At 43.6% G+C, this 144179-nt stretch overlaps 1 protein-coding gene across 8 annotated transcripts; it reads right to left on the bottom strand.

Moving 5' to 3' along the window:
• Nucleotides 1–35650: 35650 nt before the first annotated feature.
• Nucleotides 35651–123917, bottom strand: ZNF462 (zinc finger protein 462). Of its 8 annotated transcripts, none has more exons than XM_059836812.1 (13): nucleotides 123746–123917; nucleotides 84128–84378; nucleotides 77962–83483; nucleotides 76935–77099; nucleotides 75084–75187; nucleotides 71859–71977; nucleotides 67360–67551; nucleotides 52251–52515; nucleotides 49598–49734; nucleotides 44091–44314; nucleotides 41551–41683; nucleotides 36987–37101; nucleotides 35651–36053 (listed from the first exon to the last, which is right to left on the bottom strand). In XM_059836812.1, exons 2-13 carry the CDS (start codon nucleotides 84345–84347, stop codon nucleotides 35852–35854), a joined length of 7398 nt encoding a protein of 2465 aa, XP_059692795.1. In that variant the 5' UTR covers nucleotides 84348–84378; nucleotides 123746–123917; the 3' UTR covers nucleotides 35651–35851. The 8 variants fall into 8 exon arrangements, with proteins under 8 accessions (XP_059692795.1, XP_059692793.1, XP_059692792.1 ...); XM_059836810.1 differs by lacking the exon at nucleotides 123746–123917 and adding an exon at nucleotides 122789–123671; XM_059836809.1 differs by lacking the exon at nucleotides 123746–123917 and adding an exon at nucleotides 123102–123671.
• Nucleotides 123918–144179: the final 20262 nt, after the last annotated feature.

Here is a 144179-nt window from a genome sequence, read left to right as displayed (position 1 = left end):
TGAGCTTCGCACTTCCCTTTTTTAATTTTCACTGGAATGGGACAGGGGCAATATTCCTTTTCAGGTGAGGAACTGCTGGACCAAAGAACCAACAAAAAAAAAAAAAAAAAAACCTAATGGAAAACACCCAGAAGCAGAGCAAAGAGCTGAGATGCTGGGTTTGTCCTGCTTCCCCAGTGCCACCACCCTGCCCATCCCTCAGACCTGGAGGACTCAGACATGTGCCACCCACCTGCTGTGTCACCACCTCCTCCTGCAGGAGGACTGTACAGCCTCCCACAGCTCCTCCAGGCAGTAAGTGGCTTTTGGAACCATTATTTACATGCTTTAATTGCAGACACAGTCCTGCAGATTGGAGCTTTGATGGTGTTGCCTCTGCCCATGTCCGCTGAAGTGCCTGGGCTGGCTCTCTCTGGCCATGGGTAGCAGCACTGAAAGTGGGCAAGTGTCCAGCATGGGCAAGTGGCCACCTTTCCAAGGGCTATTGGTTCACTTAATCAGGCTGCAGACACGAGGAATCAGTCTGTATTTTCATTTCAGGTCATCTCTGCAGCTCACACATCATGTCCTCCTTGCTGTTGTCCTCTCCCATGGTGAATTCTGGGGGCAGAGAGAGCAGTACCAAGGAGCAAACACCCCAGCTCAGCTCCTGCAATATTCTGCTCTTCTCTAAGGCTTAGCCTCTTTTTTCTTGACCCTTTTTCACTTCTCACACAGCACGAAGGGGTGGGAGGGGGGCATGGCTGCCCTGTTGTTACACACAGGGCTCCCTGTGTGTCAGAGCTCCACATCCTCCTCATCTCTCCCACCCCATCAGTGAAAACACAAAACCTACACAATCAGAGCAGCTTAAAATGTAACTCACTACCAAATAATTTTTTTAGGAGGAAGAGAGAGAGCTCAAGCAACAGGAAGCCAACTTTGGGTCCTACTACTGCCTAAACATCACATTTCTCATTTCATTGTGATGTCTCTTACCAAAACTCCTCCTTCTTATGTGTGGACTTTTAAAACTCATCTGAAGGTGAATGTTTTTGCTCAAGCCTAAAGATTTGCTTGATTCTAAAGGAGTTTTTTTTTCTCCACAAGGGACAAAAAAAAAAAAAAATTTAAAAAATCTGTAAAAAATTGTCATGTGGCCCATAGACCTAAGATAAGTTTAAAGACCTATTTTTCCCAAAGTTCCAGGCTTATAAATCTGTAATAGAAGTAAGACCCTGCGAGTTCCAGCATCTCTTGTCCTCTCCCTGTCTTTTACCACACACCTTATTGGAAGGTGCTAAAATACACCCAGGGGAGATGCAGACTCAGCAGCAGCAAAGTGATGTAGAAGGACAAGCCCCACAATGGCAGCTCAGAAACCAAAGCCTTCTTTGGTGTTTTGGGGCTTTTTTGGGTTTTTTTTAGCTCCATTTAAATCTGCAACTACCTGGCTAAATGTAATTTGTAAATCTTTTGTGGCCCTCCACACTTTAGGAATATAACAAAATGAAGCAACCACCCCTCCTCTCCACCATGTGCAGTTTGTGTTACTCAGGGCATGTCAGACATCCTTGTGGGAGTGGTGGTGTCAGATACATCACCAGATGCATTCCAGTACCCACATCTGAGGGCTGTCCCTGTTCTCTCCACGTTCCTCAGACATGTTATAAGGAAATTATCAAAGAGGTCACCAAAATCCTGACACAAAAATATCCTGTTTTGTGTCTGTTTGCTGACAGAAGTTTGCTAAACCCTCTGGTGTGTCAATAAGCTATTAAAGAACATATTTGTACTGTAATAATAATTAAAATATCACCAGTGGGAATCTGACCCTGTGTGTACAAATCCTTGTATGACAATTAATGTAGTAGGGAGATGTGCTCCTAAAAACAATCAAGATATAATTGGATGAGTTGATCCAGAAAACATATGGTTTATTTATAAGATGGCAGAGGTGGAAGAAGCAGCCACTTTCAAAATGGCACAAATTAGAGCCCGAGAAGAGACCACACAGTGGCACTCTAATTAACTGAACTATTTAATGTTATATTTAATTTAGTCTTTATCGCAGGAAGAAAACCACCTAATTACACAATTCCACAGCCTCATTTTCACCTTCACAACTCCTTATGTGGTCAGATGCTGTCACCCCCAAGTAGATGGCAAAGCAGCCCTTCATTTGCTGTGTGCAAGGATGCCACCACCCTGTCCTTTCTCTTCTTGTGGCTTTGTTTGTATTTTTTTTTAACATCATTTTTGTAAGATCAGGTTCTCGTGAAATAATTTAGCCCAAGTGAGAGTTCATCACGTGGTGGCAGGGGCATGGCTTGGCAGCACACAAGAGCTGCTGGAGATCACACTAAAGAGGCCTGGGGGACAGCCAGCTACTAGATTACACACTGAGCCTTCCTCCCCTCTGCCTGGCCAAAAGTTGTCTCCAAAAAGCTGGCAGGAGGAATAGCCTGGGGATTAACCTGCTCTTCTGGGGGAGAACCCATTTCATCTCCTCTGCTCTGCTGCAGGCATCCCTCCTGTTTAGAGCTGGATCCACTGACTGCCTCCTGCACTGTGGATGGCCGTGAAATCCTGAGCTGGGCCAGTATCTGTCTCATCTAGGTCCATGATGTGTTTTTTCTTAATTTTGAAAAAGAAGGCAAAGCATTTCCCTCTTCCAATCAGTTCCTGACTTTTATTAAAAAAAAAAAAAAAAAAAAGAAGAAAAATTGAAAGAAAGCTCGTAATGTGCACAAACTCGGCCGTAAAAATGCAGTAAGGATATGGTAAATAAGGCATCTCAGAGGCCTGAAATAATTTGTTTGAGGACTGAGAACATCCTGGAGGAATGGGAAGGCGGTCCAATGAAAACACCCGTGGTTCTGCTGTAGCTGGGAGATGGCTGACATGGTGCAGAGGCAGTGCTACAACAAGGCTGTAGAGTGACAAGGATGGTCTTAAAAACCTCCCAGCTGTGTTTGGACCTCTTGGAGTTAAGAGCAGGCTTTTCTTTTGGGCCTGGGGGTTCTCCAAATACAGCAGCACCATCAAGACTGTAAGAGCACTTCCAAGAGAGCCAACAACAGAACAGCACCCCAAATCCCACAGCAAGCAGTGGGCTGGACAGTGAAACCAGCATGCTCTGAGAAGTACAGGATGAGCTGACCACACTTGGAGAAATCATTGTGGCCATCATGGGCAGAAAACTTACTTGTATTACAGATTAGTTAGCCCGGAACTTCATGAAAAATAGATCTTTGCACTTAGTTCTAGTGGCCATGGGACAATTTTTTTACAGCTTTTTATTTTTTTTCTTTCCTTTTTTTTGATTTTTCCTCTTATAATACAAAAAAGTAGTGGGGAAAAATAGCTCCTTTAGAGTCAAGTAAATCTTTAGGCTCAAACAAAAACATTCACCTTCAGATGACTTTTAAAAGTACACACATAAGAAGGAGGAGTTTTGGTAAGAGACATCACGATGAAATGAGAAATGTGATGTTTAGGCAGTAGTAGGACCCAAAGTTGGCTTCCTGTTGCTTGAGCTCTCTGTCTCTTCCTCCTAAAGTTTGGGTCCAAAGAAATCCCTTCCTCTTTGACATCCTCTCCCTAGCAGGAAAATTACCTGGATCCACACTGGTGTGGTGGCCTCCACTCTGGGCAATGTGTGTCAGAAACCACTGGAAAGAGACAAAACTTCACTCAGAATCTGCAGATTTAGGCTGCCTGGAGTCTCCTGACACGTGACTGGGTAGCAGGAGAGCAGCCAGAGGTGTCAGCAGGGCTGAATTTTCCTGCTGGGCATGGCAGCTTCTCCTTACTGAATCCCAGGCAGCTTTCCCCCTCAGGAGCAGCACATCCTGTCTCAGCCCTCAAGGAAACTTTGGGTTACTGCAAACAAAACTTTAGATAGGGTCTATTTGTTCCTTCCTGTGTCTCTAGCCACTTCTTCCAGCTGCACTGGGTGTGGCACGAGGAAACTGTGCAGATTTAGTGGTGCTGGCATCAAACAGGTTCACAGTGCAGTTTTTCCAGCCTGGATTGCTATAAAGCACAGAAATCTTGCCTTTCCAAGGTGTGTGTGGGGGGGGGGGGGGGGGGGGGGGGGTGATTTGCAAGCCCAGAGGAGACAAATTCCAGCATACACCAAAACTGGGACTCTTGAAACACACCTGAATGCCTGAAAAGTCCACTTAATCGAGTCAGTATCCCTTTGGAAATCACTTAATTGCACGAGAGACTTAGCTCCAGTTGCACAAGAAAGGAAATTCTAAAATGCAATATATACTTTGGAGCTGAATCAGCCACTCACTTTCAGACTGGCAGGGCAAGCTGTGTTTACAGCTTGGTGCATTCTGTTTTAAAGGTGAGCTAAATCACAGCTAAAGAAGTCCTGAACCTGAGCAAACTCATTTCAAGTCCTGAAAAAGTTGGAGTTTTCTTATATAACAAAGCAGCAGCTGGAAGAATCAGTAATAAATAGGTGTCTTAGCCCATATCTTTGGCTGGTAGAACATGCAGACACATCCATTATCACCTTTTCTCTTTTTATATGAGCCCTTCCACCTCTGGCTGTTGCAACAAGAATGGATTCAAGAATCAGAGGAATTCACAGGAGCTGCTGGGAGCATAGAGCCCTGCATTTTGCATATGAAATACCCTGGTAACAGATAGCTTTGAGCAGCTTGTGTAATTGCTGGTGAGTGTTATAGGAAGTTTTGGATCGCTGTCAGGTAGTAAAAGCCAGTGGAGGAATAATACTTTTAGGAGTTTTGTCCCTTTTCAATGCCGAGGAGTGAGTCAGTGTAGTCTGGCAGGCTGTGAAAGTCACATTCCTGGTTATATTGCTTGGTGAAGAAGAGATTCCTGATGTCATTCCCAAGTTTGGTGAGACCCAAAGCCAGCGTGAAACCTTGGCCATAAACCAGGTCTTCCTCCAAATTCTGCCTCCAGACTCTGCCTCCTTTCCCTACACATATCTCTGAGGTCTCAAATTGCATTTTGCTGCTTGAGGCTTCCTCTGTGTGCCTCCTTTTAGGGAGACACTGCTCAGTGAAGCAGAGATTACCTGGGCATAATAAAAAGTCAATTTGCAACAATATTCAGATAAAGGCTGAGTTCAACATTTTTTATTCAGTATTTTTATTGATTTGAGGGACTTGAAAGTCTGTTCATTAGTCTGTAGGTTGTAAGTGAGAGGGCCTGTGAGCTTTGAAAAACAGGGTGAGGAATTCAATCTGATCTTGGCAGAGTAGGAAATTAACCTGGGAAAAGGGTGAAGAAAGTAAATTAACTGACTCAAAAAAAAAAAAAAGAAAAAAGAAAAAAAAGAAAAACACCAAAAAATCTGGAAGGAATAATCAATTGTGCAAATACAGTATAAAATTATCTGGGGTTTTATGGGGGTCAGAAGTTACATGTAAGCCAGGAGTGATGCAGACAAGTTTTGTCTGGATGAAGGAATACTGCAGTTATGGCTGACACATCTGAAGCCATCCCTCTGCTTCTTTAGACACAGGTTTTGCATGTAATGTAAAACATTACATTTTGTGGGCATGAGATTCCAAGGAAAATGAGGGTCCATAGCAGCAAATGCAAAGGAGAGCAACTGTGAGCTTAAGAGCCTGGAAATCCTGACTTGCATAGACGGGAAAGCCTTTGGTGGTTGTCCAGCTCAGAGGACAGCAAAGGGAGGTGTGGGAGATGTCCTCAGCTGCTCTGAGGGAGAATGGAATAACCTGCCTCCCATTTCCATTGCAGATGGGGCACAAAATTATGCTGCCAACTGCAGGAAAAAGTCATTTTGCTCCAGCTTCAGGGAACAAGGCATCCAAGCAGCAGGATAGTGTCCCACCTCCACCTCTGGAGGGATTGAGGAAGAGATTGGACAAACATCCATAACTCAAACCAGCCTTGGGGCATGGCCATGGAGCAGACATCTCTTCCAGGCTTGTCCTCTGGTTTCCTGTTTGACTTTTTAAATGGAGCTCCTCCATCAGAGGATTATTTTGCTCTTCTGTTGTGTGAATGGGTTGCTGATGTTCAAATTCCCTGCCTCAGTTTTCCTCGGGCTCCTTTGTGGATTTGACATTGCAGAGAGCCCCAGAGCAGGGTTTCCTGGCTGTCTGACCACTGTGAGCACCTCCCTTGTTTGTCCCTGAGTTACCACAGCTCAGCTGGAGCCAGGTGTCTCCTCCAGCCATCCTCCCCAGCTCTGCTTACTGATAAAGAACCTGAAAACCCTGAGGAAAATACGGTTTTGGAAAGATCACACTCCTCTCACCCCCTTGGTGTTGAAGGTCTACAAGGAAGCAGAATGCTTAATTACTCTTATATTAATTTCTAATTAATGAGTCCTTATTTCCCACACTAAACACCTATTTCAACTCTTACTCCCAGTTCTTGTGAATTTAGTCACTGGGAGTGCCCAAGTTGGAAATCAGGGATTTGCTTGCCAATTGCAGGGAAATCAGTGTGAAATCAACAGTTTGGAGCCCTGTGGTTTTTGCTCCTGCAATGGATTGTTTCCTCTGTGCTGGGCACACAGATGCAAGGCCACAAAAGCCAATTTAGATAAGAAGGAACTTTGCAGCAGTTGTGATAAAAGGATCCAGAAACAAGGGCTGGGGGGACAAGAACGGAGTCAGAAGAAGGAGGGGGCAGGGGGAATTTCCTGTTTTACACACACAAAACAAAACACTGAAAACTGTGTGTCTTACCCCCAAGCTGATAATCGCTTTTCCTGCTCTTTGAGCAGCAGGAGGAGGCACAGACAGTTTATATGGAAGGATGGCAAACCATCCCTCTGCCCAAAGACACTGCTGTTAACAGAATGACACCTGTCCACTTCAGCAGCAGTGGTGTTTTTAAAGACTTTATTGGAATTGTTGGGTAGGAAAACTTCTGTTCCATCCATCAGTCTGGGTGGATAAGGGCCCACATCCTCAGCTGCTGCCCAAAACCATGATTGTCTACACAGATATGCTTCCCCAAAACAAAGCTTAGATGTCTGCCAGCAAAGTTCCTTCACTCTAATTTTGGACTGGAGATAGGAGAAACATTCCCAACAATGTTGCTGTGGCACTTGGATCAAAATCAATGTTATCAGGGGGAGTGGAACAAGGGATTAAACAGTTGGGGTTTTTTTTCCCTGGCATTTCTTCTTTTCCTTATCTTTCTGACTCACAGCCTGAAGAAGTTGTAGTTAGAATATCTTTGGGTTTGGTATGGTTTGGGATTTTTTAATGAAAAGATAGGCGGGGGGGCGGGGGGGGGGGGGAACTCCAAACCACCAGCCTGGAAAGCACAGCAAACCTTCTGCTTTGGTATTTTCTTCAGGAAAAAAAAAAAAAAAAAAAAGGTTTTCAGGCAGCCACCTTACTCAGTTCAGAAAAGCAGGCAGCAGCTCCTGCTTCCCCTTCAACCACAGCATTTCTCATGGCCAAAGCAGCTACCAAGGATGACCCCAAAATGTTATTTCTATTTTCCCCTAAGGATTTCAGGTCTTCGAGGTTCTCCTTGCACCACTTTTGATGCAATCACTGTTACTTCACTCCTCTGGCAGCAGCACCTAGCAACCTCAGTCATTTTGGCAGATGTTGTGCAAACAACCAGGTCCATTTGCACCGTCCTGCATGTCAGCCCCCGAGCTCTCCTGTTATTGCTGGGACTTGTTTGCATAGCTGGTGAGTGTTACTGTGCTACCTGCCTTTCCAACACCCTGGTCTCAGCCAGATCTCTCAGAGAGCTCCTCCAAGTGTAAGCAAGCCAAGACTTGGTGGAATCTCTCTCTTCAAACTGTCGTATTCCCTGAGAGAGTGTTGGGTTGGTTTTGTTTGGGGGTTCTTTTTTTTGTTTTTTTTTCCCCCTTGCCTCTGGGTTGCCCCTTTTCATAAGTGGAGGCACCAAGGCAGAGAGATGAGGAGAGCTCAGTTCTTTCTGAGCACTTGCCCATCAGTGTGTCGTTTATATTCCCCTCACTTTTAGAAAACCTTCTCAGGGCTTTGTTTGCTTTTCAACTGCTGCCAAACATTGTCCAGATGGTCTTAATGTCACATCACTGTAGGTCTTTTATTTTCTAGTCTGTGCCCTGTTTTGTCCTTCCTTCCAAGCCAATGTCTCTAAGACTATTTTGGGCCCCTTACTTCATTTCCCCTCCCTTCTGTCCATCAAGCTGGGTGAGTCACACTCATCTGTCCAGGAAACCTCATCTATTACCCCAATTGTTCTGGACTGAAAGGAGGAGAAGAGCAGTCATCTCCAGATGACATTGTTTATGCCACCCCAAAGCAGCTCACCAAGGGTTTAGGTACTTAATACCAAGGAGTTGCTCCACACACAGACAAAAGGCTGCCCTAGCAGCACTGACTGAACCTTCAGGAATGTGCTTTAGGGAGGGAGCATCCTGCCAGGAGCCTGCAGTTATCACATGCCAGTGTGTTTTTGAGCAGTACCAGGAGGTCCAGTTCTCACCTACACACAGAAGGATGCAGAAGGAGCCCACGAGTGCCAGCAGAGATACCCAAGCACAAACTTTGGGCTGAGATTCAGCTCCTTGTGCAGGGTGGGTTAGGAAAGAGGTACACAGTCCTTGGATCTTAAATTCAGACAAATGGATTGCATTTCCTCAGTGTTTTCCTCACCAACATGATCATTAGAAACCTTCATTTCCCCCCTGAGCTTTTCTCTTGCACTGTAAGTAACTATCTGCCCTGAATTTACCTCCATCACAAGGAACTGCATTCCTTCAGTCCCTTTCTCAAGGAAGGAAGCTTTCCTGACTTCTGCCACTTCCTTCCAAATTCTGAGGACATTTTTCCAAGGCTATTGGTTTCATCATTGCCCTTAGTTTTGATGCCCTCCTGCCTGCTCAGTCTTAAAATCAAATCCTTGCCAAACATTGCATTCCTCCAGAACAGACAGCTCCTTCTCTCTAATGTAACCATCAATATCAGCAAACATGAAGGAAAATAAATTATCTAAGCCTCAAGGAACAGCTAGTCCTGCCCTTCAGAGGCACAGCAGAAGACACATTTGGGTTTTGGAAACAAGGCTGTGCAGGGTGACAATGTAAAGCTGTAGAGCCCTTGGCAACCTTTAGTTTAACATCACTCATTCCTGAAAGGAGTGGGAAGTATTTCTGATTTTAAAAAGAAGGGGGGATAAAGCCTAACCTCGCCTGTGTCATAAGCAGCTGTAACAATCAAGGGAGCTGAAAAATTTATAAATAAAGAACTTGGCTGACAGCACCTTGGGAGTCCCCAGGTTTTGTTCAATCCGTCAGACTTTGTGAGACATGCAGCCAAATTCTCACTAGTTTCTTGTCCAGCAGTGCAGGTGAAATCCCTTCCAGTGCCAGAGAAGTAACTCTGGAACCACACAGACTGGCAGTTTCTAGGGGTGAGCTGGGTGTTTCCTCTCCCACCCAGTTCCAGGGGAATGAAAGCACTGCAGAACTTCCTGTGGGGGGGCCTTTGTGTGCTCACCAACCTGTGCAGCAAAAAGTGCTGCAACCAGCAAGTTAACAAGATAGCAAGGTGCTGAGGGTCATAAGGTCTGCATGGAAATTAATTTTGGGAAGGGAGGAAGTTTTCTTTTATCCATGGAATAAAAATAAAAAAAAGAAAATAAAAGAAAAAAAAAAAAAAAGGAAGAACTCTAGTTCACAGAAACTTCAGGTTGACCTCATTTTTTTTTCCTAAGAGCACACAATTCCAAAAAATCAAAAGAACCTGCAATCATTCAACACCTCTGTGAAATCAGGGCAAGTCTTAAGCTTTTCTTATTTTCCAGAGTGATATAATACAGCAAGTTTAGACCAAAAGATTCTTCCTAGCCTGCCTGGTAATCTCCTGAGAGCCATCCCATACATCCTAACACAATGCTGTCAGTTGGATGATGGGATTAAATAGCATCCAGGTTAAAGCCAATGCAATCCACAGAACAATGATTTCAAACCCAGCAGTCCAGGGAAGTGGAATGTATGGTGTGCCTCCCCTTTTTTTTTTTTTTTTTTTTTTTTTTTTTTTTTTTTTTTTTTGGGGCCCTCAGGAATATTCTTCCAAGCTGAGAAAATGAGAGTGAAACTCTGAAAAGCCACCCTGGCTGCCCACCAACAGGAATATCTGGGTGGGATGTAGCAGCAATGGTGTCAGGAGCCATTTATGACCATATTTAAAGCAGAGATGTATTTTACAAGATTTTAATTAAAGGAAACACAATTTTTTTTAAAAAATAAATCTGTCCAACCTCCATTTCTCACCAGGTTATAATGATAGAGGCTTGAGACTGCAGAAAGCAAAATACTCAGGCACAAAACACTGGCTTTGGATTTTTCACTCCCTCAGTCTGTAGCACAGCTTTCTTTCCTAGATGACAGAGTAAATGATCATGAAAATTTTGGTAAAAATCCTTAAACTCTGGAAATGGTACTGTGTTCTACTGTTGGGCACCTGCTTCAGGGTCCTAGATCCAACCAGGATCCAGGGTTTTGTGGCAGGGTTGCAGGTAGCCCGTCCTGCAGCAAGGAGGAATAGCAGAGCAACAGAGGAGAGGCACTTACAGACAGCAGAGCATACAGAAACAACAGAGACATTGGCCAGCACAGGTCAGCCAGTGATCTTGGGACAGCAGCAGCAACCTGCAAGGGTTTTATGTGCATGAGTAGGTAGAAAAAGCTGATTTTTGAGGTGTTATGCATGCGCTGCTCAGGCAAAGCTGAAGCATGGCCCAAACAGACAAATCTGCTGAGAAACCCAAATCAGAAATTCCTATGAGCAGTTTCCCTCCACCTCCACAACCCCATTATTACGGTTGTTATTGTAATTATTGTGGTTGTTGTTATTATTTCACCAGTTCTGATGTTTACATTTAATCTCCATCTGCCAGGCAGCTGCTGCAGAGCAAGGATCCTCTGCATATGCACAACTGCTTTGGTGACCCCAGTAATTACAGAAGCACTCCATAGCTTCTTCCTTACCTAGACACCCTGGAGATGACATCCCTGAGACAGCAGGAGACGGGTTTGCTCTGTGGCTGTGGATCATCACTAAATTGTTTCCTGAGCTCCTGTCACCACCCTGCAAAGATTAATGTGAGCGGAATGAAAAGCAGAGCTTTCCTCTCAGACCCTTCCACTCCTGCTGCTCACAAAGGAAGATGAGCACACCCCACGTGCTCTCAGCACTTGAGGCAGAGCTCGGCAGCCTGGCAGGTGGGGAGGAAGGGGCAGGTGATGGCACACTGAGGCACAGAGGGTGGGGAGGTCACCAGCAAACTGAGCCTGCACCTCTCCAGGCACTTCTGAGAGTGGAGCCTCACCTCGCTCAGGGGCAGCTCTTTGTCAAGAAGTACACATTTTTTCCTGCCACACTGCCTCAGAGGAGGACGCCTTGCATTGTCCTGCCTTGTGCTGAATCCCTGGGGCCAAGCAGCACTCAACCCCAGGAGGCAGAGCTGGGGCACAGGGGAGCCCACACTGCTCATCCCACTCCACGCACAGACTCTCAGCTCTGCCAGGTGAGGCCACTCAGCTGAGCAGCAGCTCCAGTGGTCAGCCACGCTTCTGAAATCATGTATGCACTGAGCTCCTGGAGGTTCCTTGGGTTTTTTTGCTCTCCAGGCAGTAGCAGCAATAACTCCCATAAATTCTCACAAATTTATGAGGCGCAGCTCACGTCACTGCAACCGTGGTTAGAAACATTGAGGAGCTAGATCCAGCTAGCTATTTATAGAGGGACCTTCCAAATCACTGGAAATGCTCCAGGCTGATTTGTTTTGTCGCTGGGACCAAAAGATGGGATTTCAAAATGGGATTTCAAAGAACCCGGTGGTGTAAATCTGCATCTCTGAGTACCCGACAGGGCAGAAAAGAACTGTGGCCAGAGCCTCTGGTCAGATTTTTGGGGGGCACAAAGTGGGGCAAACCCATCAGTCAGGGGAAGGGTGGTGATGTGTGCCAGTGGAAGAGCTGTTGCCTTGCCTCGGGGGAAACTTCACAAACACTTCAGTTCCAGTTCATCAGGAAATTGCTCTTGCAGAGGCACTGCGAGATGCATGTGTGTGCATGTGTGAAGCTATTAAGATTTCCCTCTTTATTTTTATTATTTTTTTCCTCTACAACCAGGTGGGAACAGCTTCATCCAGACTCTTTATGGACTGTGTGGCAGCTACCCAAACACCAGATCTTCACACACCTTCTAGTTCCATCTTTCCACATTCATGGTCCCCACTAAGCCTGTGCTTGCAGGGCCACCACATTTCCCACTTCTTCATGCCCAGCGCATCCCAATAACTTTGTGGCCTGCACCATCTACATGCCACAATTCTGTCAGGCAGCACTTGTCCTGGCAATAGAACCAAGATTTAGTGCCACAGCTGCCCCCACAAGGGATCAACATCTTTGCTGTCACTGCCATAGGTTGAGAAATACTCAGGTGACCTTCCATTGTGTTATATTTTTTTTTCTTTATGAAAAATATTTTAATAGTACCCAGAGTCTTATTGTATTTATTAAATCTTTCAGGGGGTAATTTGATAGATTTCATAATCTTCTTTTTCTGCAGCAGCATGAAGTGCTGGAGGAAACAAGGGTTGACCAGTGTGGGTGAGGAAGGAGAAGCTGACAGAGCTTCTGTGGTTTTTTTGCAGTCCCCTTGACAGAGAGCAACAAGCCACAGATGTGCAGTTGAGCAAAATAGGTGTTTTTGTAAGAAAGGGAGCATTACAGCTCTAGGCATCATGTGAGACTCAACCTTTTCTAAACTAAGGTTCAGGAAAACCTGTAACAAGACTTTGTGCAACAAGAAAGAATATTGAACCAGTGCAAGTCCACTGACAGTTGAAAACTCTTTTTGTTGTGGTAATATCTCTGGAAAGGTACAAAGAGGGGAAAATACTCCAGTTTTCAGGCAGCAGCTTGTGGTAGGATACAATAGGGAAACAAAACAGCTACTGTGGGATGCTTGCAAGTCTAAAAGCATGATCCAGCTCTCTGGCACAGGGGAATTTTTCACCAGGAGCGTGCAAAGTGCATGCCCTTCTTTAGGATCCACAGTTAGTGAGCCTCCTGGGCTTCAGGAGGTGAGAAACCAAGCCTGGTGAGGTTATGGAAAAACACCAGGGAAGCGCTGGCTGACATGCTCTGCCTTTCCTCAGCCTGTGCTGTTTCTGTAATCCTGACCTCATCCTTTTCTCCGGTGTCCAGCCTGGATCCAGGGACGGTAACTGAAGCTTCTCATCTCAGTTGTCTGCCTCTTTACCAAGCTTCAGAGAAGCTGTCAGTAAAGACATTGACTCCCTGGCACTTCTGCTGGTTGGCTGAGATGCCACCAAACCTGCAGAGCCCCCTTCCTTCTGCATCTCTGCTCCACAGGGATGAGAGAACTCAGCTTTAGTCCCTCTTTGGTCACTCTGGCCCCGTTTGACAGCCCAGCCTTCAGCACTTGGTTTAAGAGAAGCTGGACATCATGGATTACTGCTTCAGAGTGTGTGTTTAATAAAGTGACCAGGTGTTGAAGCCCTCTATGGTGGGCTTGTGGGGCTTGGTGGAACAGGAATGCTGCAGGTTCCAATCAAAACTAAAACCTTCCCTCTTGAATGGAGCTCTTAGCAGCACATTGTCCCTAAACAAAGGCCATCGCTGGGACTTTGAGCAAGTGGCACCCACTGGCTTTGATTTTCCAGGAGATTCCAGCCACGGCAAAGCTCCTGCATGGCAGGCTTTGTATCCATGGAATCAGCACCTCCCAGCAGAAAGCCTCAACCTCGCCTGTGGAAAGTTTCCAGCCATCATTGCTTTGGAAACAGCGCTTAGGGTAAATCACACTGCCACATCAACACTGAATCATACCTCAGATGCAGATAGAAGCCTACAGGGTTTCCAGAGCAAGCTTTTTTTTTTTTTCACCACACCCTTAATTCAAGAAAAATCCTTTTTCTACTTCCAGTTCTTCCCAGGGCAATGAGCATTGTTAGAAGTGTTTACGTTGCTGCTCTCTGCCAAATTAACATTATCTCTCTCACCACCACAGGAGCTTCTAGGTGATGCTAGCTACTCATAGGCAGCAATTTCAGAAGCACTAAGAGCAAACAGGATATGTGGCCACATTTAACTATCACTCTGCTTCAACGGGCAAGAATCCTAAATACTAAGCCTTGTGAAAAAGCCAGAATATCAGATGCCTCCAAGCAACTTGCTTTGAACACATATTTTGCTGCTCTTTGCTCTTTCAGGGATCTTTCCACAGCCACTGTTGCATCAGAAGGCAGGTAAAAGTTAAAGTAAAAATGATCTAAAGCACCAGTTCACGTTGTGAACCAGATTCACAGGGAGCATTTCAAGCCCCATCTGCCCACCGTGAACCTCCTGTGGAATTCACTTTCCCCAAATTCCTGCTGCCTGCAGGAGTAGCACAGCACTGTCACAGCTGACTGCAGCAGGAATCACCCTGTGGAGGAGAAAACTGAGGACGATTCATCCCAACCTTACCTCCAAGCCTGACCTTTAAGATTGTTTTCCCTCTCCCAGCTGCGTGTGCCAAGTCTCGATATATCATCATCAGTGGGAAACACGTAACTGCGCTGGAGGAGGAAAATAACTGGGAGACCTGTGAGTAACTGAGACAATGCAGAGCTGCCAGATCTCTGACAGCTGCTGAGGTCTGACATTATGCACATCCAGGTAAATTATCATTTTGATACATGTTTTGCTGTGGGCACAGGAGCTAGCACAACATGAGGGATTTTTCATTATTACCACATTGTGAAGGAAGCATTGAACGCTCCACTTCGCCCAGTGGCTGTTTTCTGGAATGGGGGAGAAGACTGGTGGTGTCCCTCTCAAGCACCCTGAAGTGGGTTAAATGAAGGCATTCCTTCAAAAATGCTAAATGTACAACTCCTTAGCCCGCCAGAACATATTTTAAATTAGCCCTTCCAAACTTTCCCGAAAGCTCTCAACAAAAATAACAGCAGCCTAAACGCTGTCAGCAAAGTGTCTTTTCCATGCTGAACAGCTTAATAAGGAAGAAAAGTGAGAAAAAAAGAGACAAAATCAGAAAAGCTGTGGGATATCAAGGCTGTCCCTGTCTCCGTGGGGACAACTCATGCCTGGTCTGAGTGCCTTGTAGCTTTGGCCAAACCTCTGGCTCAAGCCTTGAGCTTTGTCAGGCAGGCTCCTGGCTGAGCTCTGTCAGGACCCAGGACATCCCTCTGGTTGTCCTGAGCAGCCAAGACCCCTGCCAGGGGTCTCAGAGACCCGGGCACAGAGCCCAAAAATACCTGTGGTTGTGATTATGACCCATGGAGCAAGTTACCAACCATAGATGAATATCTGCAAGCCACGGTAAATTAAGTAGAATGATAGTGAATTTATCATGGGGTGAAAAAGTAGATTTTGGGGTTTCTAGAATAGGGGTTCAGGGGGCAAGATGGAGGGATCTGGGCATGTCCTACCTTTCTCCTTCCTGGCCTCCATCTTCTGCTGGGATGTTGGCACATTTAGATTGGTTTAGAGTAGAAGCTCACTGTCTAACATAGGTGATAGGTATTGGAAAGTAATTGTAAACATTGTATGCATAGTTTTTAGCATAAAGACATAACACCGCTCCGGGGGCAGGCAGAGTGCCTCTGACTGTCTTGCTGAGCAGACCTTGGCAGGACAGGAGATATAATTTTATAGATAAGATACAATAAACAACCTTGAGACTGAGAAATGAAGAGCCCTGACTCCTTCTTCAAGCACCAGGCTGGGATAAGGGACTTTCCAACTTTTCAGGGGATCACTCAGATCAGCGAGAAGTCCCGGGACAATCTCAGCTCGTGGTGCTCTGCTCCATCACCCTTAGGATAAAGCACTTTCCCTGCTTTTTGTGCTGAGCAAGTCCCTGCAGCTCCCTGTAGCCTCTGGTGAAATGCACAGCGCTGCCTGAGGCACTGAGCTTCCCCCTCCTGCAGCCTGCTTGGAAAGCTTTGGCCAAGCTTTGTCAGGGAGATAGGATGAAATATACCATCTTGTGGTGGAAATATTAATTAGTTACTGTTTCTGAAGTGGATTAGATGTTATGGTGCCTCTGTCTCTTCTTATCTGCAATATGGGCTTCTTGGCCCTTCTCTCTACCTCAAGCAATATTTCATATGAACCTGGAGTGCAGAGTCTGAGCTGACACGTTACAGGATGAGCCAAGTGACTATCATTCAAATATTTATTTCATGAGAAGTAAGAACATTTTGCACTTTTCTCCAGAACTCTTTCAAAATCAGCTCATTTCTTCTTGTTGGAAGAGAGCCCATTGTTCATTTGACACTAAAGATAGAGCTTTGCTGTTTTCTTTTAAGTCAGCATTTGGAGGGTGGACAGCAGAGAGGGAGTTAAGCTTTATTATGCTGCCTTGTCAAAAGGATACAACATTATGCAAAAGGAATGAAGTGGAACAAAAAAAAAAAAAAAATTGCTTTCTTTTCCACACGCTCTCTCTCACTGGCATACAGTTTTCAAATTATTTCATTCCTCCTTTGCTTTGTCTGGTAGATTGGATTTCAGATGAGTGTGTCAATTAAGCAGCAAGAGCACCTTGCTGCCTCAGGAAGCAGTTTCCTCCTGCCCACAAAATGTCTAAATTAATGGGGCAGAAGGGTGGTGCTGTTTGTCTGGTTTTAAATCTGCCTTAAATAAGCATTTGAACAGCTTACTGCCAGAGCCTGCAGCCCGGAATGAACAATATCCCCCCGGAGTGAAGGCAGGCACAGTGTCACACCCACAGAGGGGCAGGAGGGGCACAGAGGCACCAAGGGATCTGCCCCAGGTGACGCCGAGTGCAGGAGTAGGGACCAGGGCTCACAGCTTCCCTGGCTTCATTCTGGAGGCAGGCAGAGAGGGACTGCGTGATCCACAGAGAGAAAAGAGGACAGATGGTTGTTTTCCTCTGTGGCTTTGCAGGATAAACCAGGAAACAGTGAGTGATGCCCCTCCTGATTTGTTTTTCTAACAACATGTCCCTGCATCCCAGCTGCTCTTGGGCTGCTGTGCAGTGAAGTGCTGGAGCTCAGAGCTCATCAGGAGCAGCTGAGGGAGCTGGGAAGGGGCTCAGCCTGGAGAAAAGGAGGCTCAGGGGGGCCCCTGTGGCTCTGCACAGCTCCTGCCAGGAGGGGAGAGCCGGGGGGTCGGGCTCTGCTCCCAGGGAACAAGGACAGGAGCAGAGGGAATGGCCTCAGGCTGGGCCAGGGGGGTTAATTTGGATATTCGGAAGAATTTTTTCACAGAAAGGGTGAAAAGCATTGGAACAGGCTCTCCAGGGAGGTGGTGGAGTCACCATCCTTGAAGGGACTTTAAAGATGCGTAGATGTGGCTCCTGGGGACATGGTTTAGTGCTGGGCTGATGGTTGGACTCACTGATCTCAAAGGTGAGATCATTTACCAACCGAAATGAATCTGTGATTCCCTGAAATTTCTCATGAATTCACATAACTCCTGAACCCGGTGGCTTTCAGTCACTGAGTCCTTGGTACCCCAGGAATTGCAATTAAATATAAAGAAGTTAGCAAGGCAGGGATTTCTCCCAGCTGTTGTGTGCACTGAAAGATGCAATTTGGATGATATGTGTTTCAGTGCACTAGCATTATAGACCTTGTTTCTCAGTCTGGGCAAGCCTTTAGCATTCCCACCACAGCACCAGAGAAATTCCACATTCTGAGGAGAAGAAAAGCCTCCAAAAGCTCCTCACCAACAGCCTCAGGCTGTGCCAGGGGAGATTTAGTTTGGATATTAAGAAGAATTTATGCAGTGAAAGGGGTATTAAGCATTGGAGCAGACTGTCCAGGGAAGTGATGGAGTCACCATTCTTGGAGGGATTTAAAGGACATGTAGATGTGGCACCTCAGGCTTGGCAGAGCTGGGTTTGATGATATCAAAGGGGGGTTTTTTTCAGCCTAAACAGCTGTGTGGTAGCCAATAAAGTGTTCCTCTGTGTGTTTATCATCCTTGAAAGTGGAATCCCTGATGGCTGGATGCACAGCAAGGTGCACAGCGAGGGACTTCAGGCAGACTCCCAGTGAAATCCAGAGCTGGGTGTGATTAACTCCCCTGCCCCTCCGAGGAACAGCACCAGGAAATTGCCTGCGTTGTAAATTGTCTCAAACATGCACTTACTGAAGCCCTTAAAGAGCAATTACTCCATGTTAACTGAACACCCATCAACTGTAAAAACAGCAGTTATGTGGGTTTAATAGGTATATAAAGGAGGAAATCTCACCACCCTGCAATTAGTTCTAAATCACATAAAAAAAGTGTAACTTGTACACTTATTGCTTATTAATACATAAAACATGTACAGCATGTTAAAACATTTAATTAGCGTGTACATAACGGGCTAAAAGTTAAGTACCAAATTATCACTAAAACATTGTTGAGCTCTTCATTAGCCACGTGAAACCAGCCCTCCAGCATGCAGGGCTGGAATTGTCCTGGGAATTAGGTGAATTCAGCTACTGCTCAGGGATTTTAGGTCGGGGACAATGATGCCCTACCCATTTCCCCTGGCTCCAGAATCACCTCAGGATATTCCTGAGGGAGCCAGAGGGCAGGGGAGGGGCAGTGGGAAGAGATGCTCCTGAGCAAGGTCTACAGCCCTCACCTGCACGAGGCTGTGCTTTAAAATCTGGCCTGAAAATGAGGCGTGAACAGCAATTCCCACTGTGCTGGCCTCCACCAGGACACAGACAAGGGTCCTGCACAAGGTCCTCGGGGTGGAAGAGGAGATCAGTGGCGGAGGACATCAGAAGGAGGGTTTGTGGCAGAGGCCAGGGGAGAGGGGAGCCAAAACCGGAGGGCTGGAGGCCACCAGCATCACCAGGAGGGAAGTGATGGGACTGGATATTACCACGGGAGTCTGGAAAAGCAGGAAAAAAACAAGGTGAGGGCTGGCAGAGCAGGGGGTAGGGCTGCAACCTGGAGCTGCAGTCAGGATGGATTCTTGCTAGGGATCCCAGAGGGAGGAAAGCAATACCTGACATGTGCCGCTGGGAGCACCACCCAAGCACACAGTGTGTTGACAGAAGGAAACCACAACGCAGAATTACCCTTTGTTTAGTCTAAGTCAGCTGCCAGCGTGCACACACACCACATGAAAGGCAAAACCTGAACGTGTTCCCAGGACGTCCTCCTGAAAAAGCCATCTGCAGCTGCCCAGGCTAATGTTACCACTCTCCCCATCACAACCAGCTTTGGAAGCATAGAACTCCATTTTCCCAGCCAGGTAACATCCTCACCTCAGCTCCAAGCCTGCCAAGGGAGGCTTGCAGGGTTCCTCTGCTTGCACGAGGAGGTGGTGAGGATGGGGCACCCAAAGAGACCCCTGATTCCATGGGCTAGGTCTGGGAGTGGTTGGTCCAACAGGAGAAGGTCTTCTCCTGGCCTCAGACACACAGATGGGTGGTTGCTTCTCCCAAAAATGGGTAGAAAAGCCTTCCCTTCCTCAAAAGTGTTTTTTAACCAGCCCCAAGGAGGTGTGGAAATTTGTTCCCCCTCAGAAAAAGGGTATCCTCCCACTAAATTTGTTTATTTGAGAGTATTTCATTTGATTTGAAAATATTTGACAATATTCTAGTCATTCCTCATCTAGATAGTGAATCCTAAGATATGGTATCCCGCCAGATTCAAAGATTAAAAAGAAATAAAAATTAAAAATAAACATTAAAAAATAAAAATAGCAATAAGAAAAATGTTTGCCTTTCATGCACAAAGGTATAACTTGGAGAAAATATTTAATTAAATATTTAAATAAAATATTTTAATTATTTAATTTAAATATTTAAATGTCTAGTTTAATAGAAAATATTTAATTGAAACATTTCCTTTCCATTTCAGGTTCAGGCCATGGACAAGGACCCAACTCACCAGAATTAATTTTTGGGTTATGATAGAATTTAGAATTCCTCAAAACCATATTCTCTCTTCTAACAGTTCTCCATTTTTTTGTGAAAGGTTTCTGCTCTCTTCCTACTACAGGAAACAGTACAGAAATATTTGTGTGACACGATTTCTTTATGCCATTGTCATGCAAAATAGATTATTGTCTTATTCCAATTTTCTCATTCCATCCTCTAATTACTCTGTTTGAAAGAGCATTAGTGGCAGAGGATGAAATACTAACAGACTTCTGCTCAAACTCTATCTACTGCTGGTGAAAAGAAATATTAGATTTAAAACAACTGAAATGCTTCATGAACAACAAAAGCCTCTCTAGTGCAACTGATCCTCCTTGAAAGGGACCTTGAAATGGTGACAGGAGATGATTTATACATAGTTCTAAGCCCTTGTCTCTTACTGGACTGTAAACAGGAATTAAAGTTTGGGGATTTTGAATGCAAGTTTGTACAACTCTTCCTGCTTTGAGAGACTCAAAATTAAATATTATAGGTTGGGTGAGTGTTATTCCTGACACATTAAATTTAGTCAAGAGGGGACTATCACTACCTTTAAAAGAAAAACATCCCAGCCTGGAACTGGAGACAGCCTAGACTAACTAAAGCTGTGTTGGAGACCTGCTATTGAAGAGGAAAACAGGATTCCCCACTGCTCAGAGTCAGCTGAAGGCAACCTGGAAAACTTGGTACAGAGCAAAGCAGTCCAGCAATGGAACAGCTGTGCAGGCAGGTGGTTCCTGAACCATCAGTTTAGATTTTCTAATTTTCTAGACGTGGATCTGAGCCACAACCTTGTGATCAGGATTCAGACAGGCTACAGGTGAATCTCCAGTCTGACCTGCCATGGGACTGGGGCAGTGCTCACATCCTGATGTCTCCAAAGTTCTTGCAAAATTTGGACCTGAGAGGATTCAGCTCACACCCAGCTCAAGCTCCAAAAGCTCAGAGCCGTCCTCTGCTTTGAGGTTTGTGTGGAAAACCACTGTGTCAGCATGGGCAGGACCTACAGATAACCCCAAAGAGAGAAGGAAACCAGGAAGCAAGCTTACATCAGCACTCTCTGCTTTTGTTTGCCCTTTTCCATCATTGGCTTTCAGATTAGACATCTAAAAATTAAGAAAAAGGAGCAAAAAAGGAAAAAAAAAAGTGTAATGGCAAGGTTTGAGGTACTTTAGCTTGATAAAAATGCAAACCACATTTGTGTGCATAAGAACCAGCCAGGGGATGGAGTTCCTGGTATTTGCAGGAAATATGAATGAACAGAGAAGTAGTATGCTCTCACAAAGCATAAACTCACCTGAGTACTGGAGAACAGCCCAGCTGTGTTGCACCCTTGATATTTCATTTGCATCGTTTGCTGGTGTTCATTTCAGGATGGGAGCGCTCTGAAACTTAATCTGGACATTTTTTAACTGGGAAATCTTGGAAATTCCTCTTGCTCAAGGTTCCAGTTTTGCATGGAAAATGAAGTGATCACCTCTTCCCTGAGCACTTTAACCACCTGTTGGCACAGCACTTTTCCACTGCTGGCTGGTGGAGGTACCTGGTCATGCCTCTATTTGAATTCACAGTGCATAATCACAAAGTTTGTTTTCCAGGATGCCAGGTGAATTCTCTCCTTCTAAGGCTCTCCCAGAATGCAGGAAGCCCCCAGGAACAGCCCACTGACTCGGCACCCCTTTTGATATAAATTAATGGGAGGGAAATAAACACCTCCCTGTCAGCTTTCCAATTAAATTACATGGAAAGAAATCTAGGTTACAGCATGAAACCCTGCAGACTGAGGTCCTAACTGCATGAACTTTCAAATGGATTAAATAACTACATACGTTCAATCTGTTGTTAAGAATACAATGATACTCTTGTTTCTGCTGTTGATTGAAACATTTACATGGGGTATGATACCAACACCTGACCACCTGTCCTTGTGCCTTTGGTTAACAGCACAGAAGCACAACCAGCTCCTCAAGGAGGGATCAGTCACTTTCAAAGCTGCTGACCCCCAAAAATCTTTTTTCTGCCACTGGGCTGAAGAAACACAAATTCTGCTGACAGCACCCCGGCCAACAACCATAATAATGTCTGCTCAAACAGACCAACTCCTACCAGCCCCACCCTGGCCAGCGTTTGACACTTGGCTTCCAGGGTGATCCTGTGAGGGAAAGAGGAAGAGGAGCTTAAAGGAGTACTTGAAGAACAGGGGGAGCAAACAGATTTTTCTAACCTGCTTTCCAGGAGGGTATTAATGTAGTATTAGCAAGAAATACTCTGCAGCTGCAGCAGAGCATCTCAAAGGCCTTGTGCCTTTCTGCAGGCAGCATGTTTTGAGTTTTTATATTTATTTATTATATTTATAATATATTTATATGTATATTTATTTTTATATGGATATGTATTTACCTTTGAGAAACCAAACCCTTTCCACTTCTGAATTACTATTTTAACTCAGATCAACAATCACGTGCCTGAAGTTCTGAGGAGACTAAGCAGAGGAAAATATGGGTTTTTTTCCTGGAAAAAACACATCAAAGGCCTAGTGCTTTACAGAGCTTGCCTGCTAATTACCTGTTGGTTCTTACAGACAAAAACTACCTGCAGTACTTTAAAATTCCTTTAACTGCAGCATCTCTGCTAGAAGCCTGCAGTGGCTTTGGTCTAAATGATTCCACAAGGAGTTGAAGCAATACTTGGCACAGCAGCTAAATAAGGTTTTCTTCAGTGGCAGAGAAAACTTCAAATTCCAGTCCAACATTTTCAGCACGAGCTAAATTAATTTGAGGCATTGCTGGTGAACACCCGCCTCTCTCTAAATGCTGCTGAGAGCACAACAGAACAGCTGCAGGGAGACACATTTCACTTAGATTTGGAAGTCATGCATGCACAGTTGGCTAGACTGAGCTAAGCTCTTCATTAACAGAAGTGTAAACTCCACAGAGAATTCAGGAATTGAGCTGAGGCATATTTGCTGCTGCACCAAATATTCAAAGAAAGAAATTACTTGAGAAGGAAAGCGTGTCTCTTCTCATTCCAGCACCTGACTTCATCTTTTCCCAAAGCATCCTAGCTGAAATTAATCAATTGCAATTCTTGACTGATTATTTTATGAAAAAAAAGCATTTTATGAACAACGTCAGAGTAACACATCTCGCACAACTAACTTCTAGGAAACATTTCTTTTTGGCATATTGAAGTACCAAAAATTTTTAACACAAAAGTATTTTACCTCTCAGTTCTCATCAGAAAACTAGGTGTTCAGTCAAATCTAAAATTGAAAAGTATTGTAACTTATATTATCAGATGTCTTGGTTTGGATAAGACAGGTGCCTGCTAAAGAAGGCAGGAGCTTCCCCTGAAATGGAGAATGCAAACCCTCTCCACCCCTCCAAATTGCTATGAATTTTAAATTAAGGGGCTCTCAGGCAAAAAAAAACACGGGAGCAGGAAATAACAGTTTTTTAATAGGGAAGGGGGGAAAAACTATAAAATGATAAAATAAAAACAATGCAGTACACTAAAATGACAAAGTCAGAACTCAACCTGACACCCTGTTGGTCAGGGTGCTGGCAGCAGTCCAGTTGGAAAAGTGGCTGCAGTCCTCCTGAGGTGTCAGGTGTGGTTCTGTTGGAGCAGGGGGTCCTGTAGAAAAAGGGTGATTCTTCTTCCGCAGATCCGTGGAAGAAGAAGCAGCTGCTGTTCCTCTGGTGAATCTAGTGGAGAAGCTGTGCTGGTGTGTCAGAATCTCTTGATTATATCTGGATAGCAATGCTCGGCTCCTCCCTCTGGGCGGAGCATCTCACAATGGGATGTTACAGTTCTTATCAGCCATGCAGTGACATTCAATAGCCTCTTATCACGGGATGCCCCCTGCTGAGGGAGGAGTGATTGTGATCTCGCAGGGAGAGAGATAAGGGGAAATTGCCCACTTAACACCTAGACAACTGCCATACAGATGGTAATAGAATACATCCTGCCTTGCAATCCAGAACATAATCCACCCCTTATTCTATTTCCATCTGCATCACAATGAATCCTTACACACAGTTCTCACTTAAGACTAGGTTTCTCTGTGGTACACAACGGCTTTCTCCATCTTTCTGCATTACCCACCAAGTGTAACCAGGTCTTTGAGCAAAAACAATTCTACGGATGGGTTTGTCTTTGCCTGAGGTGGGAGTAATCCAAACAGTCTTTCTTAAAATACTTTTCATGTGTACAACAGGGACTTTATCTCCATCTACAGTGTGCAGGGGTTCAGACTGGGCAGGACCAGCTCGATTGATAGACCCTCTGGTGTTGACTATCTAGGTGGCCTTTGCTAAGTTCATCTCCCAATTTCTAAAAATCCCCCCACCAAGTGCCTTCAGGGTAGTCTTGAGTAGTCTATTGCACCGTTCAACTTTCCCGGCAGCTGGTGCATGGTAGGGGATATGGTATATCCATTCAATACCATGTTCCCTGGCCCAGGTGTTGATAAGGCCGTTCTTGAAATGGGTCCCATTGTCTGACTCAATTCTCTCAGGGGTTCCATGTCTCTACAGCACTTGCTTTTCCAGGCCCAGGATGGTGTTCCGGGCAGTGGCGTGAGGCACAGGGTGGGTCTCTAACCATCCCGTGGTGGCTTCCACCATGGTCAGCACGTAGCGCTTGCCTTGGCGTGTCTGGGGCAGTGTGATGTAGTCGATCTGCCAGGCCTCCCCATACTTGTACTTGGACCACCGCCCACCATACCACAGGGGCTTCACTCTCTTGGCGTGCTTGATGGCAGCACACGTTTCACAGTCATGGATAACTTGAGAAATACTGTCTTTGGTTAAATCTACTCCTCGGTCTCGTGCCCACCTATAGGTGGCATCTCTACCTTGATGACCTGAGGCATCGTGGGCCTATCGAGCTAGGAACAACTCCTCCTTATGTTGCCAATCTAAGTCTATCTTCGACACCTCTATTTTTGCTGCCTGATCTACCTGTTCGTTGTTTCGATGTTCCTCATTAGCCCGGCTCTTGGGGATGTGGGCATCTACGTGGCGGACTTTCACAGGTAGGTTCTCCAACCGAGCGGCAATTTCTTTCCATTCCTCAGCAGCCCAGATTGGTTTTCCCTTACGCTGTCAGTTGGCCTTTTTCCACCTTTCTAGCCAGCCCCACAGAGCATTGGCTACCATCTACGAATCAGTATAAAGATAGAGCCTTGGCCATTTCTCTCTCTCAGCAATGTCCAGGGCTAGCTGAACAGCTTTGAGTTCAGCAAGTTGACTTGATCTACCTTCTTTTTCGATAGCCTGAGCAACCTGTCGTGTGGGACTCCATACGGCTGCTTTCCACTTCCGGTTCAACCCTACGATGCGACAGGAACCGTCAGTGAAAAGAGCGTAGCGTGTTTCCTCTGCTGGGAGTTGGTTGTATGGTGGAGCTTCTTCGGCACGTGTTACTTGCTCTTGTTCTTCTTCATCAGAAAGACCAAAATCTTCACCTTCCGGCCAGTTTGTAATTATCTCTAAAATCTCAGGGCGATTCAGGTTTCCAATACGGGTGCGCTGTGTGATGAGGGCAATCTATTTACTCCATGTAGCATCAGTGGCATGGTGGGTGGTGGGAGCCTTTCCTTTGAACATCCACCCCAGCACCGGTAGTCGGGGTGCCAGGAGGAGTTGTGCTTCCGTGCCAATCACCTCTGAGGCAGCTTGAACTCCTTCGTAGGCAGCCAAGATTTTTTTTTCTGTGGGAGTGTAATTGGCTTCGGACTCTCTGAAGCTTCGACTCCAGAATCTCAGTGGTCGGCCTCGAGTCTCCCCAGGCACCTTCTGCCAAAGGCTCCAGGACAAACCATGGTTCCCGGCTGCAGAGTAGAGTACGTTCTTTACCTCTGGTCCTATCTTGACTGGGCCAAGGGCAACAGCATGAGCAATTTCTTGCTTAATCTGGGCAAAAGCTTGTTGCTGCTCAGGGCCCCAGTGGAACTCGTTCTTCTTGCGGGTGACCAGGTAAAGAGGGCTCACGATCTGACTGTACTCGGGAATGTGCATCCTCCAAAAGCCTATGGCACTCAGGAAAGCTTGTGTTTCCTTCTTGCTAGTTGGTGGAGACATTGCTGTGATCTTGTTGATGACCTCAATGGGAATCTGACGCCGTCTATCTTGCCACTTTACTCCCAGGAACTGGATCTCTCGAGTAGGTCCCTTGACTTTGTTCTTCTTGATGGCGCAACCGGCTTCTAGCAGAATCTGGATGATTTTCTTTCTTTTCTCAAATACTTCCACTGCCGTGTTCCCTCACACAATGATGTCATCGATGTATTGCAGATGTTCTGGGGCCTCACCCTTTTCCAGTGCAGTCTGGATCAGTCTATGGCAGATGGTGGGGCTGTGCTTCCACCCCTGGGGCAGTCGGTTCCAGGTGTACTGCACGCCCCTCCAGGTGAAAGCAAACTGAGGCCTGCACTCTGCTGCCAGAGGAATGGAGAAAAACGCGTTAGCAATGTCAATGGTGGCATACCACTTTGCTGCCTTGGACTCCAGCTCGTACTGGAGTTCCAGCATGTCTGGCACAGCAGCGCTCAGTGGTGGAGTCACTTCATTCAAGCCACGATAGTCCACAGTCAATCTCCATTCTTTGTCAGACTTGCGCACAGGCCAGATGGGACTGTTAAAGGGTGAGTGAGTCTTGCTGACCACCCCTTGGCTCTCTAGCTCACGGATCATTTTGTGGATGGGGATCACGGCGTCTCGATTCGTCCGATACTGCCGGCGGTGCACCGTCGAGGTGGCGATTGGCACTCGTTGCTCTTCCACATTCAAGAGTCCTACTGCGGATGGGTTTTCTGACAGTCCAGGCAAGGTGTTCAACTGCTTAATGTTCTCTGCCTCTACAGCAGCTATGCCAAAAGCTCATCTGAGTCCTTTTGGGTCTTTGTAATAGCCATTCCGGAGGAAGTCTATGCCTAGAATACATGGGGCCTCTGGGCCAGTCACAATAGGATGTTTCTTCCAGTCTTTCCCAGTCAGGCTCATCTCAGCTTCCAAAAGGGTCAATTGCTGTGATCTCCCCGTCACTCCGGCAATGGAAACAGGTTCGGCCCCCACATGTCCCGATGGTATCAGGGTACACTGTGCACCAGTATCCACTAAAGCATCGTACCTTTGTGGTTCTGATGTGCCAGGCCATCGGATCCACACCGTCTAGAAAATCCGATTTTCCCGTGCCTCTCCCTGGCTAGAGGCAGGGCCCCCCTAACCCTGGTTATTATTTCTTCCCTGGGCATACATGGTAGAGGTACCCTCAAGGGGATCTGACGGATCATACTCAGCAGCTCGGTCATGGGAGGTTGAGGCTACTTTCACTTTACTGGAGTTCTCTCGGTTAGTGTTTCCCTCCTTGAGTTGACGCACCCTTGCTGCCAGGACTGAAGTGGGTTTTCCATCCCACTTTCTCATGTCTTCTCCATGGTCTCTCAGAAAGAACCACAAGTCAGCCCGTGGGGTGTACTCTCTCTCTCTAGGTGGAAAATGTTGGGCTCTAACTCTGGGGCCTGTGACTCGCACTGGTGCAATATGGGAATTGTTCCTTCTCACCGCCTCCCTCATCTCCCTCATCTCCTCTCTGAGTTCTTGGACCACGGCAGAGACATGAGCTTGCATGGGGCCATTGATCATACTTTCATAATTTCTAAGTTTGTTTGCCACAGAACCCACTGTCTCTCGGTTGGTATCAGCATTGATCGTTGTAATGAAAGTGGTGTATTGAGATGGCCCCAGATTTGCCAGACTCTACAGCATCTGCCCTGTGCACTTGACCTGGTCGGGGTCATTATCATGCTGTCCATCTCTCCTAAAGAGTACTTCCAATACTGCCACTTCCTTCAGCTGTTGGATCCCTTCCTCAAGAGTCTTCTAGCGCATTCTGTGGTGCTGCTCCTGCATTCTTTCCCTGTGGACAAATCTCTCTCTGACACTTGTTAAAAGCCGCTCCCAGAGGGAAAGGGACCCTGGCTCCCTTACAAAAATCTGATTGATACCGGAGTCTTGAGTTAAGGGTCTCAGATTCCTTGCCTCACCACCATCCAGTTGCACACCTGTACCCATAAGGTCTCAGACCCGAAGTAGCTAGGTTGTATAAGCTTCACGTCCCCGTCGTACAATGTCTTTGTGTAGATTACGGAGACTTTCGTAAGTCAGGGACTCGGTGATGATTGCAACCTCTGGCTCCCCTGTGGGTTGTGAGGGCCCTCCCCTATCTGGGTGCTCTGCTTTTGTTTTAGATCTCCTTGTTTCTACAGGGGCAACTGCTGCTGGCTGTGACTGCCTCTGCAGTTCAGCTGGAACCTGGACAGTTGTAACATCTGTGGGTTCTGCTGCTGCACTATTAGATTCTCTCTCTTCAAAGCAGGGGGAGGGCTCTGCACCAGCTGGGGAAGTGTACTCCTTCAGGATCTGGCCTATCTCACGCATCTCCTTCACCAGACCCCCCACCCAATCTGGGTAGTTCACATCTGGCACGGGCTGTGGGGTAGGAGTAGGCTCTGGGGCAACAGCATCCCTGGACTCTGGTGGCGTGTTAGGTTCTGATGCAGGTGTCAGGGTAGTTATCCAGGTTAGTCTCTCTCTCTCTCTAAATGCTAAATAGAACAGGCCTATCAGCAACACCAGCCACTGTATGATATCATTAATGTTTAGATTGGATCTGAACCCTTCAAAAACTGGTGGGGTGGACCTAAAGAGGTGATTAAAGGGTTGGGAGAAAATTTCCCCTGGTGTAATTTCCTTACAGCAGGTGCCATTATTAAAGTAACCCCAAAAACACATAGTTAAGGTGTGATAGCTGTGAATCCATGTGCTTGCTTTCCAGAGGAAGTTAAAAATCCATGAATTCCTCACCTTATTCACCCATAAAACAAACCGGATAATAGCCACAGTAGCCTTGGTTATAGGACCCATGTTAAGATAAGGGCCTACAAATGGGAGAAATACAGCCATGATCACGTGCCACCCAAACCAGGGTAAACTGGACCACATGGTGTCACTTGATGAGGTTTGTATAGCCACACAAAAATTAGATTACTCAAGAACTGTTATTCTTTTTTTGTTTATTTGCCCTCGAGCCTCACGTTGGGCGCCAAAAATCTGTCTTGGTTTGGATAAGACAGGTGCCTGCTAAAGAAGGCAGGAGCTTCCCCTGAAATGGAGAATGCAAACCCTCTCCACCCCTCCAAATTGCTATGAATTTTAAATTAAGGGGCTCTCAGGCAAAAAAAAATACGGGAGCAGGAAATAACAGTTTTTTAATAGGGAAGGGGGGAAAAACTATAAAATGATAAAATAAAAACAATGCAGTACACTAAAATGACAAAGTCAGAACTCAACCTGACACCCTGTTGGTCAGGGTGCTGGCAGCAGTCCAGTTGGAAAAGTGGCTGCAGTCCTCCTGAGGTGTCAGGTGTGGTTCTGTTGGAGCAGGGGGTCCTGTAGAAAAAGGGTGATTCTTCTTCCGCAGATCCGTGGAAGAAGAAGCAGCTGCTGTTCCTCTGGTGAATCCAGTGGAGAAGCTGTGCTGGTGTGTCAGAATCTCTTGATTATATCTGGATAGCAATGCTCGGCTCCTCCCTCTGGGCGGAGCATCTCACAATGGGATGTTACAGTTCTTATCAGCCATGCAGTGACATTCAATAGCCTCTTATCACGGGATGCCCCCTGCTGAGGGAGGAGTGATTGTGATCTCGCAGGGAGAGAGATAAGGGGAAATTGCCCACTTAACACCTAGACAACTGCCATACAGATGGTAATAGAATACATCCTGCCTTGCAATCCAGAACATCAGAACACAAAATGAATGTGAAATAGGCAGGACTTCTTCTACTTCCATGGATAAAACTTTTGTCAGAATAGATGAAGGTGAGACTTTCATTAAGGACAGATGACTCCCTTCCTGCTCACCATGGGATTTTCTTTTTTCTCCTTCAGGAGTCAAGACATTGAGCCAGAGAGGGAACACACCTGATCTGATAAATTCCCACATTCTGCTGGAAGAGAACTGATCTCAAATGCAGAAAAAGGAAAATCAGTTGTGCTACTTGAGTCTCAGCTGCACACCCTGTCTGATGTGGACAATACAGTGCATTGCATGGGATTTTATTTTATTTTGCTCCTTTTTTGAGCTTTTTTTTCTCATTTTTTATGAGCTGGCAGAACTTTGCTCCAGCTATGAAGAGGGAGAACATCGGGTCAACCACAAGAGCAAAGCAAACCCAAAATCTCCCCACAGTGGCACCATTTTGGGTGTTTTGCTTGATTTGCAGCATACTGTGTGAGTGCTGGAGAGAAGGAATTGTAGGACCCAAGCTGGAATGAATTAAATCTGAGATAGAGATTGACATCCTCTCCTGTGTGATGAACATTTTCTACTTGTTAAGGGCTCTTCTGTGCTATCCCTTGGCAGTGATGCCTATAAACCTAAAGAGAGAATCTGATAGAATCCACTTTGATTTCTGCTAAGAAATCAGTTGTGCCACTGAGCATACATTCATTGCCCATTTTTTTTGCTCCTACCTTTAGATTTGCCTTTTGGTCAGAAATGATGAGACACAGGACAGGCAGAAATGCTATCCAGAGAAGAGCTCTGAGTCAGTGAGCACACCCTCGAAGCAGCTCACGCTCCACCAAAAACATGGGCTTGCAAAAAGAGACAAGCTGGAGAAGCCAAGGGTTTAGAGCAGTCAAGGGTTTAGAGAACACCAAATAAACAGGAATTGGGAAATAGGCTCAGGAGGGAGATCTGGAGATCAAGAGTTTCAGCCTCTTGCCAAAAGGATTATTGCTGACAGGCCAGTGGTGTTTGTGATCTCTTTGCTTTGGAGCTAGACAGCTGACTCTCATGGAGGAAAAGTCCTGTGTGTTCTCAGAAAAACACTGAAGGAAGACTTCAGGGTGAGGGAGAGAGCAGAAACTTGGGCCAGCTTGCATTGAACTGAACACCAGCAGTTGTGCTGAGGTTGTTTCCTCCTAGCCTGGAGATTGACTTCTGCTGTGTGGGTTCACATGAAGACAAAGGGGCCAGGAGTGGGTGTGAACTTCACAGAGAGAGGATTTTCCTCTGGAAACCCACAGATCCAGACTTGTAAGTGACTCTGGCAGGCTTCAGTGCTGTCCCTGAGTCACAGGACAGCCTCAAAGGCTGAACTCTCCTCTAGGGAGGCTGGCTGTTTGGAAGGGAGGGAGATATCAGCCTGACACTCCTATTCCCATGGCAACTCCTGCAAATCCTTTGCTCCAGGATGGATACCAAGGCAAGAGCTCTGCATGGGGAGAATTCAGCCACTGCACCTCCAGGCTGGAGGGAAATGCCAGCAGTCAAGATAGCAATAATGAGGCAAACATTTACCCAGGCTCCGTAAGCAAAGGGAGGACAATGAGCCTGGGAACAGTGTGTGCAAAATGCCACTTGTCCCACGGCACAGACATCCCCTGGGAAGCCCAGGGCTCTCAGCCCAAAGAAAGGGACTTGCCCACGGAGGCAGAGGGGTAATAATGTGAGAAAAGGATCATTTTCAGTAACCATTCCCTTTGCAAATTCCTGTGGTTTCAGCTCAGCACAGGGTCCTCAACACAGCTGATCCAGGACGTGGAGGGAACTTAAGGAAAGACAGAGTGAGACTCTCCCTGTAGTGATAGGACAAGGGGGAGAGGGTTACAACCAAAGAGAATGGGTTTAGAAGAGATTTTAAGAAATGAGATTTTAGGGAAAAGTCCTTGGCTGTGAGGGTGGTGAGGCAAGGGTTTCCCTCAAGGCCAGGTTGGACAGGGCTTGGAGCAACCTGGGATAGTGGAAAGTGTCCCTGACCATGGCAGGGGGTTGGAACAAGATCATCTCTTAGGGTTCCTTCCAACCAAAACCATTCTGTGATTTCATGACACAGCCACATCCAGCCTGATACCTAAAGATGGGGATATCAAATTCTTTATTTCAAACTCACACAATCCTGACACTAAGCTGGGTGGGAAAACACAACTGCAGGAATCTAGAACTCACCCCAAGGTCTTCCATTATTACATTAGTGGTGTAATTATTATTAGTGATATCTCACTGAGCAGCCTTTTCCTCTTTTAATTTAGTGAAAGTGCAGGTAGGCTTTGGGCTGGAACACATAATGTGCAAATTACTTGTAGGTCTTTCTGAATAAATGCTTCCAGGGATCCTTGAAAAAATGTAGTGTCTGATGGCCCAAAATGCATCATTCATACCCTTTCCCTGGAAATACAGGTTAGGGAAGTAAGCACATTAACAGGGAAATGTATCATTTCTCTATTTTTTGACTCCTAGGGGAAAAGGCAGGAGCATGTGAAGCTATCAGGTGATCAAAGGTTTCATTCTGTTTCACAGCACACACATTCCTTTGAGATCCAACTCCAGAGCAATCAAAAAGCTGCTTAAACTGGGGACAGGAGCTGATTAAAACACAACCAGATAGGAAAAAACAAAAGAAAAAAAACCAAACCAAACCAACAACCTTCTGACATCTTACCAACATGCATTTAAAAACCTGTGTTTAGCAAAGGGAGATTCTGTGACAACAGCACGAGCATCACTTTGGATTTTTGGAAGACAATGAGGAAATACACCCAGCTCCAGATTTTGTGGGTGAATGTTCAGCTCCAGACAAGAACAGCCTCAGTGCTGGATCCAGCAGGTCATCAGATACTGGGAAATGCAAAATTGCAACAGCTCATGACAGGCCAGGTTGGTAATCCAGACACCAGCCTGTCTCCATCTATTTTGATTTTCCCATACAGCCTGCAAAATTTCCTCATTTCCATGTTTGGGTTCAGGAGGAGTCAGCAGAGCTTGGCAGCCTGCCCCTGACCTCAGATGGATGTTGGGCTAGGGCACATTTGAGGCATTTTTGGGGAATGCTGCAGACCCTAGACCTGTGTGGGCTAGGGCAAGTCACTCCCCATAACCTGCAAATCAAAAATTCCCTGTGAAGCACTGGGGGAAAGGCTGCAGGAGGGAAAAAAAAGAGGACTCTGCTTCCCCCCAGAGCTACCAAGAGCAGAACCAGTAACTTGTGGGGACTCACCTCCAGAGTAATATAAATATAAAAACCACACAAGACGAGCAAGCACTCTTAAAAAGTTTTTATTAATTTTCATTGTTTTTTTTTTTTTAAAAAAAACAAACCCGTCAGTGCAACAGTTCAGTATCCCCTTCCTATCCCCCATCAGTAAGCAGTAATTTTAAAATCAGGAAATACCGAGTGCTGAAGCCAATGGGTTAGCATTTTGCTATTATTTCCTTCTGTCAAACTCTGAAAAAGTCCTCTGTATAAATTAAACAATGAAAAAAATGTTATTTTCAATTCTATGTCATTACAGTCAACAGAATCATAATAATGCACCTAAAATGTGTGTCCACAATATATCAGGTATACATTTTTGGGAAAAGAAAAAAAGGAAAAAAATATGACATTCTAAGCTTGTTAAAAGGATAATGGTCCCATATTTTTTTTTATTACAGGTTAGCAAAACAAAATCCAATGGATTACAATATTTACATGTTATTTGAAAAATTAAGTAGTGATAAAAGCAGTCACAATCATTGTTTCTTTTTTTTTTTTTTTTTTTTTCATTTTCCTTTTTGGTAACCATTACAAACACCCAATCCAGGTATGGAACTGTTTAAATATATTTGAAATGAGGCCAATTAAAAAACAAATACAGACACAAAATGTGTACTTATACTTGTCCCTCCAATGTGTCTTTTCTATGATGTTCCCTCCCTATTAAAAAAAAAAAGAAATCAAAATAAAACAAAAAAAAAACACAAAGCCAAAACCAAAACAACGGAAAAATTGAAAGAATCCCCCTAACGCACAATTGATGAATCCCCAAAAGCAAAACACCATGCTTCTCAAGTAGCACTTATTCCACAAATGCAACATTTTTGCCATCGCTTTTAAGTGAAGCTCTCCAGGACACAATTTCCTGGAGAGCTTCCTATTTTCCCCCCTCCCCCTCCCCCAGATCCCCCCCAAAAAACAAAAAAAAAAAACAAACAAAGACACATGCATTTCTAAAACTAGGTTTCAGTCAAGTACTTTCTACTTTTTGGAAAGAAACTTTTTTTTTCAGTTTTTTTTTTCTTTTCTCGTTTTTCTCTTTTTTTCCTTTTTTTTTTTTTTTTTTGGAAATAATTTTAATACTTTTTTTTCTCCTCTTTTTTTGTTCACAATTGGAACATACCATGGGCACCAGATCCTGTATTGGCCGCTCAGGCAAAATCCCCAAATTGAGTTTAAATAGGCTTTCTACCCAGGGGGTAGTTTCAGGATCAGCCACTTAAGGTATGCAGGTTCCTATCCATTCTACACTGCTCCCCTCATGCTAAAAAGCTAAGGAGGAGGGGAAAAAAACTCAGCAACTCCATCCACTGAATCGAGTTAAAAGTAGTTCTCCAGGCTCAATGTCGTGTGTAACCAACTCACCTCCGCTTGCAAAAAGATGTGTTAACAGACACCCCTCCCTCCCACCACACCAAAACAAAAAACAAAAAAAAACCAAAACAGAAATACAAACAAACAAAAAAAATTAACCAATCAAAAACCCACGCACAAACCACAGACGGAGTTAAAAAAAAAAAGAAAAGAAAAAAAAAAGGCAGCCAATCTCAACGAAAAGTTACAGTTGTGAGACTGATAGATGTTAATATGACAAGCAACAGAACGGTTATGAGGACCCATGTGTTTGGCCCATGAGCTGCATAGCTGTGCTGTAAGTTTGGTTCTTTAGTTTTTTTTTTTTAAGTTAAAACTTCTTTGTTATCTCCATTATGTTTAAAATTAACGAGGACAACGACGACGACGACAGCGACAACAAAAAAAGGTTCTATTCACAAGATCTAGTCTCCTTTCCCTGTCCCCCACTCAAAAAGAAATACTCATTTTTACATGAGAAACTTAATTGTGCTGTATTTGTAACACCTCAGGCTGATAGAAAACAAAATGTGTGGCAAACAAAACCGCACAATCAGTCACATGAAATCTACCAAATACTAAAATTATAACTGAATACTAACAAACAGCTTACCTGGAATAAAGGATGACAATTCACAAACAGTTATCTAGGAATTAAAGTATCTCTCTCTTTTTTTTGTTTTTTTTTTTTACTAAAATAATTAAAAAAATCACAGTATTTTAAGAAATAAAACCCACACTGGGATTTTAAGCACAATTTGTTTTTCCTTTCTTTAAAACTTTTTTTTTTTTTCTTCCTCCATTCACCACCTTGCCCAGCAGTCTCTCTACATTTAACCACAACAACAACAGGTAGTACTGACAAATGCAGAGATCTCCCTTGGTTAATTCTGAGGTACTAGGAAACAGGTGACTGTTTTAAGCAAAGCAGTTTCTGTTTTGTTTTTTTTTTTTCTTTTTTTTCTGTTTTCCTTTTTTTTTTTTCTCCCTGTGGTGTTTTTTTTTTTTCCTTTTTTTTTTCCTCTTTTTTTTTTTTTTTCTCTTTTCTTTTCTAAAGCAATTGCTTTCAGTCTGGAAAAGCGTTATGTATTAAAACTAGAAAAACGCACACAAACTTGTGCGTCCAAAAGTTGTCCCCCTACCACTTCTTCCACGCTCACGACGCTTCCACTCATAAAACAATCGAAGTCTCCACTGCAAAGCACGATGTGAAATGTAGGAAAAACACGGGGAGTTTAGCTTCATTAGTCCAAAGATGAGCATAACTTCCCATCGTCAGATCCAGGAGGAAAACAAAGATGCAGTGATGTAATGGAGCCACTTATTCCATCACTTAAATAACTTTAATATACACACACTCACACAGGTACCAGTGCTTTGAAAATAGATCATTCAGTCCTAAAAGCAGCTTTATTTCTTCCTTCTGCTCTCCCTGCCCCGCCCCGCCCCGCTCATCACTGTTCAAGTACTGTCGATTAGAACCACACCAAACGCTTTTTCTTATTCGTTTTTGGCCTCCGGGGTGTCTAGGAGAGGTTGGTCAGCAGCCACCATGCTGACAGCTGTTTCCCCAGTGTGGGAGTAGTCCAGCACCATGGCCTCGATGCCTTCCTTCTCTTCTGGCAGTGTGCTGGCCGTGTCCTCCACGTCCTCCTTGGGCTGGCTGTCCTCGCCGCTCCTGTGCTTGCTCTCGTTCAGCGCCCTGCGGAGAACAGCAACAGTCAGGGCATGCAGCAAAGCCAGGCCCATGCCTGTCACAGGAGGGACAGCAGCAGATCACCCTCCAAAAAGGCAGCCACACCACTGGCTCCAAAGGAAAGGAGAAGGAGGAGGAATGAAGTTGCTGGTTCGGGACAGCCCTGAAACATAATCTTTGTTTGTTCTGCGCTGGGACGGATTTGGGATCAGAAGGATGAGCTCAAACTGTGGCACTTGAAGTTTATTCCCATCTCCCAGGTGGTTCCTAGTAAACAAGACTTAGCAGGCACTGAAGGTACAGGAAAGAAGTGCTTTTCCCAAAGAGTTAATGAAATCCAATAAAACCTTTCATATGTTGCAGCATTTCCAGTACTTATGCTCAGACTTACATTCTCTTAAGGGTAAGAGAAGTTATTATTTCTCATTCCATTGCAGTTAACCCACAATATTGTATTCAGATGCTTCCCACATGTCAGCAGCCTTGAATGAAATCTACTCTTTGAACAAACTCTGGCTAGGAAAGAGGTCTCTGCTACCGGTGAGATCTACATCAAAAGAAGGAAACAGATTGCTCCAGAGATTCCTATCTGTGATGTCTATCATCCTACAGTGTGCAAACTGCCCTAGAGAGGAAAAAAATTTTTAAAAATCAACGGCACACTTGGGGGAAGTTAATCCTGGCCAAGAGGCATTCACCTAGGAACAATCCTAAGTTTCAGAATCACAGTTAAACCCTACAGTTTACAGCCACCCTGGGCAGCAGAGTTTAAAAGGACGCAGAGACATTCGATGACTATCCAAAGACTAATCTGGTCTTCGCAGAACTGTGTTGGCATTTACTAAGCTTTTTGGGAGGGCAGGGATGGGCTGGGGGGGGAACATAGAGAGATCTACTGCCACCTTTGGCTGCTTGGCAAGGGAACACAAACCAACTCACATGCCATGTCTCAGCACGTGCCGCTCCCACTCGGAGCCCTCGGTGAAGGATCGGCCGCAGAACTCGCACGGGAAGCGTTTCTCTGGAGCACTGCTGTCAGGAAACATCATGGGATCTGGAAAAAAGAGCACACCCCATGAGCTCAGAAATGCCAGGGCAAGAAGGGAATTCTCACCACAGCTATCCTACTCTGGTCCTCTCAGCTGCACCTCTCACTCCAGAGAAGCAAAAGGACTTTCTTGTCAAGTAACTGGGAAAATGGAGTGCTGAAAAGAAAAGTGACACTGCAAGTGACAAATCCTGCCCTAGGTCTTAAAGCATCTCTGCAAGTAAGGGTAACAAGTTATTAGACCCTGCTCTTCTATTTCAACAAATGAAGAGACCATGGAATTCAAATTCTGAACCCAAACTGCAAAGCTTAGGAAAGCAAAATCAAAAATCCCCACTCAAGTCCATCCGTAATTCTGGAACCGGTAGCACAAATTTTAGGAAACACACGGATTTGGTACATTTAACATGTGATTCTTGTAATAGATCATAAAGCCTCATGGATTAAGTGCTGCATCTTAACTGCATAGGTGTTTCATGCTCATCCTAATCTTTCATACAAAGTGCTTGGGGCCTCATTTGCAGAAGTGTCAAGCACTTTGTAGTATGAGTGAAGTCACTGGCGGCTCAGGGAATGATATTCCAGAAAGCCAAGCTCCATGTGAACACAGCCTGCTCTGACAAAAGATGAAACATTTTCTCACAAATTAAGAAGATCACCACACAAGCCATTGAAAATAATTGCATGAACTATCTCACTTGATTCTTTTGCTGGAAATGAGACAGCACCATCTGCTCAGAGCATTAATTCCTTAGCAGGGATTATCTTAAGCAAGAAATCAACAGAATGTCTTTCTGACTCCTCCTGAACTACATAATAAAAGAATAGGGATTTTGCTTAATTTTGGTTCTGATCTCTGCTCACTTGATTTCTTCACTCTCAGATTTCCTCTGCTCAGGATCAGCCTGTGAACTCAAAATTGCTCACACATCTCCTATTATCCAAACCTAAGTCCTGCAAAAGCATTTTTGTGACACACTTCTCACTAGTTAACCTTTACTTCAGTTTTATATGGAATGGTTCTTGACACAATTTTTTGGCCTCTTCCCATGAAGGAAAAAAAAAAATCCACTTTGTATTTCTTATTGTTGGAGGTTTATTTCTTATGTGGTTAAATGCCATAAAGCTGCTGTGTTGGGGAAGCCCAGAATGCAAACATCAAATGCCATCAGCTCAGTTTACATCTGGATTTTTAACACCTTAAGCATGGCACAAATGTATAAACACACTGCAATACACAGACTAGTCATGACAGAGAGATAAATATTTTTGCTGGGTAATAGTTTTGGAAGCAAATGCTGCTGATGTTCTCTATTTAAGAGAATAGCTATGGATGGGGCTTGGAGCAACCTGTCATGGCTGGAAGGTGACCCTGACTGTGGAAGAGACTGAGACTCTTAGGATGCTCTTTAAAGAGCTCTTCCAACCCAAGCCAGTCCATAATTTACACCTGCAAATCCCATTAAGTTTATCAAATGTTACTCTAGTAAATCCACCACCCCTTCAGACAACACTATCTTATTCATCCTACTCCCCAGTAACTTTTGCCTCTAGGGATGTGAATTTGGGCTGCTTCCCTGGAGGATTATCAGAAGTTGCTCTTCTCTGGGTCCTGCAGAGGAGAAGTAACAGATTGCACACACCCCTGACCTCTCTGTGGTTTTGCTCTGTCACACAAACACTCATGGACACTTAATTTTTGCCCATTATGGAAAAACACCTCTTGACCTGCTGAGACCAAGACATAAAGATCAGTGACAGCCTCTCTCTGAGGCACAGTTCTACCTGGAAAAGCTGTTCTTGGCATGGTCTATGCCAGACTTCATTTTCCCCCAGACATGGATTATTCTATATCCTTTACCACCCCATCCTTTCCCATCCATGAGTACAGTTCAGCTCTGCTGCCCAGCTCTGCCTGTCCACATGGACAATGGCCTTTACTTAGTCCAGCAGCTCATGTGAAGCAGCCCCAAATTCTTATTTGCACCTTCAGCACTGCACAGAGCAGCTCAAGTCGAAGTGGTGAATCCAGGGAAGAAATCCTGATTCTCCCACAGTCACAGACCTCAGACAGATACTTGGAGCACACGGAGGCACTCTCAGCAAATCCCACTTCCTGCTAACACCACAAAGGCTAGAATTGCCAGGTGTATCCCAGCAGCACCCAGGACTGCACAGTTTGATGTGGTTTGAAAGCTGTGACAGCATTAGCCACTGTGACAGGCTCTGTTTGAAACCACAGGTCTGGCTCTCTGCTACCGGGGAAAACCATTTCTGTGTCAGAAGGATCTTCTGAAAATGCCTAGGGAGATGCCAGCATGTAACTTAGCATCCTTCAGTTCCTGTCTCACTGGGACATTTTTCAGAAATCTTGCACCTTAAGAGTGGTAATTCACACAACTTACCTAGAAAAATGCAATCAATACAACTGGATCTTTTCTACTATCTTTGCTGTAGTAAGAGTATTCTGCATTTTCTACCTATTTTACAATAATCTATTACAAATGGTTAAGAGGTTGAAAAGGACAAAAAAAAAAAAAAAAAAACGTGGTGAAACATCAACCCTACAGGCCAGAGAAGAAAGAAACACTGCAAAGCAAACCTGAAAATATGCCTGAGTTTTTTAGGCTGGTCATCCAAACAAGCATGCAGAAATCATTTTAGCCAGCCACAGATTAAAGAAAACAGAGACAGAGGTGAAAAAAAAAAAAAGAAAAAAGAAAAAAGTACAGCATCATCAAAACGCTGCCTTGCTTAACTCTGAAACATGAGTACAGCACATCTGTTAACCCTTGCACATGTAACACTCCAGCATGGAAGGTGATGGCTTTTATACTTCCAGGGTGTAACCTAAAGCCAGTTTAAACAATGAACTTCACCTTGGGCTGCCCCCTCTGCATATGTGGTACATGCACAGGGATTTGTGAGGCTTGGCAGAGAGCACTTTCTTCTCCTTGGTCCGGGCACCACAGCCTCCAAGGTCACCTCAGCACCTGTGCCTGTGTGTAATGCTAAGGTAATCCTCACAAGGACAGCTTGACTCCTCACCCCCTGCTAGCTGTGGGTCTACACAGGACATTAATCAGCCTGCGGCATCTGCAGCTGAGGTGAGCTGGTGCTTTAGTCATTTCATGACACAATCACCGCTCCAGCCACAGAGGAAGCCGAGAGGGTCAGAGCTGTCCCTGAAGAATGCTGAACTCTGAGATGCACACATGGAACTGACATCCCTCCTCTGATTTTTCTACCTCTAAGACCTTGTGCAGGGTATTTTTCTCTAAAACATAAATGGCTTCCTATCCAATTGGCCTGCATTCTCTTTTAAGTCAAAAGCTATCACTAAGTGCTCCTGAAGCACTGCTGATAAGCGCAAACTGAATTCATGCTGCAAGGACACAAAATCCAAAATGCTTGGGTGTTGCTGTTATAAGGTAAGAAGCATGATCTGAACCCCCCCCAGTTTTGTAAACTCCCTGTGAATCCAGAAATGGGAATTTTTCAATGCCTGAAAACATGTACAGAGATGCCTTATTATTTTTTTGTGAAAAGCTCATGGATGAGTTTGAAACCTAAAAAATAAGGAGGAAAATGTTCACTGAACATGATGGTGGCACCTTTAGCTGAAGTGCACAGAACTTGGCTAAGTGGAGCTGTCAGCATCAAGAATTGGGTGGCCTTCAAACTAATGAGGGGACTAAAGATATTAAAGGAGTTGTTGCATTACATGATGCATTGTTGCACCAGAACAAAACACAGTTACACCAGATATTGGAATAACTTGCCTTTCATGGGAGAAGGAAAGGAAATCCTTCCTTTAATTATCAGAGAACTTACTTTTCCTCTGCTGATCTAAATTCAACCAAACCAAAAGTATACGGCCTAGCTTTGTTGAAGTCAGTGGGATTATCCTTTGATACAAACTTAGGCACATATTTAAATATAAAATGGTACAGACAGGTGGGCATGGATGTACCCTGGTTCTGGAGCTGCCAACAGCAGCAAATGCAAACAGGACTGACTGTCTGACAAAGAATGCTGGGCAGAGAGATAAGTAACAGCCCATAAAGCAGCCTTCATGCCCCACTTGGGCAATGCCAAGTGAAAGCTGGAAACTGGTTACCAAAACAGAAAATATGACAGGCCACTAAAATACACTTACATAGTTTTCCAGGCCCTTATAGATGGTATCTGAACAGGCAGATTACTCACAGATGCTATCTGTGCTTTCTCTGTATGTATTCTCTCTGAACAGGCAAAAAACTTGTAAGGAAGATTAGAAACACAAGATTCCCACAGGAGCTGTGTCTTTAGGAAAGCCACATTCTGTCAGTATTTCTGCAGAGTATGTGCTGTCCACTCAACAGCTGACCTGGCATGGTTGGACTGGTGAGACAGGCTGCAGCGCCCAAAAAAATCCAACAAACTCCCCCCAACACATCAAAGAGCTGCACTGACCTCTCTCTTGAGCCTTGGGGCTTAACTCTTCTTCTTTTTCTTCTTCATCACTGCTAGAGCTCTCTGTTTTCCCTTTCATTTGCTCCAACTGGTCCAAGTTAACCCGTCCAACCAGCTCAAAATTACGACTCACCTTTGAAGGAAACACTTCTGTTAGCACTCAGCACAATCACCAACCAGCCAGAAAAGTGGCCACAAATGAAGAACAAGACCAAGTACACCCCAAAGCCTGCTCAGCTCGAGGTGACGTGCAGTCCCCGTAATCAAAGTAACACTCATTTATTTCCAGGGGCAGTGATTCTTCCATTGCTGTTTATTCTGCATTTCTCATTTCTGTTTTTTTGATAATTAATGAGATTGGGCAAACCCCCTTCATTTCTTCATCCAAGAGATGTAAAACATCGAGTCGTATCCTCATTTTTATGGCATAATTCAACTGCTGTGATCAAACACTGCTACCACACATCCACGCTGAAGAGAAACTCTCTGTGACGGGTTCATTCAGCTTTATTCATGAAAGGATGGTTCTTTTTTTTCCACTAAGCCCATGGCTGCTGTGTGGCACATACACTCTCACTCATTAATAACAGATTAATTTTCATTACGCCCGGGCTGCAAAGTGCTTTGCAAACTGATACAGCAGCCTATAATGGGAACACTTCACCCAGCAGTCAAATTCAGCTAACCCTGGGGTGAAATGCACCAGCTACTTAACAGCTCACAGCAGCAGTATGAAAGGAGCAGCTCAGGGCACAGGAGTCAGGAACTGCTCCACATCCAAGAGGAACAGCGGAGCAGCAGCCCAGATTTACAGCGGAGGCGGAGAGCGTGGAGCGTGACCAGGACACTAAGGCTAATACTTGCTGCATGACAAGCGCCCTCTGAGCTCATTGATCACTGCTGGGAAGGGTTTTGGATTCATCTTTCATGCAGAGAGACAGCCCTCCAGCAGCACAGGCACTGAGCCACGCCGGCAGAGGGGATGGAGACGGAGCAGTGAGTGCAGCACAATGCATCCTGCAAGGGGTTGAATGAAACAGCAACACCCACTGACTGCTCTTTACCCCTCTGTGGGAAAGGAAATGTGCATGATCCCAAGGAGGATGTGAAGCAGGCTGTAGGATACACCCAAACAGCAAAGTATCCTGAATATGGATGTGTGAGGATTCCTATTACTGGGTTACAGACAGTTGTGATCAGGTTGTCTAACTTAACATATCACCCACACAGGATTAAACAAACAAGACCACATGCAAGGCACTTGATTCAACTCAGCTCTTGTGAAGGAAACTCTTTTTAAGGTGCACTATACAACCTGGGTAGTATCTGAGCCCAGAACTTAAGACACAAATTGGAGAGGTATAATTTACCCCCTCAAAAAAGGGGAAATGATACCTTAAACTACCAGCACCAGCACTGCAGGTCCAGATCAGAAGGGAGAGCTAAGTTAAGAGAATAATTATCCCACACTGATGCACTGAGTCAAAAAAACCCAGGCAATAGTTCCTCCTGGATGGATACAGCAGGCACCAGGAGGTGTGGAACTCCTTCTGTACCATTTGAACCACAGAAGACTCTCCAGAAATAATAAAGGTGGCAGAGGAGCCTAGCACGCCAACATAAATTAACAAAGTTTGGTTTTCTAAGATGGCCAACTATTTTTTGAGCATGAAAACTGTTGTTTTTTGGGTTTTTTTTTTCCTTTATTTTCCTGGGATTCTGCTGCTAATACCTTCAATATATACTTGGCTTTAAGGAAAAGTCACTCCGTCAACGAAGCTTTTAGTGAGGACCTTTAGTGGGCAGCTAAGCTCCAAGAGGGGACGGCATATAGCTGCTTCCCCTGGAAACTTGCCAAGGAAGCACTCTAGGAAATATTCCAAAACACATCTCAGTTCTAGAACTTCAACACTTCTCAGCTACAGAAATTCAAAGCTAGCAGTCTGTGGAGAGCCTTTAATGACTTCTCAAACACTGGACCTGATATGCTCTCAGGTAATCCACAAAAACTCCAGAGCAGTCTTAACAGAGGACCTGGTTAGACTTGCTGTTTATCTTTCCCTTGTTAAAGGTAAAAGGGGATGTATAGACCTCTTTGTTATTAAAATATGCGTGGCATGTCATGCTGCTGAAGTTACCAGAGCAATCCCGTGTTTGGAATCTCCTGCCTTTCACAAGGGCTGAATCACACTGCCTTGGTATTGTTCCACAACTCTTTCCTCATCCCCCTTTAGATAAACCCAGCATACACAAGAGCCTTTTCCAGATAATCACACTCTGCATGCAGCAGCAGTTTGCCAATTCTGATCAATCTGAACAGCTTCAGAAACGACTATTTTTCAGTTTCTGAAGGGGAAAAAAAAATATAAATAAAGAGAAAAATGAGAAAGGGAAACACAACATGGGATTACTTTTCAGATTTGGGGAGGGATAAAAAAAAATAACCCCATGTCAAGCTGGCTAGCCAGACATGCAAATTAAACCAACTCAGTATTTGCAAAGACTAGACTGCCACAAATTGAAAGTTTATTGGGTCCTACCTTGTGCTCATCTCGAAGGTGAGCGTCCAGCTCCTCTGTGTGTTTGGTCTCATAGTAGCAGAGTTGGCATTTGTAAGGTTTCAGTTCATTGTGCTTCTCTATGTGCTGCTGCAAGCTCTCGTCACTGGAGCAGGTGAAGGTACACTTGTCACAGCGGAAAACGACTCCCTGCAGGTACTTGGACAGCTTGGAACGGCAGACTTCAATGGGAACGACCCTCTCCTCTGTGGGGACAGCACAACACTCACTTAACAACACCAGGAAATCAATCCTGCCTGCCAGGATCTCCAAAAGCCACAAATGCAGGTGTCCTCTGTGACTGGTGATGGGGTGAAGAGGATGGGAATGGGAAGGTTTTGGGCCAAGTGAGACTCCATCTATGAGTCAGAGGAACAGAGCCTAGGAACACAAAACAAGCCATAAATCAGCCCAGACCAAAAGTTTGTTTTTGTTCAGTACTTGACAGCAGCTGGGAACTGCTTCTATTAAAGTAAGAAACAGGGGGAGCTGCAGGGTGTGCTTCGCAAAGCATCACACCCGGCTGGCTCTGCACAAATTGGAACTGGTGTCCTCACCACCACACCCAAACCTGCCCTCTGGGGACTGAGAAGGTGAGCAAGGCAGCACTTCTCCCTGGAAAAAGGCTGTGCAAGTTCAGCCAGCAGCAGAAACTTCCTGACATATGCAGAGCTTTCAGAAAGCCCAAACTCTGCATGCGTGATGTACTGAAAATGCTCTTGCTGAGTTTTTAAACTCTGCACTCCCTCTAACAAAGCAGTGATGTTTAACAGAGCAGCAATTAATTTCGGTCATTTGACACAGCCAGAATCTGATGTGCCTCAACACTCATCCACTGTGGTTCCCTCCACGCTGTGCACACCAGAGAAACCCCAAATCTCACCCTTCAGCTGAGGGTCACCAGCAGATCCTCATTAAGGCTTTTGTTACCCAAACTGGCGTTTTGAGCTAGAACACTTGAAACTTAGCACTGCTCCTCCTTATGCACTGCATACTAAAGGAGGGTTTTTTGATCCTCCTCATCCAGGCTCATCCCCAAGGATAGGAGTAAAAAAAAAAGAGGCCTGAATCTCTTATGGTAGACATGAAGGCTGAAGGAATGTGAGACGTGGCAGTGCACACATGGATCTGAGCCAACGGGCCCTTTCTTCTAGAGAGGAGGGTAAAATTACATCCAAAGACAACTACAGAAACACACACTCCCTTTACAGCAAGACTCTTTTTTTCTACAGCTCAACAAAATATTCCATCCTGCCTAGCTTCTCCCTGAGCAGAAAACTTATCTCCTAACTTCCTCTTTTTGAAGTTTTCCACAAGGCTATGCCTTAACCCCAAAAAAACCCCAAATAAACAAACACCCAAAGACTTATGATTCTTTTCATAAAGCCTTAATGAGGATCTGCTGGTGACCAACAGCAGCTTCTCTAACTATAGAGAAACGAAATAGTGACCATTCAGGGTGGAAACAGGGGAGGGGAGAATAGGGTTTAAGACACAGCAGAATTCAAAGCTGTGCTGCTGAGATCACTAGAGAAACTTTTTACAAGGTTGTTGCAGCTGCGTGCTTTTGGACTCTCAGAAATAAGTGACACAGCCAGTTTCAGAAGTGAAAAAGCTAAGGGAAGTCTTAAAAAACAGAAATACTAATTAAAATATTTTAACATTCACCTTTCCTCTAACAGCTGTCACGGATTAAAAAGGCTAAAACACGCCACGGTATAAAATTTTAAACCTACCAGCCTGAAGTAGAGCAGCGTTCTCTTATTCACGTGAGCAAAATCTATTACCTCACAACCACACACACAGAGCCCCAAAATCAAAGGCAACACAGCAAGAGAAGGGCAAAATAGACACCAATAGCAACTCTAGATTTCAATTTCAGGGAATGATGTATAACTTTTACATGATGTACTCATGTCAGTGAGCTTCCTCCAAGCTATGATTTTGGAACTTGCAGGGCTAGCTGGACCTGGAATGTTACATTTCTTAAGGTGATGCTCTCACCTCCAGCTTGCCCCTGCAAAGCCCTGTTTATTTAATTACTCATTTAGAATTCACTTATCATGTCTGGACAACCAACAAAATTGCAGCAAACCATAAAGCCCCACACAAAAATTGAAGAGGTAGCTTCTTTACCCCCATGAGACTTCTTCTAAGTTCCATCTGTGTCTAATCAAAGACCACTGTGGAAATCTCACAAAAAGATGTCCCAACTTGTGGAACAATTTTGCAAGAGTGACAATTAAAAAATTAACAACAAAATAAACACCTAACAAAAGCATTTTCTTGGTTTAAGAAATCCAATCCTTCCACTAGGCTGGAATATTCAGGCTAATTCTATCAGAGAATGAACTGAAAGGACATTAATGACTAACTATTCTCAAAGCAGACATACATTTTTTGGCTCAAGGCACAAGAGAGCTCAGGACTTTATTAGTCTTTAGTTTTAAGGAGAAATCTTTGTTCAGCAGCACATCAAAGCACAACTCAATTCCTTCCCTCAAAGGTAAACAAAAAAAACCAAAAAAAACCAAAAAAAAAACCAACAACAAAAAAAAATCCAACAGTCCTACTATCTAGACACAGACCAATTACTTGGTCATCCTGGATTTTGAAAATACACATTTTTGCCTGGAAACCAAAACTACACCCACAGAACAAGTAGTATTTGGATTCCAGCAGTCAAAAGCAAGCACTGAACAAGGGTTCTGCATATACAATGGAATATGCCAGAAAAAAACACATGCAAGAAGCAAGTGCAAGGAACTAGGATCTGTAGCAGGGAAGTCTTTGGGGAGGTAGGTAAATTTGAAAATCTACCTTAAAGGTTACTATTCGAAACATATGGGTGTTATTCTCTTATATGAAAAAGAAAATCACTATGTTCTTTAAAGGAAGGATAAAGAATAAAAATGCCCAAGGATTTAAAAGCATAGCCAACAGTGAACTTGTTAAGTTGGATTCAGCCCTGGAAAAACAGTAATATACTTCAAAATGCATGAGGGGAATGCTACTGGAAAGGATAACATCAGGAGAAAAGGTGGTCAGGCACTGGAAGGGGCTGCCCAGGGAGGTCTGGAGTCCCCATCCCTGGAGGTGCCCCAGGAGAACCTGGAGCTCAGAGCTCTGGGCTGGGGACAAGGTGGGGACTCAATGGTCTCAGAGCACTTTTCCAACCTGATTCTGTGACACACTAACTGTGTTGTGCTGCATAAATTAAAGGCTAACATGCTGCTGAGATCAGGAATTCCCTGTCTCCTCCTGCCTGTCACAAAGACCAGGAAGAACTAGAGAGCCAAACTTCTCCTGACTGACCTGCAGCACCCTCTGCACCCACGGGAGGGAGGCTGAACTGCCCTGGCACTGGCCAGGGACAGGTGGTACATGAGAGAAGCTCTTGGAACTTCTTCTTCATGGAAAACAAATTCCTTGCCTTATATTTTTTTTTCCTCACTAAGCATTCAAGCCTATAGCTGATACTGCTTTCACCCTGTGAAATTCAGCCTCCGTAGCCACTCATTAGGAGGCAAATATATTCTCCATTTCAAGCACATGCTGTTTCACCAAGGATTAGGGGTGCAGCAACTTGGAAGTAATGCAAGAGTCATGCATCTGTAAACATGCCTTTTGCACAAAAGGAACATTAACTATGAATGGATCGAATCCTTCACTCCTGATTTTACATACTGCACCACTCCATCTACCTCAAAACTAATTTTCTTGGGCTGCAGCTCAGGGTTATGCCCTTGCTTTGCCAATGCAATGGCCATAAAACAGGAAGGCTATCTCAGACTACATTGACTATCCCTCAGTCTCTTTTCCAGTACACATTAAATCTTGTCAAAACCATCTGCTTCAGCTGCCACACAATTAAACACAACAGCAGAGGGCTGTTTTTTAGCTGGATGTGTGCACAAGAAATCACTCTAAGTATGAACCCTGGATATGTGATGTCAAAGAAAACCCTTTTGTGGCCTCTGAGACTTCATCAGCTATAATCCCATTTGCATTAAAATTTCTTTTACTCTGTTTTCTCCTCCCCCCAGCACTGTGGTGTGTAGACCTTTATGTCCTTTTGCCATAAGGTTTGTTCCAGCAGCAAAAACTCTTTGAGGTTGGTTTCTGCAACTGAAGGAAGTCCTACAGAAGAAGAGATCCACAGTTTCACTCACCCAGGAGGTGACAACCTCCTTTCAACTGGTCAGAAACAGCTCTGCAAAAGCAGTAGAGCTGCTTGAGCTCATGAAGTGCTCTTCCACTTCTGCAACTGGACATTCCCAATATCCAACCCAATATGCAAGATGGAAAATACCCTAAACCCATCCAGTCCCCTCTGTTTTAAAGGCCTGGCATTGTCTGTTGGAGCCCTGGCATGGCCACAAAATGGAAAAAACCAGGCAAAATCTGACACAGCAACACCTTCAAGGGCAGGAAGTAAAAGCCAAAGCACCAGCCAAACCCTTGAAAACAAGTGTGTCAGCTTTGTAATGTGCTTTCAGGTCATTTCCCCAGCTGTTCCCTCACAGAAGCCCTGCTAGCAGAAAGAAATCTGAATTCTGCCAAGCTCACTGAGCTGGTACAAGAAGGACTTCAAGCTACCAGCACTGAGAAGCGGCATACGACATGGAATTACGACAGCACTTGTCACACCAGAATCTCCTCCAGGAAAAAGATGGCATGCAAAACCTGTGTTTGCTCACCACCAGTACCCCACTGTGAATCTCTGCCCAACCTGCATGCAGGCAGAGTGCCATCCCAACACATGGGTTTGGATTTCGGCAGCCAACAGACCATCCACAAGCATCAAGTGTGATAGCTGTGGGCAGGAATCCCAGCCCAGAGAGCCCAAACTGCTGTCTCTTCTGAGCTACCAAGCCCACAGTTAATAGAATATAGAAATCCCTACTCCCACTTTTAGTAGGCTTGAAAAAAAAAACCAAATTTAAAAATGGAGAGGTGTAGACAGAAAAGGAGTCTTACAGTAAAGCGAAAAATGAGATAATTATTTTGTCCCTAAGAACACGGAGGAGAAAATACTCAGGGAATTTATCAAGGGATATTTTGAGGCCTCTACGGTTAGCTGATAAGCCTTTTGGGTAACTTTATGATAGCAAGGCCTTTAAGATAGCAAGGACATGGTCAGGGCACAATTCTGGCCTAGATCAAAGTTGCAAATTAGAGCAACTCTTTCTAAACAAGTGTTTGATGGCTTTTCTCCTCCCTTGAGGAAAACCTTAAAAACTATCCCAAATCTGTCCTGTTTCAGCACTGGTAAACTTTGAATTTTAGAGCAAATAAATCAGATGCATCTTACAAAAATGAAACAAAAAGACAATCAAGGGCTAGTGACTCCTTTGACGCATTTGTCCTCATGTACAGAGAGAGGAAAAATTTAATGAAACCAGACTGAAATATTGACTGAAACCAGAACCAGGGGCCTGTCCAGCAAACCCCTCAATGGACACAGACACAGACATGGATGTTTTTACCTCTGTGCAGAACTATGTGGTCGATCATGTTGCGTTTGTATTTGGTGTGGTAGAGACAGAGAGGGCAGCGAAGGTCTTTGGGTCCTTCCTCGGGGACTGCCGAATGCCCGGCCTCCACATGCATAGTAAAAGCAGATCTGTGAGAGAGGAGGGAGACAATGGCAGCAGTCAGGAGGGTGCCACAGCTCTCTATAAGGGATGTGTGGTGTAAAAAGGTGCAGATGCCACTCAGCCCTGTCTGCGCGGCCCCGCAGAGGGGATGCTCACGTGAGCGACACATGAGCGGAGGAATCTGCAGGCTCCTGCCCTCAAAGCAACAAACACTCGTTGCGACAAGATATTCTGCTGCTTGGGCTGCTCCATATAGTCACACTGCTATAGTCAAGATAGCAGAAGAATTCCCATCCTTCATGCTCACTATCTGTCTTCAGGCTGAAACGTTCAGTGCGCTTTCTCTGGCGAAGGTTGAATTTTCAGCAAGTTGAACAAAATCCGCCAGCTGTTCTGGACTTGCAGAGGGGAGGACAAACTTATTTCAGGCAAAACATCCTTAACCGTCTTGACCTAACCAGCTAAACTGTTTAGGTTGTGGGTACCAAAGGGAGTTGTGTTCACAGCGAGTTTGGCACTGAGTTGTTTAACTTTCAGAGCATCAGCTGTAATGATCTGAAAACCCAAGACTTAGAATACTGTATTTATTAGTGTGGAAGAATGAATGAATCCTTCACAGGACTTTTGAACCAAAAATTTCATGCTGGCATTACACTGGCTGCATACTTAAAAGTTGCAAGAGCTATGCATAACAGAAGAAATTAACTGTACATCCATTTAACCACAAGCCCAACTACTGAAATCAAGAGCTGTCTCTAAACTTGGGGCACTTGGTTTTTTTTTTTTTTTTTCCTAAAGCAATGATAAACCTTGCAAAAACTAAGGGGCTTGACACATTGAACTAGAGTAAAAAGTGGCTTTGGACCCAATCCAGCAATCACTGAATTCTGCAGGTAAATTTCTGTCAACTTTGGTCACTTCTCTCATGATTTTAAGTTTCTAGGATGGCTTGAAGAGGGGATTGACATGTTTTTGGGGGCTTTTTTGCCTCCTCCTCCCCCTTTTTAAGACAGAAAATACACTGCTATGAACGTGTTTAAATGCTGCCTGATTTATATCATCATATCAAGGTGAAAGGAAATGGCACTTGAAAGACAGACAGATTGGACCTGTAAATTTCTGGTAGTATTTAAGAGAGCAATCAGGATACTAAACATAAGCAGGAAATTTTAACATGGGGAGAGTAAAGATGAAGCAACAAAGAATAGAGACATGTAACTAGAGGCTGCTCACATGTAGATTCTCTCAGGTTTGTGTTTAACATTTTCTTCAACAGAACTCCTTCCCTTGATCCAGTCCTACTGTTCACTGTCACTCTTAACAAGTTTAAGACCTCAAATGTCAGCTCAGGGTGTTATGCTCAAGGGCCCAGCACATCAGGAGGAAATGATGAACTGCACAGGTGCCTATTTCTCTTTTCTTACAGAAGAGAAGCTAAAAACACACGCACAAACAAACACAAAAGGCACTGAGCCTTTAAATTTAAATAATTGGATTTTCTGAAATCTCTCTGTATACTATCAGATATGCTAGAGAATAGCATCGTTCTGTCATTTAAGCTAGAAAGACTGGGGGGAGGGGGAATAAAATTACATGAGAAGAGATTCTTCAGTAAGGTGAAATAAATTCCCCTGTCACTGCTGGACACTTGATTGTCTCATGTTTCATGCTGCTGCATGTTGAAAGTACATTATTTCTGCAGAGAAAATGTTCACACTTAAAGACAAAGGGATTATGAAATGATAGTTTTTCATTCTCAGAGAAGTAAAGAGGGGTGCAGCAGACTGCCACACTAGACTTACAGAAGGCAGACTTTGGCATGGTTAAGGGACTGGTTGAGAAAGTCCCCTGGGAGGGCAACCTGGAAGACAAAGGAATCCAGGAACACTGGATGTTCTCCAAGGAGAAAATCCTAAAAGGTGCAAGAGGAGATTGACTCCATGTGCCAAAAGATGAGACTGGCATGGCTGGACAGAGGGATACATCTGCAACTCGTGGAAAAATGAAGAGTTTATGAGTTTAGCAAGAAGGATTGTGCCAAGCGGACAATGGGGATGTTGTGAACCTGTCGGCCTCAGGTTGCACCAGAGGAGATTTGGATTGGATGTAAGGAAAAATTTCTTCCAAGAAAGGGTTGTCAGGCACAGGAACAGGCAGCCCAGAGAAGTGGCTGAGTCACCACCCCTGGAGGGATTTAGAAGATGTGCAGATGTGTCAGTAGGATTTAACGATGGGCTTGGCAGTGCTGGGTTAATGGTTAACTCAATGATCTGAAGGGTCTTTCCCATCCTAAACAATTCCATGATTCTGAAACCTTCTGGAACTGTGCTGTTGTCTGCAGCAGATGGTACCGGCTGTTGTAGGAGAGAAGAAAATGGATTACATGGATGCTGCTGTGATCTGGCACGGCATTTCCTACGCTCCTCTCCCTGGTCAGCAGTGGCCATGTTCCTATTAGCCATCAAAGACCTCAGAAGTCTTTTCAAGCACTGAAAAAAAAACCCCTCACGAGTTCAGTTCATCTGTTTAGCAGAGTACTTACTTAAAGCCTGTGTAAAAGGAACAATCTTTGCACTTGAAGAGCTTCTTCCCTCCGTGCTTGTCGCGGTAGTGGCGCCGGATGCTCTGAATGTAACCCGAAGAGAATTCGCAAAATTCACAGTTAAGGATGGCTTCTGCTTTTTCCACTCCTGCAGCACTCCCAGAAAGTGGGATTGGGCTGATGTTGTTGTTGTTCCTGGCCAAAGCTGCAGACTGGTAGTGGTTCAACTGCTGCTGAACATCAGGAGGCTCCGAGTATGAAGAGTCTGCAGGGAAACAGAGTGGAGTTGTTATTCCAGGTGGATCAACAAATCTAAAAAAGGTTTGATGATGCCAGAACCTACTGGCTTTTGGAGGGGGTTGACCAAACTGTTGGTTATGAAACTAATCCTGCTTTCTGAAGGGATTAAGAGGTACAGCACTTCTTAATCCAATTTAATGTGTATTCGACAATTTATAAGGTGAGAAATGTAAATGACGCTTTTTTAGATCTGATTCAGGGAGAAAATGAGTGACACATTTAAATTAAAGTAGTCTAAAAAAGAAGCCTGATTTTAAGACACGTAATTTTTGAAGGTAAAGCCCTTTAATCATACTGCCAAATGTTTTATGTGTTTGGCACAAAAAATCAGAGCAGATCCTCTCAAATATCTTATGCCAGTTCACACAAGGTGAAGATCTGGAACAGGGTACATGTAAATAATCTATCTATATGGAAAAAAAAAAAAGAAGCAAAAAAGAAGAAAAAAAAATGGATACTCTTCCCTACTCATGTTGATGATGTTAGAAATTAAATCATCATTAGAAAAAAAAGATGTTTAATCATAAATTCCAGTAAAGCAAAGTTTCAAACTGCTGTTTTGCCATACTGAGAAAAGAGATCTCCAAAGATACATCCCTTCCACAAGCCAGCAGAACTCTGCCACACCATTTTCATGGCATGTGGAGGCATAGAGTCCAGAGATGTCTCAGTAGTGAAACTGAAAGCTGTATAATGTTGGTTAGATACCCCAAAAAAGGAGTGTGGGGGGAGGGAGTGTGGTGTTGAACCTTTCCCAACACACTGCTTGAATGTGGAGGTTAGGAATCCATCTGCTTTGTTCTACATAACCCACAGCTGCCCATGAATGGCGCAAATCAAAGCAGATGAATAAAGCACAGATTAATTTCAGTGAAATTTTCCTGAATAGAAGACAAAAGGCTCTTTTCCTAAGCTTTCTAGAAGGGGGAAGAAAAGCTAGGGGTGTGGGGAGGTGGGAGGGAAGTCAGGATACAAACTGTACTAGCCACCTCCTGCTTTGATGTGTTCTTCATTTTCCAAAGCTGAATTCCCCAAGGCTAGATATATAAGAATTCCCTAACAGACACACATTTGTGGGAACTTAACACCATCCATTCCAACCAATTAGTATGGGGAAACAAAAGGCAAACAGGCCTATACAGCACTGAGTGTGGGGATTTCTCCACCTGTCTTCAAAAGAGCAAAATGCTTGCTTTCTTTTCCCACTACCACAGGCAGGGGGTTACACATGCCCAAGAAATGAGTAACAAATAATGACAATAAAAAAACCAAACCAGACCCCGAAACAAAAGAGACACAGCAGGTAAATGTCTCCAGGCTCCCCTGGCTTCACCACCAGGTGTACACAGCAAATAGAAAGGCAGAGACATGAAAGATTCTGGTAAAATGGGTTTGTTTTTCTTATCCAAGCCCCATCAGCTGAGTGAGGCTGGATTACAACACAGCATTTATCATCCCTTGCTTCCACCACTTCCACAGCACGTTTGTTCACCAGGAGGGCTCACAGTGAGCTCCACCTGTTTAAATGTCAAGGCTTTCCTTCCCTTGCATTTGAATCAGGCTCCCCACATCCTTTACTTTGGCACAGGACAGCCCTGAGGAGCTGCAAAACCCTCTGCAGAAGTCTCTCTTCTCTCAAAGGCAGCAACTGTGCGCTCACCCCTCCTCTGGAACAGAACCTTGAGGGCTCAGACAGGATTTGCTGACTCACTTCTCTGGGCTACCAGGTTCAGTGAGTCTAAAAGCTCAAAATGGTGTTAGATTTCCTGGCAAGGGCAAGGCAGCCTAAAAAGAAAGTTCATAGCATTTGAAACAGGGTTTTTTTGTTTGTTTGTTTGTTTGTTTGTTTCTTTTCTCTCCTTTTTTCTTTTTTTTTAATGTGTTCTAGTCAAAATTACTCTTAGGGTATTGAAGTCTACTTTGTGGCTCACTTGTTCCCCTCCTCAGGAAGAAAGGATCAAAAATTTCCACCACATCACCAGTGTTCCTGGCCACACTCCCAGAGATATCCATGGCTAAGGAAGCTACAGGTCTGAAAAACCATTCTTTTCAGGAGAAGGAAGTTTTGCTGTTGTCTGCAAGATCTACTCTGCTTCAGATGTTTTTACTCCTCCTATCATCTGGTGTCTATTATTCCAGCTTTCGGACTTTCCATCGGTTATTTACACAGCCCCGTGGAATCTGGCATATGAAAACTGCAGAAGCAGATAGTTCCATGTCAATTCCCACACAAAAAACCAAAACACAAACAAACAAAAAAAAAGCACATCAAGTGGCTTTCCCTGTCATCATCAATCGCCAGAAGAAAATTCTACCTTTCACACAGGCCACCCCACGGTTTTTAGTAAATTGCTTCATTACACTTGAAAGAGTCATGACATTTAAAGGAATTTTAAAAAGCCATCTGAAGAGTTTTTCCAGTGAGTTGTACTCTTGAACAATGGCAGCATGCATGGCCTAGTGTACTCCTTGCCTTTTCCCTTGCCCAATTCTCTCATTACACTTGCTGCAGCGCGAGATTTAGCACTTCCTAAAGGAAAACACTCAGGATTAACACATGTGCATAGGGCTCCTGATGGTGTCTGAGAACCAGCTTGCCAGACAGCTCCCCTGGTATGAAGGGGCAGCCCAGCTCCACCAGGAACACCCTGGACAGAGCCCAAAGTTGACTGAAGGCACGGGAAGAAGTTTTCCCCTGGGTTTCAGCGAGCCCCACCTTCATTATGCCACTCCAAAACCAGCAGCAGGTGACCAGAGCCTGCCTCCAAAGATGCATTCTGGCACACAGAATGCAAACTGCCAGCAAATGAGAAACTGTGGATGCGGGTGAGCTTCTGGATTTTTTATTTTTTAATTTCTTTTTTCAAAAGCAGTGTCTTAGAGAAGGGCCAGGGGATGCACATCCACAGTCACAGAGCACTGCTTTAAAAGCTGCATTTTTCCTTGCTCTACTCCAGCTGGAAGAGTGGGCTGATGTTCCAGACACTTTTTGGAGGTGCTGCCCCAACAACAGGATGCCAGGCTGGAGGATGACGGAGGAAAGGAACAGAGCTTTTCCTCCAGAACTGACCCAAAAACTGAGTCATGGACGTTCCCAATGCAAGTTCCACCTCTTCTTTTTCCTGCACCCCCAGGCACAAAGGGCTGGGTGCTCTCTGATAAGGTGTTAACAACCTTGGCCTAAAGCAGGAAGAGAGTTTAGCCATCCATGCCTGAAAAAAGTAAAAAAGGCCCTAAAAGCCTATGAAATCAGAGAGCAGAAAACATTTAAAATAAGCAAAAGGAAGATGTAAGAAAATTTGTATTAAGTACATGTAAAACACAGCAGCACCGAATAAACACGAATGGAAGGGAAATTAAGAAAAATTTAACACCAGGAAGTACCATATACATTTTAAGGAAAAAAGGCTTTTTTTTTTTTCCACTCAACAGCCTTGAGGCAGCAGAAGAAAATAAAGCACATTCATATATGCAATGAAAGGGAAGATAATGGAACACTTAGCCCTGACTCATTCAACACAATCAAACAAACGAAAAAAGCCCACACCCAAAACACTGAGACTCCTTTTTAAAGACCAATTTTATTCAAAATGAATGGAAGGACTTCACTGTGCAACTTCAAAAACAAGATAACAGCATAGGATGATCTGAGATAAAATGAAGGACACCTACAGTAGTGTCAACAGGCAAAAATTAACAGTGATTGCTGCAGTTAAAAATGGAAAAAACAGCAGCAATGCTGTGAATCTCAATTTTGAGATTTTACATATGGCATCTACCTACATATTACCTGCACAGGACAAATAACAAGGCCAACAAATAATGTAACCCCTGCCAGCACCTATGGATCCAAAAGGCATTATCTTTCCTTAGTATAGAAGAGCACTTTTATACCCAAAATTCCAGAAGTTGAAAAGGAAAGCAGAAGAAATTATTGTCCATGGGGTGATTTATCAGCACAGCTGTATCTAAATTACTGCTGCATTCTGGTAAGAACATACAAGCAAGTCTCACTATGCCTGTCCCTCCAGGGGCATTTCCAGAATGCCCAGAACACTAAAATCCCTGGTCAGGAATGCTATCACTCCAAAAACTTCATCCAGAGTACAGTCCCAAAGACTGGGACAAATCTGAGTCTGCCAACAAATCTGGAAGTTACTACCCCAGCCAAAAGAGCAAGTCATGAAAATTCAGCTTGATTCCCTGCATACCCCAGGGTCACACACTGGGGAAAAAATGTACAAAGAAAATACACAACGAAAACCCACCACAGAAGCAAAATGAAAATCCAAAGTTTCATTGGAGCTTGTGTAGCATGTAACACGTTTGAGATACCTAAACGAAAACAAAACTTTGGGATCCCTTCCAGGAGGAGGAAAAAAAAAAAAAAAAAGGCAGTTTCAGATCCAGAACTGAAAATAAAAATTTACACAGAAACTCAGTGATGTTTCAACTGCTTGTAGGTATTTTCAGAGGTATCAATGAACACCACATACAGCAGCAAAACACTTCCACAAGACTCCTAAACCCAACAACAAGAGGGCAGAAATTCATCCAGACACATCTAAGCAAGAGACACGGAGCAACAGCTAGAAACAAGAGGGAAAAGGACTTTTTAGAGGGAGGAAATTAAAATACTGTTCTATCCTTTCAGGGTGGACAGAACCAGCCATATGGAATATAAACCCTTTCATGCTTGCAGAATGATGGATAGGGGTGGAGGGAGGAACACTGCTCAGAAAAAGCAGCTGTTGGAGTGCACTGGAAAATGACACTGTTGACTTTACAGAATTTTAATAATTTAATAGCTCAAGGGCCAGGAGAAGTCACTGGGAGATAAAAGTGAAGACACCATGCTCTCCTGGTATATTCACACAGAAACATCAACCGGTCAAAGGAGACCAGTATTTGTAAGAACAGTGAAACTGGGGATGGAGATGTTTGGCTCATGAGATAAGGAAAAAACCCAAAGGGAATGTATAAATAAAAGAAAGTACTTAGTAACACTTTGTGAGAGAAAAAAAAGAAATTAAATATTAATACAGGCCTAGGACATTCTGGATCTGCAAGGAAATGTTCTAGAGAGACTAAAAGGAAAATATTTGGAGTGCTATTTAATTTTATCCCCATTCATTCATAAAAAGAAAATTTCTGTGAAGAACAACAGAAAAAAAATTCCAAGGATCTCAGAAAAGCAGCAGTCTCCTCTGGATAAAAATTTGTAAAACCAAGTGAAGATGCAATGCTGCACCAAAGAACAACAACAGACAACATAAGGCAAATTGCTATTTTAAAATGCTTAAGGATAAGCGTAAGGGTGGAGTTTAGGAGATTTAGGAACACAATCCCTTCCAAAATTCAAAACCACCAGCTGACTGAGTGGCAGGATTGCACAGAGTCATGAATGGCAACAGCTTGAAAAGTGGGAAGGTGGTGAAGCAGGGTGCCATACAAAGATTGTGAAGACTGCACACATTTGTTCACTTCATGCCACACAGCACTGACCTGGAAGGAAGAGTATGTGGGAGGGTGAAATGTTCTGGCAATAAATTAAGCTGAGGGGAGGGGAAGACAGAATAGACTAAGACTCAGAGAGATGCAACTAAACATTCATGAGGAAGCTCAGGGAAACAGATAGTGCAAGTCTTGTTCACTGCATGCTTAAAAACAGTGAGAGCCTAGTCCTCTACCTAAATTTTGATTTCTGCTTAAGAACCTTTACATTGCCAGAATGTTACAAGTGAGAGATAACAGACACAAGTTTTGTGCCCTCACTTGCACACACCCAAAGAAAAAAGCAAAGAGTAATCAAAAGTAAAGAAAATTAAGCCCTGGAATAAAATTGCCATTTAAGGGATTTATACACCACCATTACCCGCAAAAAACTCCCACAAAAAACAAGTCCAAACCAAAACAACAAAAAACAATAACCAACCAGAAAAAAAAAAACCCCAAACAAAACCAAACCAAACCTTGTTGGTGGAATTTATTTCAGTTTTATCTCTTAAGACCACTTCTTGGATCATGACAGACCAGCTTTTGTGAGAAAGATATTACATGTATTTCAGAAGAGAGCAGTGAGAAAGGCACATGGACTATGCAATCTTGATTATTCAGAAAAGGTGAGAGAAGCTATATGCATATTTCTCTGCAACTTTGAATTTCCTCTGAAATTTTGTGCATACGATAGTTACAAAGGCTATGCAGCTTCTTGTGATAATATCAAAGTAACTTCCAAGGGACATAAATTTCACCCATCAAGAAGAAAATAGTAAGTAATAGTTCTCATCTGCAGCACTTCCACAGAGAGACTCTCACTCTGCTGCCTGTACAAGAATTTTGGAGTTTCATAGTTGAGATCAAGAGTGCCTACAATAGCCTGTAAAAGACGATGCATCTGAAAGAAGCAGGAACTAATTAACATCTAAGGAGGAGCAATATAATTGATGAAATAAGTTATAGCACAGTATTTCTGTAAGAAGAAGATCAGTTCAGGAGATCCTCATGCTCCTCTGTTTTAGAGTATTCAACACCACCAGAAATTCCCATTTGCATGAGCTTTCAAGGCAGGCACCACCCTGCTCTGCTGATGCTGTGATTTGGAAGGATCAGGTCCGTGCTCAGGAAATGCTTCACTACAACTTCCAGTTATCCCTTGTTTTCATCTCTTCTCCCCACAACAATATTCATTTCCTGCCCTCAAATCAATCTAACTTTCCTGTTCTTTAGGAGACTTGGCTGCTTTCTGGTCACATTTAGGCTGCACACAACCCTCTCACTGTCAACAGAATTAAATCTCATTGCCTAAATACAGGATTGCACTTAAAGCCAGGATTTCTGCTACATGTCACACACTGGGACCTCCATGATCTTACCTATTTCCATAAAACATAAAATAAAAAGTTTATCTAGATATTCCTTTATTCTGTTGAAACAAAGTCAAACTTCATAAATGGAAGTGCATTTGCAGAAGAGGGGAACACAAAGAGGACTGGAAATAGCTTTAACAAGACACTGATTTAACCAATCTGCTAAAAGGACTTACTGGTAACAGGTTCTTTTTGGAATTTACAAAGTTCTACTTCAATTGATTCGTCACTCAAGACAATAATCTACCAATCAACTTTTTTTTTTTCCATCAGTAGCCATTTCATCCTCATGCTGTTGTGTTCCATGATTTCCTTCTCATTTTTAAGGGCAATTCACCAGGTAATTTTCACATTTCCTCCCCTATGTGATGCGGTACATATTTGTATTAATACAAATACAGTGCCCCAAGCACACGTGTTTCTGTCACCTAAATGCTCATTCTCCTCTAAGGCTTGAAATGAAGAGGGGGAGAAAAAAAATCAATTTATCAAGCAATACTTATTGGCATTCTGCTTTAAAACTGGCCCTAAAATTACAGTGTCAGTATGTGGGTACCAAGGATTCATTCTAACCACAGAGCTCAGGAACCTGAACTTGTGTAATTTGTTCTGGAGACCTCCAGCACACACCTTGACAATATTTTTACTGCCAACAGAAAGTCCTCATCTCTATCACCAGCTCTGAGCTCAGAACACTCCGGGCAGTGTTTCCAAGCACTTGTAGTAACAATGTTCCTTAAAGAAGAAATAAAACCAGCTACTTCAATGTCAAATCTTGGGCTGTCAGCTATGATGATAGCACACATCCATTTCAACAGAGCTAAAATGAGCAAAGAAGTTTTACCTCTCTGCCAAGCACCAGATCCCTCCAGCATGTTTTAAATCAACGGGATAAACTGGAGTCTCAGGTGACAGGGAGACTATCAGTGAGGCTGACAGAGAAGGCTGTGATATGTGGGCATGATGCTCTGCAGAAATGCCCTCTTGCACACCCTGTACCCCTGTCATGCCAACAGCATCCTTTTTCACTCTGTGCTGAGTGATCAGAAATTCCCCAGACACACAAGAGATCAGCATCTACCACTTTGTCCTTTATTCTGAACATGAAAACCAGAGCCAAAAGAAAGCAAAAATCTCAAGGGAGAAAAACCAAAACAAAACAACAAAAACCCAACCCACAACAGGAGTCGAGATATGCTTCTTTCTTTCACTGTGGGTGCTATCAGGTTAACTTCGTTCAGCATCAGATGTTTCTTCTTTCATTAATTTCTTGACCTGCCCAAACATTCTGTCTTCTCCCAAGCCTAGGCAAACTTTCCAGGGCCACAGCATGCCCACCACAGCAGAGGGGCCAACTCCACACAAGGCTGACACCAACCTTCTCCAGTCTGTGTCCTGCTCAATCTCAGCTTTGCCTTTGCCCATTCAGCTCAAGCACAAAAAACAGCACCAGGAGAAAAAAAAAAAAAAAAAAAAAAAAAAGCACAATCAACAGCGAGCTGACACTCCCCTCAGCACAGCCAATGACATCTCCCTCTGTTCCACCAGCCCAGCCAGAAAACAGTTCTCAACATGCTGCAGGAAAAGGCCAGCAGCCAAACAACTATACCCCAGTGGAAGAGAGCTTCAGAGAACAAGGTCATCCCCCCAGCGCCTCAGGACCTTGGAACAGTGAGGAGTTTGTTCAGTAAAAGTGGAGGTGAACAAGCCCTGTGCTTGTTCCACCAGTCCCTGCCAATCTGATGGAGGAGAAAAGTCCTATCTGATCCAGCATCTGGTATTTAGCTTAACACTGACCACAAGGAGTAAGACACACCAACAATTACCACAGAGTTTTAAAAGCACTGTGAGGCAGCGTGGCCACTGTGGGAAGAAGAGCAAAGGCTGAGGGGAAAGCAGGAACTTGCTCTAGGTTAGAGAAAGAAGGAACACAGCTGGGTAAAATAAAAAAAGGAGGCTGCAGGTAACACAGGTTAATCTGATAGCTGAGAGTGAGCATGAGGCATCACTCCTGTGGGGCACAAAAGCAGGGAAACAAGAAGAACAAGCAGACAGCTCTTTGCAGCTGAAGTGTAACTACAACAGCAGAACCATCTCCTATTCTGCAGTATGCAGATCACCATCCTGCATCCTTAACATAGATACAATCCTTCCAACTCACCTGGCAATTAAAGCAATTAGCTGTTGAAGCTCTGCCTGAATTTGCCCTGTAGTCACTACTGGCTCTCTGCCCTTCCAGCCAAGCTGCAGTGAAACAAAAGGGCCTGAAACTTCAAAAGAGTCTTTATCCAAGCCCCCCTCCCAAAAAACCCCTAAACCCAGAACTAAACCACACTCTGCTCTAACACCAAGTTTTCTGGCTGTGAGGACTGACCATTGTGGTTTTCCCCAGACAGCAGCAACCATAAAACACAAAGACACACAAGCAACAGTAACAGAGAAACAGCACCAAAAGGGAAGGGACCATCTTAGGAACTTTCTGCCTTGATTGCAAGGTTAGAAAAATATCCTTTATAAAGAGTAACAGTGCACGTGAATAAAAATAAGCAAGTCAGCCACAATCCATGATATGGATTTTAAAGACTCAACAACAACAAAAACCAGCAGAACTCAAAAATCAGGGTATTATGTAGGTCACATGGAAAGCCTGCCTCTCCTCTGAAAGGTGGAAGACAGAATCATGACTCACTGGCACCAGATTTCTGGATTTTCTTGAAATGGTGCCTTGCTGCCCATAGTTCTCCCCTTGTTCTGGTATTACATGAAATTGCTTTAGCAAAACCTGCCAAAGGCCCTCTGCACCCTTCAGGAGTTCATCTGTGAGGCAGCACAGAAGAAGACATACAGTCTGATTATGCACTATCTACTTTGAAAAAGTGTACAGAAATGGGAAGGGATTTACAGTTCTGTAACAACAGTCCAAGAAACAAGACTTAGTCAAGCAGTTTTGTGCCCAGCCTAGCTCTGGCAAAGCAAGCAGATGTATTTATATTTCAGCCTCTAGATGAGGCAAAGTTATTTTCCACTGGCAAAGGCTAAAGTTCAGGAAAAAAACCCAGGAACAGGGCACTGGATGTTTCACTTAGCAGTTTTCAATGCATTTGCTGCTGCAATTAACTAAATTTAATTAAGATGTTGACATACCATGTACTGGGAGGCTCAAGAAATCTAGTTCTGACCGTACTTACATGTGTTTTGTAATGTGTGCTAGTATTAATGATAAATCCTGTTTGGTTTGCACAGCAGTGAAAAGCATAATTATAGAACTTCAAGTGCACAGAAATATTGTGCTACTTTCTATAGATCAAGAACTGGTGGCCAGCGAAAAGAAATGGTCTTATACCACAGCAGCATGGCTGAGGAGACATTAGAAAGCACATCCAGGACTGTTTAAAACTTTGCTGTTTTATTTTGACAACTCAATATTCTTAAAACACTCTAAAATTTTAAAAAGCTGTAATTTTGAATTACTGCACGCAGCCTTGACACAAGCAAATTTATGAGGCTCCAAATCTGCCAGCCATATGAACAAAGAGCAGTGCTTTGCTCTACAGCATGCCTAGGCCAAAGGGGTTATTTTCAAAAAATAAAGGGCTACTCCAAAAATCAGTAATAGCAGCCAGGGCATTTTAGGACAGGCATTTCACACGCTCTCAAGAAGCCTTTGCTGTGTTTGAAGGCACAAGATGAACCTGTTCATCATCTGTTAAGCCACTCTGCTTTACAGACTTTATGGCAAGGGGCTGAGCTCGTGTGCCTCTGCAGCTTGTGAGAGGAGGGCAGATCACCAGCCCCTGACCACAATCACACATTTGTAACACCACTCACACAGGCAGTGTCTGTGGCCACGTGCTCTGCCCTCAGCTGATGATCCCTCTGCACACAACTCCTGCTGCTGTGCCGTGTTTTCTCACGCTCAGACACACAATTTTTGTGTGTCTGCTCTGTGTCTTTGCAGCTCTTTCTTATGGAAAGAGATGGGAGCATTCCAGCGTTCCAGCCTTGGAAATGAAGATTTTTTTTTTTTTTTTTTTTTTTTTTTTTTTTTTGATTCCATTGCCTTGCCCTCAATAGGAGCAGAGCTGGGAACACTTACCTGTGACACACAGAGACCCACGGCATGACTCCACCATCAAAAAAAACCCAGAAAACCCATCCTGGCCAGAGATTAACATGAAAGCAAGCTCTTACTCTCACAAAGACTTAAAGAAAATGGAAGCAGATCTTGTGAGCAGATTCATCCAGTCCTCCTAGCAGTTTGTAGTATTTCCATTTACAATTAACTTTTGCTGCTCATGCTCCCGGAACTGTTAATGAACATTTTTGTGTAAATTGAAAATAAGCAAATTCAAACAAACAAGCCAAACGCTCATGCAAATATATAGCAAACCCCCACCATTTTCTTCTTGCAAGATAAAAAATACCTGTGGACTATCAGGAGAGCCAAAGAACATTTTACCACAATGGCAACCTCATTGTGTCAACAAGAGCTGAACACTACAAACCATTCAGTGCCCCTATACAATGAAAACCAGAAAAACAGCACTCATGACCAGTATTTTCTGGGAGATTTTTGTGACTGTCTGTAAGAAGAACACCCACAAACCAAAATATCATCACTCCACAGCCCCCCAAAAAAACCCATAGAGTGCTTTACTTCTGGTTAGAAGAGTGAAAACAGGTTCTTTATGTATTAAAATATTGCCCAGCAGGCAAAGAGGGGCTAGGATAAAAAAGGCAGGATCTTTGAATGATGCATCTGTAAAAAAAGCCTTCTCTGCTGACCCACCAAGAGTGACACCATCACCTTCTTACACTACTGCCCTGAGAGAAGCACACATGCTCTGAATCATTGTTACTAACTGGACTGAAAAGGTTGTTATGCTTTCTGATGACAGCTGTCACCAGAATTACAGTTGGCAAGGATGGGTCTACCCAAAACACTCAACACCTATTCCACTTCAGCTTCAGTTCCATGGAAAGCCTACCAGGCACCCCCAAAACACCTCAGGGATGTGCAGCTGAGTACTCCAGATTAGGTCTACTGCTACCAACACAGGACTGAAAGAGATGAGCCAGAGAAATCTGAATACATTCACCTCTTTTACTGGATGGATGGATCCAAAAGAACAAAAGGAATGTTCTAAGAAAGGCCCGTCAGGGAACAAGTTTTACAGGGAAAAGAAGCATCATAGAAGTTCCACTGGGTTGCTGTTGCAGAGCAGCTCTATTCATGCACTTTGCTGTTACAACCCAGTACCCTTCTCCCTCTTCCACATTTTTACAGAGCTTAACAATCCACAAGGTGAGTCCTGCCAGCTCCCCAAACTACCCTGCTGTATTTCCTACTCCGACCACAGCATTCATTCACAGGCAGGAACAGCTCCTTTCTGCAACCACTTCAATTACACAAGCCTGCTGCACACCCATCAACCTACAAAACAAGCTCCCTAACAATGGGATGCAGCCTTTTGTCTGCCTGTCACCCCAGCCCAGGTTCAGGGCTGCCTCCCTGGTGAATCAGCTTTGATCATGGCTCACACTGCAGGTTATTCACACACACCAGCAGACAAAATCCAGCTACTCCACACCACGTGAGCCCTTCCTAATACTCCAGCTGGACGTAACAGTGCCTGCATTTCCTATTATTGGGACCAGTTATTTCATCTGGTCTTACACACCAACTGTGACTCACAGGCCTGGGCCACGGAGGCAATGACTTATTGCCTTCTAAAAACCCTAAAAACATGTGATGCCACAAGAGCAGCCACCATTAACCTGATCTGCAGCCAACTGTAGAATGTAGAAAAATCTACTTAAAGCAGGTTATTCCTTCCTCAAGCAATGCTGAAAATGCTAACACTATTATTGTAACACCTGTACTTGTCTGATGAGCTCCCCAGTGGGTGGCTTCTATTATTGTCAAAGTGACTTAACCATTAACCCCATTTAAAGATGATCTAGCTAATTGGGACAAATTTGGCCTTGGTCTCAGGCTGTAATACAGGTCTAGGTAACAAAGTCAACCCAATGAAATGCTGTTGTTAACAGAACAGAGTCATCATTTTAACTATTTCTAGGAAGAGTTCTTAAAGGCTGCAAAATTATTCTCTGTAGGATACAGCAGGTATCTTGAATTTTAACTCCACTAATCAAGAATTTGAGCTCCTGGGATAAGGAAAATAAAAAAAAAGGTAACTGAACCATCCTTCCCAAAAACAGAGTATTGTCCACACACCAATAACAAAAGACTGCCAACACACAGGAAAGGCTTGGACAGCCACTGAAAATTATTATCCACTTCTTAAGTCAGTAGTGGAACATTTTATTTTAAAAGCAGAAAAAAAATAAAGCAGTAGAACACATCTCAAGATGTACTCAGCTTGCTGGATTAGCTTAAGCTAGCATTAGCAAAAAAACTCAGTAGCTGCACTGTTCCAGACAACCCACTGACAAACAGGTTGTCTGGGAGCAGCTGGTCAGAATCTCTTGTTAAGATCCTGATTCTGACCCAAAAAGTGACTTTGTAAATCACAAAAATATTTTGCCTTATTTTTTTTTTCCTTCAAGAAGGTATTTTTATGTTGATTATTCATTTCTTTCAATTCCTTTCAGCTGTTTTCTGAACTTCTTTTCTTCCACTCTTTCTGATTTCACTTTCAGGTTTTTGTTGTTTTTGTTTGGTGAGAAAGAAAGGTAAAGAGGAGACCAAAAATGCTACAAAACGATCACAGATATTATCTACCTCCCAACCTTAGTTCGCCACTATCCCAAGAAAAACAGCAAACAGCAAAATTCCTGCTGTTTAGCAGCTAGAACCACTCAAGCTTCTGGAAAAAAAACCCAAGTATTTTCCCTTCTTCTAACACACTTTCCATACATGCCAGTTCTTTGAACATCTGCAAATATTCTCCTTCCATGTCAATGAAACTTATCCAGGAATTAAGGCTGGGGTTTCTTTTCTTTTCTTCAAAGAAGAGCTCTGCTCATAACTGGTAGGAAGTGACACCATAAGATGCCTCATAAGCTGCTACTCAAAAAGCCTTAAAGCTTGCTGTGATATCCCACACCTCCTCTTCTATTTTCTCTGTTTAAACAGTGTCCCTCCCTCTGCTGCTTTCCAAGCATCTTCTACACACCCCTCCAGCACAAGGGGATTAACAGCTTTCAAAAGAAGCACTGAAAAGGAAACAGTGCTCAGGTTCTCCTTCCCGCAGCTGAGTATCTTTTGGTATGTTCTGTACAACAGACAACAACAGTAATTACTCTTCCTACTATTACTGGTTCACATTTTAAGCTTAATCATGTGGTTTCATCAAAGTGTTCTACTCATGAGATTAGGCATTAAGAAAACACTGTTCCCTGTGAGGATGGTGAGGCCCTGGCAGAGGTTTCCCAGTGAAGCCATGGCTGCCCTATCCCTCGAAGAGTCCAAGGGGATGGGGCTAGGAGCAGCCTGGGATAGTGGAAGGCATCCCTAGCCATGGCAGAGGGGTGAAAGGAGATGATAATCAAGGTGCCCCTTCCAACCCAAACCACTCTATGATTCTATGAATATAAAAGAAAATCAGGAAGAAAATCAGGAGCGTGGACGGAATTTGAAGACCCCTTTCCCACCGGCTACAAATGGAACTTATGAGTCTGAAATATTTTCTACAATGTAAATCTCTGCTAGCAAAGCCAGCAGTGACATGTTCCAAAGTCAGCTGGAGCAGTGAGGGAACAAATAACTGTAGTATGAGCTGGTGAGGACCTAAAGCAGATCACTTCCTACAACAACACCATGTTTAACTCTTGGTTTCTGATGCAACTTCTGGTTTCCTTTTAATGACCAAATGAAGATGCTCTTGGTGCAAAACTGCCCGCTGCCATTTGGTTTGCAACAAAAATATTAAGCGGCACCTTAGACAATTAAATTCTTGCTCTGAGGCACCTCTTACCATTAGAGTCCTCCACTTCTTCAGCAGGAGTGTGGTTCTTGGAGGTGTGGTGGGCGTGTGAGGCTGCAAGGTTGACAATGCGGGGTCTTGGTAGTGTCAGTGCTTTCCCATGCACTTTCAAGGAGTGCTCTTTCAGCTGGCTGATTGTCATGGTGGAAAATGAGCAGGAGGAACATTTGTAGGCATGTTCACCTGGGTGAGCGAAATACAGGCAAGTCATCAGCTCACAAAAGAAACAAAATGGGGCCCTCACACTTCTCTTACTGAACTTGGCAGTAAAATTCCCATGGACTCTTCAGCGAAATGACTGATCCCAAAGGAAACAAGCTATGCATGTCTCCTTGTTGGAGCAGTCTGGAGTCTGTGGGTGTAGACACCTGCTTTGGACCAAAGCATCATTTTCTGGCAACTGCAGATCCTTGTACAGCGGCTGATGTCAAGAAAAACAGAGACCAGACTTTCAGCATGCCTGTGTTGCATGGTATGGGAAGAAAACAGACTCTGGGATGAAAATGGAGCAACTTAACCACAGCACTTCCAAATTTGTTTGGGAGCACAACAGCTAGAGATGGTGAAGTCATTTGTTTCTGCATGCAGCACATCCAGCGTCATTATTAATGAAGCAAGAAGGACACTACAAAACTCTAACAAAGGGCCCTCCAGAGACAAAAAAAAAAAAAAAAAAAGCAAAAAAATTTAAAAAAGAAACAAAAACGTGTGGTGTAATTACATTTGGGAAAGGTTACAGTTTTCCTTAAGAAAACCTGCCATTAGGCAGCATCAGTCTTCAAAGAAGTGGCAACTAAGTCAAGGCTGGTGAACATGGCAATGCCAAGTACAAAAGGGTGTATCTACCAGGCTGTGTGGAAGTGTGTTATGAGAAACCACTAAAAGAAGTGAAAGAACAGAAGTGATGCACAGTAGTGGATTTAATTTTGAATACATTCCGAGCTATAGAGACAGCAAACAAGGGGAAACAAATCCTGATACAAGATTTGTTTTGCACGGAGGCGTGGAGGCAATTGTAACACAAAGTGAAACTGTCCCAACACAAACAATGTGACATTATATACAGGTGCCAAGTTATTGTTTTAGAAGTGCCACTTCCATGTACAAGAGTAACACTGCCACATATGAGTGGTACAAAAAGTGCCAAAACTGATACAGAAGCGAAATATTCATGAACAGCAACAGAAGAACGAGAGTTTTGGTAATGGATGAAGCAGAAAATGTTTTTCACCTCTTGACAAATCCAGCAAAGAAGGTTCTCAAGCAGCACTTTTTCCCACACCAGAAATAAGTGAACCAAAAGAGAATATAAAACCACAGCAGCCATTCAGAGTAAGCACACCTGAAATGATTAGCAACCATCCTGCACAAAACTCCACCCCGTCCTCCAAAAGAACGATGCTAATCATCAGGACAAAATACAAACTCTTAGAACACCCTTTTTTGGTGCATCTGAAAGAGAACAGGTCACTCGGAGAGTCTGAAGTGGTGAAACAAAAAATTCCCCTTTGTGTTTTTTCGAGTGACATTCCTCACCTGTGCATTGTACGAGTTACATATTTCCTTTTTTGCAAACAGGAATACGACATTTCTTGAGTGGCACGCACAACAAGTTGCTCAATGGAACACAATAATTTAAGGACAAAAGATATTCCAAGGTAACAAGATACCAGCAGAATACAGATACAGACCTTCATGGCTTTGTCAGTGTAAGAGATTCCTGGATGACAACGTGCACCGAGCATTAACTTAAAAGTACCACAAGACATTAAAGCAAATAAAGGATGATTACATACCAAGCAACCTGGACACACTAATAAATATGACCACTATTCATTTCCAATGGACATCAAAGCATGAAAGGATGTGCCTGATTGCAGAGGAAAAGCTACAGTTTAGCCCAACAGAAGTCTACTGCACTTTTTTTGACTGCTGGTTTCGTGTCTCACCAAGTGATCATATTAATACACATGCAAATAAATAAATGTAAGCATTTATGTAGTGGGTCTCAACACTTGATATGTACTCAAAGCACTACGTTCCAGAATACACAGAAACTGAAAAGCTACAGTTTAGCCCAACAGAAGTCTACTGCACTTTTTTTGACTGCTGGTTTCGTGTCTCACCAAGTGATCATATTAATACACATGCAAATAAATAAATGTAAGCATTTATGTAGTGGGTCTCAACACTTGATATGTACTCAAAGCACTACGTTCCAGAATACACAGAAACTGAACAGGACCAATGCTCTTATCTACAATCACCCATTTCTGCAATTCCAGAGTAATTGCTGATTAAGAAATTGGTAACAAGGATTCCTCAAAACCACAAGCAGAAAAGAAAAAAGAAAAAAACGTAAAGAACAGGTGAAAAAGTTCAGATGAAAACAACGGAGAGCCCGTTTAGAGTAACTGTAAACTGTTCTGCTCCATGCCAAAGGAGATGGCACACACACTGGATGAAAAACAAATGCCAGAAACACTGGTACCAGCTGTCACACAAGAACGGATTTTGTAGTTCACTAAATTTTGATCCATACCCCGAAAATGAGGCAGAGAGGCAGACTGAATAAAACACTTCAGGATTCAGGATTTTATGGGCTTTTAAAGATCTCCAGGAGAGTTCAGGGAAAATTCAGGAGGACTGAAGTTTTAAATTCTGAATAAATGGATAATGAGACAATTGACAATAGAAAAAAAAAAAAAGGTAACATAAGACAGGTTCAGAAAACCACCGTGTCATTAAAAACTGGGGAGTCTGAGGAAGTCAGACATGTTTGTTCAGCAATACATATTTCTGAATGACTGAGTCAAAACATACCAAAGCCAAGTTCTGACTGAAAAACATACAAGCAAGTTTTCTGTGACGTGAACCTCCACTTGGTAGAAATGGGACTGAGGCAGAAACATTTATAAGCCTTTGGAAACTCTATTACCCAAGTCACTGTGCAAGCACTATCTAGGCAACCATGAAATTGTGTTCTTGTAGGATGCAAAACACGGCCCTTCAACGGGTGTCTGTCCACTAAACAAAGCTCAGAAGAATGAATTCCTAATAAGTAAATCGATGAATTACATGAAGAGAAGTGTGAAGTAAGTATTAGTTGCATGGTAACTTTGGGTCTAAAAATCTGGCAGGTTCAAGCTAGGAGCCCAGGTGTGTAATAGCACAAAGAAAACATTACTTAATGGTTGGTGAAAATAAAGAACCATGGCTCCTCCATACAGGACGTGGGATTCTGTGAACTGGAACTGCTGCATACAGTTGGATTTCCTAGAAGGGACAGAATGCCACGGTCCTCCCATACAAAAGGAAGGTGGAAAAGTTAAGCTAATCTATTTTATCCATCCAGGTAGAGAAACTGGAAGAAACTCTGTGAAATCTAAGAAAAATACAGGAAACAAAGTACACAAGACCATCAATCCCTCCTATATTTCTGCAGATGAAATATGCCTTTGGATCAATGGCAACAACTTTTTTTTTCTTTTTGTATCAGCAGATAGCTATAAATTTCTCATGCTTTTTTCTCCCCATTTTTCCACCTTCCTCCTTCACTTCAGAGTATATGACTTTGAGTAAGCAAATAATAAAAAAAGGAACATACTTGTGGGTCCTTTTTGTCAGAAACTCCTGTTCAAGGAGTTTCTACTCACAACTTTTAAGCAGCTGGGCTAGTTCTCAGATTTTCAGACTGGTGACTATTCTATTATTTGCACCAGAGTGCATGTTTGGATTGCAAACCAAATGATAACCTTTCAGTGCAGGATGTCTGACGATGACAAGAGTCTACGGCCAAGGAATAAAGATGAGGACATCCTGAGTCTCACTTTTTAATAATCAAAGGTGCAACAATTTCAGGTGACCTACTCTGTGTGACACATGACCTTCCCAATTCCTGTTCCTCAGAAGCATGTCTTGCTTACTTGCTGGTATGGATTCCATACTGAAATACAGAGATTTGCAAGACAAATTTCCACCTTTGGTAATGCAGTTTTGACATTCTCAGTCTGTTGCACACAGACCTGACTCCCAGTGTTTGCAGGGTTTGGTTTTAACAGGAAAGCCAGCATTAGACTCTACCAAAAACCAAGGTGCTGTTCAGTCTTTTTCCCAGAGTCACCTAAAGGACAAACAAAAATGCTAAGAGCAGAGCAATGCTCACTGCCAGTTTCGTTATGGCATCTATGGTATAAGCGATGAAATCCACTTGGAGAAAAGCAGAAATAAGGAAAAAATATCATTCATGCAAGAGGAAAGAGAAGACAGAAGTTCTTGAAGTACCCATCAGTTTAAATCCTTGCCCTTCCCATTACCCAAACTCCCACTTAGCCCAACAGATTCCGTCGGCTGTCCAGCCACAAATGTGGCCCTTGGAAAAACCTTACCCAGTTCTGGTGACAAAACACGTGGTTGAACCCAGCATCTGTGATCAGCCACAAGAACACACTGGGCCATTTCAGCTGCAAGACTGAGAGGGCAAAACTTACCAGCATGAGCCTTGAGGATATGGGTTTTCAGGCGGCTGTTGTAGGAGGACTTGAAGGGGCAGAGCTTGCAGCGGAACGGCTTGTGGTGCCCGTGGTGGGTCTGCATGTGGCGGTCCAGGCTTGAGAAGAGACAAAAAAAGGGAGACAGAAAAGGGTCAATTGTTTCAGCTGTGCCTTCAGAGGCAGAGCAAAGCACTTTATAGCAACAGCAGAGCAAGTAAGGGTCCTCTCTCACACTCTTTCTCCAGCAAATTCAACAGGTCTGCTTGCACAATGAAGTCAAATCTAGTGTCAAGGAAAGGAGCAGAGCCGACACCAATTCTGTATATGTAGAGATCAAGCCACCTAAATAAACTTATAGGGCAAGATTAGTATAAATTAAGTTATGCATGATCCAGACTGAGAGGACCAGCTGAAGAAACATGAAACAGGCAAGAAATTATTTTCTTATTAAATTGTCGTTACACAATTTTTCTCCTGCCAAACATTTTTGTGAAAATATGTATGTGCCCTCTTGTCCTGGTGATCAAGAGTAAAAAAAAAAAAAAAAAAATTTTTGTTGACCAGCTTTACTGAGGAAGCCTTCTTTTGGTTACAGCAGCAAAAGCAGATTAGCGATCCTGCTCTGGGGAGGGTGCCAGCAGGCTACAGTTGATGAGTTCCAGGATTAAAAGGCAGCAGAATTTCAGAAGCAGCAGTGTAGGAGATTCTACATGAAGCTCAGCAGGAGAAGAAGGGGTGGCAAAGACCAGCCTCTACTTTCTTCAGGGAAAATGGAAGTACCAACAGCCTGAATACTGTGAAGTGATCAAAAACTGCTCTCGACACAATTTGTCCTAGCAGCTCAGTAAAATTTGGAAGAGAAAAAAGGATGCTTCCCACATTTTCTAACAGAAGATCAAATTCATTCTAACTGAGTGAATCCTGCAGAGCTCTGCAGTTCCTACACTGTGGCTGACAGACATGAATTCACTGTCTCTGGGTGGCAGGCAGGTAGTCTGAGCCCAAGCTGTAAATATTTCCAGCAAAGCCCTCTACTTTGGACACATTTATGCTTTGTGATCTGGTCTTAGCTTGAGTCATCTCATGCACAGTGATGGAACAACAACGGGGCAGAGACACTGCAGGAATTGCAATTTGCCAAAACTGCCCTCCACCCCCAGCTCAGCTCTAGATGTGTTTCAGGCATAGTTCTTTTTATTTGTCCTAAATTGTCCTGCTCTTTTACAGAGTATCAACATGTAGCTCAAATAGCAGTTGTTCCAGCCCTGTCACACTACACAAGATTTCACGTGATCTTTAGTCCCACACTGACAAGAGCCTGAGCCAGAAAATCCCTGTTTACGAGAGCTAACACTGAAGCCTGTGTATTCAAACATCTGATAACAGCAAAAAAATAGAAAATGAACTTTTATCTCCTCGCAGGGTCACTTCATACAAATACAACTTAGCAGAAATCCAGGATGGAGTTTGGGACAAGACAAAATGCACAGCTTTTCCAGAGAAATGGGGGAAAACGTCTCCTAAACAAGTAAGGCTTTGAAGACTCGCAGTGAATACTTCATAGAACAAAACTTGTTTTAAACAGCCTCCAGGGCATGAGATTACTTAACAATTAAAGCAGACTGCCAAAGAGGTATGTAATACATATTAAGCTATTATAAATATACATACCTTAAGGTACTCAACATGGCAGTAATTAAAACTATATTCACAACCACACAGTTTGCCAGCTGCACTCTTGCAAAAGGAGGTTTTAAAGTTTTGGTCAGATTTGGGAGAATAGTGGGCTGTTTAAACATTTGGCTTGGGTTCCTTCTCCGACTTAATCTCCGAGGGGAATAATTGCATCAGAAACAAAAATAAAAGAAGCAAACAACTTCAACAGCAGAGACCACACCTATCATCAAGTTAGGTAGTGAGTTCTTCTCTGCCATCCACCACTTTTTGATTCACCCATCCTGCAACTACTGGGACATGACTTATCCTCAGTAGGAAACAGAGTGACTAGGCACCAAAGTCAACAAAGTCTGATTGTTGAAGCAAGTTTACCAGGCAAACAGCAAGCCCTGCAGGGGCTCCCCTCACTTGCCAGCCTTACCAAAACAGGGTGGGATACATCCAGCAGTGCACATCCTTCCCCCAAGTCCCTCTCCTACCCTTGGCTGCTCAATCCCTTGGACCTTTCCAACTGTGGCATCAATTTGCAGTCTGTGACACCAGCAGAAACTTTGCTTTTTAACACAAGGAACTAAAAAATGTCTTCTCTTCCACATGCATTTGAATGCAAAACAGTGACATCTTCACCAAATTTAAGAGTGCAGCATCAAATGAGCACCTGGATCTCTCTCCTTTTCTTAAAACAGTGAACAAGCAGCTCTCTCCCCAGAAATTAAGAGGAAACATAGATGTGTGAACTAGGTCCAGGGTGCCACTGGAAAATATATCACAAACCCCATTTTGGGGGGGGATATATATATTTTTATTATTTAAATAATTTTTTTTACTAACTAACTTTAAGCTAAGTCAAATCTCAGGGAAAAAATTACAAGAAATGTGACTATTAATGATGACCATATATGAGACAAGGAAGCAGGATGAAGGAGTCACTCATTCAACATACTGTTATGAATTTGAAATATTTGACTGAAATTGCATGCCATAATTAAGGAAAAAAGTCTGATTTAAGGTAAATTTATGACACTGTTTAAATGCTAGAAAATGAGAAATCAACCCACAAAAAACCTAGTAATCACAAACAAGGTAGCTATATGCAGCAGAAGTTTCTTAAATAAGATTAACTTTTCTCTTTTTGGCTTGTTAATTGTCATACATTTGACAAAGGTGCAAAAGTGATGGGGCTGCACTGTTTGCATGCTGAAATAATCCTTATTCTTTGGCTTGCATGCTTCTCCCCTGCATGCAAAAAGAAGGCTAACATGAATTCAAGAACACATAAAGGTTCAATCTTTTACAAACAGCCAATCATAACAGCCAAACACTTTGCAGTGTGGAAAATAATGTAAACACCACAAGAAAAGTGTGGCTCAACATCAGGTCAGGAGAGCTCTCCTTCAGTGTCAGCCCACAAACCAGCACCGCTAGCTGGCGATTCTTTAGGAAACAAAAAACAAAACAAAACAAACAAACAAAAAAAAAACCCAAAAAAAAAAAAACCCAAAAAAAAAAAAAAAAGAGAGGGAAGAAAAAAAAGCCACAACTTACTTGTGCCTGAAAGCAGAGACAAAGGAGCAATACTGGCAGCTGTACTTGTCTTCCCGGGCAAACATGGCGAGAGCCAAGTGACTCCTCTCGTGGGACCGCAGACCCTGCATAGACATCAAAACCCGGTCACACTGGCTGCAGTGGTAGCCCCCAGGCCTGGCTTCATCTTCCAGGGATGCTCCACATTCAGCTTCTGTAAATTCCACAATGCCAGGGTCTTTGGTTCCCTCAAAACCCTCCATCAAAGCTGTGTTTGAAGGATCTTCAGCTTCCTGCTAAAAAAGACATATCCCCTCCCCCCAAAGCCATCAATTCTCTCTCCCTTCTGCCCCTCAGTCTTTCCCCTGTGTTCACCAGAACATCCAGGCTTCCCACTGCTGTATTTCTCTAAACATATCCCTACACAAGCTCCACATGAATGGCTTTCTGAAAAAAAAAGACCTATTCTTGGGAGAGAAAAACATAATTACATCTATTATGTACATGCATGCATACGTAAAAAAAAAAAAAAATCTCACTCTTCAGATCATGCAAAAAGCCAAGAAACCTATCCTTCCATGGTCTTGGTGTGAATCTTCTAAACTTGATCAGATAATAATTAGTAAGTTACAGAGAAGTTAATTTTAGTTTATTTTGCTCTAGCTGCCTGTAGCTACCCTGCAGACTAATACAGCTGTCTACTCTTCAGTAGACTTTGTCCATCAGCGTCAAACTCTCAAGAAACAAGCTGGTAGACTAAGACCCTAGAACCTTTTAAAAATATAGAGCAAACAGAAAAAGTCCTTTTTTTAACTCTCTTTCATAACCTTCCTTACCCATTTCTAACCAGAGCATGCATTTGTGAAGCTACTTAAATACCCTGTAAGAGGCATTTCCAGCACATTCTTTAGGCCATGCCTTTCAGCTTTTGTTCCCTGATGCAAGATTTTATTTACTCAAAAGAAAGCACTGACCCTACACAAGCATCACTTGAGAAGTGAGGAGAGGGGGGAAAGGACTCTTAGGAGAGAAGCATCTGAATCTGTCAGGAGTACCCGGTGAGAAGGTAAGAAAAGGTCAGTGGTAGGGCAATGAAAGCTCTCAGGTGGGGAGAGTTACGCTGTGGAAGACAGGGCTTCATCACAAAAAGCAGATGATGCCACCAAAAAAGGCCTGTCACTCATGCAGCAGGAGCCTCTGACAAGAGCTAATTCCCAAAGCCTTGCTTCACTTTCACTTCCTCTGCCAATAAACGTCCTGGAAATCAGACTTTGGAACACCACTTGTCCGTGGAGATGTCAAAAGAAGCACCCCCTTTCCACAGGGAGAATGGAACAACACGTTTGCACCCAATCACCTGGAGGGGATCACTGGCTCAGCTGGCCACTGAATGTTTTGTCTGGAGCCAGCGTGCAAACTCCATGTGGAAAGGTGCACCACAAGCAGCTTCACACATTGGTATGCGCACACTTCATCTTCCTAAAATAAAAATCATATACATACAGAAAAAAAGGGAACAAACGACTCTTTTTGAGCTTAACTAAGCAGAAATGTAGCCCATAAAGCAGCTGAGAGAAAGTTTCCCGCTCATAAACCGTCTTTTGGTCATCAACGACACCAACTCCTTTGTGGCTGGGAAGAAATGAGAATTAAAGATTCTTCGTGCCCCTGGATCGAGAGTGAAAAGAAGTTAAAACATCTTGAAAAGAACCAAAAGCACTTCAGAAACTCAGTGTTAGATTAAAACATTATGCTGAACTGGAATGCCCAGTTCAAAACCCATCCAGCTTCGCAAGAGCCCTCCACAGGTTATCAACAAGGCCTTTATTTTAAACAATGCAAGTAGTTTCAGTCCCTTTCAGGAGTTCTTACCTTTACAGTGGCCGACACAGAAGAGACATTCCCATACTGGACATGCTTGCGGAGGTGATTACAGATGGCTCGAAGTGTTGGATGGACTTCCACGCAAAACTTGCACTTGTAGCCAACCACCTTCCTCTCCTTGAGTTTTGAAACATCCTCCAAGTGTCCAAAAGCCTGTTTGAGCACACAAGCACAAACCACTGAAGCAGGTTTTGCCACCTCGTTTTTAGGAGCACAGACCAGACTTTAGACCTGATGTTACACTTGATGCCCAGTCTTGCAGAACTGCAAGGTCAATTGCTGCTGAGATCATTAATTCCTACAAAGTACGTGGACAAGACCTCTATGCAGAAGTAACATTCATTTTATGGGTAACAGTGGTCCTCTAGAAGACCATTTTGGTTTGGCCTGAAACTGTGCCTCCTCCTCCTCCACAACCCCAGAACTTCCCCAACTTCTGTGCAAAGCTTTTCCTGCGCAAGTGCATTTTTTCAAACTGAAGCAGAAGGGGGTTAAGTGGGCAAGAAATGGAGCAACAATTTGGTCTTCTCCTTATGAGGCACCTGCCCAAAGCTCCTGTCACCAGACAGATCCGTGTCACGCTAATCCCGAGTGCTCAATGAGACAAAGGACTGAGAGAGAGAAGGTTGAAAGAAAACTGATGTGTTATTCAGAGGGACATGGAAGAAGGGGATGGGACATTTTGTAGAGAGTGTGAAAGTACATGGCAGCCTTGCCACAAAAGAACAAGCCAGTGTCAGACACAGATGGCCCTCCAGAAGCGTGGGAGGGAGGAAAGAAGATAAAGAAAATACTGAAGGAAGCGGTAGGAAGGAACAAGGTTTCCTACAGAACCTAGGGAGGATGGATGAGGAAATTAAAGCAGGATGTGTGACTTATGGAGCTCACTGGCACTCTGAGTCATTCATCAGCCTGTGGTCATTTGGCTGTCAAAGAGAACATGCAAGTGGGCATTGGTGGGCTCCCTGGTGGGGAGCAGGGGGCAGAGAAAGAGACCAGACACACAAATCCTTACCCTCTCTTGTTTGAAATCTGCAAAAGCACCATCTGCATATTTCTGCTTGCTCAAAAGCTGCTTCCTCCTCTCCTGACGTTTGGCACGCTTCTGGAATTCCTCATTGTGACCATTCAAGTGTGCCGTCAGCTCTGCCGTGCTATGCAATTTTGTATCACAGTGCTTGCACTGGTAGACGGGGCTCTGAGAGCGGGTGCCACTTCCAAGTATGGAAAAGTCCCTCTTCAAATCCTTGCTGTGGTGGTCAGTGTAATGCATGCACAGCAGCTCTGCCGTGCTGAAGGACAGCTTGAAACATTTAATGCACCTGAATGGAAGCCACTCGATTTCCTGAGCCTCAGCCTCTACCTCGGGCTTTTCAAAGTCATTCCTCTCCTCGGCTGGGGCTGGTTTCTCGTGCTCATCAGCGTATACGGCAGTGAAGTATCCCCCCAGCTTGCTGGCGTGCTGCTTCTTAGGGAAAACACCGGGGTGACGCTTCATGTAGTGGGACACGATGCCCTTCTTGCTGAAGGACTGGAAGGAACAGAGCGAGCACTTCTTCTTCTCCACAGCCCTCCTCAGCTCCTCACTGAGCTGAGGAGTGTCATCCTTGGGAGGAGATGGAATGATCACTTTATTGGGTTTGTCGCTTACTGTCCTGGAGGCTGCCAGGCAGTGAGTGTAGTAAGCATCAATGTCATGTCTTTTCTGGTAGTGTGCCGCGAGCCCTTTGCGGATGGGGTTGGTGTAGGAGCACAGAGCACACTTGAAGAGGTTGTTCTTGCCCTCCGGCTGCGCCCGGACGTTGTTGTGTTTGATGCGGTAGTGTCTTGCTATCCCCTTCCGGGTGGAGCAGAAATATTTACAGAGCTGACACCGGAAAACTGTGTGAGACACTAAGTGAGAACTGGAGAAATGAGGCGCGGGCATGGAGACCTCCCCAACATCCTCAGCAGCAATGTCTGGGGAGGCCTTGATTTCAGTCACCATGTCTGGCTCCACTGAGGCAGACACCTTTGGTGGTGACTGGGCAAAAACATCGAACTCGGGCTGATTGTGGTACTTCTCATAGTGGATTTTCAGCTTCTCAAGGGTTCCATGGGTGTAGGGGCAGAGTTTGCAGCGGTAAGCACCATAGCCTTGCTTGAAAATCCTGCTCGTCTCTTCCACATCGTTCTGAGCTATGTCAGTCGACTGCTCCACGTCGTGCACAAAGTCCTCAGCAGTGACTTTTACTGATGGGTGACGCTTCTGGTAGTGTGTGAGGACGCCATGAATACGTGTGTTAATGTAGGGACAGTGTCTGCACTTGTACACAGCCCCTGGGTTAATGTCTATATCCTGAGCAAAGTCTGCTGCCTTCACTTTCATGCCGGGATGCTTTTTGCCATAATGTGTCAGGAGGCCATGCAGGTTGTTGTACTCAGACTGGCACACTGTACACTGGTATGGAGTGGAGGAGATGGCAGGATTTGCAGAAGCCAGCTGGACAGTTTTTTCATGGGAAAGGCTGGGATCCTCTGCACACTCTGCATCCTGATCCATCTGTGGTGTTGCTATCTGGTCTTCAGATTCCATCCTGACCCCACCTTCATCAGGCTGTGGCATGGTTTTCTCAGCAGTATCTTTCTCCTTAATGATATCTAACAACACAGATTCATCTCCATTCATGGCCCAAGGGTGAAATGCTTGGTAGTGATTGGTAATATCCCAAATAGAAGATGCTTCAAAAATGCAGTCTCTGCATTTATAGGTCTTCATCTCTGTTGGCATCACCAGGGCAGGAGGGGAAGGATCGGGACCTGCCCAGAGTTTGGTTGCCATGTAGGTATAATCAACATAATGCTCGGGATGTCTCCTTTGGTAATGCACAAGCAAGCCACTTGGCTCTGTGTGTGAATAAATGCACCATTCACAGTGATAACCAGCTTCTATCAAGCCATCCAGAAACGCCCACCTCAGTATGGATGTCACCGTGGCCTTCAGATTCGGGTGGTCTTTCTTGATATGCTTCCTCAGTGCATAGAAGTAAGGGGAGGTGTAGCTGCACTGCCTGCACTTGAGGGCTCTCAGCTTGGACTTGTCCCGCTCGGTGCCAGAGGCGTGGGCGGGCAGGCTGCCAGCTGATTTCTTCTGCCCACGGTCACAGAGGCTCCTGATGGTGGCCGTGTGCTGCCTGATCACATCCGCGTTGGCTTTGAAGTCGCGGTGCTTCTTCTGGTAGTGGATGAGCACGCCCTTCACAGTCCGGTTCCCGTAGTCGCAGTGCTGGCAGAAGAACATCTCGTTCTCCGGAGGGTTCACAGAGCTCTCAGAGCCGCCGCGGCCCAGCTGCTGCATTGACACCGGCGGCCTCTGGATGCCGGGGGGCAGCTCCCCTGCCCGCATCATGGCTGCGGTCGGCGGGGCCTGCCTGATGTACTTGGCCGTGACCTTGATCTCGGGGTGCCTCTTCTGGTAGTGGACGAGCACCCCCACGACGGAGCGGTTGCTGTAGGAGCAGTGCTTGCAGTAGTAGAGCTCAGTAGAGAGGTCTGGGGGTGGTGGCGGGGGTGGTGGAGGCTGAGAACCCAAGTTGGAGAGTTTTGGGGAGATGGGGGCCCCCAGCTCAAATGACATTTGGGCGAGGGCAGAGCCCCTGTCAACAGAGACTACACGCATGGTTTTCTGGATCCTGAAATATGAGGCCTTTTCTTCAGGGTGCTTTTTCTGGTAGTGCACCAGAACTGAATGCATGTTAGGGCTTGCAAATGAACACACGTCACAGTCATAAACAACCACAGTGTTGACTGAAGGTTCCTTCTGATTTTCACATTCAGGACTGAAACTCTTGGTGGCACTTTTGTTAAAACCAGCTGGCACACCAGTCCCGCGAGCCACGGGGGTGGAGGTTGCCATAGTTTTTGGAGCAGAATTCAGGATCTCTCTCAGTGTCTGAGACTCTGTGTTCAGCCCTTCTTGCTGCTCAACAACATAGCTTGAAAATATCATTGCATTGTTAATTTTCACTGTGGGATGCATTCTTTGGTAATGCGGCATCAGGCTTCTAACATTTGGGCTTGTGTAAGAGCAGAAGCGGCAGCGGTAAATCAGATCAGAATGATCAAAGTTCAGTACATTCATAGCTTCAGGATGATGCTCCCCATAATGCTGCTGCAGGTCTTCAAAATTTGTGTAGTCAATGTAGCACTCGAGACACCGGTACACTGCACTGTGATCATTGGGATCCAGGATGTACCTGAAGCTGAATTTGATGTAGGGATGCATTCGCTGGTAGTGGGTGCTAACACTCCTGGCAGATTTGTTGCTGAAATCACAGTGTTTACAATAGTAAAGCCTGCCAGAGTCACTGAACTCCGAATTCTCATTGTTCTGGTCGGTACCGTACATGTTGGACTGGCTGCCCAGAACAGAGGCATTAGGGCTCTGATGGTCCTTCATGCTGACAGCAGAGTAGTAGTCCTCCTCATCCTCAGACAAAGTGAGCTCAATCTCCGCCCCGTTGGTGGAATTGTAGTCGTGCTGCATGCTCCTGAAGCTCGCCTCCTTTTGGGAATCATTAGCCTCCCTGCCCCACATTTGCTGGGGTGCATAAGAACTGGAAACCTCTATCATTGGTTCTGTTTGCTCTTCCTCTCTGTCTAACTCCACCTCTATCTCCACCTCATTGTCCTCCTCCTCTTCCTCATCATCCTCTACGTTAATCACAGCATCCTCCTGCTGTTTGTTTTGGCTGATCTTGCTCTGCAGGTTGCTTGCTATTTCATCAATCCTAGTTCTCTTTTTCACGGGAGAGAGATCTAAAGGGAAGTCATTTGAGACCTTCCTAGGGGCTTTTGCAACAAAGTTATTTTTAGATGAGAGCCCAAGGATGGAGGTCTGGCTCTTCTTCACCGTGCTGGCAGAGGGGTGAGCATCTGCCTCGCTCTCCTGCGGTGCATTTGATGGCGGCCCATCGTATTTTGGCAAGTTGTCACAGAAGGAATGCTTGTGCTGCTGATGAACTCTGAGGCCTTTCAAGGTGGTGGTGGAGTAGTTGCACAACGTGCACTTGTATGGATGCTGTGAATGGGGCTGGGGCGACTGCTGCTGCTGCTGCTGTTGCTGCTGCTGTGGTTGCGGCTGGGGCGGCTGCGGCTGCACGGGTTCCATCATCCCGGCTGACTTCCTGCCGTTGATATTCCCACTCTCGTAGGACACCGTGCTGTCATTCAGGGATGAGGCAATGCTCTCAGCCTGGGAGTTCATGGTGTCCCAGTCGGATGTTGTTCCTGTGTGGCACTGCTTGTGGGCACCGAGCTTCAGGGAACTCTTGCAGGTAAAGGGGCACTCGTCACACTTGTAGACAGCCGTCTTCCCAGACAGGTGGATGTTCTCAATGTGACGGGAAATACTTCGGCGGTGCATGGTCAGGAAAGGGCAAAAAGGACACTGGAACCTGTTCATGTACCTTCTGAAGGGAATTCCCTTTGTTTCCAATAGTTTGTTGCCATCAGATCCCATCAGCTGCTCTGCAGACATTCCTGAGGTCTGGTGATCCATGGAGTTTAAGCCATTCTCGCTGTCCATTTCATTTAGCTCTTCATCTGAGCTGGAGTCATTTAGCATACTGCTTGTTTCCAGGTCAGCAGAAGAATTCGTCATATCAGCAATTCCATAGCGGGATCTGTCAGACAAATTAACCATGCCCGAGTTGTGAGGTGACTTAGGCTTCATTTGAGGGTAAGACACAGAAGAAAATTTTGAAGATGTAGAAGAGTTGGGCCTGATGAGTGAATTGCCCATAGATCCCCTGAAGTTTGAGACATTAGCACTCGACATCTCACGTCCTGTTGTGTTCATGGACATGTAATTCGAGTTTGGAGAGGCACTCTGGGCACTCTTACTCTGCACCTCAGGTGCGCTGGTTCCATCCTGCTGCTGCCTCAGGCTCGACAGGATTTTCACCATGCTGCGGTGCTTCTTCATCATGTGGTCACACCAGCGCTCCCTCCGAGGTGTCTGGTAGCTGCACCACTCACAGCAAAAGTTGCCCCTAGACTTGGTCAGGGGCTTGACCATCGACTCCAAAATGCTCCGCTCCACCACCTCTGCCGGCAGCTCCTTGCAGGGTTCCTGCACTGGCACAGAAGCAGACGTTGATTCAGACACAGCAGCAGCAGCAGCAGCAGCAGGAGCTGAACTCTCTTTCAGGTTGTTTTTGTGATACATTTTCTGGTGCTTAATAATCCTCGCACGCCTGGGTGACTTGTAGGTGCAGAACTGGCAACTGAAAACTTTACCAAACCCTTCATGCATCATGATGTTGTAATTTAGGGAACTAGAAGCTGGTGGCCCCACTGAGCTCCCCCCAGCCTGTGCTCCATGAACCTTCCGTGTGTGCTCTATGAGGAGGTTTTTGGAACGGAAGTAACGCACACAGAACTTGCACTGGAAAAACTTGCTGGTTGGTTTAGGGTTTGGAGCCATATGCTGGCCATAGAAAGTCTGGCTCTGGCTATAGAAACTTCCAGTCCCCATCTGACTTGTTGCATTTTGCCCTAAAATGAGAATTAAGGTGTATATGTAAATTTGTAAATAAAAGAAAATTAAAAAAGGCTTTTCTTTCACCCACCCTGTATGTTTAGGAATGTAACCACACCCTGAACTGACAACAACCATTACAGGATTCCCTCACTCACTTATGGTAATATCTACAGACCTGGCAACGGTCAGAAAATTGACCATTATGCATAATTTCTACATATAAATGAATGTAGTGTACAGTTTTGGGTGGATAGTTTCCAAAATGACCTTCGGCAGGTGGGGGGGGGAATAAAACTAGTTTCAGTTTGAAAACTAACAAAAGTTGTAATTTTGAGGTGGTTCATGGTAGTGAAGAACAACCATGAAAAGCTGAAAATGAAAAATCTGTATGAAGAACCCCATGAAAAGAAGCTGGGAAATAAAACCATCCTCCATGCTTGCATTTGCAGGGAGAAAACAAGAAATAAAAGCCATGGTCAGAGCCAGTAGTATGGCTGATGCTGGATATCTGCTTTGCTGACACAGCCATAAAGATAATGCAGATTTTTAAGCCACAATTAAGGCAGAAACCAAAACACACTGAAATAAGACACATGTAAAATAGGGGGTAAGAGCTGAGGTCTTAAAAGCTGAGATCAGTCTTGGAGTTGAGATTTACCTGCTATGTCATCTGCAATTGCGAATTCATCCTTTACAGAAGAAAATTCAACCTCGGTCTGGTTGCTGGCGTTGATGGAACCAGACCTTGGCTGGGTAGGACTCTCCTCAGAGACATCAGTTGGCTGCAGGAAAGCAGTGTGAACATCCTGAATGTGAGCTTTTAGGTCTTCGTAAGATGGAGCTCGAAAATCGCAGCCATCACACTGCAGGACCTCCATGGTTCAGGATGATCTTTTACATTAGAAAAATCTGCAAGAAAAACAGGAGGAGGAGAGAAGAAGAACGATATGAGTTTACAGCAGCGCTTTTGGAACAAATCCTGGGAACACCAAGGTAACACCAAGCTTTTGATGACTCAGTCATTTGCAGAGATTCCACAAACACAGTGGCGTGGAACTCAACCTTTCCTTACCCTATTAAGAAGCGTCTGCTCAGATCCACAAGAAGTCCTATCTAGGTAGCTCACAAGCTGCTGACTCAACTCTGTGAGCAGACAACTCTCTGACAAGTGACTACTGATCCAGTGGACTTTGTCCTCTTGGCTTTTTCATTACATGGGGCTGTTTTTCAGAATTTGGTCTTGTTCAAAGACCACAGCCCATGTGCAGAGAAATGGCACATTACTCCCAGCCATACACTGGAATTTACAATCAGAAGACAGCAGCTTCTGCCTTCAGGAGACACACTAACCTTCCTGGAAGTTGCCAATTCCTGCCTCATTCAGTACTATGCATCAAAAGCTTTCACAGGGAGAAACCTGTCTTTCTTCACAGCACACTATCTGTCCTGATATTGAAAACCTAGACCTAACAGCAAGGTTAGACGCACTTACACAAACCCAAGGCAGAATACTTTGCTCTGCCCTACTTCCACCAAGCTTTTAAGGGCACCTCCACTCTTTGTTAAAATGTTTACAGTTTCATTTCAGTCTATTCTAGGGACAAGACCCTTGTGCCGTGGCAGTCTGGGGGATAGAGACAGCCCCAGGAAGAAAAGGACAGCAACAGGAATAACCACACTGAAAAAGTACAATGGAAACATGAGTTACAAAGACTCAAGAGCCATTACGACTTCCCTGATTTATCCAAAAGCCCCGCATACCTTCAAGTAGAAAGCAACACAAGACACAGTGAGGAACAGTGGTTCAGTTGTGACAATTAATCCTGCGACAGAGGGTTGCATTGCCGTGAAGGACAGGAGACACAAAGCACAAGCCAAACAAAAGACTTAGACCCTCCTACCCTGTGCAGTGCTTAGGCACAAGAGCCACCTTCCTATGCTAATACAGCAATTGCCTCTTTAAACTTCCATGCATCTGCTGGAAAAGGATGACAAACGGAGCATTTCAGAGGTCCAAGACACAACGGCAGCCCTCAGCTATTTAAATCCCATGTGTTTGTTGTACGTGGAGTATGAAGGAAGCAACCTACAAAGTGAAGCGAAAGCTCCAAAACATTAAGGCACAGAAACAAGAGAGGGTACTGCACCAGGATTTTAGATGAAAGAATGCTTCTCCTGATAGCCTGCTAAAATAAACTTCTAGCTAGTCAAATTCCGGACCGTCTGAGCACAGAGGCTCTCCTCACATTTACCTACATTACTTTGCAGGCTGCACGGTGTCCTTTCTCTCCCCCCAGTCCCTCTCACCACCAATAAAGAAAATGAACGCTGCACCAGCTTCTTTTCAGCTAACAAAGTTAAAATAATCGAGATACTCAAGCTTTTATGTGCAAGCACCAGACCAAATTGTGTGGAAGAGGTTGCTATCTGCTCTGGATCAAATTACAGCAGTGAGTGAAGCCCCACCCCACGTCTCCTTTAGCACAGTCCATTAGACCTGAAAACAAATTTTTCCATGGAGCAGACGACTCCTGCATTTAGAGCACTTCACAGAAAAGCAGATCATCCAGTTTTCACTACCCATCCCCCAAGCTTAGTCCTTTCATCTCAGCCAAACAAGCCACAGCTCCACTGAATGTGTTTATCACACTTTCAAGAGATATGAGCCCCTGCGTCACTGAAGCTTTAAGACTCACTAAGCTGCCCTAGTCCTCTGAGCTTTGGGAGCAGCCATTTTAGCTCAGACAACTCCTGCACTCAGAGCCTCAGAGCTCCTCGCCTGTGCACAACATGGCCTCACTTATCTCAGCTTCAGCTCAAGCACACCAGCCTTTTTTTTCTTTTTTTCCTCTTTTTTCTTTTTTTTTTTCCCCTCCCTTTTTAAACTCCTCCTCCTGAAGGTGATGCTTTAAAAAAAATCACCATCCCCCAGAATCACATCTCCCTTTCTCCTACATGGCTTGCCCTCCAAATCCTGTCTCTGCTCTCCTCCCCTTGCGCCTTTCCCTCAAAGCTGCACCTTCTCTCCTTCAGAAGAAGGCTTTGGGTTTCCCCACACCATCTCCTCAGGGTTGGGTTCCCCTGACCCATGGATGACAAAATGTGGCTCCACAAAACGCTGCATTCACAGCGTCAAGACACTGGTCCAAGCTGTCCTACAGGCAGAGGCGACACGCAGCTGAGCCTCCCAGAAGCAGCAGGAGGAGGAGGAGGAGGAGGAGGAGGCGGAGGAGGCGCGGGGGAGTGAGGGGGGACAGCAGGCGGGAAGCCTCCAGCTGGGCCTGTCCCTGGGGAGCTCTCCTGCTTGGCGCAGAAGACACACCACCCCACTCCCCTGCCAGATTCCAAAGTCTAATGACCTTTGTTAATCACCACCCAGCCTGTCTGCATCAGCAAACCCTGCCAGCAGACACACCCTTCACACAAAGGCTGTAGCTATGCCTTTTAAGAGAGGTTCTCTGAAAGCTCCATTGTGTGGAAGAGATGAAAAACAACGCGTGCACACACAAAAGTCTCACTCTTTGTCGCCCCCCCTCAGCCCTCACCCTCCTCAGCCCCCCGAAAACTTCAGACCCTTTGGAAACATCACCTCAAAACGCTCTGAGCTCTGTCTCTTTTGGAAAACTTCAGGCCAGCTTACGAAATAGAATACCAGAAGGGAGACCAACGCTGAGGATATGGAAAAAAAAAGGACAATCCTGGCAGCTCCAAGAGGTGAAAACCACCATCATCTCCATTTATCTACAGCACGCAATGCTGTTTGGAGAAGGCATCCTTAAGGATGCTGGTTGCTGTCTACACACGCTTAAACCAACCACTGTGTTGAGAGATATCATTAATAGCTGCTGATTGCAAAACTGATGGAGACTCTCTAATGGGTTCCAGCTCCAATCTCAGCAGGGTCTGCACCACATAGGCAGCACCAAGCCCAAGAAGAGGTTAATCTTGCTGCTCTTCCCGTGAGGAACGAACATCAGCTGAGGGGACTTCAGTGTGATGTTTCCATCACCCATCACACCTGCTGAGAGCAGGATGAAGTCTTCCATAAGGGATTCTGCTCCACCACTTCCATGCTCTTCTTTAAACTCCCTTCATTGCATAAGGGCTAAAAACACACACTGCCAGTTTGAGCTCACACATCTAAAGAAACTCTAACACAATGTGCATCTTTCTTCTTTTTTGTCCACATGGGACATGACACCAGGAGAGACTCACCCGGTGAAAAGAGCAAAGAGCATTTTCAAGTGCAGATGTTAAAACACTGTCAAGACAAATCCCAAGCCACGGAGACACAGTGAGGTTCACACGTCTCCATCATGGTCAGCTAAGCTAACTCATTCCATAACCCTTTACATTTTCAGTAAAAAAATTTTAGAGGGGAAATGGAGGTGGAGTGAGACAGGAGTTACCAAATCTAGTAACTCAGCAGCAGAAGTGTGGGAAGAAAAACCTGAAGCAACCAAACAAAACCACCATTAAATGAATCCATAAATCCTAGAAGCCCTTGAACATATCCACAAGCAATCTCTTGAGACCACATTGTGTATAAATAATATGTGACTTCTAAAATTCCCTTACTAATGCAATGCTAACCTCACAAAACATTATTAAAATGCCTTTGTCTGGCTAATTTACATTTACAATGTCTTCTTAAATATGGAGGTATTCTCATTTTTCTTACGAGCAAAAAGCTTTCAAAACATTGGGCAACAGAGATTCTCAAAGCCATCATGTTAAAGACACAAGGTGCTCTCACAAGGACAGCATCCTTCTCTGCACTCATAAACGCCTGAGAACATCTGAGACACAGTTGCATTAGATTTTGAGGTTTTTAAAAATCCAAAACAAAAGATAATTGTGCTTGTTGAACAACAGTAATTACAGAATTTGGCAGCAGCCAAAGTAGTACAAATCATAAGTAAGTTTGGTTTTAAAGCTTCAAAATACAAAATTAATTGTGAAGCCCAAGGCACTGACCTCAAAATTGAGCTTCTGTGGTTTGACTACCCATCCGTTATATTTTGAGATGGAGTCAGCAGAGCTTCTACAAGTTAAGAATATGCACATGCACAACCACAACTAAAAAGGTCAGTCAGACCACACAACACTCCATGAGCTTCCAGCTCAGCATTAGTAACACTGCATGTGAAACAAAAGCATCTCCAGCTCTCTAGCCCTTCCTCTGGTCAGATGATCAGAGCCCTCTTCATCTCTACAACTGCAGGTTGCACTCAGAGCATTCCTTTTACTCAGGAAAAAGGTGGAGCTGAAGAGAAAATTTCTTTCCCCCAGAGCTTGGAGCAGGGAAGTGGTTGAGTCATCCTCCCTGGAGGTATTTAAAAGATGTGTGGATGTGTACCTTGGGGGCACGGTTTAGTGGGTGAACATGAGCAGTGTTGGACTCTGTGGTCCTTGAGGTTCTTCCAGTCTTCCCCACCCTTCCAGAAATTAACTACCAAACACCTCGGAAACAAAATTTGCCGGCATGTAATTACAGATAAGACAAGTTTTCAAAATTCCCATGAGTAACACCTCAGGTATTTTTCCCTGCTAGAGAAGCCTGGGGTTTATACCAGCGCCTACAGCTGTGCTGAGGACCTTCCAGCCCCGCTGTCTGGGCTCCTGGCCAGGTTCAACCCATGTACAGTGGAGCTGCAGCTCTCATATTTGGATTTGGGGTTTTGGGCTTTTTTTTGCCCCTGATTTTTTCTTCTTAAACACATTTTATCATGTAAGGTCACAACAGCGAAAATTAGGACTAAACAAAGAAAATCATAGGAGTAATGCAAAAAACTGACACATATGAGAAACTGGAAACCTGAGGGCTGTTCCAACTGGAGGAAGCCAACCTCTCATTTATGAAAGGAAACTCCATAATTAATTAAGAATTCAGAGAATAAATTCAACCATCAACTACAGTCAGGTAAACCTACTCAACTCATGGGTGGTTTTCAATGACTGAATTCCAGTCAAGCTGCTGGAATTCTTGGTCCTCTGAGAACTGTCTTTGGAGTTACTTCTCTGATGTGGTAACAACATAAACTAAACTGAAATACCATTTCTTTTTTCACTATTTTTTTTCTTTTTTATTCGATACAACCAGATTTTGATAGAACTCCATGGGTTGGGTTGCATCTGTATATTAGACACTTTGTGGTTCATATTTTCTTGTGAAGGAATTAATGATAAAACTGTTTCACTGATTACAGCTTTACTTATCAATATCTCCATACATCCAGTTTTGGGTTGTTTGTTCCATTCTGAAACTCAACAGTTAAGGACATAAGAGAGCTGATGCCTGTGATTCCATTCTTCCAGTAAATATTTCCCTTGATTTACATGGAAATGTATATCAAAATGTAAGGTATTTTCAGGAAGAGCTTTACTATTGGAGATCCATTACAAATCAATAATAAAAACAATCTAAATTGAGAAGACACAAACTCATTTTCTTCCTAAAATGTCCTTATCCAGCTACCTGAAAGACTGTTTGAACCTGAAGTGGGTTTCAGGTCTGATTTCACAAAAGGAGGTCTTCTACACATGCTTTGTACATTATCAGAAATCTCTCTGTCTTGGAAAATAGGAGGGCTAACTCCCATGCAGTTGATATTTATTTATGTTCCTGAATCCAGACACCAATACCACACTGAATCTATTGCAGCTTGCAAAATCTTCTACCTTAAAAAAAAATATATAAACCATATTATTCTTAAAGCTCATGGAAGAAATGATTCTCACTGCTGCCAGAAGCATGGTTGGGTTTTCTTTTTTTTTTTTTTTTTTTTTTCCAGTTCAAGAAAACAAGGATTCACAGCACCTCTCAAATGATATTAAATGGGTCCAAATGATTGATATGCTGGTATCAACTCAACTGGTTCCCCATGACTGTGACTTCTCAAAAATGGGGGTGGAAAAAAGGCAAAAGAAATAAACAGAAACTCCAAAATCCCAGAAAAACGTAGCAATTGAATATTAATACCTATTAGCTATCTCACTGTAAGACCATAGCAGAATAAAGGCACACCATGGATTTTAGAAGAAGGTGTGAAATGAGCATCACAGATAGTGGCACCTATCTGTCTGCTTCTGATGGGGCTTTTCTGATTCAAGCTACCTAAGTGCTGATGACTCCTTCTTTTCTCACAAATAATGTTTCTTCTCTTTCTTTCTGTCCTGGGGGCTCCATATATACATGATCTGTTAAAAAAAAATACATTAAGAGGCCATCCAAATGCCTGAAGGGTACTTTCGAACTTCAAACTTTTGAAATAAAAGCAGATTGCAAATAAAATGCCACAGTCTTATTAAATTACAAACTTAGACTGTCATACAAATTTCAATTCTGGCCTATTTTGTCCCTTTCCTTTGGGTTAGCTGTGAGGCAGTCCATGATACAGAGCATAGGCAATAGAGTCTGAGGATAAAGAACTTCCCTGATGAGAAAGGCTCTCAAACATTAAATGCTCTTGCTCCAAGCAAGGCTAGGATGGGTTCTTCTGATCTTCTGAATTACTTTCATGGCAAGTTACTAATCCCTACAGAATTCAGAAAGACACTAAACATATATATATATATATATATATATATATATATATATATATACACACACATATATACATATATACATATATATATATATATATATGAGAATCTGAACAACTGATGGTCAGAGTAGGACCTTCTCCCTTATGAAGTATGATAATTAATTTGCTGCACAAAACTAGTTTAAGAGGGAGGTGAAACAGGATGGGGCAAAAATTCAGAGCAGAAATGCGGTTTTGCCATTTGGTTCCTGTACTAACAGGACATAAGCCAAGTCGTTCACCTCCCCAACACAATCCACAGCCCCTTAGTGCTCTTCTCCACAGACACAAGGGGCAAGTGGGCTGGCCCAGGCGAGGAAAACAGACACCAGAGCCAAGCAGCTTGGCTTTTGTACCCTGCTCATTAGTGCTCCCCATATGGCACAATGGAACTGAATGCACTGGGGTCTGGGGTTTCTAATTTCCAGCCAAGAGTGCAGTGTTAATTACCTCGAGTAAGAAAGAGGTGTAAACCCCGGTGTGTGCTGAGTTGAGAGGGAGAGGAGGATGTCAGTAGGTGGTGCTGAAGAACACGGTAGCACCGTTGCCCGGGTACTCCAGAAACAACCTAATTCCTTCTCATGCATTTGCAAATACCTTCCAGGAGCTTTCACACAAAGGATGCATTACCAGCCTCACCCTGGAAGGAGCAGGGGAGGAGCAGGCTCCTCATCTTGGCACAACCCCAGCAAAGACCTCTTCCTTGCCAGGAAAAGTCGGAGCTGTTTAAAACGGGGTCCTGCCAGTGGCAAACCAGACATGACAAACTCCACCACATACCCCACTGGACCGTGGGCTGAAAGAACAGTCACAAAGTCTGAAGAGAGAAGAGATTATCTGCTGATAGCCATCTGCCCTTAAAACACCCTCCAGTGCCTTCAGAGGTAATCTTGCCTTTCACCCTGAACTCCATGCTCCGTTCCATGGTCACTGGCAGTGCTGTGAGCCTTAAAGAGGACCAAATCTCAGTTTGCAAGAAGCATGGTATTTTTACAGAGGCTAAATACAGCTTTATGAACTGGTGACAGGGCTAAACCATGGGAACACAGAAACTGCTGGATTATTTTAGGGGCCACAGAATTTTAATCTTAAGAGATCTGAGATTAGACCAGCCAACACAGCTGGTTTAAAACACATGCAGGCACTGTGAGTGTAGTCATAGAGGTGAAAACCAAGTCACTAGCACTCAGAAACCACAAATGCAAAGGGCAAAGCTCTGCCTTGGACCTCCAACTAAAAAAAATGTGATGCCAAATAAAGCCAGAATATCACTAGCTTGAAAGTTGTATGTCAAAAGTTGTTTTTCTGGACTCATGTTCCTCCTCTAGGTGCAGAAACTGAACTGGACGTGGTGTAGCCGTGGTGACAAAAATTGAACTTGGCTGGTGAGAGGAGTAATCTTCCAGCCAGAGATCACTTTCCTAATTTGGCACCACGTTACCCTGTTTGGTCACTCAAGACTCGCTAAGAGAAGTTCACAGGGCAGCTGGGAACCAAAGGAACATTGCCTGGATCAGATCCAGGTGAGCCATAGCCCTCTGCCTGTCTGTCACACCCATAAGAGCTCAGCTTCCTAAGAGCTCTGGGAAGTAAGAAGCCCTCTCCCTCAGTCCATCCAGAGATCTTACATGCTCCAGAAGTACTTTAAAAGTACAAGAGAGCTTGTGGAGAGGATGGAAAAGGACTTTCAGAGGAATGGTTTTAACCCCATAAAACTAAAGCACCATAATTCATGTTCTGTACTGGCCAGCAAAGCTGGGTGCAACAGCACACCACCTTATGCAAGCCCAAACCCACCTCATGCATGACTCCAGTTATAAAGCAAGATCCACTGCTAAAACCTTGCTGGAAGGTAAGAAAATACTGATTAACGAAATCTAAAGATTGTTCAGCTCTCCCAGCCCCCCCCCCCCCCAGAAGCACATGCTTGTTTGAGGAGCTCCACTGACACCCTGGCTATTTTAACACTGCCTTTGTCTCCAGCTATCCCTCCCCTTCCCCCAAGCTTTCTGCTATATTTGACATTTGCAGGGCAGCAAGCAGAAGCTTCTCTGTCCGCCAGTTCATTTCCTCAGGTAATACAAATCCATCACTGACCCATTTATAATACCAGACAGAATACAGAGTTTTATTTGCCCACTGACTCACACGCAGCATGGCAGCCAGAATCTCTGCCCCAGGTAAAAGAACATATACTTTTCCAGCACTTGACAGATCTCAGACCAGTGATTACCATTAGGGTGACACCTTTTCTCCCTGACAACCCCTCCCAAGAGTTCTTTTCCACCTGGGCAAGTGAAGGTCCCCTGTCTGTTTTGTGCTGGTGGCAGCAAGATGCTGGTCCTGCCAGCTTAGAAGGGATGCTGCAGAAAAGGAGGAGCAAGTTGCTGATAACACATTGCTCAAAATAACAACTTATTTGTCCCAAACAACTTCAGGTATACATATAATCCTTTGGATTGCATGTTGAGGTGCACAATGAGTGCAATATGCTGGGTCCAAATGAGAACCTTGCCCCTTTTACTCCCCATTTTCACTCACTTACTCCTTCCAGGAATCAGATTTTTGCAGTTGATGTAATAATACAAAGCTCAAGTCTTAAAATAGCACTCTGGCTCATAATCATACTCATTAATGTGATACATAGATGGCAGACAGGCTCTAGAAGAAACCATGTGGAACATCTACAGTGTACTTTAGGGCTGGAGGAAAGGGAATTCCAAGTGAACCTGCAATTATGGATCACAACATTTGTGAATCAACCAGGGTTAATGAAAGTTCCCCAGCCAGAAAGTGGCTTAATCAAAGAGGAATTAGAAACTATTACATTAAAACAAGGAAAAAGCTGATAGTCCCTGTCTGTAAAAAAAAATGCACTTCATTATGCAGGTAATAATTAAGAACAATCTCCCACACAAAAAGAAAAAAAAGAAAAAAAATAAAAAACAAACCACAACCAACCTCTTGTTAACCTTATTTCATGTCTTTCCAGTAATAAACATCTTGTGTCCCCGATGACTATGAATGCATTCAAATTAAGGAGAAATCTAGTACTATGGCTCAGTTATATCAAAAATGGTAAGAAATTGAAGCTCCTAATGGAGCTCTTCTGTCCTAGTTTAATTCTTTTTGCTTTAAATAAGCTGTTTGAGGGTCAGCCACTGACATCCAATTTCTTTTTTCTTCTCCTAAGAAATACTCAAACAGGGAATGGATCATAAAGAATAAAAAACCCCCTGATTTTCTTTGTAATAAGGGCTTAGATTATAAGCAACTGCATCCTTCAAAAGCTACAATCCTTGCAAATATGTGGACATTACAGAACTCTTAAGAGTTTTTTTTCTCTTCTGCAAGTCCATTACACAACACCTTATTTTTTTTTCAGCTGTTGCAAATGCTCTGCACTTAATGATTTGAAACTCAGCAATCTTTGAGCATTTAAATCTATCTAGGAAGATAACAAAATCTAATTTTAGAACAAAATAATCAGTCTCCATTGTCGTAAGATGACTCTCATTTCTGAAGAACCATTCTCACGTGGCCTTAAAGATACAGGATGACACCTGATAAAAGAAAAAGTGAAGCAAAAACTTCACTCCAGAATATGTAAATAATTGCCAAAGTACATATTTAACACCCAGTGTCTCTCTTCACAAGGAAAGTTCTGTTCAAGACTAGGCTGTCAAAATAAAAAGTATCTCTTGAGGTAAAAAAAACAAAACTAAATCACCCAACAACTGAGTAGCCTAGAATCTGCACCCAAATCTTTATTTTTGTAACACAGAAGAGGAGACTGGAAGAGATTTTCAGTTTTCCTGGCCTAAAAGAGGAGAATTCTTGGGGAAATTCAAGGTGGAGAGACTTTTAAAAAAGCACTTAGATGTGTCCCTATTAAAAATTTGAACCCGCTCCAATTAGGAGAAAACAAAATGCACTTAAAACCCCACCAAGATTCTTAGACAAATTCAAGGGAAGGCAGCCCAGTGGCAACTCAGGCTTTGTCAGGATTATGGTTTTGTGTATAATAAGAAGCAATAAAGACAAGCCTCAGGAGAACTGTTAAATAAATGGCCAATAAATGGGTCTTCTAATAAGACCTGGCCTCAGAAAAACCCTTATTTTGTTGCATTACTGAAAATTGGTGAGACAGTGGCTCTTCAGGATAGATATTCTGCTTTTGGCTACGTGCTTTGGGACCCAAAAAGGCTGTTTGGAACTGCAGTGCCTCTGTCTAAATAACTCCATGGCTAGGCAAGCCTTGACATTTACTCTGCATGCAAAAGTGGACAGGAGTAGGTAAGATATTTTTAAGCTAAGAAAGATGGAAAAAAAAAAGGCTTCAAAATATGCAAAAGAAACCCAGAAGACTGAAGCCCTATGGTGGTTTAAAATCCATCTATTAACCAAACAGAACCTTCAGCCTGATGAGATACAAACAATTACAGAATTTAGCTTGCCTTTTAGTCTGGGGAAGTTCAGAAGTAATGTTCTGAGAAAGCAAAGGAAGGGTTTTCTGGCTCTCAGTGATTTCAACAAAGTAAATTCACCTATGATAATGACAAAGGCACATGTGCTGCATTCCACAGCTCCAAAGAAAATGGGTACATAATTCCTATTATCTTTACTGATTATTGTAGAACCATTAAAAAAAAAAAAAAGTAACCAAGTTTGACTTAAAGGGAAGGCACCTAAAACCTTCCCAACTTGCTGCTTTTCCAAGACACATATCTAAGTACTTTCAGTTGATCAAGTATCATTGAATCCTTCAGCTCAAGCAAATTTTAAAATAAAGCAGGATTAAGTTCAGAGCAGAACCACGTAAAGAATTCTATCTTGTTCCTGCTAAAGGAATAAAGATGAAAACAAACAAACAAAAAAAAGGAAACAAGGAAAAAAAATGAACAAGCAGAAAACCAGAAAGCAAAACCCAAAGTGTGAAGACCTATGCTAGACTCAAGAGTTTAAAAAAAAAGAAATTATGGTGGTTGAAAGGGACAGGGTGCATCTTTTCATTACCAATGGAGAGGAGACAAGGAGAATCACATCTATAAACAACATATTCTCCTTGCATTAAGAGTCCAGCTATGTGAACAGCTCTTCAGCAACACCCCTTGTCAGTCAGGTGTTTCTTTCATCCCAAAAGAAGCATACATGACACCAGAATTCATACAAAGAGTGTTCTGAGACATTTGATTTGTTTTTAGCCAACGTCCTTGAACGGTATGGAGGAAACAAAAAGAACATAATGTGGTGTGCAGTCCACTCTAAACTTTTTTCCCTTTTAAAAGTCATTTGAATAAGAGGCATTTGAACTTTTTTTTTTAATTCATTTCTAGCAACAAGCATTCATTCAGGCGTGGGTTCTTGTTTGCAGGAATGCAGGCAGAGTCAAAGTTCCACATTAATTTATGACCTCATTGACAAAGTGTCTATGGGAGAAGTGTACAATCAGTTCTGCACAAATTTCATTTTCCCTTCTGCTGTTTATGGAACACTGGAGCATGACAAAAGGCAGGATCATATGTTTCAGGTTTCCATTCATTTATCACAGACAAGTCATTAAGGCCAGCAGAAGTGACTTGCTCTCAGAGTAAGTCAAAGACTGAAGTATCTCCCTGGTTTTCAAATGGCTGCAAATTCAAAATGAAATCTGAAGGCTCACGATTTCAACTGGCAGATAAGAAATAAAAAGGCAGATATATGTAAGTATTTCAGGCAGCAGTGCTGACAGTCTACTCCATCCAATCACAACCTATATATTTGACTCACAAAGTTCAGGCCACACTTGTTGGTGGGCTCTGGCTGTGTGAAAAGCAAATTGGGCGAGTCTGCACCACAAAAAAGCCTTCCTCCTTTACCTGGTAGTGGAGAACGACAAAGAAGAGAAGCAGCCTGGCTCCAGTCACACAGCTGGTCTGTGGCACAGCCAGCAGCACAAAGTGGCTTTCCAGACCCCAGCCCTTCCCTGTGGTGCCACGCTACCTTCCTGTGCCACTGCGCCTGGAATCCCAGTGCTAACTTTCCACAAGAAGTAATTAAAAAGCTCTCCAGCATGGCAGAAGTTGCAATTCCAGAAGGAAGGGTAAATCAAAACACCGCACACAAGGATACAACTGATGCTCTTTATTTATCTTTGTATTTATTTTCTAGCTGAAGTTGCCATTTCCACCCTTCTGCACAGAATCCAGGCCTTTTGCTGAAGAATTTAGGTCAACTTGGCAAAATGTCTGCACAGCTCTAGAGAAGAATACCAGTGGAGATGGGGTTTGGGGTTGGTGAACGTGGTCTAACCCTCATATTACTTGACATTGCAGTGGAGGATGCACATGGTAAAAAAAACCTGGTGTTTTAGGGAAGCTTTTAATGAGGGTGAGGGAGAGTATTTGTTTTGCAGGGCTGGCAGCTAGAAAAACTCAAATTCTTTGATGATCTGAGAGGCTTTTCTCCTGAGAGGACTTTGCCCAGACTGCTAAGTCTTTCTTCCCAAATTCTTCTAAATAATCAGAAACATAATAATAATTCTGTTCTATCAAAGAATCTGGACAAAACCCCATCAATACTCACTAGCAGTCATCAAAGAGAGTCTCCTTTATAGCACCTTCATAAAGATACTTGCAAGAAGAACTCTCTTGGTCTTCCTTAGTGTCTCTTTTTAAGCAGGAGATATTCAAGACCATAGAAGAGGAAGTTTGATTTAATCAGACCTCTCTTTCACACATGCTAGCAGGAGCCACAAAGCGTGTGCACACTTCCACTCCACCCTAGCTGACAAAATTTATGACAGCAGCAAACCAAGCAATTAGTTTTCACATGCTGACAGTTGCACCTATCCTTCATTGTTTGTATATCACCACAAGCAAGACAAAGGTATTTTATAGGTTTCTTTTTAAAATGCTTAGATTGTATGAGAATCACGACCTACAGAGCCTTTAGGCTACACATCACCTTCAGCCTATGTTCAGCTAGTATGTGAAGCTACTATGGTTTTCCTGAAAATAAGGTTTTTCAATAAAATAAGTGTTCTCTACTGAGAGTCTGGATGTCTAAGAAAACACATCCTTCCAAAAGGCTCTGTGCTCAGAGCCATGCACAGCCTACCAAGGACTTCTGATCCCATTTCATGTGAACCCAAACTCTGCAAAAGGAGCTTACAGACACAGAGCAGCCTCTGTAGTAATCCAAGATACTGCTGGCATTCCTGCTGAAAGGAAGCACACTGAGCATGCTTCATCCTATGTCTGCAGAGCAGAACCAGCCTGAGCTCTGCTGAAAGCCAAGTGTGTCATGGGCAGCTGTGACTGCTACTTTGCCTGGGCAGAAATGAGAAAAACACCTCTCCTTTGAGTGTTTTTCATTTTTTTTCCCCTGCCTGTAGCTGTCAGCTGAGATACACAAACTTTCTTGGTGCCGGTGGAAGACACCAGGCTGAAAACTCAGCTTGCATTTACTAGGAGGTGCATCTGGGCACACTGTGCAGTCAAAAGCATGGGCTCCTATCTTTCAGCACACCTGGGGTGGTACACAGGCTACAGGTAAGGCTGTACAGAGTTTCTGTCAGGATCACCTGAGAGAAGAACAATCCCAGCTGCTCCACATCCAGACTCTGGAGGAATGCTGGCTTCCCACTCTGGCCAGCCCAGCTCACAATCAGGAGTTGGATGTGAGATCACATCAGCACTTTGAAGCAGGAAAAAAAGGGTTAAATCTTTCGCCTTCTTCATCCTTCTCCACATTCATAATTAATGAAGAATTGTATCTTCCTAGGTTCCTAGACTTGCTTGTCTGAGTAGAGTCACCTTTTCTTTCAAAAGACCATTCCTTTCTAATATAACTTGCCTCACTTTCCAAGCTGTATTCCTGGCACTAAGCCATACCTTTCTGCTTTCCTGCCACAAATTATTCTTCCTGGTCTCTCCACTATCTCCTCTGTATGCCTCTCATCCTCCAGGTCTTCTAGAAAGATGATCTATCATCTGCTATTTCTGCAGTCCAACAGATAAACATGTGAGCAATGTGTTTATCTGAAGCCAAATTAGTTGGTCCTTCCTTTCTTCTGAAGGTGTTTGCCATCCCAGTCACTCAGCACTCAGTATGACATAAAAGCCACTGCATTTCTCTCTTAAGAAAGGAGCACATTCTCAAAAAAGAACTGCTCAGCTCAGACCCCCTTACTCAGTAGGCAGAGAAAATGTGGGAGAGAGAAGGCAGGGCCGGGAAGGACCTACAGCAAACCTCACCAGGAATGACTGGCACTTGCTTGTCCCTCAATCTGCTGCTGCTGAGGGGCCTCCCGTGGCACACCAGAAACTGGCATCTGAGGCTACAAAAGCCTTGCATTTCTTCCTCTTTCTTTTTGAGGAACAAGGCTCCCTTTTTGGTTCTCATTGTCTGCTGCTCTGGGCTCTGTAACTGATACAACCATGGCCAGCCGAGGTCCTGCATATGTGTGTGCGTGTGTTTGCTATGTCTGGATCCTCAGGAAGGCAGCCTGGTATTTTATTTTTAAACTTTGGCTCCTGTTGCACAGCCCCACATATAATGGCTCCACTCCTGAAGGTTGGATAGTCTTCTGCTATCAGTTTTCAAAGAAAAACAAAGCCACCCAAGCCAATGCCACCAAGAGAACAGGAGCAAAGTTCTCGCCTTAGAATTTTCACTCTCACAAGAAAAGAAAACCAACAAAACAGGAGATCACAAAAAATATTAAGCCATCAGTGTCATCCCAGCTTCATGCTGCTGTATTGTTGCAAGCTGTATAATATTGTGCAAGCCCCAGCAACTGCTGTGGTTTTAGAGACTTCTCTAGGTTTTTATTTCTAGAAATTTGCTGGAACTCTGCCAGTTTTCCCCAGCTGAGGACCAGACCTTTGTGTGGATCAGTGCTCACTACAGCCTTTTATCATGAAGTAGAGGGTTGAAACAGGAGTTTCTCCTCACCTGAAAGGAGAACCTGCAATGGAACTCCCAGGTCTCAGAACTTTAAGGAGACAGAACCCAGACATGCTAATCAGGGACTGGTGCTACTCTTCAGCCATTCTGGAGAGCCTTCAGATGTGTTGCAAAGCTGACAAAATAACTGATACCTCTAAGCCACCTGCATTCCATTTCAGCAGTGAAGGTTCACTGTCAAAAAAGGGGGGGGGGGAAATTGTTTCTTTTTCAGCTGAGCACACAGGGCCTCTATCTGTAGGCTTGATTACTAGAAGAAAGGAAATGTTCAAGCTGAAGAAAAAAGGACTTGCACCCATGCCTGGGAGAAAAGATTTGACACAGAACATGGGAGAGAAGTGGAGAAAAAGTGGTTTGTCAAGAGGAAGCAATCCTTTTGTATCTTATCTTATCTTTGCTTGCATTTCATCATGGGACATCACTAATTAAGAGTGTTATTTACAGGTTAAAATAGTCACTCATTCCAAAAACAAGGGGAACAGCTTCAGCACCTTTCTCCTTCTTCATTCCTGATCTCCTTTCTTCTCCCATTGGCTTCTAGCTCCTTCAGTCAGACTGCTGCCATACAGAGTTCTGAATCTTGAAAGAACCCTTCCAAAACTGAAACCATAAATTAAGAATTGAAAACAGCCTGTCAATTAGGGAATCAAAATTCTCCTTCATCCTGCTGTAGTAATTGGTTTAGAAAGGAAAAAAAAAAAAAGCATTTACAGTGAGGCCTCTACTGCTGACCTTCAAAACCAAGCTAATGAACTATTTTTCCCCTGAAACTGACTTGTTTTTGCATCAGTTATCAAAAAAGAGGATCTAATGATGGTGCTTACTGTTAAAGTCTTTTATAAGCACAGAAGACAAAACGACCTAATCTCTAGGTTTCCTAGATTTATCACCCTTGACAGACCAAAGCCTAAGATTTTGAGAGATGACTAACAAAAAAATGAAAAACAAATTACAACTGAAATTGCTGAGACCCTCAAATCTACTGAAAAGCGTTTACAATAATAATTCTGCTGCTAAAAATAATTTCAGATGGCTTGGTTGGGCTGTCTATAGTAGAATGTTAGGTTACCCTAGGAAACTGATATGTTGACAAATCATGATTGGGTTTTTGTGCAACCTCTTCTATGGTAACTACAGGACAAAAGCCTCTGGTTCCCATCTGTAAAACCAGGGGTAAAGTTCGGGGTGACTAAAGTGCTGCTAAATTCCAGAGGAAACCAGAGATGTTCCTTCTGTGGGATTTATTTATCCTTTAGAAATTACTGTGTGAAAATCCACAGTAGCTCCATCAGGCCTGAAAAAAAAAAAAATCTTTTTCCTTTTTTTCGTCTGTGGTACAGACAACAGAAAAATGCATCAGACTGTGAAGAGAAAAAGCTTCCACCAACCTTCTGCACAGATTCCACTTGGAGAACAAAATTCCTATCACTTGTCCATAGTTTTAAGCCTAAAATAGAGATATGGAGGAATGCCCAGTACAGATAATCAAGCCTTAACTGATAACTACAAACCCACAGTCAGCCTTATCATTTCACCCAATTTGGTTTATTTGCTTCCCATTCCTTTGCCAGGTGAGGAAGAACCTTCTTGCACATTCTGGTAGAACACAAGCACCTCTCTGGACTCCCTGCAGCTCCACAAGGCAGGATCCTCATCAGAGGTGCTTTAATCCCTGAATTGAGATAGCAGCACTGGGAGTCCTCCTGCTGAAGGTTCAGCTTTTACAGCTACACAATCTGTCCACAACCAACTCAATCAAGCCTGTTTCCCACCACAGCATCTGAGGAGAAGCTACACTTGACCCCTTACAACTTTTGACAGTCCATCAGAAATTCCAATCGCTCTTATTTTTTTCCCTTTTCAATTTAGTTAGAAATTAGGAATTGTTTACATAATGAGCATCTTTCTAGTCTTAGGTTCTAGGCATTAAAACTTTTTACAGCTCTATACAGACTCCAGATTCCCGTAGTACTGTACACAGACAGGCAAACTGGCTGCTTTTAGTCCTCCAAATGTCACTCCTGAAAACCTCTGAAAAGGAGGAATGGACTACCTGAGAGCTCTCATGGTGAAGCACAATTTTCCAGGCTTCAAACCTTTACCATCACAAGCATTTCCAGCCTAGTCCACCTGGCTATTATAAAAATTTTAAATATCTACTACTTTGCAGAATCACCTTTTTTTTTTTTTTTTTTTTTTAATTAAAAGGAAGACAGGAGTCTTCCTTCACGTCCACACAGGCTGCAAAGCCAACACAGTGGCTTGAGTGAGTCACAGACCATTTTCTGTTTCACATTTTCTGTCTTTTACAGATAGAAACTGAATGATGAGCTTTTAGGTCTGACACATAAAATAGTATTAATTACTGGCATAGAAAACAGACAGAAAAAAAAGGAAAAATCTCCTTAAATCCTGTCAGATACCCTTCAGGTCTGACCTGTGGGATGCTTTTGTTTTGAATGGAATGGGTCCAAAATACAAAGGAAAACCCTTGCTTATCTCTTTGGGATCAGGGCTCTCAAAGGCACAACACTGGTGTTATTTGTTTGATACATCAAAGCAAGGTCATTACTTACTTCAGTCTTGGAAAGATCCAAAAGTGTTCTGATACACCAGAAGAGCCAATGGCCAAGGAGATCTGTAACTCTCCTGCACTTTCTGCATGATCCCTTTCTTCTACAGCTGCAGAAAACAGGTGCCTCCATCTGGATGATCCCTGAAGCACTGACCCATGCTCAATCCCTTTTACTTGGTGGAGGTGAAAAAGACCAAAAACCAACCAAAACCAAACCACAAAATATGTCAGACGTAGATCTAAAGATGGTACAAATGCATGTTTTGATCTTTTATCTCCTTCAGCTCAGCTCCACTGGGAACTTTCGATGGCAGCCCAAAAGTCTGTTGTAGTATTTAAGTGAAATTGATAAATTCAAAAATTCAAATTTTTGAAAATTCCACTTTGCTTGACCTAACATGCCTGAGAACCCAAGCACATTGCTGTCATTCAAAGTTTCATGCAAGCCAATCCTCCATGCTTCCCATGCTTCCTCTTTGATTTAGGCCACAATATAGCCTTTTTTTTTTTTTTGGCAAAAAAAGTGATCAGCTTTATGACTGGCACAGTGCTCTGAATTTTCAGAAAGCAGAGATTGGTCCAGCTGTCTTATATCTCTAGGAGTCGTATTACTAAGAAAATAATAAAAATATCCCACCAAGATAAGATCTGCCTAATATAAATTTGGAAATGTAACAGCTTCAAAGGATACTTTTCTCAAGATCTCCGAACCTAGCCAAGATCCTCTGCTGTCCCTCCTATTTCCTGAAGAGGTGAGTAAGCAGAAGATTGCAAGAAATCATTTTGCACCCCTCACTGATGTATAGTTGACCTTTTAATCTCTGCTTAGTGCCAGGCTGATACTGTTCTTTCACTTTTAGACCCAAAACTTTATAACTTGAGAGAAAACTCCTTCTTTTTTTTTTTTTTTTTGAGAGAGAGATTTATGTGCAACCATGAGATTCTTCTCCTTGTCTTCACACTCAGGCATGGATTAAAAGCTCAATGAACTCCTTCCACTAGATATTTTTGGAATATAAACATTTTCGATCACTCTGTCCAAATAACACTGACTTAGTTTAGACACAGTTTGCAACCATGGTTGAATAAAAGACCAACACTAGTGGTATTATTTCCTGTCCCCAGTATTATTCCCCTTAGGTCAAAGAAGCTGGAAACACATGCTGGTGGTTTTTGGGTCAAATCCAGCATGGCACATCCTCTGGGATGGCTTTTTAGCTTCTGCTGAGAATAAACAGAGGGAGCAGTGAGGTGGACTGAGAACTGGCTGAAGGGCAGGTCTCAGATGATGTGACCAGTGGTACAGAGTCCTCTAATTAGTGGTGTCCCCAAGGTTTGGTACTGGGTCCAGTACTGTTTAGTGGCTTGGGAGAGAGCATCCCCTCAGCAAGTTTGCTGATGATACAAAACTGGGAGTGCTCTGCTGCCCTTCTCAAGGGTATGGGTACAGCAGAACCTTTTGAAATGCAGGAATGCAGGGTCCTGCACCTGGGCAGGAATAACCCCAAGCACCAGCACAGGCCAGGGTGATCTGCTGGCAAACAGCTCTGCAGAGAAGGACCTGCAGGTCCTGGGGGACAAAGAGCTGTCCCTGAGCCAGCAGAGTGTCCTGGGGACAAGGAGGCCAAGGGGATCCTGGAGTGCCCTGGGGAGGGCATTGCCAGCAGGGCAGGGAGGGATCCTGCCCCTCTGCCCAGCCCTGGAGGCACCTCTGGAGTGCCGTGTCCAGCTCTGGGCTCCTCAGGGCAGGAGGGACACAGAGCTCCTGGAGAGGGGTCAGCAAAGGCTGTGGGGCTGGGGAAGGGCCTGGGGCATCTCCCTCACCAGGAAAGGCTGGGGGAGCTGGGGCTGCCTCTTGAAAACAGACAAGAGGAGGTTGGACCAAAAGATCTCCAATGGTCACTTCCCTACCTGACCCTTGCTGTGTGAGTCTGTGAATTTTCACAATTGCTTCTGGACACTGAACACACCAATCATGGCAGCCCGTCCATCACACATTTGGAACTTTCAACACAGGCTTCCAATCAGGACACACTGGTGACTTTCTGATGTGCTTTTTTAAAGTGGGCTTCTAAAGCAGCAGCTTTGTTCCCAGTGCATGCTGATGATGGACTGTCAGCATCCTGTGGAATTGATTTATGTCTCTTTTTGGAGTGACAGAATCGTCTAGGCTGTACGTGGGAAAACAAAGGGCAGAAGGGATCTCATGGACGACCAAGACCGGTTCTGTTATCACAGACACAAATCTAATCTCCATTAACTTAAAGAAAAATAGCGTGTGTGCTAAAAAAAATACAGCTGTTGATCCCTGAGCCAAGGAATGCTCAATTTTAAAGAAAACTGGTTCCATATGAAAGCTTTCTGATCATGGTGCACCTATAACTGCTAGCATTTTCCAGTCCCAGTGGCCATGCAAAAAGGTCATATAAGGAAATCTAACCAGCCAGGTTAGTGCTAGAAATTCTACACCCCACCCTCCAAAGGATTCATTTCTCAGATTAAATACTCCTTGAGGCTTGAAGACATATATTATAGATCTGAAATGTGAAGTAACCCTCAATTCTACCCAGCTTATCAAAAATCCCTGTCCTGCTCTCTCTCTTCTCACATTTCCTTGGCTTCAGTATGCTTTTAAAAAGGGAGATTGCTACTAAAATCCCAGTTGGGTTAATTTGACAGCTGGAACACGAAAAACCACAAGAATCTCCCAAGTAGAAGGTCCTGACTGTCCCAGTAATTTATCAGTTCAGCCCTTCCTATGCAGAAATCCCATCAGGAACACAACTGAGAGATATCCCAGCAGACACAGACTATTCAGGGGACATAGGAAAAAAGAAAAAGAAAAAAAAAAAAAAAAGAAGTATAGGAGGAGGTCAGAATTCACTGGATTTAAATACCCACTGACCTTCCTTCAGGATAGGCTTGGTCCCATATTCCAGGCCTGGAACATTTCACCAGGTCAGATTTTCTAGGCAGGTTACAGAAGCGAAAGTGCTCCCTCAACACCAGTAGTCCACTGCCACATTTTCCCATTATGAGCTTGTCAGCCTGCCAATGCAGAGAACTTCTAGAACTCCTCCTTGCTCTCTTCCCACAGAACACAAAGCAGCATATTCCTTCAGAAGCCCTATTCAAACACCCTTTCTTCTCTATGAGCCTGCATCTTTGAGACAATGGATAAGAGGAGGCGGACCACTTCCGCCATTCATTTGCCCAGCCTGCTGAAACGTCAGATCTGTCTGATCTTGCAGCAGAAGCATTATCCTTTGTTCTGATCAGGTTGCACAAATAGCTGTGCTTGTGTGCTTCTGTCAGTTGCAGAGATTTTTTTTTTCCTTTTTTTTTTTTTCATGACCAATATGACTTACAGCTCACACAACACACCGTGTCCTACTAAAAATGTTGCAGGTTTGTTTTCCACCAGGCAGCTCTCCTACAAAAAGCTCAGTTCAGCCTTAAATGCTAAGCAAGAAGTGGAAACTGCACAAGGCTGCTGCTGCATGTATCCTACACAAATGTGCCAAAATTCTCCCAGCCTCACACAAAAGAGCACAGAGACACCAGGAGCACCTGAACAGGCTTGAAGGAGTTAGAGAGGCACAAGATTATTGTAACTCCCAAGACTTCCCACCACTTCTCTGAAGGCTGGGCACTCCTCGTGCTCATGAGGAGCAGCTGCCTCTGCGTGTCCTGACAGCTTACTGCTTCCCACACAGACAAATTGGGCTGGCCCCAGCCACCCCCGCCGCTGTGGTGACATACCTCTGCCCAGAATTCACACCTGGACTGCTTGCAAGCCATCTGCAACCCAAGAGACAAAGGCTGGCCACTGCCAGGTTGTGTGAACACACATCAACGTGGTGCTGTCTGCTGAGCAGTTCAGTTTCCCACACTGCCAGAAGAAAAATAAATCGCCAACCTCGACTGAGTCCTGAGCTCTTCAGAGGTTACAAAATGTGGCTTTAATTTTCCCTTCCCCTTGTTCTGCCATAATGCACACTTGCTTATGAAAACAGTTGTTATCATACATCCTTCCTCTTTCTAGGGCACAAAACCAAATCAACCAGAAAACACAGCCGGTCAAGCTCTTCAGAACTTCAGCACATCTGAAAGCCTCATCCAGGCTGGAGGTTGAACTTCACCCACCACCTCCAAATTTCTTATATTTTTGCCTAAGTGTAAGTATGTACATAAATATGCAGTCTCTGTTATCAGGTAAAAGCTCAAATACCAATTTCTGGCTTCTAGCCAGAATTTAAAAAGGAAAAAAAAATTGCTAATCCATGGTTGCAATGGAAAAAACACCTACCACAGGGAAAAAATCCTCCTGCCTTTAGCCAAATCTAATCTAATCTTTTCTCACAGCTGTAATATCACTCTGAATGCTTCACTACCTAACTTTAGCTTCACATACAGAGCATGGGGAATTACTGATGCAAACCTTTTGTACAAGGCCAGGCTAAAAAAAAAACCCAACATGGGTGGCTGTGTTTAACATTCCTGAGTTTGCCATCAGAATCAGCACAGTTCCATGAAGATATTGCCATTTTTAGTAACTACGATACCCTCCAAAACGCAACAGCATTATATGACTTCTGTTCCACAGAGGCTCTGATGTTCCATCTATTATCCCAGTCTTGCCTTAGCACATATTTTATATTAGAATGCATTCCAGGAGGCATATGGCAGTAGAACTAGGTCAACCATTAACCAAATAACAGGAAGCTGCTCTGCAGAGCACACCCTTCAAAGCCCGCTTAATGAGCTGGCTCTTCAGAGTGTGTCCTTCAGTAAGGTTGAAGCTAACAGTTCCACAGGATTTGCCTTAAAGACACAAGGTCATCCAAGGCAGGTGATTTATGGACGTGACAGACTCTGAAGAGCCATCCCAGAGTGTAAAAGCATCTGGGTCAGCTGTTGAGTTGAAGAACAATCCACAGTCACACGTCAGACACTGAATACCAGGAACCCGCTCCAAGAATTTCCTCATCTTAGATGTGAACAGAGCCCATTCCACCATGAATCTGCTCCCACAACTTCGCAGGAAAAGAGCAGAGCCTTTGTAGAGTTTCTAGGGAAGGATACCATCGCTAGATAAAGACTTGGCATCTCTCTGCCTGGATGAGTCAATTCCATGCTTTTGCAACGTCTGGGGGGAAAAAAAGGGCTGATATTCAGCCTTGCAAGTCAGCTTAAATTCTTCATGTCTCCTGCTTTCTCACTGATCTCGTTGAGATACGTGGATTTAACATCATCTGCCAAATCCAGTAGAAGAAAAAGTCCATCATCATTGCTGGTATCTTCATTTGTTCCACGTCAATCCCACCAATTTCTTCCACTAAATATCACACTCCACACTTCTAAGCAACCACATATGCCCAAGCTTTAAAGAGAAGTTTGTAGGACTGAGAAGCATCAAGCATCCCAGAACAAAATCCATGAGTAACATGGAAGTTAGAAAAAGTTCTGATTCATGTTGTACTGTCAACAAAGCAGTAGAGATGGCCTGATCAAGTTGTTTTCAAACAAATAAAAGTCAAACACTTGCCAGCACTCTAATTGAAAGGAAGTTTGCCACTGATATCCATCACATAATTGTTGCAATAACATGATAACTCAACAGTCATGTACCACAAAGCAGTGTAAACTTTTCAAATTCAAAAAAGTCACCATCCAGCTATGTGACTACAGCCAAATCTTGCCACTAAGTGTATACAGATACTAATATTACTTTTCTGATACTCTCATAAAAAGTGGATATCGTCCCTTATCTCTTTATCATTATCTTTCTTCTGGACAGCATCCCCACAAAACAAAACACTCAGAGATCCTGAAGTCATTATTTACCCAAACAAAGCTAACAATAAAAGAAAACCATCTCTACGCCACTGCCAAGGGTAGGCTTGCATTTCTCCATAATTTCTAATAGGAATGACTGCTGTAAGCATACATACATATATATATATATATACATATATACATATACACACACACACACACACATATATATATATAAAGAGTTTCCCCAGTAGTTCACATCCATCCTTGTGACAAAAATAAAAGACAAAAAACCCATGTCTAACAGACATTCATCTGCTAGAGCCTCCACAACTGAGAACTTCCCTGCAACCAAAATGTTTGTGAGGTGGGAACTCAGGTCCATCCTTCTGGAGGTGGATCCTGCTGGTTCACCAGATAATAATTCCAGCTCCTAATTACAGGCACAGGAAACGATAAGGCATCCATGATGACTGAGAAAACAGTCAGTGTGTGTGATCATATGTCCCTGCAGATTGCTTTGTATCTTAAGCGACAGCTCCTTGCTGAAACAGGCTAACTCAGTGGAAGACTGCCAAGCATGCTGTGGTGAGATTATCATCTTAGTAGTTATTTATAATAAACTATCTTCAGCAAGTAGCACCTTTTTCAGTAGGAAAAAAGTCAAGGACAATGCATTTTCTTCGCAGTGCAGAGATGGTCTATGAGAAAACGTGCAGACAATATCTGGCGGCATTGTTCATTTGCGTACGAAGAAGCACTTCTGATGAACATTCCTCCAGCAGGCTCTGAAAACTATTCCAACACCACCAGGAAAAGCACAAAATTACCAGCCACTACAAAGTACAACCTGCAGTGGAAATTACATGGGTAGACAGAACAGCGTGCACATACTTTATTTTTAAAAAAATCTTTTGATTCACCTGCATCCTTAATACTTTTGATGATGAAACAGCCACACCATGGCCTACCTATGGAACCAAGAAGGAGTTCTCCCCTGAGAGATGATATTCAAGGTCCCATATAACTCCTCAGTGCCATTTATTTGCAGGTGCCCTATGCAGAAGTGCCAGACTCCCACAGCTCCAACCAAAAAATCTGAACGGGGCCAGTGGAGCAGTTTTAAGGATGGAGTTACTGCAGAACAGAACAAACAGTCTTCACACACAAGCCATGTTTTATATGCATCCCCTCCTCCCATCACCAAATTGCAACTGGGAAAACATACCTGTGGGTTGACTACTCCCACTCCAGTTCTTAGGAACACATGAAGAAAGTCATGCTTTTGCAGGGCTGCCACAGAACGGCATCCAAGACAAGGATTCATTCAAGGGGATCTGTAATACATTATCTGAAGATCCTGCTGAACAGGCAATGGAAACCATGAGAGCCCTGATTATGAAGCTCAGCTCTGCTGTGCCCATCAAGGAGCAAGCTTTGGTATCCCAGAGTTTTCCAGGCTGAAGCTACAGGAAGATATCTCCAAATGTTATGTGTGGAAACAAACCCTAAACCAGTTGGCCAAGTGTGTGACTGAGCTGACAGAAGCCATACCACTATGTTTTTTAAGACCATTAAATGCTTAGTAAACTTATTTAGAAATCTTTCTTCTCCAGATTTAGATAGACTATTAACAATATTTGGCTCTTCAAAAATAAAAACAACAAAAAAACAACACAGAAGGCTGTCACACATTAGCCAAATAGGACAAAGGCATTCTAAAAGCACATTTCTGGAAAAAAGAAAGCAGGAACATTTACAGTAGCTTGCTACAGCTTCTTACAGAGTTTCAAGGCCTACACAATATCACAGCCTTTCATACTTTCTGCATTTTCCAGCTGCAGTTCAATGTTCTCAAATGGTTACAGCTTTTGAACAAATTGTGTCTGCACCAAAGCCAACAGGATCTACAGTGGAGCTTCATCTGAAGCTCAGGACTTGCACATGACTGAACTCTTCTCTTCCTCCAGATCTGCTCAGCCCTTTAGCCTCCCCCCAGCCTCTTTTATAATCCATCAGACATGCTTCTGGAGTGCACTTCATTGCTATTTGTTTTGTATGGTATTTTTAAAAAGAACAATACATACAAAACAAAACAAAAAATAAAAACAAGAAAAAAAAATCCACAGGTTCAGGAAGAGAGGAAGAAATTAAACCCTGTTGGGCTGAAGTTTCCAGATGACAAAGCAGAGAAGATAATTGTTTAATACAAAGTATGAAAGCAGCACAAAGGGACAAGATGCAGAGGGGGGGAAGGAAAAAAATCTGGGCTTCCTGCACTGGCATGAAATGGCTGCTTTCCTTCTTACTGCCAGCTCCCATGCTTCATGTTGACATTACACATCCTGTGCTGTAGATCCACCCCCATGCTGATGCTTGCCCAACAGAATTATCTCCTGCGTCACAGCAGTGGTAACAGAACTGCTGGCTCTGCAGATCCCAGAGCACCATTTCAACGCTTAACACACGCAGCCACTGGACACACTACCAGATATTCTGGGTTGGTTTATGGCACTCTCAGTGCTGTACTGTTTTGCCTAACCTTCTGTTAACCAGATGGCCTGTTCTCTCCCCTTGGGATCAAACCATTAGGTTTTATTTTATTAATCTCTACCAAAACGCAGGGACGGTCTGGAGCCCTCATATCTGGTTTATCTCCAACAGGGTTGCTAAAATGAAAATGACCTAAAAATAACTGGAAATGCTGCTTCACACCAACAGAGAACAAGCTCTTTTGGAGTAAATATTTAAATGATCTGCCAGATGAACCACCACAGCAGCATGAACCACATGGATAGGAACTTGTATTATGTACACACACACAAAGGTACACACTTCTGCCATTGTAAAAGGACCTAGGTTGCATTTTTCCTGATCCAAAACATTTGTCTTCAACAAACCATTACCATACTAATATCTATTCAAGCCAATCCCTTAATTAAGAGGAAAAAAATGAGGGGGAGAAACAGCTTCCAAAACCACCACAGTTAGTGATGGGGCTCCAGAACATCATCCACTGACAACACAGCAACAGGAATGTTCTCACCAGAACATCTGCAAAGTCACATTAAACAGTACTTCAGGGACATGCCAGCACTAATTGAAGTCAAAGTTGAGTATTTATAACATACATGCTCCTGCTGTCAAAATACAAAGAGTGAGAACGAAAGAAGGAGCACACGAACGAAACTGAAAGAATTATCTAATGCAAACGCTTCCACTGAATCTTGCAAATCTGCTACAGCCATGCCCTCACATGCAACCACAAATGAGCATCTCATGTATGTAGGTGGAAGCTGTTGAAAGTTAAGGGCATCCTCAATTCAAGATGTAATTTTCAAAACGCCTCCCTGAAAAGCTCCACAAGAATTACTCTGTGCCGCTAAGGATCTGATCTTCAAATGTTTACTCACACAAGTAGCTGCAGTGAAAATTCAGAATCAGGGCACAGCAACTGTTCACATAAATGAGCTCTTAGAGCAGAAGGGCTTTAGCTCCTCACCATCAATTATCTACCAAATGCACTACGGTAACTATGAAAATGCAACAATGTTGAGGTCTGACCTATTAAAAAGCCTTTGTTAACATTCCTAACAGTGGCAGTGAGCAGTTACAAAATAAATAAATAAAGTGCACATGCCTGCACACTAAACCAAATCCCAGGAATGTAAGAGGAATCCTGTAAAAAAGTTGCAGTTCTGCTGTCTTCCAAAGGAAATAGGAAGCAAATCCACGTAAAAACTAACTATAATAAATCATTAAAATCTGTTCTCCGTGGCTGCCACCACAGTGCAGTGCTTCAAAAGCACAACTGGGTTCACTGCTCAGATTGCTACACACATGCATTTATCTGAGGCTGGATCTTTTCAACCTAAAGCTCCAAACCTCTGCAGGCTGGGGTGTCACACATGCTCAAAGAGGACAGCACTGCTACTATCCAACTTCCTACATGTGACTAACTTCTGATGTGGAAGGAGATCACAAACTGTCTTCTTCACACCACCTGGGCAGCTAAAATGTTCTTGTGGTCATCCATTACTAAAAGTCTTACTGAGACATGAATAACCCTACAATCTGGATGTCAACAGATCAGCAGGTATTGCCTTCAGCTCATAAGCAGACTGCTTAATTCACCTGTAAAGAGGATTAGATGTCTTCAGCACATCAAGGAAAAAAGCATGAGAACAGGCAGTGTGACATTTTAGCTCCATCTATCTTTAAAATTTCCCCAAAGAGCAGGATTTTTTTTCTTTAATGTCCCATTTAAGTTACTAACTCATCATCATATGACTGGCCTCCACTGCCATGACATACAAAACTTCAGTATATGGTGACAGGCCCCCTAGAAAGTCATTCCACAACCTGAAACATCATCTACCCTTCAAACACACTAAAAATAGATTCCTCACCCCCTTGAGGTCTCAGCAGCCCATCTGATATTACAGTACAGTATTAACAAACCTATGTAGACATGAATTCTTAAAATAAATATCTTCAGAGATAAGACCAGAATACCAGCAAGCAAACTATATTCCTGTACACCAACTGGTGAACCTGTGGAAGCACTGGGGAACCATGGATGGCAACGACCATTCCATGTTCATTTTGAGGGAGCACAACTCGTGCAACCTTTGGTCAACCTGCCTGACATCTTGCCAAGCAACTTCTGACTGTCTGAAAGACATTTTCTGGCTACACTACAGCCTCAGAAGGCTTTTTTATGTGGTTCCTTGGGAGCACAACACACTGAAAATCTCTGTCTTCCCCCCTGCTCCCCTGCCCCACGGTGGAAGGAGAGCAGAACACTCGTAGATGGTGTGGAACGGAAAGCTCATTGTAGTTTTTTATCACCTCTGCAATCCGATCATTTTTAGAGTAATTCAGGTTTACTCATTTATTCATGCAAAGACCCAAACACACTGACTCACTCTCTCAGCAGCCCCAGTGATTAATACAGGGAAGTCCTTGGAGCCAGAGATTTCAGGTCTCACACATGCACGGGTGCTCTGGCAGGAGAAACATGTGCGCTCTTGAGCAGCAGCAGCTCCTTCCCAGCCTACCAAGATGGAAACACACAAGGAGCCACTGAAGGGTTAAACACACCCATCCTGCATGGCAGAACATGGCCCTAGGTCACATTTACCTACAGAAGGGCTGCTGGAGTGCTCCTCTGCCCCAGTGCTGTTGCACACTGGGCTGTTTCACACCATATGCTTGATCACAGACAAGAGAACTTGGCCTCTGCATGACCTGACACAGCTGAAAGCCGATATGCTTTCTCCCCACTGCCCGCCCCCAGCAAAGATAAAAGGTCATTTAGACCAAAAGGAACCTGTCCACACTGAGTTCAGGTTACATTAATTCAACTTTTGGGATGCACGCTCCTGGCCAGGAAGCCAAACCCTTTCTCGCAGGGCTGCAAGCCACAGCCATATGACGGGGCAGGAACAATTCAGCAGTCAAGGAGCTAATTAACCAGGCTGAGAGCTGTCTGGCTGCTCTCGATTTTCCATCAGCCATTTGTTACATTTTTTACACTTGTCATGCTATTTAGCTGAGCATGATAGAAGCAAGGCTTCAGAGGTCCCACATCCTGCAGCCCAAGCCACCCAGCTTGTAGACAAAAGGGAGGGGAGAAGCTGGAATGCAAAATTCAGGGCTTCCAATCAAGTACAGAGAGAAATAATTCCAAATTTGTTCACATTGACATTTTATTTATTTATTTATTTATCTTCAGGGTGCCACTTGTCTCACAACGCAGAAGAAAACAAGAAGATGACTCCGTTGGCCACTGCCTTCCAAACTTTGCTGCATCACCAACTAAGTAGGTACTGTGTATATATAAATATATTTATATTTATCCATACTCACCACAAGCAACAACACACTTGAGAAGACAGGCTCAGTCAGAATGACAGCAGTGACACAAAAACAAGGTGGCAGGTAACCACATCTCATCTCTCAAGTGCTCGCCAAGAGAAGAGCTCTGCTCCAGTCTCACATACCAGAACCACTCACAAAAGGAGGCTTTTTCTTTCCTCATCTTGGTTTGTTTTAACACACACAGAAGCAGAGTTCCAGCATCAGGGTCGTAATTTCCAACATCCATTTTAAATCCTAATTATGCCTATTTTATTGGGTAGAGGGATAGATGAACAAAAAAAAAAAAAAGAGCAATATTTCAAGGACTGTACAGCAATTCTTTGGTTTTCTTTCTTTTTGGTCAGAGAGACCCAAATACCCTTAACTAAGAGCCACATGCCCACAAATCTAGTTGAGTCTGACTATGACTGAAGAATCCAAGTCTGAGTTAAAATAAATAAATATCCATGGGCCTCTTAAGTTCTCTTCAGCAGCAGTTTGCTCAACTAGAGATGAGTACTCATCCTTGACTCACTACATCCCCCTCAAGACCAGCACTCCTCAAGCTATTCCAAATTTAGCCCAGACTGCAGTTTTTATTTTGTGTAATAAAATAAGGAAAATTAAAATTAAAAAAAAAAAAAGAAAATTACAAAGAAGTTGTTAAACAATCACCACTGACATAAACCACCTTCACCAATCCCTCTGAATTTCTGGCCTAGGATCTATTTCAGCTGTCCATTTAATATCAACAAGAGGGAGGCAGAAAGGAAAAAACAAAAAACAAACCATCAAGAAAACAAAAAAAACAGTACCAAAAAAACCCAAAACCAAAACAAAAAAACACCAAAAAAACCCCCCAACAAACAAACAAGAAAAAAACAACCCCAACCATTAGAAGGTAAATGAACCACCCTCCACATCACCATCACGCTGGACCAAAATCTTCCAGCAAAAGTAGTCTCTCCCTTAGCTTTGCTGTTTATTTGACAAATAGGGGGAGAAAATTTAAGAAATTTAAGAGAAAAATTAAGAGAAATCTAAGAAAGTGTTGTGTGCTTGCTGGAGCACAGGTTCCAAGTGTTACATTCCCTCCCATTCTGCCCTTTTCTTTGGAGAGGTCTGGGCACTGTGTGTGGGAGGAATGTGCTTGCCTGGCCCCCGTGATAAGTGGCCATTGTGTTTTGAAGCATTTGCATGACAACAGTCCAGCCCAGGATGACCCATCTTCTTCCCAAAAGGAATATCCTGTGATGCCTTCTTTCCACAGCCACCGATACCATCCCAAGCCACTGTTTGAACCCAAGAGCTGCAGGCGGAAAGGAAGGGTTTGCTCATCCCAGCAATGCAAAAGAAGCCCCCATTGTCCTACCAGGCCACGGAAACACTGACCACATGTGCATCAGAAGATTCCATTTTTAGCATCTTTCAAAACAAAGTCTTCTCTTTCACATTATCACGAGCACACTGAATCCTCAGTCTTCCTATATCATTCTCTGCAATGTCTGCTTTGTTTTGTCTTGAAAAATCATCCTCCTGCCTCTCTACCCCATGCCACTGCTCTATTAGCAGCAAGTTTCCACTGCACATAATTATGGCATGCCTTAGCCTACTTTTTTCTGTTTGCTGAACAGCTCTGCCTATTTTCTACTTGTGCTGATGCTACCATTTACTTTTCCTGACTCTAATCCTTGTATCCTTTGAAGGCCTGACTTCCTCCACACCATGACAGCAGCTGGGGTTCTCAGGCCCCTTTCCAGACCTTTATAATAGCAACTGTAATGCCACTCTGATGAACATCCCACTTCCTAATCTTCAGGTCAGCACAAAGCCTGCATCTGTAACAAGTGCTGCAAATACAACATCCAGGGCTGCTGAGCACCCATTATCTAAATGATTTCAAGTTATTAATTGCATATTCCTGGAACTGGAAGGAGAAGGAAAAACACTGTCACATAATGCAAGCACTTAGCTTCTTCACACATAATCCCAATTAGAAGGTCTTATTTTCCACCAGGAAGTAACAAGTGACACACGTCAAGAACTGAATTCTTAATTTAACAGGTTCAAAACTAATAGAAGTAACCCAGTGAATCAAGTGCTTTCCCAGAATTATTTGTCCTCAACACATACTGGCCTTGCAATGATTGCTGCCCTAATAAGCTCTAAATAAGTCCCTCCTAATCACTCATGACATTGATGCTGTGCCTACAGCTCTTTATGCTGACACTATTAAACAAGTATTCTTTAAGAGACTGCTTTTGACTCCACTCAAGAACAACTCCTCAACATCCTGATGTCTCCTATTTCCATCTTCTTTCAATTACCAGCTAAACTCAACTTAATTAATTGCTTCTCCTGATGGATCTTACCATCTTCTACCTAAGAAGCTGCTTTTATCCCAAGCCAAAACCCCACTGTATTCCCCCTAGACAGCAGCTGTGGAGGTCCATAATTATAATTATGGACCACAAAAACCAGCCAAAAACGATGAGACTTTTGATCAAGGTAAAATACAATATATAGCACTGCTGCTAGGTCTGGGAGGTAGCTTCTGATAGCAAGTCTATCTCAGAAAAGGCTACAAAGCAGTCAAAACCAATGATGAGGGAAAGCTCTTTCCCAAACACTGCTTAAGGCAAAGTTCCTTCAAGGAGTGATTAGGCCAGGAGATTTTGAGTCACTGCAGTAACATTTGGTGCCTCAAGCTGACCAAAGCAACTGCACCAAGACCTTCAACTCCCAGACAGGTAAAAAGAACCCAGAGGAAAAAAAAAAATACATTGTGTTTAAGATTGTGTTCAACGGCAAGACACCAAACACAATACCCTCCCCTTTTCCTATCTCAAACTCTCTCTCCTCTTCCTCAAATCCCTTCAGAGATGTATCTGTGCTGCAACCTCTGGCACAGCTTAATAAAGCTGAAGAGATGAGGGGCATACTTTTTAGATCTTTGCTACTGTTGAAAGAACAAAAGGAACAGAACCCAAAAAGAGGAGAACTCACAGGACTTTGTATTTACCTATGTGTTGAACTTCCCAAACACAAGCTGAAAGAAGAAGAATGCTTCCAAAACTCAGGATGCAAATAAAGACCACTTCTATTAAACCTGGTCCCCAAAGTTTGGAAACTTCTACAACAAACCCTTTTTATTTTTCCCTTTTTGCTACAACCAACAAGATAATTATCATAAGTCGATCTATCTCCCTTCCTCCCCCCTTTTCTTCTTTCAGCACTGGCATACAAACCATGCTATTTTAACTTCTTTCCTGTTCTCCCAGTTCTTCTGGAACATTTTATTTTCAACAGTCAACTCATTTGGAGAAGTGCCATGCTGAAGTTCAACCGTGTTCAATGTTAACTGTGTCTCTGCCAGCAGCTGAGGACTTGCATCACACCACCTTCTCCAGCACCTCTTGATTAAACAATTTGAGTTCCCCTCTCTGAGAACTTAGCAGATGTTTAAGCAACCTTCACTCTCATCATGCTCCTTTTATTCCCCCCCCCCCCAATTATTCTCACTCTCTGAAGAGTAAGATGGAGTTCTCATTCTCTCCTCAATTAACACTCAGCAGACCTCCTGCTCACCTCCTGTGGGCCCAGAGATTTCTTGATTGTTTAGTACCCTAGAGTGAAGCAGCTGCTGGAAAAGCAAGCAGGCATTTGGACTGATGAAGTTCTACATCTCTGCTGAAGCCAGCAATCAGAAGTTCATACTTGAACACATCTTGGATCAAGCATGCAAATTAAGCCAATCATACAGTTCTGGCACTGGCAGCAGACCATATTCATCCAGAACAAGTTCATAAAATATATAATCTTCTACTACAAGGTAGAAAAGTATCTGTTAAAGAGTCAGAATCAGATAAATACATGATGCTAAAGGGGTATTTCCATTATTTTTCTTCCACAATAGATTGGAAGTGTAGCAAAATATAAGGAAACAAAATTACAAAGACATCTTGGCCTTTGTAAACCTTTCCTGATCCGTGGAAAACAGGACCTCATTCCTCCATCAGCAACTTCTTCCAGTCCCTGTCTCACTAAGGACTTTTGCATTTGTCCCTAAGTTTGCCTGGTGAAGCTTCAACACGGGACAATGTTAGTTAATGAGTAAGAACACAGCTATTCACCAGTTTCACACTTTCAAGTCCTTTTTGTGGAGTTTCTTACTTCAAAGCAGTGTTGTTCTGCCCATTTAAGGAAATTATCCACAACACCACACAGAGAAAGTGTTTCAGTAAACTGAGGTAATCTTGATTTATATTGTAACTCCACACATGTTGTTTGGAGTAATGGGAAAGCCCAGGAAATACTAATTCACACTGGGTTTCTGGAAGCTCCAGATTTCAAGAGACATCTTTTGAGCTTTTCTGAAGTAATCTTCCTCAAACTGTTAAGTTGTACTATTATAAGACTCAAGTTCTTCCCATTTCCTTTTTAAGGCTAAAATTAAACTTGCCCATTCCTTGGGGCCCAGAGGAACATCTGCCAGATGTCCAGACATCTATGTTGAACAATAGTCATCTACTTGTCAACTCTCTTTTTAATCATCCTTTTTATCGGTCTTCATAAAAGTCAATTCCTCTTTTAAGTCAAAGTGCACAATGCTAACAAATTTTGTTATAAAGGTCACTGGATGATCATATTTTTTTTCCATTTCCACTTGCAGTTGCCCTGCTTTCCCTTTCCAGCACCCCATTATGTACTCACATTCTTCACACTCCAAGCATACACATTACTGTATTCTTAGTTTTCTTCTTGCAATAAAATATTATTTTTAATTATGGAAGGAAATTGTAAACAGGACATCTAAAGTTTCTCAACAACATAACCCGGTGTGAAGCTAGTGAAAATGTAAAAGGAAATCAAATAATCCTTTAAATATTTTTAAAGCAGTGGTTCATAGGCTACGTCTAGTAGGTGTGAGAAAAGTGATTAAGAAAAGCATATTTTGGAGAAAAAGCTACCAATGCTTACTCTTTCTATTAGAGATTGGACCAATAAAAGACTCTGTGTGCTCTAAAGCAAAAGCAATTGAAAGCCATTGTCTGAATGAAGAAATTTATGCCTGATTAGGAGAAACACTCATGTCACCACCATGGCATGAATTAAGATCATCTCTCTGGAGCTTCTTTAAAAACCAATGGGTTTTGGGGGTTTGTTTGTTTGGGATTTTTTTTTTTTTTGGTAGAATTGTTTTGGGATTTTTTTTTTTTTTTTAAATATATAAAAGTTCTTCAGCTAGAATTTTAACAGCAAGGTGAACTTCAGTCTCTCTGGGCAGAACCACAGCAAGAAGTACCATTAACAAGAGTATAATTCTCTGAAGAGGTTTCAGTCTCATAGTGAGGAAACCCAGAAAAATACCCAAAAACCCAACAAAAAAAACCCCATATAAACTACTGCAATGTTGTTTGGTTTTCTAGGGTGTTAAGAGGCCCTCCCAAAAAGATCCTGATCTTAAATCTCAGAGCTGTTCTTGGATTGCACATGCCACGCTCAAGGGCAGTGTGTCTACAGGACACCCTGTAGTGCCAGCACTGGGCTGACCTCCCCAGAAGTAAGAGGAGATTCACAGCTCTGAACCACAAGCACTACTGTCCATATAGGGGATGGAGATTTGGGATCTGGCCCAAATAAGCAAAGGTCAGTGGGCAATTTTTTCAATTTTTCTTCAATGCCTGACTTAGACCTGTACAGAGGTCTGAAAAATCCATCAAAAAATATCACCTCAGGGTGGGGGGGAGAAAACCCAAAACACCACAACAGCAGCAAAAACAAACAAACAAAACCCCAAAACCAAAAGCAGTTATAGCCTCTCTTTTTGTCAAAATATAAGATTAAACATACCTGAAATGGTATGTTCCATAGCCTTCTTCTGAAAGATGGAGACAACCAGAGAATCTCAATAATTTGGGTGACACATCAGCAACCAGAAAGAGATGCACAGTTGATAAAGCAATATCCTTCCGAGGTATATTAGATTACACATTAAAACATTTCTTCCACAGCAAAAATAAAACAAGGGCATTGATTTTTAACCTCTAAGACGGATCTCAAATTCATCACCCTGTCACTGCAATCCTCAAACCTTTCTGGTTTTTCTGCACATGTGGGAAGGTGTTCTGATTCAGATTCACTGGTCCCCCATCCTGCCACTTAACACCTTCCCATATTTGTTCTTAAACACCTTAGAATAACCAATGTATGGACATCACTGACACCTTTCCATGGAGCTGTGCCTTCAAGCTCAGCAGCACCGCACCCCAGCGTCCCCCTCCTGCATTTCGGAGTGTATTTTGAACTTTTTGAGGAGCTGCATCTACTGTGCAGCTGATGTGCAGATTTCAGTGGGTGGAAAAAGATCCAAGGCCTGCTTTGGATCTACTCAAAATTGCTTCAGATTAAAAGGTGGGTTAAAAACAAAGCACACGAATTCCTGCTCAACTGCTATCTCACTTTAAAGATCTCAGGTTTCCATAATGACATTAAAATCACAATAAAAATGTTGCTGTAAGTTTTCAGGGAAAAACAGTATTTTATGACACCAAAAAGACAGCTGTGAAAACTGTTTTGCTTTTTCCAAGAGAAATTATGTATGTTATGATGCTCTGAGGAACCTACTAAAAGCTTGCCAGTATCACTTTAATGCAACCTAGTGAGTGGGGAGAAATATTCCATCTTAATTTAAAACTCATCCAAAAGAAGGAATGCTCTTGAAAATGAGATGTTAAAAATCCCAAAAATTAGGCATCATCACCTAGGAAAAAAAGAGACATTTCATGATACCCTCTGGAAGAACCTGAGCAGCCTCAAGCTGCACGCACTTACCTCCAAATGCTTTCAGAAATCTAAACATATATGCTTATATACACTATTTACTTGGCCAACTGATCAACCTCCAAAATCCTGTGGTCTTTAACCAAGGAAAAATATCTAGAAAGGTGACCTCCGCATGAAAGCATCAGAGAAAAAAAGCCTGAGGATGTGTTTCTCTGTGTGAAGGAGAATCTGAGCAATTTCCTCCAATCCTCATTTCCTGATAGCATGAAGACAGCGAGAAGACCCATCACAATGTTGTGCATTGAAAAATCTGAAGGGAAAACCTTAGGGGAAAAAATCATGATTAAGCCAGCTCCTGCCCTGCAAAGCCTCAAAACATGGAGAGACATCCACAATGTTAGGAGCACTTCCCATCTCAGCTTTGTCTACTCTCTCTCTCCTCCATTTTCTGGTGGAGCTAGAGAACATGACATGGCTTACCTGACTCAGATCACAGCTCTCTGCCAAACTAGTCACTTCCTCTTAGACATGCAAGCAGCTTCATGAGACAAACAGACCCCCACAGACGCACACACAAAAGCAGGAGCAGAAAGCACTCAAAACTTGGAGGTCTCTCCCCTTCCAAACACCAGAGAAACAAATGAAACTTTTGCCTTTTTCTCCCCCAAAAAGAGGGAGGTGAAGGGAAGGGGGGGAGGAATCCTATCAGATCACAACTACATGAAGCTCCAAGAGGATCTCTGTGTGAGGAGAATAGAAACCACAATGCTGAGGGGAGCCGGGGGGCACGGCGGGGGAAGGAGAAGGTTACTCCAGAAGACATAAAGAGCCTGTGGACTGTGTGTGTGCATGTGTGCAAGAGCGAGGAGAAGCTTTGTGTTGTGGAGCCTGGACTGGAACCAAAGCAGACAGCTTGCAAATGGAGGACAGGGAGATAAAGAAAGGGAAAGAGGGGGAGAGATAGGGAGAAACCTGCTCCGGGTGGGTTGAGAAAGGGGCAGGGGAGAAAGCGCCTTCTCCCTTGCCTGGTTTAAAGGTAGGGACATCGGGGAACTGAGCAAGTAGAAGTGGGCTCCTTCCCCTTCCTTTCTTCCCTTCTCGCTCTCCTTTCTCTCAAAGGAGAGCACAAGCGTGTGTAATGGCTCCTGCTCTCCAGCTGAACGCTGTCCTCCTCCAAGCCACCTCCTGCGGGCACCAGCAGCCCCCCAGCCCCGACTCCAGCCGCCGGGGACCCCGGCATCCCAACTCCAGGAGATCCGCGGTGGGGGCACCACTGCCGGGGTGAGGGACCATTCTCGACAGCGGCGAGGAGGGCAGCGAGAGGGGACCAGGAGAAAGAGGAGGAGGGGGAGAGTGGCTGGGAGAAAGGAAGAAAGAAAGCAAGAAGGAAAGAAAGAAAGAAAGAGAGCGAGAAAGAAAGGAAGAAAGGAAGAAGGAAGAAGGAAGGAAGGAAGGAAGGAAGGAAGAAAGGAAGGAAGGAAGGAAGAAAGGAAGGAAGGAAGGAAGAGGTCACCCGATTGCCTGGGTCGTGCCAGCACGGAGCTTTTCTCTCCTCCGTGTGTCTCCCGTCTCTGATCCAAGTCCACACGCACAGCACCATCCAGACCTCGCACACACACACATATCCTCTCAGGCACCCCCCACCCCGAAAGCTCGGCTGGTATCTCACTTATCTCCCCATATTTCCCCCCACCTCCCCCCCCCCACCGTAATGCAACAACAAAAAATTAATTAACCGCCTTCCTCCTCCTCCCACCACCACCACCACCACCACCACCAGCACCTCCTCCTCTTCTCCTCCTCCATGCAAGAGACTTCTCTCTCAAACAAAACACCCCGCTCTCGCTCCCCTCTCTTCTCTTTTTTTTTTTTCCTTCCTTTCTTTCTTCCTCCTTCCTCCGTTGACCGAATGAATGGATTTCAGAGGAAGGTGGTGGAAAGAAAGACAGACATAAAAGACCAAACAAAATAACACACGCACAGACACACACACAACAGAGACACACACACACACATCACACACACACACACAACACAAACGAGAGATGATCTCTCCAATGCCAAACCAGAGATGGGTTTTAATTGCAAGAACTTACAGGAGCGTCCCGGCACTGCTGCTCTTGCTGCTGCCTCCTCTCCTCTCCTCTCCTCTTCCTCTCTGCCTAGCTCTTCTTGTTATTGTTGTGGAAGTTGTTTTGTGAGTCTCATGTGCTCCTTGCCAGGTCTCAGCAATGGAGGATCGCCATCTTTCCCTGCTTTTCCCCCCCTCTCTCTCTCTCCCTCTCCCTCTCTCTCTCTCTCTCCTTCACTGGTTTGCTGCAGCTGCAGATGACCTGAGATATCCGTCTCTCTCTCTCTCTCTCTCTCTCACCCTCTGTGTCTCTCTCTGAATAATGAGCAACCAGAGGGAGAGAGAGAAAGAAGACAATCTCCTCTCCTACCACACAAAACGCAAGAGCACCAGGGGGTGCAAGAATCCTTTCTAACAACAACAACAACGTGTAGGGGAAGAGGAGGAAAAAGAGAAAGAAAAGAGAAGAAAAGAGAGGAGGAAAAGGCAAGAAGAAAGAGGAGGGAGGTGGAAGAGGAGGGGGGAAAGCAAGCAAGCGAGAGAGATCCAGCAGGCAGACAGATGGAGGAGAAGATGGTAGTGATAGAGGAGGAGGTGTTGAAGATGAAGGAGATTAAGAGGAGGAAGGTGGTAACAAAAAGTTAAGGTTTGGGACACTGAATCACTCACAGGCCAGGGAGGAGGAGAAGAAGGGGGAAAGATCTGAAGATCTTCCCCTTCCAAGCTGTTGCCTTCACAAAGCTTCCTGTGCAGGAGCGCTCAGCAGCTCCTGCGATGCTGGGGGAGCCGCTCGGATGGAGCGCTCTGCTGGGTCATAGCTCTCTTCCAGCCATGACAAAAACCGGTTTCTGCATGCAGATCTGCCCCCGAGGTGATCCCTCAGACACATCCATCTAGAGGCTAATCTTCCCTGAGCAGGGTAAAGAACATAAATGGAGCTGGAGGTTGCAAAGTATAAAACCAGATCTACCACGTGGTTGGTTTTTAATCCCCCTTCCAGCTCGCATTTGATGTGGAGAAAGGACACTCAAATTGTCCATTTCTGGCACGTATTTTGAAGTCTACTCCTGGAAATAAAGACAGTCATCTCCAGGTTTTTTATTTCTCACAAGCGTTTGGGAGAAAAGAGAGCTTGCATTACTATCACCAAAATCACTTCTACATTGGTGAAACGGTTTTTTTGGCTGCAAAATAAAATAAATAATTCCACTTTAAAACAACTTTTATGCCTCCCAACACCTAGTTGTCTGCCTCTTTGTGACTAATTATTTAAAACCGTGGAAACTAACGATCAAGGCTCACAAAGAAAGGTATCTGGGTGATGAAGGCAAGCAGACAAAGACAAAGCGGCTGTAGCCTGCATTTTTATTTAGTCTCGTTTCTATTAAGCATTGTCCTGAGCTACTTCTTTTTGCTCGACACCCCCACCTCAGCGCAAACCACCCCCCGCCTCCCCTCCCCTCCAGTCTTTCCACAGAACCAGGTCAGATTCTTTCTGGGGTTATGTCTAGCGAGGAAAGGGGGATGGGGGTGGAGGGGCGGGAGGAATTAGGGTTTACGTGCAGACTCAGTAAATCAATACGCGGGAGTGAGGCAAAATCAATTTGAGCAGAAGGGCATGACTGGTATTGGAACATCAGTGGGGTTTCTCCAGCTCTCCAGCTCTGCAGTTTTGCATGGCTGGAAGAGAGACTAGAACCACGGAGCTCCGGTTCGGGTGGAGGGGGAGATCCTCCCCTGCTCCGATGAAGTTAACATGGGAGTGGTGAACCTGAGGTGATCTCCTGGAAATTTTTGACTTCAGGTTTTACTGACTCTGGGAGAAGTCAGGCGTGTTAGAACTTCATTGTCTCTCTCAGCTCAGCTGAAGACCAAACGCAGGAGTGCTAACCACTGCAATAAAATAAAATAAAATAACGAAAATCGGTCGCCCAGGTAGTGGTCAAATATTAAACCCATGCATCCTCAGATCTTCCCATCCGCAAGAATGCCGTGAGGACAAAGCACACATGCAGGATCTCTCCCATTAAATCTTCTTTTTCTTTGAGCCGTGAAAGTTAATGACTAAACAGGAGAAAGATCTTCTCCCTCCTCCTCCTCCTCCTCTCCCCTCTTTCCGCTCCCCCCCCTCCACCCCAAACAAGTGCTGTGAGGAATGGGAGGAAGGATAATATCTGGGCAGAAGGAGCACTGTTGGATTTAGAGAATTCTTCTTAAGGAAAAGGGGGAAAAACACCAAAACTAAGAATTCCTGCTAAGACTCCTGGTTTCATGCAGACAAACGGAGCGGACACCTCCTAAGAAGCTGATAAAAGAACATTAAGGAAAAGGGAGGGACTGTCTTTACGGCTGCCAGAATGTGCATGTGTTCTGCCTGCAATTTTCTATAAATCATCCTCATCGCAGGAACAGAGCGCCTGGGCTTTGCAATCTTTGACGTACCATCAACGCCGAGACAGATAATTCACCTCTTTGTCTCTCAGCATTTTAAATTTAAAACCTAGGCAAACAAACAAACAAAAACAAACGGAAAAAGAAAAAAAAAAAAACCAAAACACCAAAAACAAACCTAAAAAAGAAAAATTAAAATAAATTAAAAGCGAGCGACAAAGACCAACCCACAAGCACAAAACACGTTGCTTCTGACCAGAAAGAAAGAAACTGGATCTTCATGGAGATAGTCTGGAAGTGTTTTCCCGCCCTATCCCCCCGGTCCTTGGGCAGGGGGGAGGGGGGAGTCCCTCCCTCGCCGGACCCGGGGGAGCCCCCCGAGCCCCGGGGGGACCGCGGGGCTCCGGCGGGAGGACCTGGGGGCGGCCGGAGGAACCGGGGGCTCGGCGGGGCAGCGCCGGGGGGCACGGCGCGGGGGGCTGCTCCCCAGGGCTCCGGTGGTCCATAACTTCCTCCCGCAGGCTTGCTGCCATCCCCAGGGCGCTCCGAGCAGCCCGCAGTGAGGTGGGCACGCTGGACTCCCAAGAAGTGGACTCCAGGGGAAAGAGGAAGGGGGAGCTTCCCCGGAGACCCCCCGAGCCCTTCGGAGCGCTGGTTTCGCTCAGGAGCGGGCGTTTGTGGCTACCGAGAGGAGGGGGGCGAGCCCGGGGGGTGCAGGACCCTCCGCGGGTGGTGGGAGTGAGGGGGGACCCTCCTGGCGAGCCCCGGTGCCGCGCCCGGCAGTAAAGGGGTTAATCTTGCTGACAGCCCCCTGGTCTTAATTACCCGGGCGAGTTAAGTGTCCCATTAAGGGCGATGGGGATAGTTTGCTCTTCTCTGGGTGCTGGCGTTTGGGTGGCCGGGGGACGTCGGGAAGTGGCCAGGGTGGCCCGGGGCTCCTGCGGGATGGAGCCCTCGGTAGCCCCGCTCCCCACCCGCGGGTGGGGAACTAGAGGGGCATTTCAGCTTCTTTCCGTCTTCCCAGCAAAGGTGGTGTCTCACCGCCGTGTTGGTTTGACGCCATAGTAGAAGGGATGATCTTTGGTTTAAATAAAAGAAATTAAGCCTTTGCTCATTTATCTGGTTGATGTACCACCATGTAGCCAGGGGAACAAAAAGACAGGGGTGAGGGGAGAAAACCCACAAAAAAACCCCGAAACCAACCAAACAACTGTTGGTTTTTTAACAAAGAACCAAACACAAACATCTTTCCAGTCTCTGGGACTGACTGCATCTTTCCTCACCCGGAGGATCTGACCAGCCTGAGCTTGATCCCCAAGCGGCTCTGGCACCTGTGTCCTGTTCCTGCAGCCCATGGAGGCTGCACAGCGAGCCCCAGGGTAGCAAGACCACAGGCAGAGGGGAGAGAAGATGGTGTGGAAAGATCAAGATGATGCTATCCTGAATTTCCTTTCCTCCTAGTCCATTGCCCCCAGCCAAACCTGTTTCTCCTCATGGTCTATTTAGCTTTTCAGGATGGCAAACTGATATTTTTAGCATGGACAGTGAACACAGCCATAGTGAGCAGCAGACACCAGGAAAGCAATGTGGAAAATAAAGACACTGAAAGCACAATCTTTGTACACAGTCAGCAGTGAAGCACTGTTGTTAATGTCCACTCACAGAACTGGAAATGGCTTCTCTCTTTTCCTTCCCAGATTTGGAGGAATGTCTTCATTTTCCTACAACAAGTTTGTATGAACTTGTATTTATTCTCCTCTTCTTCACAGCTGTTTTATCCTACCAGAGCTGGGCTTCAGAATCCTTATGCAAGAGGCAAGTAAGTATTGTGTCAGCTCCCTGAACAACTAAATACCAGTCTGTCTGTAGAATATTATGTTCTCCAGCTCTTGAGAGAATTTCACTTTCCTGTCTAAAAGAGATTGGTAATGTTCTGATCTGACTTTTACCCTGGTAACTCTCATATTTTTTTAACCTCTAAGAGTTTCCTTATTGGGAGAGGACTTTGAGGAGAAGCTGGTTGTCTGGGAGTGCTGAAGTCTTGCTCTGATCTGTGAAAGACAAGGGACATCATCTCATCAAGAAAATTTTCTTTAAGCAAGTACTCTTGTAGACTCTTATAGTGTATTCAAAAAGGTTTACGTATAAATAGTGCAAATCTAGGCTCTTAAGAACTCTTCAGAAAATTCTCCTATTAAAACATAAAACTTTTAGCCTCCTAACAAAATTTGAAATGCTTTTCTTTTAACGTGGCAGAGCTCAGGCTGGGATCTCCAAGAGGAAGCTCTTCACGGTGAGATCACTTTGTCTGCAAGCACACCTTAGAATGTTGAAAACCCATAGAAAGATGTATTTTTATGTTGCTGAGAATGCTTAAGAGGAGTGCACTGGTGAGGACCATGCTGGGTATTGGAAGTCACTTCCTTCTCTGATAGATTCATGAGTGGCAATTATTAGAAATAGAGGTTTTGCTCCCTTGAGGAAGCTGAATCCTTAGCAGTTGAAATGCTTGAGTAAACTCACAGTTGGGTTTTTATACCTGCCCCCAGTGCTCCTCAGAAACTCTTCACCAGGACCAGGGCTCAAGAAATCACTTTGCAAAGAGAACCAATCCTTCTCCAAAACCTTTTAATTGAGGCGTGAGACAGGAGTAATGGATGTGTGTGGTGTTGTCAGGCTGTGGTAGACCGCAAGGTGGGTTTGGTGGGTACCACAGGTCACACTTCCCCAGCCTCAGAACATGCCTGAAAGTTCAAGCAGCAGAAAAACTTGTATTTGGAGACCAGTGAAACTTGCAGTAGAGTTAATGAAAAAGAATTCCTCCAGTGTTAAAATTAACTGGGTTGGAACCAAGCTAAACACATCCGTTAGTCACTAAAACATGAACCACAAATGGCCCTAGATCTTCATTAAGTAATTTGTCGGCATGCATCCACTCTTCAGTGATAAGTTTGATTTAATAAAATAATAGAATGCAGTCTAGCCAAAAGGATGTTTTATCTACCACTAGAATACAAGCAACAAACTGACTTTGCAAAAAATCTGCAATTACCATAACAAGGATTTCTAAGCAACTAAAGGCACGTCCTGACTTCACTTAACTGCTAAAAAGCAATGACCATGAAGCTTAATCAAATTCACTTTTTTTCACTTTTGAAATCTTTAGAAGCAAAATATTCTTTGCTGTAGGTGCAAATTAGGTTTTATGAAATTCAGTCCTTCAAAAGACACAGCTGGATTACATTTACCTTCAGCCTGGCTTTTGATGGAGTCAATGAGATTGAAACTGCAGTCATTTTACATCATCTGACCTTTGGATGATGACAACAGTTTGCTGGTTGGGATATGGTATCCCAATATTGCCTTATGCTCACTGGTAAGAAGACTTCAGGAGAGAAACATTTTGATTTTGTCTTCAGAGGAGAGAGGTACCGAGTGATTTGTGAAATGATTTTGAGTGTATGGGTTAGATACAAATGGTTTCTGGCTATATTTACTGGTCATTTTTCAGAGTATGCCCCACTCCTCGTGTATTTTACTAGATGTATGCAATTCAATACAAACCTATTTTTGCTTGTTACACCCTTGAGAAAAACATTTCCTTTTTTTTTTTTCCCAAGATCTAAATACAACCCTTGCATCTCTTGATATGTCTCTCTAACACCTCAGTTTTTTTAAAACTTAAGCTCTCAAATACTAGCCAATAATTTTTATTCTGTGTGTCCTAACCAACCCGTGTAATATACAGCCTCCAAAAGGCCTGAGCTCACCTTCCTAGCCAGTTTTTCTGATACCTAATTTTTCTAGATACACCATAAAATTGATCAAGGCTATCTCTGGCTTTGTAGGGAAGTACCTGTTACCACAGAATAATCTGTCTGGTATATGCAGTTTGATGACATTTTTATTGATACATTACAAAGTTAGCCCAAGTTTCTTCTTTTGAAGCAACTCCAGCAGGTATTTTCGTTGCCTGTGGAAGGATTTCAGGCGTAGTTGATTTCCCATCTTGCATGCCTTTGAAGATACAAAAAGGAAACAATGTATTTTATCTTCTACTTTTTGAAATACTTCTGTTCATAGTTTATTTCCTAATGAAGTTGTTTCTTTGTCAGCTTTTGCTGAAGTCCCAGCGGTGCTTGTGGGTCAATTCCAGTTCATTTTCCCTGGGAGCAGAGGGATGCACACTGCAGAAAGTGGAACATTGCTGAAGTGCCTGCCAAAGCTCTATTCTTCTAATAATGTCATTTGTTTTGGGCACACCTTTCCTCTCTCTGAGCTTGTCGCTGCCGCTGCTGCTCTGGAGAGATTCTGACAAAATCCCTCTGAAGATTTTGCTCAGGATTTTAAATCTATGGCCAGCACAAAATCAAGGTCTTCCTCATGCATTTGCTGGCCATTCATCTCTGTTAAAACATTTCATTTTCTCTAATCCCATGTATTTATGGCACTTTTAATTTTTTTCCTCCTATTTCACATCTCCAAATGATCAGCCAAATCCTCAGCTGATGCAATTTGGCTGGCTTCATTGACTCCAATGGATAAACTGCTAATTTAAACCTTCTGCTTGGCTCATTCTTGCATCTAATTGGGTTAATAATCTTTACCAATTCCTCTCAGTAACTTGGAGATTTCTCTTTTTTCTTGTAGGTGCTATGTACTGAAATTTTGTGTTTCTCTCCATTGGTGTTTTATCTATGATACAGTGATACCTCTTAAAGTCTGAGTCTGTTTTAAGAATTACATTTCCTTTCTGTTCCCCTTTCTGATCTCTCCAGAATTATCATCTCCTAATGCCCACCCTGACCTCCTTTATTTTAAACCACACTTTTGCTGAGTTTCTCTCTCCATTAATTTATTTTAATATGCTGTATTTCAAAGGAGCCCTACTTCTGCAACTTCTCACCTATACTCGTGATGTGACAATTATGTAGAAGACATTTTTTCCAGTTTTTATCTTCACAGCTGTTGTGTTCTCTAGAATAATTGAAGATGCACCATTTGTGATGTGAGTTCATATTTCCAGTGATTACATTGCAGATTGATCTAGTCAGGGATAGACAATCCTGTTGTCATGAAATGTAACCTCATCTTTCAGGAGACTGGTGCTACACTGCATATTAAAAAAAACAAACTAAAAAAAAAAAAAAAAACAACCAAAAATTCAAATATCTTTCATAACTTGTGGACATCCTTGCCTGTCTTGTGACTGCACACAGTAATGTTTTTTACACTAATATGTGGAAACAGCTGGGTATGTTTTGTTTCCTTTTTTCCAGCACAAAAAATATGTGGATTTTCTAGCTCTTTTATGGAAACCCAGGCTTTTGAGGTGACTGGGTGGATCCCATTAACAGGGAGAAGGTAGGACAGAAGAAATATGCAGAAAACATAAAAGAAAGTCCATAAATAGTACCAGCACACATGGAAAAAAATCCTCACCTACAATTGCAAAAATATTTCAGCATCCCATTCTGTCTTCAGAAAGGTAACAATTATTTATACATATCAGTCTCTCTGTAAATGCCACCTGTCCAATCAATATATTAATATTTGAATTAATTTCAAAAGAAGATGGCAGAAAAAAAAGCGCCATCATTTCCTCAGTAATGAACTAATTTATCTGAAAATCTGACAACTGCAAGTGGGTGGTACGCCTTTTGGTGTAGTCTTTCAAAAGATATAGCTGCAATCAAGCTGGTACTTATTATTCTAATAGTAAAACATGCCGAGCATCAAAACTTGACAAGGAATGTAACAAGAAGTGATACAATTGAGGAGAGATTTAGCAGATATGTTGGTTGTGTTATTGTGAGAGTGATTTCTGCTCTGGGTCTTGGAAGGTTTTTACAAGGGAAGGTTTCGGGAAGGTTTCGGGAAGGTTTCGGGAAGGGAAGGGAAGGGAAGGGAAGGTTTCGGGAAGGGAAGGTTTCGGGAAGGGAAGGTTTCGGGAAGGTTTCGGGAAGGTTTCGGGAAGGTTTCGGGAAGGTTTCGGGAAGGTTTCGGGAAGGTTTCGGGAAGGTTTCGGGAAGGGAAGGGAAGGGAAGGGAAGGGAAGGGAAGGGAAGGGAAGGGAAGGGAAGGGAAGGGAAGGGAAGGGAAGGGAAGGGAAGGGAAGGGAAGGGAAGGGAAGGGAAGGGAAGGGAAGGGAAGGGAAGGGAAGGGAAGGGAAGGGAAGGGAAGGGAAGGGAAGGGAAGGGAAGGGAAGGGAAGGGAAGGGAAGGGAAGGGAAGGGAAGGGAAGGTTTCGGGAAGGGAAGGGAAGGTTTCGGGAAGGTTTCGGGAAGGTTTCGGGAAGGTTTCGGGAAGGTTTCGGGAAGGGAAGGGAAGGGAAGGGAAGGGAAGGGAAGGTTTCGGGAAGGGAAGGGAAGGTTTCGGGAAGGGAAGGGAAGGGAAGGGAAGGGAAGGGAAGGGAAGGGAAGGGAAGGGAAGGGAAGGGAAGGGAAGGGAAGGGAAGGGAAGGGAAGGGAAGGGAAGGGAAGGGAAGGGAAGGGAAGGGAAGGGAAGGGAAGGGAAGGGAAGGGAAGGGAAGGGAAGGGAAGGGAAGGGAAGGGAAGGGAAGGGAAGGGAAGGGAAGGGAAGGGAAGGGAAGGGAAGGTTTCGGGAAGGGAAGGGAAGGGAAGGGAAGGGAAGGGAAGGGAAGGGAAGGGAAGGGAAGGGAAGGGAAGGGAAGGGAAGGGAAGGGAAGGGAAGGGAAGGGAAGGGAAGGGAAGGGAAGGGAAGGGAAGGGAAGGGAAGGGAAGGGAAGGGAAGGGAAGGGAAGGGAAGGGAAGGGAAGGGAAGGGAAGGGAAGGGAAGGGAAGGGAAGGGAAGGGAAGGGAAGGGAAGGGAAGGGAAGGGAAGGGAAGGGAAGGGAAGGGAAGGGAAGGTTAGGTTTCGGGAAGGGAAGGGAAGGGAAGGGAAGGGAAGGGAAGGGAAGGGAAGGGAAGGGAAGGGAAGGGAAGGGAAGGGAAGGGAAGGGAAGGGAAGGGAAGGGAAGGGAAGGGAAGGGAAGGGAAGGGAAGGGAAGGGAAGGGAAGGGAAGGGAAGGGAAGGGAAGGGAAGGGAAGGGAAGGGAAGGGAAGGGAAGGGAAGGGAAGGGAAGGGAAGAACAGGGAAGAACAGGGAAGAACAGGGAAGAACAGGGAAGAACAGGGAAGAACAGGGAAGAACAGGGAAGGGAAAAACAGGGAAGGGAAGGGAAGAACAGGGAAGGTTTCGGGAAGGGAAGAACTGGGAAGGGCAGGGAAGGGTCAAAAAAGGTATAGAAAATGTTCAAATTCTACTTCATTGCAGTAGTAACCAGAGAAGGGGATTCAGGAGAAGGCTGGCATGTTGCTGGAATCACGTGTTGATACTTAGTGGTGATATCTGGGACAGGGATTTGCAGATTGGCAGGGACATAGTGGGAATTAGGAAATGCACCAGCAGAGGCAATGTTTTTCAGAACAGCCACTAAGAAATTAGTAGCTTCATGGAAAACACTAAGGGTTCATGTTTTGGATAGAAAAGGTGAGAGCAATATCAAGTTTGCTGCCCTTCAGAAGGAAAACTTGGATTTTGTGTGCTGGGATTATAGTCAGGTTTATTCTGCAGCCAGTTAGCTCCAGTTCAATTGAGTGTGCACTGAGAATTGCTCCCTGTCTCTGGACTGGATTATCATAGTTGTTGCTGCCTGCCTGTTCTGTTCTCAGTGGTTTTGGTTTTTTTTTTTTCCTTTTTTTGCTGCAGGGGCTGTTGCCTGTGGAAGCTTCTCCCTGGTGCCTGGTCATTCTCCAAGGTCCAAGTGTGCATGTTGTATAATGTGTTTCTAGTCATTGTGACTGCAAATTAAATTCTGATAAATGTGCTTCAAACCCAGCTGATGCAGGTACTTCAGAGTCTGCAGAGAGCCTGGAGCAACAGCTCCAAGAGGTTTGGACCTTCTCATTCATCTCAGTATGTTCTTAAATTGTCATTCTTCACATTCTTCTAACTTAAACATCAGCTTTAGAGCTGGGCTCACATGTTTAACTGTTTCCCTTTTGATCATTTCATAGAAGCCCTCTGAAGTTTTTATTCCCTAATTTCAAAGTGTTTCTTGTGCCTTCCAGGTGAGAAAGTCCAGAGCTACAGTGATATCTGTTTTCCCTCTTGACAGCTTTCAAGCTGCAAATGGGGATTTCCAGTGCAAGAACCCATGGCATACTAGAAAAAAAACATAGGGACTCCAACAAATTAATTGGTTTGCCTACCTACTTAATTGTCCCTGGGATTAATGTACTGAGTGATTGCCTTCATGGCCAGCTACTCACGGGTTTCAGTGTCCTCAGTGTAAAATCAAGCTGCCATGTAATTTCACAGCAACAAGAACCCTTTGGCACACCAGCTCAGGTGTGGTTTGCTGGTGAGGAGCTCAAAATGCCTGTTCACTCTTGATCTTGCACTCCTGGGGTTGGAGGGCTGGTGTTAGCCAGTTTTGTTCCAGCAAACCCTGCCTGACTGTGCTGATCAATTCACAGCAGTTTGGTACTCCACGAGTTTATTCAAATATCCATCCTCCTCTGCTGTTAAGTTAAATAATTGCTCCTTGTCCCTTGGAATGGAAGGACAGCAGAGGAGGTGTGAATCACAGGAGGTGCACACTTGGTATTCCTGGTCAGTGTGCAGCTCCTGAAGGAGCCCAGCTTCCCAGCTGACCTCTTCGTCTGCCATGAGCTGTTTTACCTTGGTCTTCCCCAGCAAGCAGGACTGAAACCCATCCTCAGACTAAGCTCTGAGATAGCCACAGTTTTTAGCCTGATGGGTAAGCTCAGCCAGCTTTGTGCTTTCCCTGTCTCATCAGGATTTCTTTGCCTTGCTGAGGTCTCATCTGAATCAGGAAATGGACCAGCCAAGCTCTTGCAGTATCATTATTTCAGTATAACCAGCCCATTTCCTGTGTAGACAAGCCCTTAGACTAATCTTCTTGTCTGACACACAACCCCAGTTGCAGAAGCCTTGGAACATGTTTTGGAGTATCATTTCACTTCTGGATTATGAAGCCTGCCAAACCTTTTCATTTTGTTCAAGGCTTCCTGCCATTTCAGCATTGGAACCCATCTGATTCCAGATCTTTTGCCCACCAGCCAAGGAGTTTCAGCCAAGCCACATACATCCTGCCACCAGGATGCTCCTACTGTGCCAAGCTCAAAATCCTCCTCAGTTCCTCTGTCCATGGATATCTAACCTTGTTCAAACACTGACGACTTCAGGAGTGGGTTTTTTGAGGCCAGAATGCAGGTTTGGAGGTCTCTTATTTTCCCTCATTGTTAATTTTCACAAATGGATACAGAGGCACCTGCTCCTAGAGAGTTCTGTGATCTAAAGGCACCAGTACTCTCCACTGTCTCTAATGCTGCCTTGCAAAATCAAGAAATTCCATTTTTCCTATTCAATCCTTTTCGTAGTTTAACCATCAAACACTGATTTTTTTCATCAACTTACCTCTGTGGAAATAGCAGGCAAAGATGACGTTTTTCTTCTGCAGTCCTTGTTTCATGGTTTTCTACATCTCATTATTCTTGCTTTAAATATTTTTATATATTATTAAATTAAATGAAAAATCCCCAAAACACCAGAACACCTAAGAGATTTGCAGTGATGCAGATAGATTTATCTTATGGAGACACTAAAGTGTAAGTACACACCAGAGGGTGAATAGGTTATTTTTCCATTTTGTAGTTTTCAGTTTTAGTAAGTCTCACACACTATTCCTAATTTTCTTTTTTTTTTTTTTTATATAGATTCCAAGCCAGACCAGCAAGAGCAAGTTTATATGGTGTCTTTAGCATTGTAGGAATGCACTATAAAAAAAAAAGAAGATTACAGCAGACACAAAAGTTTCACTGTATAGCAGTAATTCTTCTTCTTGCTGTGTAAAATTCAACAGTACAAAAGAATCCCATTGCTTGAATGCTCTCAGGTGGGAAGTGCAGTAACTCCTGCCCTTTACTGAGGGGAAAAAAAAAAAAAAAAAAAAATCACAGTCCTGGCTTTTTTCCTCAGAGTTTCGACCTCACTTCTGCCAAGTTTTGTCCAGGCCCTCTGCTTACCCAAAATCCTCTAAAATCTAAAATATCTCCAGTACCTGTCAGCCAGGTCTGTCCTCTCTCATTTGTCCCATCCCTTGGGGACCAGGCTGAGGAGCAGCATTCCCGTGTCCTTCCCAAGGATCTGCTCTCCAGCAGGGCTGGCTGTCCCCAGGGCTCCCAGAGTGTCACCACATTTCTCTTCAAAGAGAAAAGCAAAACCCAATTTACCAAGAAATTTCTAAATTTCATATTCTCTAAACCCCAGGAAAAAAGAAATTCTTATCTCATTTGCCTATAAGTATTCACAAATAAAATGTGTGAATATTTAATTATATTAATATATTATATAGTAATTATATATTATATTGCTTATATTAATCATTATTATATTATATTATATTATATTATATTATATTATATTATATTATATTATATTATATTATATTATATTATATTATTATTACATTACATTACATTACATTACATTACATCACATCACATTCTATTATATATTATTCATATAATATATTATTATAATATAACATTATTGTATATTATAATTATAACTTGTATATTAATAATAATATAAATTTTATACATTATAAAATTATTTACCTAAAAATTAATAATTAAATTCTAATATAAATATTTTCATTTACTAACCAATTAAATCCATATATATATATATATATATATATATATATATGTATATCAAGACTGTCAACGGACAGTCACAAAATGCTGTACAATTAAGTACAGTTAAGTACTTAAATTCAAATATAACATAACATAACAGTATAATTAATATAATATAATATAATATAATATAATATAATATAATATAATATAATAATACTATATATACAATATAATACAATAATTCACCTTCTAATAAAATAAAATCCTCATCATCATTCTTCTCCTTCATCAAAACCAAAAATATCTGCAATACCAGAGGGACATATTCATCTCCCCTGGGATGTCTCCTACATCCAGCCGTGCCTTTCATCCTGCTCCACGAGCCCTTCTCGGCTCATTTCTCTCCACTGGGCACTCGAGGTTGAAATCAGGGCTGGGAAGGGCCTTGGAGAGCAAAGATGTGATCTGGAACAAAGTGTTGGAACCAAATGCTGTACAGGTGAGGAAATGTGTGTCTGGAGGGCAATCTAACTTTTTCCCATCTCAAAAAAAAAAAAAAAAAAAAAAAAAAAAAGTGTTTGTAAAAGGTAAAAAAAAGTGCTCAGATTTTGAAAATGTGAGTGCTGTTGATCATGTTCTTTATTAAGAAATGCTCTTGCAAGTGAGGACAAAAGTCAAATTAATCCCATTCCCTGCCACTAGTGACTCTTTTCCCTGAGGTCTTGGGAACATAAATAATTTCCTATTCTCTTCTTTTCCCTGGAACATAAAAGAAGAAGATGCAATAGCTCTCAATTGATCTTCCTGAGAAGCATGGCTGTATTGGGTCACCTCAGCCATGCAATGGAACACAATTAAACTTATTCCAAAGTACTGAAAAACACACCAATTAATCCAGGCACTTCTTATTTCAGGTCTGTTTTCGTTAATCAGTGTGTTATTTTTAATGGCCACTAAGTAAAGTTGTCAAGAAAACAAATTTCAAATTCAAGAGAGGTTCGATAGTTTGAATTTTCTTTTTCTTCTATTCAGAAGAGAAGGTAAAAAACTCTCATGACTATTTCACTGTATTTTAATTTAATGACAAATTTTCTGATTAAAAATTACCAAAGACATAACAGCAGCATTTTGGTAAAACTGTATAAATCCAGTTGTAAAGTTATAATATTCTGTATAACTTTCTGTATAGCTGTATACAGAAAATTGGTATCTCAAAAGTAATTTTAATAATTTTTTTGTGCTTCCATGCATTTTTCTAGCAGTAAGTGCTAAACAAATTCCAATTGAGCCAGTTTTTAAAATAATTAATTGGCAATATATAAATGGTATCCCAATAACTTCTTGATAGCTGGAGGGGTTTAAAAAAATAGTCTTCTCTAACAGAGGCTTGAATGAAAGAATAATTGTACTGAAATATATTAATATTTTTAAATTTTTTTTTGTGAATATAGTGAAAGTAATTTGAAGACTCATAAAACAGGAATTTAGTATTTTCATGACACTTTTATCACCCACTTTAGAAGTTGTTGGCATCCTAGATGGAATAAAATCATTCCCTAGGAATTTGGGAAAGTTATAACTACAGTCATTGAGATTTGCAGAAAAATTTAAGTGGAAGTTGTAACCCATCCATCTTGGCAAATTTTGTAGAATTCGTGTTGGCATTCCAGTCATATAAACTGTGTTCAACATAAAAGTGAGGCAAGCATCTTAAAAAATGTTGGGTAGGAATGGCAGGCATAGGAATGGCAGGCACTGAAGACTAATACTGAACCAGAGTTTTCCAGGCAAGTTTAATCAAAACAGCACCAATATATTTCCAGTGCAGTCAAAACATGGAGAAGAGTGGAGCAGGAGGCTGAGCAAACCAGATTTTGAAAGACCATGGTGGATCTGTAATGAAGGTGGAGCAACACAAAGGCTCTGAATGCCAGCGTTGCCTGGAGAAAATATGCAGTTTACAGGGGAAAAAAGTGCCTGTGCTCAGTTTAAGGCACAGGTGGGTTTGGCTGAGCAAAGAAGGAAAGGAACAACCAGGAATTATTCTAACTCTGGCATCCACAGGCACCTCCTGGGGCAAAGAGGGGCACAAACCACGCTGCTGGTGAGTGCAGCTGATTTCTGCACAAATGCCTCACACCCAGCTCCTGCCCTCCAGCAACTGGTGGGGATGGGCACAGAACTGCCACACATAGGAAACAATTTGTGGGAAAATGAATACTAGTCAGGTTTGATCAGCCTGGAAGCCACATTTCCTAAATGGTCAAGTGTCCTGAGCTGCAGCCTCGTCCTGTTACCACTCAGAGATTTTTCAGCCCTGTCACTTTCTCACCCCTTTGTTTCGCTGGGGAGGTGAAACAACAGCAAATATTGCTTGAGGAGGACATTTCTGCCTCACTCTGTGTGTGTATTCCTCATTGCTGAAGCCAAAGTGAGGTTTTCCTTGAAGATCAAAGACTTCCTGTAGTTGTGATCGGTATCTAAAAAAGATTTCATATGCATGATGAGCTTGCACTTTTCTGATTCACTCCTGCAGCTGGGGAGCTGCACTGCTCACTGCCATATAAACAAGGTGTGCCACCACTCATTAGTGTGCTCCACGCAAATTAATGCAAACCTCCCCACCAACCACAACAGGGCTTGATTCAAACCTTGAGGGCATCTCATCTTCCTTGCTCCCAGTGGTGCTTTCCTCTGGATGTATTCCCACCATCCTCATCCTTGCCAGCAGCTTCTGCCACCTCTTCCTCAGCTCAGGCACTGGCTTTTTTCTCTCTGCGAGCACAGGAGCAGTGTGGAGAAGAAGGAGCACCTGTGCATTCTTGGTTTTCAGTGTGGCCTTCATTTTACAGGCAGGGGAAGGATGCTTCCCCTTGCTCCTCCTCCAAAACTCTGCTTCTGGTCTCACCTAGCAAGGCCATGCTCTAGCACAAAAAGCAGCCTGTTCCACTAATTTGCTAGGCTTTTGTTTGTTTGTTTGTTTGTTTGTTTGTTTTTAATCTTCATATGGTCCTTTTCAAGAGATTAGCCCCTTCCTGCCACACGTCTGAACAAATAGAGAAAAAAAATAGTTTTTCCATCTAGGTGTACTTGCACTTTGCTCTTTTATGGAAGAATCAGCCAGTCCTTCAGCTCAGAAAGGATTTTAAGGAAGGGGAACAATATCCCATGGGGCCTCAATCAGCTTTCCCTTTGTTTTCCAAGGTAACAAGTGCCCTTCATGGCTGCTGAGCACAGTGGATCCCCCACCCTGCACACTTGCTGAACAGAACAGAGCATCTTGTCAGGCCTGCTAAGAAATAGCCTTATACAGACAATTGCAAACTGCTTAAAAAGGAAACTGGGCTCCTTTGAAATTGCCCTGGCTCGTGCAAAGGCACAAGCAATACATGTATGTGAAGGCTGCACGCATGGAACACACAGAATTGTGTGAGCAGGATACCTGTGAGCCCAAACATCCTGTTGGAAATGGGCAAAGAGAGCCACAGGAACACCACAGAACTCCCCTGGTTTGCTCAGCCCCACTGGAAGTGCTCAGAGACCCAGGTGATGCTCACAGTACCAACCCCGAGCAGAAAAGAGCAGAAACCTTCTTCAACCAGCCCAAAGTGAGTTGATTTTGGCTGAGCTGCTGTGGAACATTTGATAAAGCCAAAGTTTTGGCAAGCTTCAGGCTCCTCAATCCACTGCTCAGTGCAGTGAGGATTGTTCCACAGAAATTAAGGGATTGCCAGTTCTGTTTTGGCCAAATAGTTTGCAGGGTTGAGCATTAGTAGCACCATGACTGTCATCTTCATGGTGTTAACTCCCTCAGATTCCTCTGTGTTTAGAGCTTCCACTGCACAGGCAGCAGCCTGGTGGGTTTTCCTTCTCTTGTTTAGGTGTGTGCTACATTTCATTCTCAATTAAACCCCTTTTGGAGGAGGGTTTGTGGAGGTGGTGGTGTCCACACCTGGCCAGAGCTGAAAATCTGAGCTGAAGTAAAAGTGGAAGACTTGACAAGGTGCTGCTCTCTGACACCACTTTCAAAATTTGCAGTTTCCAAGCTCTGTTCAGGGGTGCAGCATGTCAGGTGTTTTTTATGGAGTGGCTGGTCCTGTGATCCAGCTGCTGTTCAAAGTATGAGATGAATTAGAAGCCACTTCTGGACATGTGTGACACTAAGCACAGGGGCAATTACACAACCAAATTCTCACAGCATGCAGTAATACATTCAGTTTTGTAGAGGCTTACCTTATTTTATTTTCTTTCTTTTTTTTTTTTTTTTTCAGAATGTGGAGGGGTATACAAGGAAAAGATCTCTCTGTGGCTGTTCTGACCTTGTATTCCTTCCTCAAGCATCTGCTGTTGGTCATTGTCAGAGAAAGGATCAATCTGACCTAACATGACAAACTCTGCATACCTCATGTAATTGCATATTTTCTTTTTTCTTCTGCTTGACAATGCTGGTGAATAGTCGAGTTGGATGGAGCCTTGATTTTCCTTGGTGCTGTTAAATAAATAATATTAGTGAAGGAGAAGGGAATGGATTAAATTCAAGAGTCTTGGCACTACAACATCTCTACAGCATCACTTTCTGCATTAGGAGCACAACAGATATGCAAGAAATGATGTATATGTTAAGGTAAGCCAGAGTGGGCTTCAATTTTCCACAGAAATTACACAGGGTCTCTGATGCCTTGCTTTGTTATTTAATCAGGAGTGCTTATATTTTATATATATTTTTTTCTACATTTTATTTTATTTTATTTTATTTTAAATTTTTTTTACATTTTATTTTTTAAATTTTATTTTTAAATTTTATTTTATTTTATTTTAATGTTATTTTATTTTAATGTTATTTTAATCTTAGCAGTCACATAACCAGCCTTTCAGAGGAGGAATCTGATGGAAACACAAACCACCTGAGCTGGTAGTGGGCAACTGGCAGTGCTGTGGGGAGCACAGAACTCCCATTTTTGTCCCCAAAATCCTCGCCCAGGAGGTAACAGTGTGGTGACAGTGGTTTCAGTGGAGCTGGGTCAACTCTCCCCTGGAGGATTCCAGATGTGTGCACGCACTCACGCCAGAAATATACAATAATTTGTAATTCCAGAAAATTCCATGTGATGAAGACTGTATTTGCATGTCTTCCCTATAGATTAGCTGTAGAGCTCTGGATGTAAAGGACTGAAGGCTTAATTGCTATGCTTTTCATGTAAAAGTCTTGTAATGGACATTTTTTAGGTCCTTCTTCAGTTTTTGATGAATTTATCACATCAGATATTAGCTGCTAGACTGTCATTTTCATTAGTGACTTTTTACTAAAAAATGGAAATTCTACAATATTAAGTTGTTCACATGAAGTGACCACTGAAGTCTAAACTTGTCGATCTTTTTTTGCTATATAACAAATTTTTTCTATTTTTCATGAAAAGTTACCCTTTTCTGAAAGAAAAGTGGAATATATTGTCTGTGATTGGTTTTTTTCATTAGTTGAAATAGAAAAAAAAAAAAAAAGAATAGTTATAATATAAACACACTTAAGACCTGAAATGTAAATATTCAGGAGTAAAAAGAGGTTTCAGCTTTACATTCATGACTACCAGAGAGCTAAACAAGTCTATCCACATGCTTTATTTAATCTCATATTACCCAATTTGACAGCGGGGCATGAAAATGTGAAGCATATATTTTGCATATCTTGTGTTAACAGAGGCATCTCATGTGTCATGGAGAAGTTCTGTGTGTCTTTAAAGGAACAAATCCTGTGGAGAGGTAGCTGGGTGAGAGGTGTAGTAGAAAAACCAAAAAAAAAAAAAATGAAGTGCCAAGGCTGTAAGTGGAGAAATGCTTGGATGGAGTGGTAAAAGTGTATGAGAACAGAAGCCTGAACCAGAGAAAAAGGATTTAAAGCTCCCTTATGCCCTCAAGATAACTCTCTTAATGAAGAAAAAGTCCTCCATGAGTGGCAGAAATAATGAATTTTTTTTTCAGCATCTCTTTCTTATGTGCTTTTTTCCCATCTCTAATAAAGGGTGAGGTTATTAGCCACTCTCAGGGAAAAAAAAAGGAAACATCATACGCTCAATTATAGGAGTGGTTTCTCACTGGAAAAAAAAAAGGAGGGCTGAAGCTGCTGCCCAAGGAGAGCAGAGCCAAAACTAAGAGCACCCAGGAACCAAATAAAACATCCCAGGCAAAATTCTGCCCTGCTGGTGTGGGTGGCAGAGCTTTCCTTGACTTCACAGTGCTGGGCTTTCACCCCCTGTTATTGTCTGCTCAGACAGGTCTTTTTCTCCTCTGTCGGGGTGAGAGATGAAATTTTTACTCACCCTTTGGTGCTCCATTAGCCAAGATTTCCTGGCTTGCTGGGGATGATAAAATAAACCTAAATTTACAAAGTGGCCCAGCTGTGAGGCTGGGCGAGGACACCAGCTGTATCTGAGGGTGAAATATCAGAAGACTGCAGTGCTGGAGGAGAGGCTTAGCACATCGACTTTTCTGTTAAAAAAAAAAAAAATAGAAAAATAGCACTTCTGATGATGCAGTGATAAAGCTAACATGGTTATGAAGGCAAGTGACTGCAGACTTTCCAAGCTTAAGGATTAAGGTTTTAGGTTAAGCAGTCCTTCTGGACAGAAAGGGGGAAGGATTAAAAATCAGAAGGAAGATCAGCTGTCTCTGTTCATAGTATGGGTGATAGGTAAATTGGAAAAAGCGACATTGGAATATTTTGCCTTTGGAACTTCAGGGTGAAATGGGCAAGAAAGACCACACAGCAAAGGAGTGAGTCCTCACAGGTTAAATCCCAGCAGTGTGATAAGGAGTTTTCACATGGCATAGGGCTAATCTGTTCACAGCAGTGATGCAGATGATCCCGTGGCCTGTTTGTTTTCTTTTTTGTTTTCTCTTTTGTTTTCTTTTTTTTCTTTTTTTTTTCCCTTGGGATAGTGGACTAGCAAAATCCATGGATATGAATCTGCAGGACTAAAATTAAAGATCTCCTTCTGCTTCTCAATCAGTCAGGTGTATTCAGAGCTCCTCTCTGAGCTTCCAGCAAGGAAGCAATGTTCCTTCAGGAGAGAACGTGGAGGAAATCTGCCTGATTATTTATGCCACCACATTTTTCAGTGGTCAGAAGAGGACAAGTCAGGAATCTCTGTGGTGTGGGTGATTAACCATTCTTCTTTCTTCTGCTACACACACAAAGACAACACCCACCTGTTTTCTCTTAAACTTCATTTGCAGAAACTTGAAATTTTTGTAGAAACTGTTTTTATTTCCTTCCTAGAACTTTAAAAGGTATGTTTATGTTTCACATGCCTCCTTGTTGTACAGAAGGTGTTACAAAATGGGTTGGGGGGTGTGGGACATCTTTCCTGTCATCTCAAATATTTGCAGGGCTAGAAAAATCGATGTAATTTGCACAGTGTTATAGGGAAAAAGAAAAAAAAGGAACAAAAACCTAAACCTAGGGCCATTTAAATTTCTGTTATAACACACTGTGAGCAAACTATGACTTTTGGGGAAAAATAGAATGCTACAAAAGGCTGAGTTATAATCAGCTCAGCAGAGGTCACAGCAGGTTGATCCAACAGCCATCCTCACTGAGGTCCCAGTTTCACACAGCATTTAAATGCATACTTAATTTTAACCACAGACGTAAGTCCTGCATCACCCTGATGTTAAGCACGTGCTCGAGCGAATTGCTGAAGTGCAGGTGGAGACGTGGTGTGGTGAGGGCTGGGAGCAAGAAGAAGAAAGAGCCCCTTGCTGTAGGTTCTCATTTGTGGCATTCAGGCAGGATCAAAGGCTGCAGTGTCAGTTCTGAGGCTGGGAATATCCTCACAGCACTGTGAAGCAGGCAACAGGGGTAAGCAATTTGTAGGGAAGGTGTGGTGGGAGCTGGAAAACGTGGCCCACAGGTCGTCTGTGCACCCTCCTTCTCTCTGGGCTGTATCCCTGTGGCCCTCGTGTTCCACAAGGACTTCAGGAAAAGATTGTGGTCAATATCTGAAGGCTTCTGTGGGAGAAATTCAACTCATGCTCTGCTTGTTGTGCA

This window comes from Haemorhous mexicanus, chromosome Z (assembly GCF_027477595.1).
Source record: "Haemorhous mexicanus isolate bHaeMex1 chromosome Z, bHaeMex1.pri, whole genome shotgun sequence".
Lineage (NCBI taxonomy): Eukaryota > Metazoa > Chordata > Aves > Passeriformes > Fringillidae > Haemorhous > Haemorhous mexicanus.
The sequence above is the reverse complement of the archived record's forward strand: the minus strand, read 5'-3'. Positions and strand labels throughout refer to the sequence as shown.

What these genes read in the sequence shown, in the direction of transcription:
- ZNF462 (XM_059836812.1), bottom strand. Translation starts at nt 84,347, where the DNA reads ATGGAGGTCCTGCAGTGTGATGGCTGCGATTTTCGAGCTCCATCTTAC. An exon ending in CAGATTTCAAACAAGAGAGG is followed by an intron (nt 77,100 to 77,961) that starts GTAAGGATTTGT and finishes GTGCTCAAACAG; the next exon opens with GCTTTTGGACACTTGGAGGA. An exon ending in TATCCTCAAGGCTCATGCTG is followed by an intron (nt 67,552 to 71,858) that starts GTAAGTTTTGCC and finishes TCGCTCACCCAG; the next exon opens with GTGAACATGCCTACAAATGT.